Genomic DNA, 116,283 nt, shown 5'->3' on the forward strand with positions numbered 1-116,283 from the left:
GAGTTTTCAATTCAGTGAGAGAAGATGGCGGTTATTATGTTCCAGTGATGTAATGGGCCCATTCTAGGTATTGAATCTTATTAAAATTGGATGTGATTTGAAGCAAAATTTGATTGTGTAAAATGGTCTTCATATAATTTAAAAAAAAAAAAAAACTTGGCAATATGCAGAGGAGAAGGTAAGATAACATGGCGTATTGTGCGATAGATTATTCAGTAAAAAAACCCAAAAAAACCCAGCCCCTGCTTGCATAACAGGTAGCAGTTCTGGTGGATGTTTTTATTGGAGCAGACACAAAATCTTTCATCAAGGCATGCTGCTCCAATTTTTTAAATTGTAAATATAGATTGATTCGTGCATATAAAATGGCCAACGGTTTTTCTCTCACTAATAAAAATGAAAAGATTCATGTCGCCTGTAATTTTATACTTACAATACAAACAAGCAAAACATGTTCATCCAGTGAACGTGCGACAGATGACTCCCTGATCGCAATCGCCAAATGAAACGGACACAATTGATCTTGAAAGCTGCAGCTGTAAACGTCACCTGCCACAGAACACCGAGTGCTTCCTTGCACACAGCGAGTCGCACTCGTTCACACCTGGTGCCACCCGGTTCCTCGAGGTCACAGCCTGTCCAGCTGCGGAAGCTTCTCCTCCAGGATCTCCTCGATGTCCAGCGAGTCCAGCACCTCCTGTATCCGCTTCTTCAGCGGCTTCTCCAGCGCGTTGACGATCTGGTACCGGAGGAGGTTGGGCAGCACGTTGACGGCGAGCTCGACCACGTAGTCGGCGGTGCCCGCGCCGTCGAAGCGCATCTGGATGTTGCCGAGCTCGAGCTGCAGGTCCTCCAGCACGGGGGTGTTCCTGACGTCCAGCGGCTGGCTGGCCAGGACCCGGACCTGGAGGTAGTCCACGGTGAAGGAGGTGGTGCCCGGCCGGGAGAGCACCGCCCCCAGGCCCACCTCCCAGTGGCACCGGCCCTCCAGCACGCCCGTCCCCACGTGCAGGTCCACGCGCAGCCGGCTCCTGGTCACGTTCACGCTCACGTCGCCCACGCGGTGGAAGGACGCCAGCCCCGACAGCCACACGTGGCTGATGTCCGCCGAGAACACCAGGTTGCTGTAGTGGTAGTCCTCCACGCGGTACGGGTCGTAGCCCTGGTCCCGCACGTACCGCCTCGCCTCGGCGATGGCCATGTCCAGGGGCGGGATGGAGTTGGGGAACCTCTGTGGGATGCCGAGCAGGTTCCTGTTCACCTCGCCCCGGATGTTGGTGTTCACCTGCTGCAGGATGAACGGCTTGATGCTGTCGAACAGGAACGTGCCGATCGAGTTCAGGATGCCCTGGAACAGAGACGAAACGACTCTTCACTTGTCTGTCGCGACAATGTTATCAACAGTTAATTTTTAGTCACAAACTATTGACCAATACCTTTGTTATGTAGTATTTTGGAAGTTTTCGACAAAAAAAAAATATTTATGGGCACATGATTTTTATTTTCTACAAATATTATTTCTGAAAAACAAAAAAAAATATTTTCTTCACATTTCAGCATCTTAAAAAAATACTTTTTGTTGACTTTAAATAATTTAATGTGGATATTAAAAATATTAATATCTGAGTTTTTTGTGTTCTATCACCCTAATAATGAAAACATTACATAAGAAAACTCTTGAAGATAGTGTTAGATTTGTACTCATTAAATAATGATCTACAATTATTTTAATTATTTCAGTGTGGAATGTAAATTCAATAAAGCTAGTTACATTAAGATTTTACGTGTAAGGCCATTTTCCTCAATTTGCAGAATGTATAGGAAATTTTGGCAGAATTCCCCTTTGTCCTTTTAAGGTATTGCAGTTTTCCATTGTGGTAATTTTCCGTCACCTCCGTCACAAGAGGAGGAAAAGTGCCATAATGGAAAACTACAATTTTTTTTTTTACAAATCGTTGTAATAAGAATACACTATCTATGCGGTGATTTGTGATTGCAACTATGGCAGTCAGAAGTGCTCTCTGTAGGCTTTCAAGTTAACCTGAGAAACAGCTAGAGGGAAGACAGCACTACCTACCGAATATTCTATACACTACTTCGAGAGCAACGCTGCTGTATTAATTCCACGGAGGGTGTAAGAAAATATGGAAGAATTCCGATTTACTATGGCAGTTTTCCGTTGTGGTACTTTTTCACCTTTTTTCGAAGAGACCAGGCTAAATTCTGTCATTATGGTAGTTTTCCAGTATGGCAGTCTTCCGCACCTGCCGCTAGAATTCGCTACCGGAGCAGCTACGTCGACTATCAAATCATTCGATTTTCAGAGCGAAATTCAAACCATATAACGAAAAGGGTCCGGTAATAGAGAAAACAATAATCGAATAAAGGCTGAATCTTGACTTTGGACCTGGTTTTTGGCAAGGAATGTTAGAATACTGCCCACAGTTGGCCTTGTGTTCTTAAGTTCGCGCCATCCGCCACAGATGGCAGCACCATGGTTCCACGCGACTTCCGGTCCATTGTGCGAACTGCCACACGGGTACCGTGAGGTAGAACAGGGAACTCGCCTGGATGAGGCTGCCCATGAAGCCGAGGTTCTGGAAGTCGAGCGAGATGTCCTCGACCACTATGTCCATGTTGATGTCCTCTGCCTGCAGCTGCCCGCTGCGCTGCACCTGCAGCTTGCCGTGGCCGATCACGTGGGCCGTGGTCAGGTTCACCAGGAAGTCCCCGCTGGAGCGCGTGAACAGCGACGAGAGCGTGTACTGGCCCTTCATTTGCAGCAGGTCGATGGTCACTTTCACCGTCACCTGTCGCCAACAATCAACATACCTATATTGGTTATATAAGTAACTCATGCGTTGTTACCCGAAAGTGGTGAAACTGGTGCATGAAAATTGTGTGTATCCATTTATATGTAGTTTAATAACTCTACCCAAAATGTTTGACACAACACTGTTAAAAATAAAACACTGAACCCAGAAAACAAGTTGCCCGGGCACAGTTAATGGATAAGCGATACATATACCTACATAGTTCCATAAATATATGTATGGCTGAATTTTGTTTCTGATTGTGCCTCGGAATACGATGTAAGAAAATCGCTTTGTCCATAATTCCTAGACTTTTTGTTACTGATGCTCCTCTATTCACCATGTTTGAAAATTCTTACCTGGATTTTGAGGAACTACCGTTTATAGGTTCAATTAGTTAGCCTGTGCTGTGACGCAGCTGTCGCCATATTGTCCTTGAATAGCGTAGCCGAGACTGTATTACACAAGAGATTTCCCTGATCGTTGTCGCCGCCTTACTGTCACCTGATACTAGTTGCAACTTGATCACGTAGTTCTCCAGAGATCCCTTAGGAATATAGCGTAGCCGAGGCTACGCTATTGGATTGTTTGATGCCGGTACATTACGGTTTAATTTCTACCCTAATTGGTTTTCCATTCCAAGTGATCATTGTTCGATTTGTACCCTATCCAGTAGGAATTTTCAAACTCTGTTATCAGGGTAAATAAAAAAAAAGTCTGCAGTGTTGAAAAACATTAGGTACTTTCTAAATTCTATAATTTTTTTTTATTTCATGGAAAAGCCGCTATTGTTGAAACCGGGTCGTTACCAAAACGCCGAAATACCATAACGCTGAATGTCATAATTGACCACAACGCCGACAGCTAGAAAACGGCTGTGTACCACAATGCCGAAATAACAGCTGAATGAATTTGTGTGTTTTTCTTAAATGTACCTTAACGCCGAAATACCACAATCAAACCTAACCTAGCATAATATAACCTGACCTAACTTAACCTGGGCTGTATCCGAATACTGGCCTAATGGATCCCTTAGCTAAGGGATCCACTAAAAGTGCATCGTAGTGGACGCGGCCATCTTTGTGTTGAATCCAAATTCTCACAAGGGATGCCGATGCATCCCTTCACGCATCCACTAATTCGAGATTTCTAGGGATGCGACACTCGCATCCACTAACGCGTCCCTACATCCATTAGCTTCGGAATCGGGTTTTATTTTGTTTGTGTATAAAATTACTTCAGTTTTCAGCATAAGATTTGTTTAAAACATTATAAGCGAAAGTGATAACTAAAACAGAGACAAATTAAAACGTTAATAAATATAATAAAAATACGAATTTAAACTTAAAGGATAATTCAAAACTCATAAGTATTTTTAAAGTTTACAATTTATAAAATGTATTTTAATTGGATCGCTAACATGTATAACATACACGTTACATCATTTTTTTAATTGGTAGGTATTTATTATTTACGTTTTGCTGAATATTCGTAGATATCCCTACACAAAATGGCTGCGTAAACATTAGTACGACTGGCAGTCAACAGGTGGTGCTAGCAGTAAAAGTATTCGGATACTATCCATCCATTAGAAATGCGTCCTCTACATTGTGGCTGCATTTGCTAAGGGATGTAGGGATGTGTGTGCTAAGGACGCATCCCTATGTATTCGGATACAGCCCTAGCCTAGCCTAACCTAACCTAGTCCTTTGTGGCAGTCCTGCAATAACATTTTTCGGCGTTGTGGTAATTCGGCATTGTGGTACACAGCAGTTTTCTAGCTGTCGGCTTTGTGGTCAATTTGTCATTTCGGCGTTGTGGTATTTCGGCGTTGTGGTGTGTACCCGTTGGAACCACCCCGTGGTAGGGAAGGCACCTGCATGGCCGTGAGGTCGGTTTCGACGTGGTCGACGCGGAACTTGGACAGGCCGTGCACGCTGGAGTTCTTGAAGGTCATGGTGTTGAAGGAGAAGGACTGCCTCATGTCCGGGATGGGCATGGGGTCGTCCACGGGCACCCCGGGCATGCCCACCGGGTCTGCGCTGCGGTAGTGCGCGATGACTGCGCGCACCTGGTCGCTCACCCTGCGCTCCGCCCCCGCGCCGTCTGTTGGCGGCCCTGCGCACACACCGCCACTCGTCCGTCTGTTCCTGGAACCTTGCGGGGACTCCATTACAGCTCTGTTGCGTGTCCCAGAGTCTCTGCGGGGCTCTTATATTCCGGTGAGGAGTTATGAAACAGCCCTCCCGAGAAGAAAATAGCAATTCGGGAACCATCCTTCAGAAAATTAAAATAGGGGGTTGTCTGTAAAGTATGTTTACGGACGATAATTTGACGTGATAACGCCATAAGAAAATATTGACGAACAATTGCATAGTCCTACTTTTTTTTAATTTTCAAATATTATTTACAGTTTTTTTTTTTTTTGCAAATTCAATTTAAATAATTTGTTTGAATACAATCACGAACAATTAGTTACAGAAATAAACTGAAATCAAATCAATGTCAATAAATTGTTAATTTTAAATGACGAAATAGGACAAATAAATCATTTTTTTTTAAATTGCTGCTTTTAAAAAGCCCGCCTCAACCTGTTTTATATTATAGAAGATTTTCTCGCACGTAGGTTGGCCGGAAATGCACGCTCGGATCAGGCGGAACGTGACAATGAGTCATGCTTTTATGTGCGTGCAGCCGGCTTTCATCGATTTATAAGACGTTATCACGTCAAAAAAGTATATATATAATTTAAAACAAAGTGTTTTTTTTTTTTTAGTTAGCTTGTAACTTAAAATTTCTCAACAGATGGCAGCACCATTTTTATACATTTCCGTTCAATGCTACTTCCGTTTCATTCACGAAATTACTCCTACCAAACGCCGCAAACCGAGAGCTAAGATGTTACACATATAAAATACATATTTTATCGTGACCAGAGAAGTAACTGGCGGACGGCATCAGACGTAGTTATACGCTCGCGCTGTGGTTGCGCCGGGCAGAGATAGAGGTCGCGCGAGTTCCCCGACGCTGAGAGACCAAAGGGCAGTTCACGAAGCCACGCACAGTCGATACGGGAGTCGATACGGGAGTCGATACGGGAGTCGATACGGCGTCGGCGTTCGTCGGAAACATCCCGCTGCCTGCGAATACGCCCGCTGAGGAAGCCTTCATTTCACAGACGAGAGAGCCAAACGTCCGATCGTGCATCTTCGGGTTTTTTTTTTTTGTTCGTTGCAAATAAATATGGCGGTGTTGATAAAAGGATACTAATGATCAATTAGGTTAGGTTAGCTACATTATAAATACTTTAAATTATTGTGGACGGTTGATTTGGTTAGGATAGCTACATTAAAAAGATACGGGAAAAAAAAGCGAGCATGAACTTCGAGGAACTTCGGGATTGGCTCTCTCGTCTGTGAAATGAAGGCTTCCCACACCCGCTGTGCGTGTGCATTCGAGAAAATTATTAGGGCCTTGTTAGGCTCGTTTTATTGCCGTTACGGTAGACTTCCTAAACCTATTTACTGTAAATATTCTAAAATTTCCGAGGAAGATCGGCCCTAAGTGCTATATATTTTACTGTATTTTTAATTATTGAAATAGGTAGTGAGGAAGTTTCATTGAACAAAGCAGCAACTGTCAAAATAAAAAAAATGCCCTCTGTGTTGTTGTTTGTTATAAGTAATATCAAATAATGTTTGGTAAACATATATAAAATACTCTAGTGATTCGTTAAAAATAGGACTCCGGTTTGTGTTTACTCTTATTCGCCTGAACTCTTCGATTGTAAGATTTTTCGTTATAGATTTACTTCGACGTGCTTGAATATTCTGTAAAATAATAATTGTAACAACGTGTTTTGAGAAAACATAATTTTTTTTCCACAATGGAATTCGTTTGGAAGAATTATTCAAACCGACTCTTAACTACATTTTTCTGAAGGGGAGCGCAACGGAGCAAGATCACGTCGCACCGTTTCTCGCATGGGTGATCATCTCCATAGAGTAATGATTAGAGTCCCGGAAATTTCGCGGATTCCTCTGGCCTCAGGATAGAATTCAAAGTTATAGGTGTGCTCGACGCATGTTTACTTTCCCATTGGTTGATTTCTTAGCGAGAACATTTTTATCCTTGTTATTTGGCACTACCTGATTCGCTTACTTCTCTCCTAGCTGGACATCGTTGGCTCACGGTCGTAGAGGGGCGTGTCCAGATAACTGCGGTCCAATCATGAACACAGTGCGACAGTGTGGAGGTTTGCATTCTAGCTTGCAACTAAATGAATCCGCGAAATTTCCGTGGCTTTAGTAATGATTAGAGACCTGCAAAATTCGCGGATTCATTCGGTGATAGGCTAGAATTCTAACACATATACCTCTTAGATAATTTTGCTATTGGCTTAATGTTCATCTGGACGAATCTCAACCAGTTATAAACCCTCAACCAAAGAAGGATCGAATCACAGACAAACCAGCTGAGACGACTTACAAGTCGGCAGCCAATGAACTTGCGTTATTTGCCCGAGTGTACAGGGGTATGTGCAGTCTATCCTGAAGGCCATCGAAAACACGAATTTTGCAGGTCTCTAGTAATGATATAAAGGCGGATTATTGTCTTCCTCACACGAAGCCATAATTGGCTTACGACTCGCCAATAGAACAGAAAATACAGCGGATGTAAACAAAGTCGTGTCGAAGGGGTTATCAGAATGCGTAACATTATTATGTCCTCTGTAGGATTTCGGATCCTAATACCCACTTTAGAAAGTGAAATTGGTGCGGGAAAAAGGAAGTATTTAGTCATTTTACGTGTTTTGAAGACAATGACATTTTGAGCTATAATATACTTCGTTTTTGAGGTGAAATGATACGGAATCCAACATGGCGGCTGTCTCCTCAGCTCTCAGCTCCCGCTTTACGCTATTATTTTTATAGGTAAAGGTAATTTTTTCATCTGATTTAACTTGGGTGCAAATTAAATAATTTTTTGTTACATTTTTACCTTCACATTTTTAGCGATTCATTTTGCACAATGAAAAGCAAAACTAGACCTAATAAATGTTGTCTTGCACTAAAATCACTATCGTCGCAACTCAGATTGTACATCGCAATTACGTACTTTGAAACACATAATTCCATAATGGTAGAAAGTAAAAATGTTTTGTGACTTCTACAAGAATAATTTGTCAGTACAAACCCAGAAAATATATTTTTTAGTTAAAACAAAACCATTTATTAGCGACAGCAACATATTTCTGTCACTAACAAGCCAAATTGTGGATATTATTTTGTTGTTAACACAACATATGTATTTGACATGGCTCCATATGGCTACAACGGACCGTATTTCTTTTGATTTTCTTTTCGAGTTTTATCAGTGAGAATTTGTGCACAAACACTTGCTTGGATTTCACCATTGCAAGTTTAGAGGAAAACCAATGTTTTTCCCGTGTTTACCCGTTATCAGTGACGTATGTATAAGCGAGATGCGCACTAGTCCAAGGCCGCGTGTCTCCATTCAAGTGATGAAATGTGTGACTATTCAGTTTTAATAATATTTCGTTGGTTTTGGTTTGTATTTTCATTGGCTGAAAAGCTGAATTTCCACCCCATAACATAGATCCTCCTAAAACATGTTGTAGTTGGGGGGGGGAGGGAAGGGGTTGACAATTTGCCTATTGGCGTACGAGAAATGTTGTGTGTTGGAGGGGGAGGGCTGTTTCTGTATCTATCGGCTTGGTAGAATAGTAGGAATAGGAGTCTATCTATGGGAGTGTCTTCAACACACGTGACGAACAGTTCGACAACCTGACAGTTGACATCGGTCCAGTTCTGCTTATAGTTTCAAAAACTCCAGTTTGGCTGGTATTTACACGTCTTAAATAAAGGCAAGAAACTATTTGACGTACCAGTTAAGGCCCTAACACGATGAGACTGTCAGACTGTCACACGTTACGTCACACCAGCCTCCTGTGACGCGCGTCAATCAGCTGTGCCAACTGCACGCAGGCGCAGTGGAAGATAGTTCCCCCAGTAATTGAGTTTAATACCGCAGGTTAACCGTTTCAGTCTAATTGTACACTGAAGTGACCAAATGTAACCGATAATAAACGTGGAGATTATCAAACGTTGAAATTGTGGGTCATGGTGTACATTCTAGTTGACATCATACTCTATAGCTATAAAACTTATATTATATATTTTTTTATAAAAATATACTTTAATATCATGAAAGGAACTTGATATTATTACTGCACAAAATATCCAAAACAAATAGTTTCGTAATAAAATTTATACATTAGGTATTAACATGTGTGGCTGAAAACGTCAAAACATGCGTAAATAAAAATACATTTTACTAACGCAATTAATATTTACTTCAAATGAATGTAACTATAAAAAGATTGGATAAATCTGTACGATGGTTTGCAATATAAATTTTAATCTATAGAACAGACAAGCACGAATGACGCTAGGTACATTCTATATCGGACAAAGTTCTTAAATTGGGTTAAAAAAATATATATATTTTTTTTTGACAGATGCAACGAAGAACACATATTCTAGGCTATAAGAGCCTCTGGTTAAACATCTGGTTTACACCTTTAATTTAATTTAAATCGTTAGTACAGACATGTAAGAATGACGCTATGTACCTGATTTATCGGAAGAATTTTCGGTTTTATTTCTATCTTCGACTCACGATTTAATAGATGAAAACGTAAAAAAAAAAGTTTTGTTTATGATTACATAATACTGAAGTGAGAGAACGCAAAAAACGTTAAGGTGTGGTGGTGTTGCTTTTCATGCATCAAGCTATTTGTTATCACCTAGCTATTTATTTTATTGTATGCCAGGTACGTGCGTCGTCCAAGCGCTAGCACTACATTCACTGAAGTCTAAAAACACGTCGGGACCTGTACGGTACCCGCAGCAGCATTCAGCACATTCCCGTTACATCAGGGACTTTACTCTGAACATTTTAGAATATACCTACTTTCGATTGTCATTGCTGTCAACAAGCAAATAAAATTTTCTGAAATTCACGGTATCTTAAAATAATTTTGAGATCCACACCTGTTCCATTTGACATGTCGGGACGGGTATTTTCATATTGTAACAAATTTGTTTTTTTAACTGGAAGACAACCATACTTAATAGATACTGCCTCACACGCCATATTTATTATTTATTATTCTCGTCATTACTATTAACCAAAGAATTTTTTTTTCCTTGTAAAACTGCTCAGGAGTGGTTCTGTCTCCGTGTTTGGTTTTCAAACGGTTTTTTTAGAACACTTTTTTTTTTTAATGTGAAACATCCGGCGCATATTCTTGAAAGCACTTCTTTCTCTCATTCTCGTAGACCCCTTAAGGGTGAGGGGGGGGGGGGGGGAAGGACAGAGGGGCTCGAGGTTGCCATGCCTCCCATTTCAGGTCATGATTTTATATTTGTATTAAACACTGATCAACTTTTAGACTTTTTGAATTTCTTAACTTTCACGAAATGAAAAATATATACAGCGCATACTTTTTGCACAATTAGCTGCCAAAGTTACATTTATAACATTTTTGGATTTTACGAATAAGGAGAATTTAATTCATTGCAGAACTGAAACTTTTTAGGTTTAACTGCAATGCCACTGGCTATTTCATGATATGGATTGAAATTCTATAACAAAAACTCATTTCATGTCTCTTGGCTGTCAAAATCGTAACAAATTTGAGAATTTTGAAATGCCAGGTAAAATTAATTATCATTTTTTGAAAGAAATTCAAACCATTTCTTGAAGTAGCCTGTGGCATTGCAGTTAAACCTAAAAAAATTTCAGTCCTGTATTAAATTAAATTCTCCTTATTTTTACAACCCAAAAATGTTAAAAATGTTACTTTAGCAGCTAATTATGCAAAAAGTATGCTCTGTATATATTTTTCATTTCATGCAAGTTAAACAATTGGAAAGGTCTACAAGTTTATCTGTAATCACTGTAAATATAAAACCTTGACCTAGAATAGGAGGCACCCCCTTAACAAGCTTCTCTCTGAAGGGTCTCGCATGCGCTTGCAAAAGCGTGACTGTGAGACGGGTTTTGACGTCAAAACTACGTCTCATGGAAAACTTTCCGTATATTATCAAGTTGTCTGTTATTGCTTGCATGTAGGCCAAAATACGGGCAGTACACAACTTCAAGCACCGTTCACAGAGATGACGTGTGTCGGTTAACGCCACGCCCCCCCCCCCCCCTTCCCAGGTTTAGGAAATTACCGCGGGTCCCCTTTGCGAATCCTACAGATTTGCGCTGCTGCTTTCCCTTCATTTCTCCGCCATGTGAGTGTTGTAGTCACCCTCCAAGTCTCACAGTTGCCCTGTACGGCGCTACATACGGCAGCGAGCGTCCTTACCGCCCCTAAGCGTCAACACGAATATTTAACAACTGCGAAGAACACATGGGCGAATAAAGAAGTTATGAAAGTGGAATAACTAAAATAACGACAATAACAATGTGAAATAAATAGCACAACTAAGTTTTTCTAACTTAAAAAATTCACTGGACATTAATTTTTATTACTATGTAACGAATATTATTGCGAGTTTTTAAAATAAATTACAAATGCTCGAATAGCATAACAAGTTTTAAAAATTCCACCCAGCACTGTGATGCTTTTTTTTTAAATTTCAAAATAAGATTAAAACGGAAAAAATAAACTGTTAGTGTGACGTGATTTGTCCAAATTTAATATTGAAGGAGAACATTGGAAGCCGTTTACCGTCCAATACTACCCCTCCAACTATATTATCAAATATAGTTGGAGACATATTTGACGGTGTGACAGAGCCTTAAGAGGGTTTCGGTCCCACCATCTTCGATTTTTCATCGTTTTTTTGCTATAATTCTAATATTAATCCTAATTTTTGGCGTATCAATCCACACCTCCCAGACCTTCTACACCTTGCTGCAACCACATATTCTCTAGCAGGATCTAGTCTGTATTCGCCGCGAGGAAATAACTTATTATTTCCCTCGTGCGAATACAACTATCGCGATAATCACACCAGTTGACAAGTGTTGACTCCAAGTAATCATAGCTAAATCCTGTCATACAAAAAAAAGTGTGCTTGGAGTCAGCAGTGAAACTTCTTGCTTATTATAGTATTAGGCATAGGAAACACAATTCCCTTCTCCTGAGGTCGCATGTCCAAAAAAAAAAAAAAAAAAAAAAAAAAAAAAAAAAAAAAAAAAAAACCTATATAAATGCAAGTATGCAAGTGTGCAAGCATGCAAATATGCTAGCACTTTGAATTTTTTTACTTTTGAATTATGAATTACGTGGCCTACAGCTCTACACCAAACGGCCAATGGTTCAATTTGTTTCAGCGCAATCATCAATTTCAATTCCTAGGTGATCAAATATCAACATGAAAATGTCACACCCATGCCTCACCCAGGACTCGAACCCAAGGCCCCCTCGCACCGTAAGCCGGTGTGCATCCGACTACGCTACGGAGGTCGGCAGTATGCTAGTATGCTGCGTCACTTCCGCCTGCTCCCCTGCTGGTTCCCTCAACCACGCACCCCAACTATTCCTCTCGTAATGCTCGAATATCGTAGCTCCCCATCGGCAAAGAAGTTAGTTTCACTTGAACATGCGGCGCGGAAGCGGCTGACAAGATGGCGGCCAAGACAGACCTTGCTGCGCCGCCGCCAGCGCCCCCAGCAGCAGTAGTCCCAGCATGGCGCGGTCCACAGCACTGAGGAGTGACGGCGGGCCCCTCTGGGGTCGACCCCTTGGAGGGGGGGAGAGGGGTTATCGCCGGAGGAGGGCGCCCGCCGCTCTAATCGCCAGCAATCACCGCCCGTCTGCCCGTCTGCTCGTCGGCGTCCTCTACAGACTCGCTGCTACAGTCCAATAGTTAAAAAAAAAGAAGGTTGTCTGTAAAGTCGGTTCACGGACGTTAAATTTCACGTGATAACGTCATAAGAAAACTTTGACGAAAAAAATGCATACTTTTTTTTTTTAATTTTCAAATATTATTTACAGTTTTTTTTTAGCAAATTTTAATTAAAATAATTCGTTTAAATATAATCACGAACAATTGGTTTCAAAAAAACCGCCTTAACCTGTTTGATATTATAGAATATTTTCTCGCGCGGTGGTTGGCCGGTTCTTGCACGCTTGGCTCAGGCGGAACGCACGAAATAGTGTCACGTTCCGCCTGAGCCGAGCGTGCAAGAACCGGCCAACCACCGTGCGAGAAAATCTTCTATAATATCAAACAGGTTAAGGCGGTTTTTTTTAACCAATTGTTCGTGATTATATTGAAACGAATTATTTAAATTGAATTTGCTAAAAAAAACTGTAAATAATATTTGAAAATTAAATAGTATGAAATTTTTCATCAATGTTTTCTTATGACGTTATCACGTTAAATTATCGTCCGTAAACCGACTTTACAGACAAACCCCCCCCCCCTTTTTTTTTTTCAAATCGTCGTTTTTGGAAACATTTATTTTTTCTCGTCCGCTATCTGGAAGTGATTGCAACTATCACCTTCAGAAGCGCTATCTGTAATCTTTAAAGTTAACCTGAAAAATAGCTAAAGGGTTGACAGCGCTACCTACCGAGTATTCTATACACTACTTCGAGGGCAATGCTGCTGTACTCATTTCATGGAGGGTTTAATTAAATATGGCAGAATTCCGTTTCGTCCTTCGGACGTATGGTACTTTTCCGCCTTTGTCGAAGAGGCCAGGCGGAATACTGTCATTCTGGTAGTCTTCCGATATGGCAGTCTTTCGTCGCCCCGTTCGCCTGTGCAGGGTCGCCGTGCGGTGTGTGGGGGGGGGGGGGGGAGGGGGAGGGGAGGGGACCCGTTAAAAACCTGATACGGAAATAGAAAATCTGCCGACTACGACAGGTGGATGTGGCGTGAGGGAGATTTTATTTCAAGATCATTTGCGGAACAGCTTCTATTGCAACCAGTAACTCAGTTTTTTTACGATCCTTGATTTGTCTACACTGTTACACAGAGCACACACACACACAGTTGGTGAAGCCATAGTCGTGTTATGTACGTGTGTGCAGTCTTTTTCCAATCCAGTTGTCTCAATTTTGCCTGTAATGTCAATTAAATGACCTGTAACTACAAATACCCGAAATCCCACGCAATAAACAGTAGTGTGTATCTCTGAACATGAAGATAATAAAGAGGGTAGCTTAAAAAAATATTTGTTACGTGACGTATTAAATTAAGTGACATATTAAATAACTTCTTAAGCTCATCGATATGTGCTGATTTGTTTTAATTTTATCTATTTATTTTAAAAAAAATATTTCTGAATCTGTGTGTTGCGTGCGTATATTCTGCGTACGTCCTGTTTCTGTTGCTCAAGCAAGATCTTTCAGTTTGCTTAATAGGGTAAAGAATTGCCTGAGGTCAACAGATTCTTATTGATCCAGGAACATCATGCTTTGAATCAAGATTTGCGCGAATATTGAAGTTTTGTTCTGTTATTGAAACGTTCGCTAGTACGAAAGCACAAAAAAAAAAAGTAATTTTAAATTATTAAATTTTTAGTTTATTTGGTATTAAACATGTTATATTTTAAGTTGTTCAGTATTACGTAGTTTTTGAAAAGAAAAGAAAAAAATTGTAATATTTTTGAAAAGGTATAAATAAATGAATTAAAATTGTGTTTTATTGAGAAAACACTTAAAATTGTTTTCTAAAAGAGCTTCTAAAAATCACGTAGTGTTGTCCTATTTATTCAGCATTATAATCTCTTGACCAGGATTGCAAGTACGCACTAATTTTAACTACAAGTACCACCCTCACTCGTTATACGGAGAGAAAAAAAGAGGAGAAAATTCAAACAACATTTATATATATTATTTATTACAAGACCTTGAAAGTACAAAATTTTACTCATGACAATATGACTAGAATAATTGCACAAAACATTAACAAACCATATCGATACGTGAAAACACTACACACAGTCACTGACAACCATCCGACAGTTCCCAACGCCTGGCATGGAAGAAGGGCCAGCCTCCTATATTAAAAAAAAAAAAAAAATTCTAATGATTTTTGGAGCAGTGATTTTACCATAGTGGTTCATGTACAAGCAGTGGATTATTTTAAATTGGATTTTTTAAATTTAGTTTAAGTTGTTATTTAGGGGACCTATATACTAATTTTAATTAAGTACTTATTTAAAATATGTTTATGAATTAAGCTAGTAATACTTTTTCGGGTCCGATTTACATCAAACTATGATCACCTACTCTTAACAACAGTTTCGAGGCAGTAGAAAGCATTCCATCAACTTCTGTTTATACACTGCCTATCTATGATGTATAATTCATAAGCAAAGAAAATTCACTGTACTATCATAAAGAATTGCACTTAAGTGTGTTTGTAAGCCAGGTTTTATTTGCTTAACTTATTTCAAATTTTTCGCACCAAAAAAGAATTCTTCAGATACGTTGCATGCGTCTGGTAAAATTAAAGTTCTCTAAAGTAGCCAAATCTGACATTTAACACTGCTGTATTGTAAAAAAAAAAAAAAAAAACAATGTTCACGAAACTTCACCCTTTGTGGCATACTCGTACCTTCGTTGCACACTTCCGAACGATTGAAGTCGTAATGCTGAAATCACAATGCAGAGGCGGACGCGACGCAAATAAAATAATTCTGTAACGAATCACCTTCGACACATCACTGACGTAAGCGCGACAGATTTTCCGATTAGAAAAATTTTCTATTTCCATCGCTTCGTGGGCGCGATGTTACTGAAATGAACGTCAATTTTGTTTTAAAAAATATTTGGACTGGTGCGTTGGTGTTGCTACTATTATTATTTGTGATTATTTATTTTAGGTTTTGTTTACATAATTTATCTGTGAAATCCAGTGGCGATCTAGCTACCAATTTCTGGGAGGGGAGGATGGCCGGAGAATTTGTGGGTGGTGTTAAATGGTGATTTCGAAATCATGAAAAAAAAATTCTGCTTAAAAGAATATTTTAACGCATTTCTGCCGTCTCAAAGTCATTATCAAAACATGGCTTAGTCTAATTTTTTAAAGAGTGCATACAGCAGCAATTAAAAAATGTGAAAACTTTTTATATAATATAATTGATCCAACTTTAAAGGCCATTTGCCGAATGAAAAAGATTATTTTTGTTATGTCTCCAGGTTTTTTTTAGTTCTAACGCAGGAATGAGAAGAAAAAAAAATGGGGGGGGGGGGGGGGGGGGTTGTTTCAGGGGTATTGTTCCTTATTGCGTATCCAGTTGTATTTTAACCTAAAATATAAAAATGAAGAAAGGAGTTGAATGTTTTTGTGATGCGAAACCGTACCATAACCAATATATGTATAATATGAGTTAAACTTTGATATAAGATTCGCAATAAAGAACGATCCAAATAACCTGTATAATTTGATGTCAGTCTCATATTTGGTGCTTACGTACCTAATGGGAATAAATATTTAAATATGGGTCCTCGTTTGTAATTGATGTAAAAAAGTAAAAATAGCAGGTTCACAATAAAGTGATAAAATGTTTCTGTCCTTTGCGTCGCTCTATTGTGACTTCAGCCTAAGAACACGGTTTTAAGGGGGCCGCCTCGTCAGGGGCGTATCTGTGTCGGCGAGGCGGGATGATAAGCGCGACGCTCGCTGGTGCTTCTAGCGCGGTGTCTCCTCTGGACTGGTGCGCAGTCTTCTCCCAGTGCACAGGACTACTATGGCATTTGAGCGATGACCGTAACATTATATGGCGGAGAAATTAAGATAAAGTTGTAATGCAAGTCACTTAAGTGCTTTCAAGAATCTGTACCGGTTGTTTTACGCCTAAAAATTACTCTGAAAACATGCGTTTTAGCACTTTTGACTCTTCTAAAACTACAGTTTAAAAACTTAATCCGAAATCAAAAGTACTTTTCGGCCCTCAGCGAACTCTTAAATGCTTTTCGTAGGCAGACCCCACTAGGATATATCGAGTAGTTTTGAAATCGCGTTGTTTTTCCTGAAGCTCTGCACACCGCGTGTGTGCCCGGGTGGGCGGGGGGCCTTAAGTGCCCTGACGAGAAAACCTTTCTCCATCTCCCTGCCTTGCACGTAAAGACGAATGGACATTATATGCACGTTCCAATGTCGCCCTTAACGCTTCCTCATATATTCCTAGTAATCAAAAACAAATCAGGACATGGACCCTTTAGTATTGCAATAATATCGTTAACGTAGGGGTGGTTGTAAATCATTGTGGGTGGCTCGAAAGTTAAGTACTTCCCTGCGGAAATTCATGTTTCAATTGCAATACCATCTACATGATTGCAGCTATACATAGGTACTTGCTAAACACTCACTTTAAAATTGACTAAGTAAATATAAATAAATAAAATTATACTATCTAACATCGTTTAGACACTTTTTTTCTTGTGTTATTGTGGAAACAAAAAAATAGTTGCATGACTAGATTATATATATTAGTTCAAACACTGACATTTCGTTGGTCTCAAAATGACATGACGTAGGCCTACTGAATAAAAAAAACTAGCGTGTCTTATGTCTTTTTTTTTACGTGATAACGTCTTAAAAATCGATGAACGCCGGCTGCACGCACGGAAAAAGCACGACTCATAGTCACGTTCCGCCTGAGCCGAGCGTGCAAGCGAGAGCGCGGAACAAGCGATAGCGAGGCACGATCGGCTTGTGACGCATCTGTCTCTCTTCCACTCCATCGGCCGATGCGTCCGAGTAGAAGAGAGACAGCGGCAGCACACAACCTACCAACTACTTTTATTTAGTCTTCAATGAAAAAAAAAATTGTAATTTCAAATTAACTCCTTCTTATTATACAAAATAATGATAATTCAGTGATAATAAGTCAATTCAATTCATAAAAGTATGCAATTTTTCATCAATGTTTTCTTATGACGTTATCACGTAAAATTATCGTCCGTAAACCGACAGACAACCCCCTTTTTTTTTTCTTGGGTGTTTCAACTTCCTGCCGAGTGACGTGACCACATAGGAGCCGGAAGCACTTAGCGGCGCGCGGAGACCGGATGAAGCGTTCCTGCGTGCCTCCTCTCTTCACTGGCCGGCCTCTTGTTGCTCCAGGGGCTCCGTCTTGATCTTCACCTCGACCTGGCTCAGCAGGTGGCTCAGGTCCACCGAGGGACAGTCGTCGGGGTCCGGCTTCACCTCCCGCTTCACCTCGCCGGGCTGCAGCCTCCGCGACAGCATCTTGGTCCAGCGGTCCTGTCGCACACACACGGCTCTTTAACCTGACAATACAGGGTATTGTTGTGGTTACTATTTTATAGTTTTATTTATAAAATTAATTTACTTTTAAATAAACCACAGGCGAGTACCATATATATATATTTCACTCTGAGATGAAAATGAAAATAGTTAAAGAAAAAATAAAATTAGCTGTACGTGTCTAGAATCTAATAATATTTAATTGGATAAAAAAAAATATTCAATATGTTTTTCTAGTTTGTAAAAAAATTATGACAGTTAACCATTTAAAAAGAAACAGGGCTGCGCCGATTGCTGGATCCAGGGGTCCACCCTGCCTCACCTTGATGTTGTAGTGGAAGAGGTTGTTGTTGCCTCGCTCCTTGCGCACCCCCTGGTGCTGGTGGTCGCCCCGGCAGTTGCAGTGTCTGCAGCAAGACCTGCAGCCTCTCCTCTGCCTGCACAAGCCCGCCACTGCGCTCTCTCAACCAAACACTGCCATCTCGCACATGCGCCATTGCAGCTTGGCATTGCTTGTCACCGGAAAAAATATATTCAAGAACGCAAATTATAAATAAACGAAAAAAAAAAACATAACCCCACAGAGAACAAGGCTAATGTCCAAACAGATAAAACTCAACAATGAACCTAAACAGGTATCACGGACCGCACATTCAGACTTAAATATCAGACAGCACAAGAATTCCGTTGCGTTCTTGAATATTTTTTTTCCACGACAAGCAGTGCAAAACTGCAATGGCGTAATGTTCAAGAAATTGTATTAAACCAGCATATCGACTGCTGCACAAAACAAACATTTCGCCTTCAAACCACAACAAACAAAATTATATAAAATGCCCAAAATCTATAAACAGCACGGGGCGAATACGTAACGAAAGAACTGATAAGCCAAAAGGGTCAATATCACATTTTAAATTAAATTAAATTAGATTTTTTGGTACTGTAGCAATCTGGTGTGTTTAATTTATGGTATGCCAAAAGGGAAAATTCATCTTGTGAAAACCCGATATCTAAACAAGTAAAAATGAATCATATGTTTGGGCCAATTGCCAGTTGCAGAATATGATAAATGGGCCAGTATAACATTTATCTACCTACCATGTCATACGCTATAATTTTTTTTAAATGTATTGCCTCCCGAAAAGTAACGACCTCAGCACCGCGCCCACAGAGTAAGTACAGACAGAGAAGTCCCTCCCATATTGGCGAAATTCCTAATTGGGTGTTTTGTACTCGTGTTAAATGTTTGGTGTCTTCCTTTTGTCAAAGTACATTTTATATCTACATGCTCAAAAAATATTATTTTCATGGCCATGCAGGGCGGCATTTTCGTTGATTATTTTTTTTCTTAAATATCCTGGTTATTTTCTCAACAGTCTCTCGTTTTAGGAAGGTTTTTGTTTGTAATCTGGATCCAACAATTTTTTTCCGGCCCACGTTCTAACTTCGAAACAAATTCAGTCTGAATTTTCAAATTATCTAGTAATAAAACCCACGAAAGACAAAAACAAAATCAAGTGTTATAGTGTGACACCTTTCAGATTTGTTTTCTATACATCCACAATAAAGGCGATAATTTCAATAAACTAAATTAAATAGTATCATAACAATTAAATATTTAACGATGCAACAGAACGATTTTTAGGTTACAGGAAAATTATTATTTCCGCTCGAATACAAAGAATACCTGTAAAATATACTGGTTGGTGAATTATTTTGAGGTTGGTAAGGACACTTCAGATAAGACTTTCGTAGTTCTTATCTGTACTCCAGCTAACGCTAGGATTGCAGTACAGAGAAAATGGCGCCCAGAGCCAGATTGATTCTATCCATCTTGCTAACTTTAAAATTCTTAATTTGTACAAATAATTTTAATAAGTTTTATTATATTTTTAATTTTACTATTTTATTTTTCCTTAGACCATAAAATCGTGCATTTGGATAGTATTTTTTCAGTTGTATACATTCTAAAAGAAAATACTAATTCTAATCACTAATTATTATTTCACATGAACTATTTTTGGCAGTCAATCACTATTAATAACAAGGTATTCCATTAATTAAGTCCTATGGTCAAACAGAAGCAATTATTTTAATATTGAATTATATAGTAAAATTTTGATAAAAAAGTTAAAACCAAGATGGCAACTTTTAGTTACTTTTTTTTTAGTTTCTTGATGAAAAACAATAATATTTATTTCCGAAATTCTTCCTTTCAAAAATAAAATATTTTAAGTTTATTTAAAACTATTTTCATTACATTATAAATTAGTGTCTACAATTTTTTGTGCTCTTTGGGTATCTCTGGCAACAGAGCACACTGAAACTAGTTTAGTGCTAATGACAGATTTCGTGTCCTGGGAAGAGAGGGTAAATGCTCATTGCAGGCTAAAGGCTAAAGGCGAGGCCACACAGAAAGCTACGCTATGTTCGCGATGTTCGCTATATTCGCTGCGCCAGGCGGCCAGACAGGATAGTCTAGTTCGCGATGTAGAAGAGACGCATGCCGTGGGATTCAAGTGATGATTCAGACGATGATGATATTCTGCTGGCTCTCGCAGTATGTGAACATAAAAAGAAATGGGTTCAAGAATTGAATTTAAAAACAAAAGAATTTGAAGAATTTCATCATTTGCAAGTGAGGACGAAATCAAATGTATTCCCTTGGAATCAAATCCCAGGCATTGTACTGCATATCCCGACTTCTATATTTTTCCATCATAAACATGGATTTTTCGTAATCTTTCATTTAACTTTTCCGTCCACTTGAAAATTAAAACCACAATACTGAGAGAAATTAAACTTCATAAAAAAGCAATAATAGAAGTTAAGCACAATTCCGCGCGAAAACAGATGTGTTTGTTTATCTGCGCATGCGCGAAGTCAGGGACGTTTTAGAAAAACGGCCGAGAAACCGAACGGGAAGCCTATGTTGTACATTCTATATTGCACAGACCCGAATACTCACGTTGGCAAGCCTTCTTTTCACAGACGAGAGAGCCATACGCCCGATCGTGCATCTTCGGTTTTTTTTTGTTCATTGTAAATAAATATTCAACTCATGATAACTAATGGTCAATTAGGTTCGGTTAGCTACATTATAAATACTTAACATTGTGGACGGTTGATTTGGTAAGGATAGCTACATTAGAGATACTGTGAAATCATGTAAACGGTTTCCTAGCCCTGGATAGCTACATATTAAAAAGTTATTTGCTAAGCAACCATAAAATGATTTTACAGTATTTTTAATGTAGCTATACTTACCTAATATAACCAACCTTCCACAATGTTTTAAAGTATTCATAACGTAGCTAATCTATCCTAATCGACCGCACAATTTAATGCCACACCGGTTTATACAATGAGATAGATCGGGGGGAAAAAAGCGAGCATGAACTTAGGGGAACTTCGGGTTTGGCTCTCTCGTCTGTGAAAAAGAAGGCTTGCCAACGTGAGTATTCGGGTCTGTGCAATATAGAATGTACATCATAGGCTTCCCAAACCCAACACCTGGCAACGTCGCCAACAGAGCGAACAGAGCGAACAGACAACAGAGTGACACTCGAGATGCAGCTGGCGAGGCGAACATGGCGAGCAGCCTGAGGACGAGACACGCTGTAGCGCACCTGAGCTTCTTGGGCGAGTCGTGGCGGTGGAAGTTGTTCATGTGCTTGTCGTAGTCGCTCTGGTCCAGGTAGATGCAGGAGCAGGCGTCACACCGCAGACAGTCCTCGAGTCGCACCTTGGTAAGCCCCACCGCCTTCCTCGCTGCAACCGCACACGACCACACGTACCTACTTCAATGATTCATTACAATGAGGGAATTTTAATTAATGCAATTTCTTGGACATACGACATTGCAGTTTTACACTGTTTGTGCCTGATGATGGGAACAGATGCCAGTTCCCGAAACGTCGCAACTGTTTTGTCATATGAAGCCTAATATGTTCGTCTGTGTCATGAACGTTGTGTTGTCAAGAATATTTGTTTAGTTTCATCGTTGGGTTCGTCTGTTTGTCTCTATGTTGTCCAAGATTATTGTTTGTCTGTGTTTTCTGTTCCTGTTACAACTGTCTCGTTGTCAGCCCACTGTTGTCAGCCCACTGTTTGTCTGTGCTGTGATATTATTTTCCCCGACTAATTCAATCCAACGGAATTCTCTCTGTGTTTAACATTTGACTTCGGCTAGTTTCAGCCGGTTTTTTTTTTTGAGTCTTTATATATTCATATTTCTTGTTCATTATTATGGTTTCTCCATGACACGCAGTTAAAATCAGCAATGACGTTGCCCATGGAAATATTTTAAATCATTGTTGGTAGCCATGTTAACCATGGCGATCCCGTGGTCGCTGCTTGTGATGCAAACAAAGACTACGGTTGCCAATAAAAGTTCGTAATGCTACGAGAAAGAAATTGAGAATGGCTATGGTTATTTTTGCGCATATGAAAAACGTTTTTAGAGGTAATACTGAGTATTTTCAACGAAATTGTTGCATACTTTAATTTCAACTGATGTTTCATGCAAGCATTTTTTTTTTTAAACCATGGAAAAGATAACCGAATTTTCAACAATGACTTTATTTTGTTGTATAATGCTTATTACGTCCGCAGTTAACACTGGGAAGCTATTCAGGGAACGGTTTACTTTTAATTATTGGAGTTACTGGAACAACACAAAGCACAAATGCCCGGGTAAGAATCCGAACCCGGTATTACTGCGAACACTATTTTATAGTGATAGATACAGTTGATTGCTTACAGTTGTAGTGTAGTAGAGCTACTGTAGTTCCTTTAAATTCAACACTTTCAAAGCGAGAATGAAAGTTTATAGAGACTATACGATAATATTGGCAAAAGTTCAAATATCGTGGGCTTAGTGGAAAAAGGTTGTAAGTCCACTTTTTTTGTGAAAATGAGTTAACTTCACAGATGAAGTTGTAAGGGCAATATCTTCGCCAAGAAAACGTTTGGAAGTCCAAATAATGAATGATTGTGGACGTTTTCTTCCAGCTTTATTTCGGCAAGTCCATTATAACGCTATTCTAGGCAAGCAAAACTTGGTAAGTGAACTAACAGTCTTTTTCTAGAAATTGGACTTACCGACGTTTTCCACTAAGCCTACAGTATGCTCGCACCCCTCGCCATTATGAAATGTAATCCCGGCTAGACAATGAAACCATTCACACTCTCAAGAGTCGATAGATAGGCCGTAGCTGACTTTGTTGATGCATATGTTTTACTCGGCAGTTTTTTTTTAATGATATCGTTTGAATGTAAACTTAACCGCGTGACTAACGAGTAAAGTTAGAGCACGCTTATTTTTTCCCAAGTCCTCCGCAGTGACGGCAATGTGCGAAACTTCTCCCGGCGCTTGTCTAATAATAGGACAGCACGCAGGGGGCAGGTACCTGGGGTCGCGCCGGGCTCCGAGCTGGCGGGGCTGTCTCCTGCAGTCCCTCCGTCGCACGTCGCGCATCCCGCGACCAGACCGTCTCGGCTGGACTTGCTGCCGATCGCCATGTCGCAGCGTCGCACTCCGCTCGCGTCCACTCGTCAGCGCATCTCAGCCTGACATGGGCGGCACGAGGCCTCTTGTCTGGTTGCCAGGCAACCGCGCGCCCGCCCGCCCGCCCTGGGATATAATCAATACACGCGCCTCCCCTCCCCCCGTGCAACCCCTCGCTGAGCCCTGACGCGCCCCCGCCGCTCGGCGCGCTAAACACCCGACTGACGCGGCGGCGGGCGTGTGGGAGGGGTTTCGACAGCTGCAGCGGTGCGCAGGGGCAAACTATTTTTGGGGGGGCCCCCGGCCACGATCGAGTTTCCTGTCTCCCTTCCCTTTCCACCCCCCCCCCCCTTTTCCCAACACGCACCCGGAGGCCGAAAATAGCGCCGAACCTCGGACTACCGAAGACGTCCGAGCGCAGAACACGTACACCTACGTCACACGATTACCTCTCTTTCTAGCTCTATCCACAACTGTACATGAGAGAACCAAAAAATGCGATCTTGGTATTAATGCTCTGAAATGTTCATAATTACTTCAATCACAGTAACTTGTGTATCTTGAAGACTTGTCACATCCTGGTTTGTATTCTTATTTTAAGCTATTGTCGTTTGCGGTTTAAATACTAGCCGGAACCCAGCACAAACGGAGCAGAGAATGAATGGGCGAGTACTCATTCAAGACGTTACGGAATACAACACGACATGTCGACAGGCTAGTATTCTCTGGTCTGCCAACACGGCGTCGCGGGTGCGGCGGAAGAGCGCGCCACATGGCAGCAGTCAGCTGTCGGCGGCGCAGCGCACCTGGCGCGGCGTGGGGTCTGCCCGGGGGAGGGGAGCTGGCTGCAGCTGGGGCAGTTCCACAGCGCCATAGACTAGCCATCACATAGACGTGACTTTATACCCACTCACAGCATCGCCTCCTAGCCCATGGCTCTGAATTAATGCATTCATTTTTTATTTTATTTTATAAATATAATGGAACAATTGCAGAAAATGTGTCTAAGGAATTGAGTTAAATTTTAAAAGAAACATCATCAGGATAATTTTTATAAGTTATAATTTTTTTTTGGCATCCAAAACTTGCTTGCAAGTACACTTTGAAGATCAAATTAAAACTATATTCCATATAGTGTTGACATCAGAAAGGAGGGTTTCAGCCCATGTCACCCCCCACCCCCCTTCTCCGTGCAACCACCATTGAGTATCATGCCACATCAATCCGTAACCAAAGTTTTCCATGTAGATCCTTAGAACGGAGGTAACATGATAAAAATGACATAGTTTTGAAGTGAGACCCATAGGCGACTGTCTTATCCTGATTGAGACATAAGATAAGGCTCGCAAGTGTAACAACACTGGAATGAATAGGCTGACTTCCAGTTGCAGGCGAGCTAAATGTGATAGCATTATTTTCTCACCTGTAGCAAGTAGCAAGATAATATTATCCAGAAGTAGTATTATCCCTTTCATGATAAAAAAAAAACCTAAGATACCATAACACAATTTTAGCAACATAACTAGATAAAGTTACAGAGGTATTGGAAGGATTTTTTTAAATTCTTAGTTGGCTACAATAATGCCTAACCTTCCCATTACAGCCTGACACTTCACAAACACTAAAGCAGGAGTGATTGTTTTTCCAAGTAGTCTATATATAATTCTGGTTTGCACATGTGTTTTTATAAGCCTTTATTTTCTAAAAACTTGACACGAGTGTTTCATGTATTTAAACATATGTATTTATGACTTGTTTCAAAGAATTTATCAATTTACTGACATAAGAACAAAATATCAACAAAAAAAATTATAAAAAGTTTAGTTTTCTTTCCTCAAGCCAAATCATTTCTTAAATTTCTGTGTGAAAACGTTAGTTCTAAAAGTCCACTATTTCCGGGGATTTAAGTGCGACAATCAATTTTCTTTTAAAATTAAATTATAAGAAAACGTACTCATAAAAAATTATATAATGGTTAAACATGACTTCCACCTTCACAAAATGCTGTCTATGGCTCTGCGGGGGTATATAGGCCTACAGTTGGGACTAGATGTCAACCAACTAATATTTAAATTGACTGACAGAGGCATGAAGGGGTAGATTGAGTACATATCCCATGAGGTACCATATGGATGTGAATAAATAACAACCACAGGAAAAAAAGTAGAAATAACAAAAACTTTTAATATATAATACACTTGTGATTGGAAAGATTTTAGTGAGTTAAAATGAATATAAATAATAGTAATTTACAATCCAAGGGGAAAAATAACTCAGCACAGGCTTACACACAGATCAACACCCTGGAAATATACAGTACACAAAATGCAAGCTGGTGTAACATTACGCCATGCACCGCAGAACACGCAAAGCTGCAACATCAGGAATGTTATAAGGGTGTTCAAAAGTTTTAACACAAAAGTTCATTGATTTATTCTCTTCAGTACAGGTTCTGTATATTATACATTCACATTATGATATCTATTAATAAAATAGTAAATTATAAAACAGATAAGCGCATAACATAATGCAAAAAATATTAAAGTAACATCACTGATAAATAAATACATACTGGCACTTTGGCAAAAAATTATGTCCAGGACAAAAAAATTAGCAAATGTATATTTTTATAAAAAACACAACCCTTGCTTTCAAAAGAAAACTACACATAACTCTAAAAGGAAATTAGCTACAGTTGTGAAATGATACCTTTTTGAAATTTTAATCGTGAACAGAAAATGTTTATGCGTATATGTTGAGATTTAATGATATTAAGCACCACAACTATCATACGAGGTTGCAAAATAGTCCTTGTCAATTGTGGCAACAGGCTTATCCAAATTATTTATTAATCAATATTTGCTAAATAAGGTGAATATTATTGGTAAATATTTGCTAATGTATTGAGAAAACTCTTATATCTGTACCTGTAGGTATTAATGCAAGCATTCAAAATTTTTGATTTGCATTTCTTCCTCCTCGGACACTCTGCCTCAATTTAATTTTAAAAGCCTTAAATTAATCAAATTTTTTTATTTAAATTACATTTGAGACAAAAAATAATATATTACATATAACTGTTAAATACATGACAGAACAAATCTTACTGTTTCTGAAGTTAGTATTTTAACTAGCTATACTATTTTTAAGTTATGAAATAAAATATTGCTATCTCTTGTCTGAACTGTGCTAGAACATAACATTAAGGAAAAAGCAAACATTTGGCAGACTAATAAAATTTAAAGTTGAGAACCCTCAATAACAATTCAAAATAAGCTAATGTATATAAAATTTTAAAAACAATATTGAAATTAAAATTTTAAATTTGATCATTGTCCAGAAAAAAATTGTTTGACTCTACAAACCACATAACCTTTAGACAGTTAATAGTTTCATGTAATTAAATAGAACAGAAGACAGTTGGTTTCATGAGTTAAATCAACATTACAAATAATTCTATATATATATATTAGATAAAAACTAAAAAAAAATATTTTTTTTAAATTCTATAGGAAAAAGTGAATATACTGAATACAACGGACATTAAAGCACATCTACAATATCAACATTCATACAGATAAAGACAGAATAAATACATTGGTACATTTTATTTTTTTAGACATCAAACTTACGAGTAACAAGATTGTGTAAAAGGAATGATCGGCATCAAAAATACAGCTGGAAAACCTATGACTAGATTGTACCTATATACATATTGACAAAGTACGAACAGATAGTCAAACACAAAACAACATATGTAGCTGGTCACAAATGCAACAAACTACACACCAGGCAACTTGGCAGTGGTAATAGTTCTGCACATAGGTAGGTACATTTACATGGTTAGAAACCGGAAAAGGAAAACCATTTAATGATCAGCCTGTTGTTGCCTCTCATGAGGCAAATTTGTTTCGGGATTTGGCGCTGAGTAGGATGCCAAGTTCTAAAAGCTTTCAATTCTCCGTTGATCTACTTTCTCTGGATGTGGACTAACTGGAGATGAGGAGATGCTGTCCGATAAGCACTCCCGGCTTTGCCTTTCCCCCGGAGCGACTCATCTGGCTCCTGATGCAAGTGAGCTCTGTACACTCGCCAAGCAGCAGCCTGCGAAGGCAAAGCAGTTTCCCCGACACGCATGCACAGGGGACTGTCGCAGGAAGCACACACACTTGGAATGTTTGTTCCCGAGGTGAAAGCCACACACCAGGGACACTAAAACTGCCTGAGAAGCAGCTCCAGCTTCCAACACAAGCCTGTACAACAGCTGCAGTTTGAACATGAGCATGGTTCCAACGGGTAATCTTAATGGGAAAACATCAGGTTGTTCATTCACACTATATGTGAAATATACATAGTAAAAAAAAACACACTTTTCATTTTTACTGAGCACTGGAGCAAAGGAAGTGTGGCAAACACTACCTTAAATACAATATATGGGTTGTTATAATGCTCAAATATTTAAATACAGCATTTCCAGGAAGATATACATACATTACTTTGTGCACATTTACTTGCTTGCTATAGTAGTTGATGACTAACTTTATATAAAGTTTATTTACAATTTTTTCAATACTTTATTCAATTAGCATGTTCAATACTTAGCATTTTGCACATATGTAGTACCTATTTTCTTTAAATATTTAAATACAGCATTTCCAGGAAGATATACATACATTACTTTGTGCACATTTACTTGCTTGCTATAGTAGTTGATGACTAACTTTATATAATACTTTATTTACAATTTTTTCATTACTTTATTCAATTAGCATGTTCAATACTTAGCATTTTGCACATATGTAGTATTTTCTTTAGATTAAGTTTCAACTACTCTAAAACCTTGTTAAAAAGATGTGAGATTACCAATAATATACAAAATTATTCTTGCTTATTCAGCCGGAAATATTTCAAGGGGATTTCAATGCCCTGTACACTTACAAATGTAATAACTCAGAGTTCCAAAACATTTAATGCAGAATATACGAATGACTATATTGTGAGAAAGCACACAGGATTTAGAGGAAATACAGCGATCCCCAGACACACGACCGGAAGCTGACGGCACACACAGGGTCGCAGGCTAGAGCTCAGTTCCAGGGGGAGGGGGGGGATCACGCGCTGGGCTTGACGCTGCAGCCGCGAGCACTCACGTGGTGCCAGTTCCCCTGGAACACCACCAGCCAATCAGCACATCTCCCCGCGGCACGGCATGACAAGGGTTCTCAACACGCGCTCCACAGAATGAGCATACATACAACATTTATGATGTTCAGCTGATTTCAAGTCAAAATTATTGTAGAAACTAAGCACAAGACTAAACACTTCATGCATATAGAGCAGAGGTTATATTTGTTTATTCTCCTATACTAAAATTTTTATTTAATCAAATAACTAATAACTAAAATTATTCAAATTTGTTGATAACCAATTTTATAGCAAAACATGATTTCTGAATCTTCATTTAAAGAATTTTATAGTTATAAAGGATATTCATAAAACCATCATAGTATTTCAGACTACAATTTGAAATGTAATTGATTGTTTTTTTATTTCCAAATTTCAACTGAATTTATCCAGGTTTTTTTTTGTGTTTTCCAGACCACGTCATGGCACTCAGAGGATTGTGAAGAGACGTGTAGCCCCGCCTCAAATTGTCTAAATATTTATTTGGTAATTTAATAATTTATTTTTCATGTTCTTTGCATTTCATTTACAGTAAGTTCTCTTCAACCGCATCCCTGAATTCAGCTCTGTACTACCTTTGTACTTTAATTTATTATGTGTTGGCTGTTTCAGTACTCATGTACCGCAAGGTACCATAGCTACGGCACATCCTGGGTGTTTTGTTTTCTGGTCACTGCGAGGCGTCACAAGTGGCGCTGAAGCCACACTTGCCGAGGGACTTGGGAGTCCTGCCTTGGACTGGGCAGGTTGGCCACCTTCACGACTTCCACGAGAGCCAATAAGAGTCCACTCGTCTGCAGCAACGTGTGCAGAAGTAAGGCCTCAGCTCTAGAATCACGGGCCAGGAGGAATCAGGCCGCTTTTTGTCCATTATTTTAACAATAAGGCAATTTCATTATTTTGAGTGCAATAATTTCACTGCTCATCTCGGGCATTGGTAGACAGTGTTGGATGAGCCTGACATTGTTAAATACTAAAGGAATTCAACAGTTTATCTGTGGTTATTATAATAACTCTAACTTTAGCTCCTAATAATCACTGCTAATGACTGTTGGTAGGCCATTTAATGCTGCATTTGAAAAACTGTGGCATTTCTCATGCGCATCACGAGTTAGAGCGAGACACTACTTGCTAGGTGTGTGACGCCTCAACCTGCAGGAAACAGACTCCATGCCACATAACTTGCTGTGTGGAGATCAACAAACCCACCAAGTGTTCAAATTCTTCAACAACTTATCTCAGCCTTTGGTAGGCATTGAACATGTATTATTTTGCACTTGGTAAGTTGCGGAGCAAAACTTTATTGAAAATTGCGCGACAAACATGTGTGAAAGAGGCTATAGTTAATACTACATGTCGCACCTGTTAATGTAAGTTGCGATCTACTATTTTATTTTGAGAAGTAATAATAAAAACATAAAAACTGCCTTAAAAAAACTCTTTGATTTTAAATACAACTAAATACAAACTTTTATTCTAAGGGCGAATAATTAATCATCAATGTCGGCAATAAGATGAACAATTAATGTCTCTTGTTACTATTCTGGGTTGCATAGCCGGGCCAACCTGGAATGTAACAACTTCATTTCCGCAAAATATATGAAAAACGACGAAACAAATTATTTTTTATTTTTATCATGGATTAGTTATTTGTTATGGATAAATGTTTTTTCTGTGTTGTGCTAGTTTAAATGTTCATAGAATTATTTTATTTATTTTTATTATTTTTTTTATTTGGAATTTATCACATGCCCACCAACAGTCGTATACTTTAGTGGTAGGCCCTACATGCAATAACAGGAACACAGTTATCACTACCAGTGATTGGACTCCCACCTCCGTCGGTACCATAGGAGGAAAACATCTATAGATGGCCAGCAAACGAGAGCAAGAGTACTGCACGTTTGTTGGTTGAAGTTCTAATTCTAATGATTAAATATTTGCAAGCCCTTCCCAATGATAAGTATTAACCCTGTCTCGAGAGTTACAAGGCACAGCGGGCGAACTCAGAACTCACCCCGATGCCGTAGCTCCAGCCCGTGCCGGCGGGGTTGTCGACGGTGACGCCGTACCGCCGGCACACCACGCCTGCACTCGTCACGGCCCACACCTCCCCCAGCACGGGTCCGGCCGACACGTGCTGGAACTCCACGCCTGCCGTGCCCGCGCTGCTGCTGCCTGCAGTGGGAACAAACACTTGCACTGTTCACTAGCCAAGAGGATCATGTTCAAGTATTTTATCTTTCTTAAACTCGACATTGACATCGTCCCGGGCTGCGCCCTTCCGAGCCCGATGTGCCACCACCTCCCCCCTTCCACCACTGCCCTCTACGCCCGCCCGCCGACGTGGCGTCAGTGCTCCGCTCCCGAGAGCTGCCGAGCGAGGACGAGCGGGCAGTGAGTGGCGAGCGCTGCGAGAGGAAGGAGCTCCACGCACCTGTCAGTGCTACAGGGGGAGACGGGCCTCGCCACACACGGGCTACGTCACGGCCCTGGGAACAGAGCAGCCGGGTCCACATGCCCGTCATACATGTGGTGGTGCCCTGAACCTCCACGAACACTTCAACCCCATTGCAGTAGCAACATATTTTAAGTTTTCAACTAAATACTAGGGATGGGACAGTTAAATACTCAAATTCTAGAAATAACATCAAATACTCAGTATTCGAAAGATACAATATTCAAAGGATAATATTTGAACAAAATTACTGGATGAAAAGTAGAAAATTAAAAAATTCAACACTGACAATTCTGAAGTATACTACGTCCATTCTACATTTTATATGAATCATATAAATAAAATTACAATACTTATTGATTTATGAATATTAGTACGTGAAACAAACAATTTAGGAATGAATGCAGTTGAATGTTTTAACATCTAACCAAAATTTTATTTGATCCTTGTCACCTAGATTCCAATTCGAGGGGTATCTTTGATGTACACTTTAAAGTTTTGAATTTGAGATTTTGATTAGAGAAGTAAGCTGTTGTTGTAATCTTTAAGTAATATGAAAATAAATAATGAATGTTATGGACATAAATGACAAAATAATTGGTATAATAATTCTAAATAAAGAAAAAAAAAACATAATTATATGTCAATGAAGCATCAGAGTAGATTAAATTAAAATCAGTAAACAATGAGAAATGGTGTGAGTTAAAAAAAAATTATTTAAAGTTTAGCACCGGCCCAACTACAACTAACTACCAACAATAAAAATCCTCCTAAGAAGTTTCTGAATGAGTTAGAAAATGTGTATCTTTCTAACAAAGTTAACACGTTGAAGGAGTTGAATAATGTATATGTAATTTTATAGCTATATGTATTCTGCATGAAAAAATTCTTAAAAGAAACTTATTAAACACATCTCACACATCTTACTGAAGTTTTTTTTATAGCAAGGGCATAGCCAGGATTTCATTTTGCAGGGACTGAGATGGGATAGGAGAGGCTTTGGCTTTGGCTTTGCCTGGCAAAGAAAGATAACTGCACTTAATGTTTTTATCAAGAATTGTTTAAAATTTTTACAGTTTTTAACGATGCCATTGAATGTGTTATGACTAAAATTAGTATTTGAAGTACAACCAAAAGTGGTAGGGAGCTCTTCCGCAGTATTCCACGGGAGATGGCCAGATGGGTAAGGAAGAGGATGGTGTCCCCTGGCTTTGCCCCTGCCATTGACAACGACTGTAGAGAACAAGTGAGTGTCTGTGTCGGGAGAGAAGCGCGAGCGTGGTCTCACCGCCGGCGGCCGGCGCGGAAGGGGACGCCACCGCCTGCCAGTGCGTGCCCTCCGGGAACACCGGGGTGACCTCGCGTCGCACAAACAGCTGGCCCCCGGAGTCCCGCCCCCACACCGCGCTGCGCCCCACCGACACCTGCTTCAGGGTCTTGCCCTCGGGGGGCTCCACCGCCTCCCACACCTCACCTGCAACCATTCCCCACCGACCACTGACCACTGCGTCTCCCGATACCTTGTGGCGTACACCGGTAGCGGATCCAGAGGGGGGGGGGGGGCTAATCCCCCTCCAAAAGCATCTGGGTCCACTATTGTTTTAGTGTTTGCCTAAAGCCTAGCCTCAGCTGGGTCAAGCCCCTCCCAAACCAAAATCCTGGATCCGCCACTGGCGTACACTACTCCCATACACATTTTAAACTGCTGTAACACAGTTATATACAAAACTCATAAAACAATGTTTAACTCTTGTGTTATTACATCCTCATACTTGTCAAAAAAATATGCAATGACCATTATATTGTTATATTGTACACATTATTATAAATATTATTTTTCAAAGACACGCTGCAAATCATACATTTAGCATGATGTACTGTCTGTACTTTTAGCTCAGTTAAAGTAAATAGGTGTCTATACTTGAGGCTAATTTAACGACAACAACTGCTCGGGAGAATGCAACCTAATCGGATGTGTGATGTTCACAAGAGTGTAAAATTGTATTAGTGATACAAGAACGGTAATAAAATGCTACAAAACCTGCATCCTGCTGAAGTGGGAACATAGAACATTGCTGAGACTGAAGTAGAAGCTTGGAAGCAGGTACAAAGGGAAGGTGGACCATCGCAAACACGGACAGCCTCCTCATGCTACCTGTTTCTAATGGCTAGCAACGAGTCTGCTGCTACTCCTGCAACATCCTTTCAAACCCTTCTCTCACCTCACGGTCTGCCGGGCCCCAAAACCTTACTATAGCTTTTCGTAAATACATAGTAAAAAGCCAAAATATAAACACTACAAACCAGAATTATAGATGCTATTTTTCAATGTCCACAGAATGTTTACATACCATGGTTTATAGTAGCAATGAAACGGATAGCTGTTTGGCCAGATACCGGATATTCAACCGAACACTGCAGATTGGCGCATTGTAACGAGCGAGGTGGCGCACGAACGATTGGGTGAACTTGGATGAAATAGGGTCTTTTCGTTCATGAGCTAAGTTAAGAAGTGTTTCATTGACTTGGTGAATTGATTGCAAACACAATCATTTGATGTTATTAAAAAAAATCGTGCTACTACAGTTTCAAAAGTATCATTTTAATATAATTCTAAACAGATTAAGTGACATAAAATGACATCGGTAAAGAAACAATCACCTTTATCGGAATATTTTGATAAAAACAGTGACGATCAAAAGTTTGCTGTTTGTTTGTTATGAAATGTTAAAATTTCTCGTGGCGGGTACCTATATAATATAATTCAATAATATTTTCATAACGTTATTGGTGTAAACTTCGTATTATTGTTAATTAAGTAAGCAAGCAGTAATATCCAAAAGAACATTAAGATTTCAACTTTAAAATACATAGTTTTATACAGGAAAACTACCTACACAAAGTGCTCTGAATCTTAACAGCAGAACCAAAATAATCATACAATATTTATGCAAGAATTTTTTTCCTAAAAATTTTGACGCCCTAAAATAACGGTGCAACGATTATGCGTGTGCGATTTTCATGTGATAAAACACAGTATTTCCACATTCCTCATGACTATGACTATGTCTATGACTATGACTATGTCTATGACTATGACTAAGTCAACTGTTCATGCACGCGGGCCTGCACCGGCGCCCCGTACGTGAGACTGACCCATGCGCTTGGACGCGGAGATGCCGAAGCGCCAGTAGGCAGAGCCGTCCTTGCCCACGGCCCACACCTGGTTGTCGGGGCCGCAGCTGATGCTGACCAGCGGCAGGTCGCTGGGGACGTGCTCCCACACCGTGCCCTGCGCAACACGCACGGCGCACGGCTAGTACCCACTGCACACACCCTGCACGCTTCGAGACCTACGCTTACAGTGTCTACAGGGACATGGCCAGGGGGAAGGTACAAGACATCTGGAACCCTTACTTCTGGGATTAAAAGAAAAAAAAAATTGGTTGTCTGTAAAGTCGGTTTACGGACGATAGTTCAACGTGACAACGTCATAACATAACATTGATGAAATGATTGCATAACTTTTATCAATAAAATTTAATCATTTTTATTGAATTATCACTATTTTGTATGGATACAAAGAAGGAGTGAAATGAAATCTACAATTTAATTGACAAATTTACTTTTATTTGCACTCATTAATTCAAATATGTTTATTACTTTAACGAACAGATTATTTTAACTATAACTTTTATACATGTTTGCTATTTAACTTCTTCCAATCTATGTTAAGGATAGGACGATGATAGGAAAAGTAGGAAACAAATGGGAGTGTTTCAAGTTTAATGTGCCTCGAAAAAGTCAAATCGATGGATGTTCCAATCGAGTGGAAGAGAGATAGATGCGGCGCAAGCGTACAATGAGTGAAACAGGACACAGCGTAATGGGACAATGTGCGTTACGGGACACTTTTTTGTGCGTGCAGCTGGCGTTCATCGATTTATTAGACGTTGTCACATCAAAAAAGCAAACACAGAATAAGAAAATTAAATCAAGTTATCTAAAAAAGGTTAAAGATAGATTATATTATTGTATAAGAATGATTGTAATCCTTAGTGGACCCCAATAATGTATTTCCTCCCCATTATAGCCCAACATGCCTAATACACAGAAGCTGCAGAAATATGTAGTGTTTCCAAGTTGTCTATATGGTATAATGTATAATACCAGTTTGCACACATGTTACTGTAAGCATGTCTTTCATACAAACTTGTGTATCATTATTAAATAACCCATATTCACAAAAAAAATTACTTGTTTTAATGTAATCAAACAACTGACTTAATAACAAAGTATTAAAAACAATTAATTACAAAACAAACTATAAAATGTTAAAGTTTTTTTCTCTCAAGAAAAATCATTATAAATGTCTATTTGTAAACATTGGAGTTCTAAAATCTACTATTATGTAAGATTTAGAGAGACAATCATTTTTATTTTAAAAAAAATTCAATAATTAAAAAAAACTTACTCACTAAAAATATTTATTTATACTGGATACCCTCCTTCACAATATCCTGTTTACAGCCTTTTTGTAGGTGAATGAATGAATGAATGAATGATTAATTGATTATATAAAAGAATGAATTAATGAAATGCCTAATTTCTAAAAATAATTAGACCTCAACACATTTCTTGGCATTTTTGTGTAGGACACACTCAGACATTACTGGAAAAAATCAATTAAGTAATGGAAAGTATTCTTTGCTCTCAGTACAGATTAAACAAAAAGTAAATATGCTTTAGACGTCGGAGAAGCAGCAATAGGTATGACACACACAGGGAAGTGAACCGCATAGTGAACATATTTTAATTAAAACACACACATGTTGCAGTGACCCAGTACTCACGGCTGGACAGGAGTTGGACACTCCTTTCCTGAACAAAGCATCTCCATTGACGGCCACCGCCCAAGCATCGATCAGACTGTCCACTCCGTCCTCCATGTCCACCTAGAGAATAAAGGACCAGGTCAAATCACACTATCTATAATATATATTTTGTAAGATGATTATAGCAGTTTAAATTGATAGCACTGTATGTTATTCTTGCACATAATGAACTGATATATTTTTAAATGTTTATGTATTTACATATTTTATTTATTTTTTATTTATTTATTAATTTGTAATTTGTCACATGCCCCCCAACAGTCGTAGACTTTAGTGGTGGGCACTACATGCAATAACAGGAACACAGTTATCACTACCAGTGTATGGACTCCCACCTCCGTCGGTATCATAGGAGGAAAACATCTGCAGATGATGGCCAGCAAACAAGAGCAAGAGTACCACACACTAGCAATCATAATAACAAAACAGACAAAACACATTATGTACTATGCAAGACTAGTTCTTTAATTTTAAATGTTTTCTTCTAGATTTGTCCGAGTGAACCAGAGACCCACACGCAGACGGTGACACCGCTCGTGACGTCACCTGCAGCGAGACGTCGACGAGCCTGGTGGTGCCCAGCTCCTGCCACGGCCCGCTGGTGGTCAGCTGTGCCTTGCGCACCCAGCGCCGCCGCCTCACGTAGTCCGTGAAGCCCTTCTGGCCGTGGTACGTGGCGGGGAAGTCCAGCGCGTACTGCCAGCCCTCCTTGTCCACCCCTCCCGGCGCGTGGAAGTCTATGTGCCAGTCGCACACCTGCTGACCACACCCCCCGCCTTACTCAGCTGCAATGTTTTTAAAACACATTCCACATATTATGGGTTACTCTTCAGAATAATAACATCAATTGCTTTTTTTTTTTAAAAAAAAAAAAAGGGGGTTGTTTGTAAAGTCGGTTCACGGACGACAATTTTACGTGATAACGTCATAAGAAAACATAGATGGAAAAATTGCATACTTTTTTAATTTTCAAATATTAGTTACAGTTTTTTGCAAATTTAAATTTAAATAATTATGTTTAAACATAATCACGAACAATTAGTTAAAAAAAAAAAAACCCGCCTTAACCTGTTTGATATCGTAGAAGATTTTTTCTCGCACGGTGGTTGGCCCGTTCTTGCACGCTCGGCCCAGGCGGAATGCGACAATTTTTCGTGCGTGCAGCCGGCGTCCGTCGATTCATAAGACGTTATCACGTCAAAATGTCGATATTGATTGACGTGCGTGTGGCCGCGGGATGAGTCGACTCACCCACTGCCAGTGCATGGAGAGCAGCCGGGTCTTGTCGCGCGTGCGCCGGTGCCGCCCGCTCTTGTCGCTCCACATGTAGCGGTCCGTGGGCAGGCCGTGGGCCGTGTAGCCCGTCAGGGGGTTCCAGCGCTGGTTCTCGTACACCAGGTGCGTGTGCGTGTCCCTCATCTGGTGGATGCCAGTGCTGCTGGTCTCCAGGCCTGCGCTCCCACACGCCACAGATCACACCAGAAGCCAAACAGGAGGTTAACATAATCACTTCGTACATTTTCAAAAAAATTATAACATAAAATATCGTCAAACCTAATTAGCTAAAAAAAAAACTTCTGATACAAATTCAAAATAAATTTTGGTGGCAAAACAAAAAAAAAAAAAAAAGAACTTTGCTTAGTTTGGATACAGAATTTTACTATGCAATGTAAATTACAAAAAAGTGCTAATCTTTAATGAAACGAATCTGACGTGTAATGAAATTGGAAAATGTTTCGTTTAGGTTTCACCTCTAAGTAAAATTGCTTCCAATGTTGTTATTTTCCATAGGTTTTTTTCTTTTGATGTATTGCTAAGAGAATTGTTATATGACGTTTTAATAATTGATGCATCACTCTTGTGGGGTCTCGGCACACGGAAGACCAAACTTGCACATTGTCGCTGCGGTGCGCCGACGAGGCTCACCTCTGAGGAAGGCGCCGCCCCAGCCGCCCGTGTACACCCAGCCGGTGCAGTCGTAGCCCAGCCCCCAGGTGACTCCGGCCGAGCACGTCTCCACGAGCCGCAGGTGGCCCCCCATCTGCCTCCAGAACATGTCCAGGGGGTGCACGATCACCTGCCGGGGCGAGAGAGCGGGCCCCCGTCACTGCTGTACCTCGCCCCGGAGAGCAAACACTGGGGGCGAGATATCCACTGGGGAGGGGGCAGTGGGAAGGAAGTTCCAGATACTTGATTATAAACCCATTGCATGTCAGGAACCATAACAATTTTGCTTTCTGTTTGAAATAAAATAAATTAATCAATGCACCGTTTGGTCTATGTTTTTGTTACTGAATTATTTATCACAAACTATTTAGTATTGTGAAATATAGAAGAAGAAAAAATATGTATGAACTTACGAAAGCCCTTAATTCAGTGTAATTTCCATAACTGCACAAAGACAAAGAGTGTAAAAATAAGCAAATCCTAGATCATCTTCATTCTTTCATTTTTTTTAGGCACCAGTCAAGTGTTTAGAATGTTCATATTCATGATATCCTTGGCATTAAACGTTGGAGGAGCATGCTCAAAATTTTTAAAACTCCAAAATTGATGTAGTATAACACTAAGGCCAGTGGCAAGTCCAAGGGGAACATTTGCGGGCTGAAGCTTACCCTAATCTGACTGCATATTACACAGAAATTTAGTCCATTTCTTTGTGAATATCTACATCCACCACGAACAATGACAACTGTTGCTTGTTTTCTAGAATAATCACGACACATATAAAGGTGTGCTATGAGTGAGCAAGAAGTGTTAAAAAAGAATTTAGCAAAGAATTTTTTTAAAAACTGAAATTTACACACAACCATAACTAGTACTGAAATTTATGCTCTACATTATTCTAACTGGAAATTTTACAGCTGTGTCATTCCCACTTTTCACAAGCAGACAAAATTGCCCCTCAGCTTTTGATCATTTGCCAAAAGCCTTAGAGTAGAGATAATTTCCACCAGACTGTATGATAATTCTAGTACGAGGTACCACAATTTCCATGCGTTCCATAGAAACAGTCAGACTGCCATGTTTCCTCTACTACCTTCATTACTTAGGTATGAGTTATGTTATGAGTAGGGACAAGTTATTATGCTTTTATTTTTAGACCAATTTACATTTTTTTTAAATTGGCAATTTCTGTGGTTTTTTTTATAAAAACTATATTTTTCATAAAGACAGTGTATTAGTCAACAAATATGACACTAAGAATTATAACTAATACAGTGGAAAGAGTTTAAAGAGAAATGTACAAACAAAAACTTGAATATTTTTAAAATTTACTTTTTGATTTTATTTACCGAATTATCAACATGTTTAGTGATTTTGTGTATTTATAATTTTAATAAACTGTGTTACATGATAACTTAATGCTTATAGAGAGGTATTTTACTACATACACGCTGTAGCATTAAGGCAATTATTCGGCTAATCTGAAAATATGTATGATAACCTGAACAGATCTTGGCCCCCAATCAGTTCGGATTAGCAGGACTTTATTGTAAATATTATAACCAATCTTTACTGATACGTCATACATTTTAACAATAAAATTATTAAGTATTAAGTTTAAGATGTCTACGATGGAATTACTTGGGAAGATTAAAAAATAAATCTGCACGTGCCCTGTGTGAAAAATGGATCAAAGTGAGCAAAATTGATACGAGTTAGTGAAAGATGCAAAAAATGTAAGGTTAAGTTTTTTTTTATCACTTTGGTCCATACATCTAGGTACAAACCTCTTGCTAAATCAAAAACAATACATTCATTGAATGTAATAATTTATAAATTAAAAGCTTACATTATCATGATTAATTTCATGGTTTTAGGGCAATTTGGTGCTACATGGTGTATTAAATGGTACTTCAGTGCTACATGGTGTATACTTTTCTGTGTTTTTTGTTTTTATCACAATTAACCATATAGGTAAACTTATCCCTAGTTATGAGTTATTGCTCTAATTAAAAACTCTCCTTTAAAATGTCAGGCTGAGTGGGTTCCAGTCCCTGCAGGAGCAAAGAATTTTTAGAATATGCTTTCAGACTAATTACATTTAGTGAGTTAATATGGTGGCTGTCCCTCGTTAATTCTGCCGTAAATTTATACAAAAACCTTCAAGAAAATTCTATAGCTGATCCCAATGGTTTCTGCCAGCTCCGTGACTTTTTAGCAACTGTTTTTTGAAGGGAAAAAAAATGCTTTAAACTTTTTAATTATCTCTACTGTTTGAATGACACTTGTTTGCCTCAAACACTGTTCTCTTTTATCTGTCTCTTTACTGGTTTTGAACCATGAACACCACAAACACGATGGAAACAGGGTTGCAGAAGATGACCTTTGTTTCACCCATCACACATCTCTGACAAGTCTGTGACAAGTACGTGCTTGAAAACTTTGTACGTGGCCAAAATGGTGTGTCTGGTCTCTTACCATCTTCGACTGGTACACAATTTTCTTCAGCAACACATCTCCCAGGATGTTGACGTGGGTGACGAAGTGAGGCTTCTGGCGGTGCCGGAAGTACGTGAACAGCTGGTCGTCAACGGTGATCTGCCACAAACAAACAATGGAAAGTCAGTGAAAAAGTTGAAAACTACAGTACAAACAACATACCAGTCATACCATATTCATTCACTTGTCACAACTTAACATAGAAGAAAAGACAACTGGCCTTCATCAAAGACCGTGCTGACGTCTCGAGCCAAGGGAGGTGAGATGAAGGTGACAGCAGCAATGAAACCGAAAAATCCAAGAGCACACCGAGAAAACTCACAGAATCACCGATACCTTTCTTTCTTGCGAAAATTCCGGGTGGGACTTGCCACATCTCCATTGATAGCGGTTCAAAGTTATGAAGCCACATATTTTACCACAGAACAATTTTGAAATTAAAAATATTTTGCTAGAATTTATTGCTTAATCAAAGTTGTACCTACTTAGTTTCAAAAGAAAGAACTTTCCAACTAAACACCATTCAAAACTTATTACACAATATGTGTGACACATGACATGGCATACATTTATTTTTGCTGTAATGTTCCTTCCTATTTTCCTTACAATTTTTTTTTGTTTTGTGTAATATTCCTCTAAATGGGATGCATTAATGATAGTCACAAAAATTTTTTTAAAAATGTGGATGTTTTCTGCTGCTGTTGCTGTGTTTTAAATAGCAACTGCTGGCCGTATACTGCAACAGTAACTTTAAAAAATGTGGAAAGTTCAGGTTTTCCACTCCCTAAGTGCACTCGCATTTTCATCCCAAGACTTGGCCTAAAACATTGACACACAAAGATGAGATAAAATCTTAGATTGGATTGAATAAGCTACAATGAAACCATGTCATGCAGGTTTTTTTAAAAAGGAATTATTTCTACACAAATTTAATGGTAACATGTGTGTTACGGGTATACATATTGTGCAGGATTATTAAAACTTATAAAACAACATAATTTATAAACAGGAGACCTCTTACAAAGTTTCTCAGGGTGTCCACATAAAAAATGTAATAAAATATCCCTGAATTGACATATTCAAAATTTCGAATTTCCATGACTAATTTTTTATTTTTATTTTTAATAATTTATATTTCAATTTTCTGAAAGAGATGAAAATTCAGCCAAAACCATCCCCATAGCTGGTCTTGTTAGAACAGACCTTTGCAAATGCCATTTTAATGTGTGTATGGTTAATGCGCTAACACACCTCTGAAAAAAAAAAATGCTTTCGATGTCTGGATGAATGCAGACTGGAGCATGACATTTTGCCCAAAAAATTACCATCACTATGGAATTTCCGTGGACTTTCCAGGATTTCGAGTGAATTTCCCGAACATTCCTGGACTAATCCCAACATCCCAACACAGACAGCCTGTATTCTACCGTTGCACAAGCCAACCGCGTGCACGCGTGCCCACCTTGAAGCCCTCCTCCTCGCAGAGCAGGGTCAGGGTGAACTCGCAGCCCCTCCGCAGGGGCGCGTCGCCCTCGCGCTCCTCGTCGCCCCACTGCCCGGCGACCAGGGAGTTGCGCACCACCACGGACTCCTCGAAGCGCGGGTTCAAGTGCAGCGCCACGTCCCGGGCGTCCTGGTCGGGCCGCTCCGGCGAGCCGGCGTGCAGGCACTGCAGGTTCACTGTGAACCTGGCCCACCGCCCCGCGTGAGCCTCCCGTCCTCACCGCGTGCTCACGCACCACGAGGGGCCAACTGACGGAGTGGATGTACCTGGGGGGGTTCAGGACCCCCCACAGCCATGTCCTGGTGTGAACCAGGTGTGTTCGGCAGATGAGTCCTGCTACACCATCTGGTGATTGTCCGGCGACGCCTGGTACTCGAGGCTGCCATTTCACGACTTTTCCAGAATCTTTCAACATTCTTAACAGTTTTTTTTTTTTTTTGACGTGATAACGTCTCATAAATCGATGAACGCCGGCTGCACGCACGGAAAAGCATGACTAATTGTCACGTTCCGCCCGAGCCGAGCGTGCAAGAAACCGGCCAACCACAACGTGCGAGAAAATCTTCTATAATGTCAAACAGGTTGAGGCAGGGCTTTTTAAAAGCAGCAATTTAAAAAAAAATTGATTTATTTGTCCAATTTTGTCATTTCAAATTAACAATTTATTGACATTGATTTGATTTCAGTTTATTTCTATAACTAATTGTTCGTGATTATATTTAAACAAATTATTTAAAATTAAATTTGAAAAAACTGTAAATAATATTTGAAAATTAAAAAGTATGCAATTTTTCATCAATGTTTTCTTATGACATTATCACGTAAAAATATCGTCCGTAAACCGACTTTACAGACAAACCCCCCCCCCCCCCCCCCCCCCTTTATTTTCATTAAAGGTGATTTGTCTAATCTACATTTATAACCTAAATTACAAATAAGCCTACACCTTGGTGGCCTAATGGCAGCCTCGGATGCTGGATTTTGCCCTTCTGTCTACAGTAGGTAGATGCTTCAGAACAATGAGTAGGCAGTACATAAATTTGTATCTCCTGAGATGTAAGTATTAGTGAAAAAAATGATTCAAGACTACATAAGAGGAGATCGTGAGGCTGGATGTATACTCTAAAACACGTCTTACTGTCATGATATTTTGGACGGTGTTGGTGAAATGAAGCAGAATTCCTTAAAAGGTTTGTATCAGGTATCATTCAGTTTAATTATGTATAGTGTTGTGTGCTTGTTTGGTAATGTCCCGCTAAAGGGGTTGAGTAACATAAAATTTTTGTGGTCATAACGACGCTACATTGAGATAATATTGGTACCTGATTTTCGAAAATATTGCACATTTGTATTTCCTGCTTGTGATTTAAGAACATTAATGCATTATGTACTAAACATCTATGGTACATGATGGAACCTAGACTTATTATTATTATTATTATTATTATTATTATTATTATTATTATTATTATTATTATTATGTTGTTGCTCACAATACTTAAGAGATCATTTTAAACAGGTTGAAATATCAGAACACACCAATAGGCTCTGCTCTCTGTAGGAGAACAGAAGTTTAATACGTACTTTATTTCAAATTTCTGCACTAGCTCCCCACCTATATCACATATTGGAGTGTTGCTGGGGTAGTTCTGGTTTAAAATTAAACCCGGCACCCTCAGGGGCGCAACAACTAAATTTCCAAAGGGGGTGCAATAAATATACCTTTTTATAAAGAATCATCGATCCCCCCTAATGAAGTGGGGGGTCCGGGGGTCCTCCCCCGGGAAAATTTGTATTTCAAGGTGGAAAATGGTGCTATTTAAGCAGTTTTACTAAAGATTGATTACACAGCATTTTATTTGCCACCGTTTGCCCCCACTTCAAGATTTCATAAGGGTGGGGGGGGGGGACAAAATACCCTTGCCCCCCCCCCCCCCCTGTTGTTGCGCCCCTGGGCACCCTACAAAACATAATCCAGATGCTCAGAGCTCAGCTCGAATGTCGGTCGACGGTCCTGCCACTCGGCGTGGAACTGCTTGGAGAGTGGGCACTGGCGTTCACCTGTAGGCGTCGTCCGGAACGGAAGCCTCGATGGTCAGCACGCTGCCGGGAGGGAAGCCGTTGTGGAGGGCGGCCAAGTAGGGGGTGACGTTGCCCGCCACGTCCAGCTCCTGTGCGTAGAGCTCCCCGCGCAGTTGGCTTGCCTGCACGCACCAATCACAGCAGCATCACAGCATACCTCTAGTTCTTCTCCTCTCTCAATCAGCCATCTTTAGGTGAACGCACAAACAGACGAGTGAAAATATTTTACGGCTTCAAATGTACACATCATAAATAGGTATTCTATTAGATGTGTTTACACTAAACAATTCAAGAGGAACTTGCAAAAAACAGTAAAGAAAAAAGATGAATTTATAGTGGACAAAACCAGCAATAAAACTCAGAATGCATGCATTATCTGTTTGTCTGTGTCGCAGCGGTGTAACGCTTATAAAAATGTAGCCAGCGCTTGTTGGCATCATTCATTTTTGGTTATGTGTATTTCCCTGAGTTTTCACTGATTTTACCTGTCCAACAAAAAAAATTTTTTCTGTCTCAATTAATTTGGCAAGATTAAAAATGTGCATTACATTAAAAATAGGTAAGTATCGAAACACACTTTGACCACATGCAACATGTCAAATTAACCAAAAAATTTTTTTCCACATACACAGTTTGCACTGCTATCCTTTCCAGCAATGCTATGCAACCAACGCTGCCAGGCAATCATACAAAACTACTATATTTCGTCCAAATTTGAAACTATACATTATTGATTGTGACTATGTGAATTACTATTGAAATTTGATGATACAGGGTTGATCCATTAGTTGTTGTTACGTTTAATTACTGATAATAGATGGATTTTCAACTAAAGATGAATCTGTGATTAAAGTACAGACTGGTTTTAAGACATTAAAGAAACACACTACTATTAAAAAACCAATTTGATAATTAACATTTTGTCTATATTCCTGTGCTTTCCAGGTTTTCGAAAACACATTTTGAACTTCCTGAGTTTTGCCTGTTTCCCCGGAACCCTGGCGCCGTCCCCACGCACCTCCAGAGTGGCCGGGTCGAACACGAACACGTCTCCCAGGCTGGTCGTGATCCACGTGGCACCGGGGCTCGGGGCTCCGTGGGCGTTCCACATCTGGCAGCACACTGCGGCACATGTTCACCTGTTGTTCCCAGAGGAGGTCCAACAGCAATTGTCGGAGAATCAAACATGCAACCTCTTCAACTATTCAAAGAATTCAAGCTCATTCAAAATATGAGAGTGAATCTCACCGAGTATGGCGTCTGAAACTTAGAAAAGGCGTTCTGCCACATGGTGACGATAGCTTCCGGATTCCCGAGTCGGACCACGGCAATCAGCTGCCCCCCTACAGTAATGCCCTGAACTTACGCGACACGTGGGACCGAGCGACAACCGTGCGAGTCGAGCCGGACACAATTTTGCACATAAATACATGCATGTAAACTATGTTTGGTTGAGACCGGAAAACAATGAAAACAATAAAAAAAAATAGTAATAAATTTTTTAAATAATACAAAAAAATTATATCATTAGGAATTGCAAAAACTTAAACTGACATTCTGACGTTGAAGACTTCATAAAATCTAACAAAGTGGTCTGAAGGATCAAAGATTTTTTCTTCTCGGGCAAAATTTCCTCCATGTGAAACATGCACCGAAATGTCGTAAGTTGAAAAACTGTGTGGACGGAGTGGGATTCGAGAGTCATGAGACGAACGAATTGACGAGAAGATTTAAAAATCGCGTAACTCCGGATTTGTCCAAGACGGGGTAGCATAAGTCAAGGTATTACTGTACTTAAAAAAAACCTGAACATAAGAAAGTGTTTCCTTTTTCCATACAAAAAAGAGCTAACTACATTTCTTTACAGTTACCTCAAATACAGTGATATCTCATTTAAAACATACCAGAAAAAAACACAGTTTCAGTAATTACAATCAAAAGTTGTATTTTTTACTTAACTGTTAATAAATCAAAAAAAGTATTTAAGAATTGAAATAAATACTTTAGAGAAAGTAACATCTTTAAGGCAAGTCACTTTGTTCTGAGGTTCATTGGTACCAATATCAGACTTCAGAAACTGCAATGTGTTAATAGGCACATTGTTACTTAAAATGGTGGGTGACCCTTACGGTGAGAATTTTAGATTTTCCCCCCTCAAAATAAAGGGTGGGGACCTACACAAAGGGGCTGACCCTTCTGCGGGATACTCATGGCGAGCGTGAATACGGGCCATTCCTGCTAGCGATGTTAAGGATGAGGAACCCATCAGGGCGAACCGACCCAGGGTGAGGTTGGCCATCCAGTCCTCCTTGTCCAGGTCGCCGCTGAACTCCAGCCTGACGGGGGACGCCAGCCGGGCCAGCTTCGGGGCGTGCACGGCGAGGCGGGGGTGGGTCGGCTCGCTGCAGCACACCACGCACGTGATCTCCGACAGGCTGAACTGCACCTGGGGACAGCCGCGGGGACACGGCCGTCAGCTGCGAGAGCTACACCGCCGGCCTGAAGGGCTGTGCCCCCGGGGGACGGGACGGGTCGGGCACACCTTGGTCCGGGTCTTGTCGGTGTTGGTGATGGCGAGGGAGCCGTAGTCCAGGCTGCCCTTGTCGCTGCCGATCCACTCCAGCTCCAGGACGCAGTCCTCGTACTGGCCGTCTGCCCCGTCCTTCAGCAGGCAGCGGGCCTGGCCCGTCTTCACCCACGAGGACCTGGAGCAGGCCGCCAGCACACTGCTGCCAACAAACTGTCGTTTTTTTTTTACAAATATCAATTTATCCAAAAATCTTTTAATATTTTTGAAGTGAAAACTTCTTTCGGCGCACCGCACACACATTTTGTTTTCGTAGGCAGTAAGCTAGGCTGATCCGTCCCGCTCCGAGGGGAAAGGCTCGATCAGGTGAACTCGGGACCCCCGAGTGTGCCCGAGCGAGAAGATACGGTCAGCTGCTCTTCGCTGTTGTGTCGCTGTGTTTAGTATATCCAATTAATACGTAATAATTGTCAATATTAATTTAATAGTTATTATTGGTACGTAATAATAATTATTTTAACAATTATTTGGTTTACATTGATGCGGTCTTAAGCAAAGATATCAGAAGAGAATGTGTAATACCCGGCCGATGCATTTACGAAATATGTTTAGGTTATGAGAGGGAGTAAATTCATGTATGTTGTCATCGACATGGTCACGTGACGTGTAAACGATAACACTATATCTGTTCCTATTAGTATAACTTATTGTGCTTTTAAATCTAAAGTATACAATTACTGTGCAGTAAAAAGTGAGTATAAAATATATTAATTTTCTCATATAGATATATAGATTGAATAACGAAGAAAACTGAGTCTTTTTAGCAATATAACCTAAATATTAAAAACATCATTTTTTTTTAAATACCTACAATTACTATGCAATGCATATTTTATAGTAATTAAGGAGTTATTTTACTAACGTGATAAAACAAATTTGTTTTGTTATAATATTTTTTCGTAAAAATTGTGAAAAAGTTTTCACTTCTGTCTCCAGTCCTCATGACTGCTTTGAAATTTTTTAAAAATAAATTTCAAGGAGCCTGCCAATCAGAGGTGTACTTGTGTTAGTAAGGCAGGATGATAAGTGCGACACTCACTGGTGTTTCTTGTGCGGTATCACCTCTAAGTGCATTGCTGTGGACTAGTGTGCAGTCTTCTCATCATGCATTGGGCAACTATGAGATTTAAGTGGTAACCATAACATTATATGGCAGAAAAATTGAGCTAAAAAATTTAATACAAGTCTTTTGAGTATCTTTTGAGTATATTTAAGAATTTGTACTGGATGTTACATGCTTCAAAATTATTCTGAAAACAAACATTTTACCGAACTTCAGTCTTTTAAAAATACAGTTAAAAAAAAAGAACCGTAGAAAAAAAATATTCAATCGCCATGAGCATTTCTTAAATTCTTTCCGTAAACAGACCCTACTCTGATACCTGGAGAAGTTTTCAAATTGCGAGATTTTTTTTTTTTTTTTTTAAGCTCTACACACCGTATGTGTTCCTGGGTAGGTTGGGTGAGAGCATTAAATATATAGTGAAAATTGTCTTTTCACAGTTCACAGAAGGCCAAGAATAATTAATGCAATAAACAATAAAACAATAAAATAAAAAAATAAAAAAATAAAAAAATGTATGTGACCATGATAGAGTGAGTGTAAAATGCAAGAAAATAAAAATCTGTCAATGCAATTTTTTAAATGAGCAAAATTTTATTTATGAAATTATTTTGTTGATCAAACTGATTATATACTTAAAAATATAGTATTCATAAATTTTTTAAATTATAATCACCAATTATTTGTAACATGTGAAAAAAAATTCAAATTACGCAAAAATATTTTTTTGCTTCACACATGTTATACTTTTTATCATTAATATTTTTTTGGGAATGAGTCCTACTTGCAGTTATCTATTAGTAACAAACAATCCGAGATCCAGCCAGTAGAAACCCACCACTGACCGCAGTGCTTCCAAGTATGCCAACCACAATACAGTGCAAGGTCTTCAGTCCGGCATTCTATGGTTTGGCACATTCTGAAATGTGGCACCGATCGAGCAGCCCTTGTTCAAATTTTTTTCAGGTAATTTTCCGCAGTGAACCCCTTGGCCACCAGGTACCCCTGTGTGAACACCAATTTTTTGATGCGAAGAAAATGTCAAACCAAATGTTTAAAATATTCACTAAGCCAAATGAATTGTGGATATTGTTCTCGGCGAAGCTGTATTACACTTATTTTATAAAATACAAGATTGAAGTAAAAACATAATCATTTCTAATGTTTGAAATGATTGAGTGTTCAATCAAATGGGCCGTATATACATCATTCAATAAAAATTATAAAATAACCACGCATAATCTTAATATTGAGCATTCATAACAACAGAGTTCCACATTTTGATTTTTTTTAAGTAACCATCTTAATTCAAGCAAAACATATACCGTATTTACTTACAGAAGGGTCGCCCCTTCGTATGGATCGCAGCATCTTATATCTGACTTCACTAGAGTTCCATGGATACAAATGAAGTGTTCCTTTTCTCAGCTTATTGGCACGTAATAAATACGATACTGGTGTGAAAAATACAACACTGGCGGTGACCCTTGGCTCTTCTTTGTCTGTTTACTACGGGAGGGTGTGAGGCGGCCCATTTAACATGAAAGGAGCTCTTACAAACGGTAGCGATGGCTGGAGTTTTGTCACGGTATGTTCAGTGGAAGCGTCGGAAATCTCAAGCAAAAACAATAAATACTGGGCACAGTTGCGTCATGAACAGCTGTCAAGATAGACGTGTCAATTGAGTGGGTGGCAGTTCACGGGACATTTGCAAAGAGAGGGCCTCACACACACGCACGCACACACTCTCTTTCTGCCTCTCTGGCTGGTTTATTTTCACATTTTCCTCTCCTCCCCTTGTCCTCACAGTGCAGCAGACATGAAACATGCACTTAAAAGGAAAACACCACCAGACTGTTTTCACATTATGTACATTCACATACATGCATACAGACACAAAGCATGGCAAGTCAGACTGTGGAATATAAAATAAACCTACATAAGAATTTTCAAAAGTACATAATATAAAGGTAATTTCTACACTTTATAGAAATCGGTTTATTTATTTTATTCACGCTTAACATTTTCATCAGTTTAATTATGGTTCGCTTATTCTATGCAATTGCGTGTGATTTGAAAAGTATTTTGCTTTGTCTATGATTATGATTTTATCTTTGGTCATAAACTTAAAATTATTTTTAATTCATTTTCTCTGCATTTGTAAAGAAAAGGAGTTTTTTATTACTTAATTTCTGGACAAACAGTTCATGTTTTGTCAAAATTTAGAGAATCGCGTGGTTATTAACAAGACAGAAAAAAAAAGGTTCTTTTAGAATGTTCGTCAGTAAGCACGTTTTTAAGTTAGATTCTCCAAATATCTACTACAAGAAATATGACGATATTAAATAATTCAAGCTGGATTGCTGAAAATTGGAGAAGATTTATAGATATTTGCAAGGAATTAAGTGGATTTATATAAAATTATTTACGAAGAATTACCAGATATTATCAACGAGACCTGAACCATTAGTTGCGGATATCAACGTGTATAAAAGAACTTACCATGAATATATAATTTAGAGGATAATCTCAAATTGACCTGCTAAAGAATAATCGACAAATTCAATGAAGATTTGATGCCCGAGTCTACTTCTGTACTTCTGTCCTGCTCAACCACGACTGACTGAAGGAAGGTGTGGAAGAACGTTTCAACTCGACGATGGAGTATCCAGAGAAGGACGATCCGTGAGCCAGTCCGACGACCAGCCCCAGGAGACCGTTCGAGAGGAGTGCCCGGAGGACTGATTATACCAGTACCTAGAGTGATGGATGTCGCTGTCCGTTGATCGCGCTGTGCAGTGGTCACCGAGGATTGCCTATTTTCCCTGGTGTGGTTTGCTGAAACCGAGGTTGGTTTGTCCTAGTCCCATCCCGTCGCTGTATAAACTTTCGTCGTTACATTCAAGAGTTCTATCCACGTTAATAAACAATTATTCATTCAAAGAGACTTAAAGAATTGAAAGTTTAAACAACAATTGTAATTCCTATTCTGCATACATATTAACTTGGCTAATTTAATTTATCGTATATTATACCGGGATCCCAGTATTACATAGTTTTAGACGTAGTACATGATTGGAATTCATTTTGGAGTTAGAAACTATTGATTAAGATGGTTATTCTGGTGTAGTATGTTTTCACTGAAACCCAGATGTTTGCTCACCGACTGATTACTAAACGGCACACACTCATAATACATACATACATAATTTATTTTAGCTTATTATAACTTTCAACATGAACTAAACTTAAAAGTAGAGATAATTTTAATTTATTTTAATCTGAAGTAATTGATGTACATCTTTGCATAAATATTAATTTTAGCAACTTGATTACGACTTTGCACTTGGATTGATGAGGAACTAAAACCCCTGTAAGAATTCCAATTATCTGAGATTAGCAAATAATTTTAATTATACTATAGTGTGACTTATTAATTCTGTGGATCAAATATGTTGTATGATTGTTATGTCAACGATACAGAAACACTTAGATAATACACTACCATTTGTCACAGATACCACATACTTTTATTTACCACAGATAAAATAGTTACACTAAGAAATATTTTCAGTTTGGATTCTAGTAGGGTTAATTTACACTATTAGATTCATTCATTCTGGCAGGACACCACAGATGTTAGGAAATATACAATAAATAATTAATAATTTCCGTTTGATATATTAGTGGGTTCCGTCCAATAACTTCAATCTAACTTTTATGGAATTCTATATAGACTATCGTAAATGGTAAAATAAAAGACACAAAAGCTTGAAGAAAAGATGAAAATAATAACCAAAGAACCGACTGATAAGAATAATTTTAAGACAAGTACAATAACTCCTCAAGAGGATAAAAAAATATATATAATAGCAAATATATTTTATACATACAAAAACTGTTAAACCATTATCTGCAACAACAGTACCTACATTTCTACTGCCTTCTCATACGCGTCAAAGCCTGCTGTCTCACGCGTTGTCCGTTGCTTCAGTTCGGACAGCACTTTCACTCTCCACGGCTTGGCGACCTCCACTTCCGACGACACTGGCTTCTCCACGAACCTGCACAGCCAGTCCACGACGGTCTATTTCACGCGTTGTCTAACTTCTTGAACCTGCGGCTCCCTTAATCTACCGATTATTTTTGGCTGTAACCCTGGTACGAACCAACATGAAGTTTAAACAATATTTTACTGCACAAACCCACAAACTAGTAAAGTCTAAATTGAATTTTTATTGTTTTATAAAAAATTAAATTTATATATTCAATTAAAATTTAAACATATTTATTAATAAAGTTATTTTATAAATAACTAACATGAGAGGTTATAAAGCCACGGCACCCTTTGTGACACTTGGCAGAGGCCCTAATTGCCACAGCATGTACTTTGAGAACTCCTGGTCTGGTTGCACAAGTTAAAAAAAGTTATTGTTAACCAAAAATGACTGAATTAGGAGTAAATGCCTTATCAATATCAGGTTCATTAGAGACGATGAAGGATGACGAAGTGAAACTGGAGCATTGAAGGATTGAATGGGTGGGAATAAGTGGACAGTGGAGTACCTTGAGAAAACCCACAAGCTCACAGCAACATCTCCCATATTTCCTTCCAGTGAACCCCACCAGGTATCGAACCCGGGTGAGAGGCAAGGGACCTGACCACTCAACCACTTTTATTTAACGAAGATACACATAGCAACACATTTGCTCCCGGTGATGAATATTTGTGACAGGAAATTAACCAAATACAAATGATGCTATCCAAATTCAATCAAGAAAGAGAGTAATGGTGTGTACCTCTATACCATCCCTTATTATTTACTCAAGAATTTTAAATAATGCATCAAGTATTTTTAAATGAAACATACTCTATTGAAAAAACAGTATTATTTTTCAGCTGTCTTGGGCTCGAGCATTACTAATCGTAACCATTTTATGCATTGAACAAAAAAATGGTATGACTTGATGTCTTGGACTAAACAAGTGCAATAAATTTATATGACCTCATCCCCAGGAGCTCATAAAATTGACAAATATTGAAAAAAAATAAAACAGGTACTCCTGAAACCTTACAGAAAAAAATTTAAAAAAATTGATTAAAATGTTCAATCCACATCCTGTTCGGCCATAATACAAAAGAGAATAAACTGTAATCAAAAACTACTACACGGTGATTTAAAATTACGGTAACAACTTTACTCGTGCATTACAAACCCATTATTTTTAAGTCAGACTTGCAAGTAATAAACTAATCAAGTCACGGAATACCTCACTGGTCTTAGCTCGTCGAAACACGTGAACTCTGATGTAATGAACTAGGGAGAGGTGGCTCACCAGTTGGGTGGGAAGAGCGGGTCCACGCAGCAGGCGCCCGCCGCCACGGAGACCCACAGCATGCCCCCCTCCTCCCCGGAGAGCAGGTCGTCCTCGTCGCCTTCCCCGAACACCCCCGAGTCCCCCGAGGCGTCCGGGTCGAACACGCACTCGTCCGTCTCGGGGTGCAGCTCCATGCCCACCACGGACCCCACGCTGCGGATGGGGCTCCACGCCACGGGGTTCTTCCTGCACGGCTCGCCCGCCCCCTTGCCCAGCACGAACACCGGGGGCAGCTCCGTCACGCGCCCCTCCGAGTGTTCCTGGATGGTCCCCGCGCCGAGCATCTCGCTGCTGCCCGGGTCCGAGTTCAGCTCCTCCTCCGACCTGCGGCACCGATCCACCCTGCTTCCACGCCTGGCGCGGTGGGGGAGCGATGGGAGAAGACACATGCAGTCGTGAAGGTTACCTCGCTACAGTTCCAAGGCATAAACACGAATAATAACACCTACTTCATTAATTGACGTTAGTATAGATTTATCACACAATTTCATTAAGCCTTTGATTACGGTACGTACGATAAGGTTATGGAACAAGACATTTGTTCATGAATCCGAGCAATATTCACAGTTTACATATCCAAAAACATACTACAAACCAAGTGAGACGTTAATAAACGAAAGTATACAGACATCATGCTTCAGAATATTTTTTTTACATTTCGTTTGTATGGATTTAAAAAAATATTTTTAAGATAGAAAAATTTATGTATGTTTAACATGAACAGAATGTATATAGTATGGACTAAAAACAAGTAACTATAACACTATAAGTAATTACTAGGGGCAGGCATTTTTCGCGAATAAATCTGAACGCCTACTAGACTGCAACAAGGTGTACCCGCATCAGTGGTTTCTTCCTTGTGATTGGCGGCCGTCTGCGAAAGAAGTCGTTGCCTTTTATGACTAAGCCACTCAGGACGCGTTTGCTTTCACACAGAATTACTCTGATTGGTGTTGTATTAATCGACATGTACCTGAAAGAAATTCACCCAATCACGAAACACAGACGGTGCTACAGTGTTTTAACTTATAACTAGTCTCTGAATCTTTTCGCGAAATATGCATGGCCCTAGTAATTACTATGTACTTATATACTATGTAAATTAAGCAGGACTTAGCCACATGTTCAGTAAAAAAGGGCCATAAACAAATACAAAACCTGTTTGGCATATGAGAACAGAATTTTTTCTCTTATGAGTTTAATCACAGTTAAATGCAAAGACTCTTTCCTGGCTACGAGCAGTAAGATGGTGGAGTTTTCCAGGAATATTCCTGCTTTTCCCACCACCTGTCCTTCCCATCTTTGTACCATTCTCATACCATAACCTTTCTGGCAGCTCAAACGTCCGCCATAGATGAGACACACAAATCTCAGCACGTCACTCCCAACATAATTCAGCTGTGATTTTTAAATAAATCTACGCATTGTCTTCTTTACACATTTACCACTAATCAATTCACTTTAGTTTCAATTCAATTTCATTAACAGTGCATTTAGGCAAATTTGTTCTTTACCAAGTTTCTTCTTTACAAGACTGTCCACACAAATCTGTATTAACATTTATCTGGCTTTTCCCTGACTTTCATGACCAAAATTAAAATTTTCCCTGACTTATTTTTTCCAAATTATTTATTTATTTTGCAATTTTCTGAATAAATAACTTTAATCTAGCCTAGCCCAACTCTCTCTCCACTTCCTTTATTTCGAAAAGAACCTCGCTAAGCCATTTTATAGTGTGTATGTCCATGCTCTAGAACTCTGTCTGAAAAAAAATGCTTTCACAATCTAAGTGATGGCAGGCTTAACAACCCCCATTTCACGTCCCTTAAATGCAGGAAAAACCCTTCGGCAGCAACGTGTGAACATGCAGTCGGCCGCTCGCTCGCCCTTGCTCACCCTCTCCCCGTACCGTGCGCTGCGGCCGATCTCGGATGCTGCTTGTACTTGTTAACAATCACGTTATCTGCTTCATTTTAACGAGAGTAAAAATATATTAAAACTGTCAGCAAATTGATAAAAGCTTTCTTTATGTGTCCGCAAAACAGGGCACAACACTGGCCGGCCAGTTGTTTTCATTCAAAACGTGGCTAAAGAACTTGCATGGATCAGGCTGAAAACATCCGGCAATATGTGTAGGTTATCTTGTTATGAATTGAGATGTTATGTTTTTCGAGTAGATATACACAGCGACGGACTGGATGCACGCCCGCCTCGACTTGTTTTAACTGCCGCAGCGATGTTTATTTTGACAGCTCAAGCAATTATCTTTTCCCGTGTGTTGACAGAAAAAGGTCGCTTCACCCAGCATTAAAAAAAAAACAAGGCTACGCAGGAAACACACTGGCTGCCGTCTGTCACCCCCGCATTTATCTTCCTTCTAACATTCCACGTCTTACCTCTCACGCGAGAAATAATGAAGCGACCACGCATTGGGCCATTTTATGCTATGTTTGGTGACAGCAGCTTGATTTTATTCGGTGAAAATTTCTGAAAACATTTATTACGACCTCCCCTCTATTAAGACCCTATTCCTGGGAACCGTGAGGGGTCGTTTCAGAGAGGTTTGACTGTACCTGGTAAACCAGTGTCAAAATTTTAGTTAAGTCCTTTTAGTGCAAAATTTTCTTAAATTTTTTTTTAATTTCAGATTGAGATTAATTACATACAAAATGAGCAAAATTGAACATGAGTAAACGTAAAACAATTAATATCTACTCTTCGCAGGATTGTGTTGATTTTAAGATAAAAATTTACCATTTTTTTCAGAGGAAATTTCCTAATGATTTTAGTGGACAGTATCCCACTATTTACATTAAATGAGCGACTATAAACTGAAGTGAGGTGACAAAAAAACAACATGCAAGACAGTAAAAAACTGCTGGTGATTAAAGTTTAGTGGCTTTCAGCACCATCACGGCAGTTGGGACCGAGCACTTGACTCAGGGAGTGAAGGGGACACCTCTCACGTCCCAGCCCAACCAAACCGTAGGGACTGGAGTTGCCTGTCATTTCTGCTGTGAGAGTTTGTCCTATTATGTAATATTTTTATTATTATTATTGATTATTCATGTTCTATATATATCTATCCTTAAGTTTTCTGTTTAATTACATTCCATTGTGCATGTGTCGTGTTTCTGACGAACCAGTCTTTTTGTTTTGATCACTGCTAAGTATCTGGTATGTGTCGGCATACTGCGGATGCACCCACCTGCCGTGGTTTCGCCTCGGGCAGAGCTCGCCTACCATGGTGCCGACGAGAGGGAGTGTCCAGGTACTTGCGGTGACCATTTTTGTTTCTGTTTTTGTTTTGTATTGTATTTTATTTTCCGTTTTGTACTTGTCTATACGTGTTGTGCCCATCGCTAAAGCCCTAGGCTGTCGGTGGGCATGTTAAAGTCTAAAATAAATAAATAATAAATAAATAGTTTACTGTTGATCTCGTGACTTCAAGATCATTTCGGAGGTACTAAAGATAGAAAGATAAATAATAACTCTACCCATTATAACTTGAGAATGCACTACAGCTCTACATTTACATCTAGGAGCTATTTAAATTTTGTTCACAATTATTAACGATCGAAAATATTAAAACTGTTGATTTCGTGACTTTTCCGCGACTTTCGATACCAGTCCTCCGTGTGGTGTGAGGCCTGTAGGCACCTACCTCTTGCCCGTGCTGGCGCTCTCGCTGATGGACTCGGCGGAGCAGTTGGTGCGGGCGAGCGAAGTGCCGTCGCTGCTCCTCTGCCACAGGCTGGGCTGCAGCCGCAGGGAGGTGGGGGTGGGGGCGGAGCGGGAGGTCTCCTCCCAGTCGGGGCCCGCCGCGGGCGCCTCCCCCAGCGAGGCGTTGCCCCGCGACAGCGAGCTCCAGCTGCGCACGCGCTTGTCCCGCGACGACCTGTGACCCCCCGCCCCCCTCTCTCTCACCGCTCCCGTCGGGAACACCTTTCAACTGTCATTACGCAGCTGGCATTGTGAGACATATCCCCATCATACCATGCATCATCCTTTCAGAAGAATGCCAAAATGTTTTCTATTCAGGAAGTCTTCGATAGCACAGGACAACCAAGCCTATAATGCACAACACTATACTACGGCACTTGTAATTCTCCCCCCATGCCGGAATGCTAAAGAAAAAACCTTAAAGAGTACTATACATGTTATGTAAATGAAAGAATTTTTTTTTTAAGCAGACAAATCCAATACTTTCTGACTTGTGCAACTTCGAAATACACGGACGAAATTCCCACAGAGACTATGGGTCGTCCTGTATTCGTGCCATACAGTAATAGTTTTTCTACGGTGTTTAAGCAATTCCTAACTGCCGAGAGCAAAGTGCACACAGAAAGAAAGATCGGCAATGTCAACACGAATGGTTTCCTATCGGCAGCGAGCGCGCCGCGACTCGAGAGCGAGGATGAGCTGACAGCAGCACTTGCCGGCAGATGCTGTTGCGCTTGCCGCACGCCGACCAGAGGCTGGCGTTGCTGCTGGTGCGGCTGATCTGGGTCGGCGCGTGGATGGGGCGCCACTTCTTGCCAGTCAGCTCCGACGGGAGCACCCCGGTGCGGAAGTACAGGCAGCGGTCCTCGCTGCCCACCGCCCACACCTGCCAACCACAACACCACAGTTACCGCCCAGACATAACACTTCAAGATCATTTCGGAGGTACTAGACATAAATAATAACTCTACCCATTATAACTTGAGAATGCACAACAGCTCTACATTTACATCTAGGAACTATTTACATTTTGTTCACAATTATTAACGATTGAAAATATTAAAATGCTAAAATTTCCCAACATTTAATAAAAGATATTAACTGGATTGTATTAGATGATTTTGGCTTCAGATTCATTATGAAACATAAAATAAATATGCTAAGGTATATAAAGTTTACAATGTAAAATTATTTTTTTACTGAGAGTCCACCATTAAAGATGAGTGAAGGTGCACACTGCTAACATTCGCCTGACCAACAGGTGAAGGAAAGGAGACCTCATGTATCCTGCAAAGATCTCACAAAGGAAACCTGCGAAGTAGATTGCATGGTATGTGGCCAATGATGGAGACGATGTAAGGAAAGAGGCAAAAGCACAAGTTTAGTATTATACAGTCCAACTTGCAAGCGGGTTTAAATTCTTGTTAGAAAATTGAAAACACTAACTTCATATTCTCTTTCACTTCTACAGACCACTAGGAGTTGGAAATTTTTTATATTTTTATGATGCAAGTTAATATTATAATATAAATAAAGCGAACTCCCACGCCGTGCTACCTGGTCGTTGGCCGCGACGGAGACGACCGCCATGTTGCCGACCATCTCGACCCAGCCCGAGCCCCGCGCCATCTCGTCGCTGGTCCCCGAGCTCTCCCCGCGGACGCCCTTGCGGAACCACACGCGGTGGTCCCGGGTCACCGCCCACACGGTGTTGGTGCCCACCGACACTTGCGCCAGCTTCAGGTCCTCCGGCGCTCCCACCTCCAGCCAGAAGTCCCCTGCCCGGCGCACAGTCCACAATCACCATCACTAGAGACCTGCACAATTCGCGGATTCATAGACTCCACAGTCCTTTAAATACTCGCGGGAATGACACCTGTTCATTGGCTACTGATGCGCGAGACATCTCGACTAGGCTGTGTCCGTAATTCGGCACTTTCTTGGTTTAGTGTTTCCCGTCGGCTCACAGTTACCCGGATAAAATGTGGGCCAATCGCAGAGGCGGTACGAAGGTATAGTTGTTTTGATGCTAGCCTATCGCGAAAAGAATCCGCTAATTTCACATGTCTCTAACTATCACACTTTACATTTAACTGTATTTACCACACTGTTTCCGGCATTTAACTTTATCTATTCCAGTTTTGTTTTAATTTTGGTCGCCTGACACGTCCTACACCAGGCTGACCGACCTACAGGCCGCTAGGCGAGCGCATGGTTCAAGCAGTGTGGCCACGTCCAAGCCTGCTACTAACTGATCATGAGCCTTGCCAATGTCATTCATCTTCAGTCCCTCACAGCAGTAATGGCGGGAGCTGCTACCCCTTCCACCATTATGAGAGTTTCCAGTAGCATTTCCTCTACCGGGGGGCTCAACACCCTCCTACAAGGTTTCCCCCGCCCAAAGCCGCTGCACCCAGTACGGAATCGGTTTATTTTCCGCCGCCCGACACAGGGTACTGAGTCGCTGCCTGTGTGGTCGACTCCTTTCCCCGTGGTGGATGTCCCCCTGCCAGATGGAGCTGAAGTACACAGGAAGAAGGCCCAAAGCAAGACCAAAAAGGAGCCGGGAAGAACAGATAGTTAAAGGAGTGCATGAGAGAGAGGAATGGTAGAGGGACAGAAGGAGATGGAGGCATTTTACTGTGCTCGCCTGGCCATTATCTGGAAGCAACTGATGATGATGATTGTGATGAATTATAGAGTAATTTATTCATGTAATTTTGCCCTTTAAGTAACGAAGGTCATCTATTCATCTGCTTACTGCAATAAAAAATAAAAAATCTTCGAGTGCATATCCAGGGAGGAAGGTGGGGTTTAAAGGGGGGCAGCTGTCCCACCATTCACAAATGGAAATAAAATAAAACAAGTAGCAAGGAGTTGCAGATAGAGAAAATTTGTAACTAATCCTCACAAACTATTGTTCAACTAAAATGTTCATTTTGTTATCGCATATTTTAGTATGGCCCCATGGACTCTCCTTCCCTGTGAAAGAACACTGAACCCCCCTTCCCCCCTGGACATTTCCAAAAAAATTACCTTCTCAACCCTTTTTTTTTTATTTGCATAGACCATTTAAGTCTAAATTATTTAGCTAACATTTGCCAATCCTGGTGAATATTTAAGTATATAGGCAAATATTACAGGTTACATTTCTGTGGTGTTATGGAAGAGAGGGTTGAGTCAAAAACATTAAATTTTACGAGAGCTGGAAGAAAGTCTAATATTATTTTCACGATCAAATATTAGTCGTTATATTATTAACTATTGATATCTTATACAGGCAACACAAAACTACAAATCATGAAACCATGTAAAATGTCAAAAGGCATATCCTTCAAATAATCCTTGACTTTCTTCCACCTCTCTTAAAATTTGATGTTTTTGACTTGACCCTCTCTTCCATAACACCAGAGATTTATAGATTGAAAGAAAATTCACTCATCGCCCCCCTTACTCCAAGTATTTAATCTAAAGCAAAATTTCTCCCTCCGCCAGTTTATATAAACAACTGTGATCGATGAAAACTAGTTGCACATAAGTTAGTAAAACAAACTGACTACCAACAGTGTGTGAAAGTGTTGTGCAGCGAGGCGACAGCGAGCAGACGCACGCACCTGTGGGGTTGTCGCGGGTGACGCCGGAGCGCACGAGGGCGCGGCCGTTCCACAGCACGGCCCACACGAGCCCCGTGGGGCCCACGCCCACCTGGGTCACCTCGCAGCCCTGCGGCACCGACACGGCCGTCCAGCGCAGCCCCTCCGGCGCCGTGGTGCTCACGCTGGTGCGCACCATCACCTGCCGGCACGGCAAGTCTCTCTCGGCACGAGAGCTCACCCTGACACTGGGACGACACTACACGTCTTCTGCTGATAGACTTCATCTGAAACCTTACAAGTTATGCAATAAGAAAAGGTCACATTGACAGTCTTTTATCATGATTTTTTTTTTTTTTTTTAAATTCTGGGGTGTGGAAAACTGTGTATTAAATACAATTGTCTGAGGAGGCACAACAAAAATTATTTGCCCCGGGGCCCTTCGTTTCTCTCGACGGCCCCGGGCAAGACCGAGATCTTACAACGGGCGACAATGAAACCTAAAACAACAAGATACAGTACATACACCTTGTAATATCCAGACGAAAGACAAAAAAAAAATGAAATAAAAATGAAATTTATCAGAAAAATTCAACTAAAACTACAAAAGGTATTCAATAATACATATTACTATTTTGAATTTGTACAGATTTTTGTTCGTCCATTTGCTCTTGCACTTCTGATAATTGTACATGTACTTAATTCAAACGCATAAATTATCATGTGTGCTAAACTATGATTTTTTGAATCAATAAAATAAAGATATGCATATTAAATTTGATTAAAACAAAAAGGACCGTTTTTAACAAGTACCTACTAAGTACATACAATACTTTATCTTCTAATTAAAAATTTTAAAGACTAAGAAACAATATGCCTTTGTTTTGAAAGAGACAAGTTTTTAAAATGGCAGACCGAAGAGAACAAGGAATGAGAACAGAGCAGACTGTTATCTAAGAAGTAGATTGTCTCTTTTCTTTATGGGTTTGGGTGAGCTGTGTGATTGGTGTAAGAAACATTATCAAACAACACCAAACATTCAAATTAGAAGGGGGGGAAAAATTTAATTATGATGCATTTTGCATTAAATTCTATGAAAAAATTATACATTCATAACGGGAAAATTTTTTTTATGTTACATAATATGACTAGCCTACAATGATAACAGAAATTTTTGACTGTATTACATTTTTCAATAGACAAATAAAACATTTAATAAACTTATTATAAATGTGAGAAACATTTAGAAACCAAGTAAAACACGAAAATAATACTTAAAAAAGTGACAGCTTCTGAACAATACCATACACTTTCGCAGAAACCAAAATGTTTTATAACAAGCACAACTAAAAAATACTGCATCAGAAAAAAGTTTCCCCGAGATTACCCGTCCGTGTGCTGTGATGGCCCACACCATCAAGTGGCCCGGGTCTCCGCCAGGCACGTTCTGACCTCCCACCGACACGTCAATGAATGGCTCCTGAAACGGGAAAAAGACTGAATCCCCTTATAATTGGGGACCGGAAAAATTCGCGGGTTTAATGACCTGTAGGATGAACTTCATAGTTCTACTTACACTCTGTCAAATGTGACCAACTCATTGGCTGCTGTCTTGTGAGACGTCCCAACGTGGCAGCCTGTGATTCGATACAGCTTTGGTTGGGTGTTTCTCATTGGCTCAGAGTCATCTAGGTGAGTTGTGAGCCAATAACGAGAGGCTGCATTGAGGTATAACTATTTGTATTTTAGCCTATCGCGAAATGAACTCGCGAATTTTTCTGGTCTCTACTTATAATCTATGACAGTGATGACCCAATTAACTCTCTTCAAGGGCCAGATATCATTTTTCAATCTTATCAGAGGGCCAGACAGACATGAATTAACAGTGCAATCTTGTAACATATTTATTATATCTTACATGTTCTGTACAGTGACAAATAAAATTTTGAGCATGGTTTAAAGTTACGAAAAATATGTCTTTTAGAAATAGTATTACAAAAAAAAATTCTTATAAATATAAAAATTATTATTTAACAATATATAGATAACAAGGTGTATTCATGTTGAAACACAATCCGTCTCCTTGTTTGCTAACAAGTGATAGTTGATAATGATGGGTAGAAATTTGATTCTGTCACTGTACTCATCAATTCTTGGTTATCTTTTCAGTTTATTTCAAAAAAACTGAATGTAATTTAAACAACAAAAACTTATTTTATAAAATAAATAAAATATAGAAGTTTATTTAATAAACACAGAAACTAAGATCCATAGCATGGGATAAAATCACACACTGAAGAATAAAAGTTATGGACTAGGATCACTTTGCGGCGGAATATGGCATTTCGTTTATTATTATGTAATAAGTAGCATATTATCAACTTGTTATGTAATGAAAGAAATCTTAGATCTGTCACTGGAAGACTGACTGGAAATTATATTACAGTGGAGATAGTTTTATGTTAAAGGTCACATCATGCTAAGTGCAGTCTTATACAAGTCAAAGTTGTTTTATAGTTACAAAGGTTAACTTACAGACGAAGTTGTCTTAAAGTTGAGGTTGTATTGTATTCAAGTTCTTTGCATGAGACTGTCTGCCAGTCAAGAATGTTTCAAGTACGTATGAGGGATGCGTGGTAAGGGGGGGGGGGGGGGGAAGCGCTAACGGAGTTGTCGCAGGATCCTTATCCCTTGCTCTCCTCTCTCTGTTACTGCTGCCCTTTCTCTTTCACCTACACACGCCGCTCCCGTTTATCCCCACACTCTTTACTACTGTTCACATGTTTTCTTTCGCAACTCTTTTGTGCTGCAGCGACGTGAATGTGTACTGTTGGAACCAAGGGCGTCGCCAGGCGATGGCCTGGGGGGGGGGGGGGGGGGCAAGTTGTGGGAAAATTATATATTTTATTGCTTTTGGCTACATTATTTTATATCTCTAAGTCTAGGGGGGGACTGCCCCCCCTTCCCCCCTCCTGGCGACGCCCTTGGTTGGAACGATGCTACGCGAGCCCAAGCCGCACTGCCGACAGTTGCGCGGCGCTCGCTCGGACTCACCTGCGTCGGGTCTTTGTGGAGAGGGGCGATGGCACACCAGGAGTTGAGGGCGCTGTACCGGCGGTACCGCACCCACTTGCGACGCCTCACGCAGGACTTCCACTGCTTCTTGACGGAGAACGTGGCGGGGAAGTCGACCGCGTAGGTCCAGCCCTGGCAACCAGACATGTTCGCGCCTTCACGGCCAGGGATGGCTTCCAGCAAGAGTTAGCACGCAATGCTACTCTGCATTAGGTGTTATGTTTGTTTCTCCCTACTTTCTATCTCTCAAAATAAAATTGGAAAAACAAGCATACATAATTTTAATTACACACATTAATTATAACAAAATAAAGAAACACATTAAACAGAAAAACTTCCTGCAACTATTATAATAATTTATTGATAAAATTACAAGAATCACCTACATTATGACAACGTTAATCTACTCAACATAACCATTAACATTTGACAAGTCTGGGTTGGATACAACATATAAAAACAAATATTATAGGTTTAACTGTAAACTTTTTCTGAGTAACCTATTAGCATTTTTTTCCCAAGGATTTTCATCTACAACCTTTTTTTCCCACTCCGCAAATTTCTATGAAAAGTAACAAAAATATTTTTACTACGCACAGAGTATCAAGTATTGCTTCTCAGGTGATATCTGAACTTTTTTAATTAATAACAAGTATAAAGAATAAAGGGCATCAAAACAACATTAACAAAAATTGATATTGCTGTGTTATAGACGTGATTTCAAGAACGTAAAGGTCTGGAGAACACGCAATATTTCATTACGTAGAAGGGAGGGCGAATAGCACCACTTTCCCCGCTGTGGTGGCATTGTAAACGACTTTTTCTGCAAGCATATTGCTTTTTTTTTCCAAATTCTCTGACTAACATACATACTACTGGCTCGCTGTAGGAAAGGTTTTGATGGAGATTAACACTGACGAAAACTAGCTTCTACTGCGCAGCTTAGGTTCCCCCTCCCTTCTTTGCGACAGAGAGGGGAGTGACGGAAATTCTCCGTCGCAAAGAAGGGAGGGGGGAACCTAAGCTGTGCAGTAGAAGCTAGTTTTCGCGTCAGTTTTTAATCTCCATCAAAACCTTTCCTACAGCGAGCCAGTAGTAAGCTGGTCCCGACTGATCGCCTGGCAGCAGAGGCGTGAAGCGAGGACGGGGGGCGGGGGAGTCACGTCGTGGTCCAGCGTCTGGCCGTCGAGCGTGGTCTCCAGGTGCCACTCCCCCTCCCACTGCCAGGCCATCGAGGGCAGGCGGATCTTGTCCAGGCCGCGGTCCTTGGAGCCGTCGCAGCTGGAGTAGTGGTAGCGGTCCGTGGGCAGCAGCCGTCCCGAGAAGCCTTCCAGCGGCAGCCACCTCTGCGGAGGCAGCACACGTCGGCAACTGTTCCTCGTCGCGTACTCAGTTGTAGGTTAAAATAAAATATAAAAATAAAGAAATTAGCTGTGTTTGTGATGAAATGCTATACAATTACCAATATATATGTGATTTTGAAAATATGCATAGGTAAAACTTTCAGGAACACCGTTCCCAAATAGCAATTGTTACTGTGTAACATATTCGATAGTAATTTAGCATAAAATATTCAAATAAAGTAAGCAATTGAGTGTTTTTACAATTTTTAAAATGAACAATTACCAAAGTATTTTTTTTTTGAAGACATACATTATAGAGCTGTGATATAAACTGGATGCAAAATAAGGAAAATGGTCCCCAAGAGCATTTATTCCGTGAAATGTATCCAATTGTATTTTAACATGAAATTGTAAAATACAGTAAGTGCAGTTAAATGTGTTTGTAATGCAAAACTGTACCATCACCCATATATATATTTGATTTTGAAAACATGAATAAAAAAAACTTTGGTATAAACTGGATATGCAAGAAGGAGCATTACCCACATATCTACAGTTCAAACACTGCCTTTAAACTTACCAGCTTTTCTATCTGGTTTTTTTTTTGTAGTACCATCACATAATCATAGATTGGTTGGTTATTGGTTGGTTATTGGTTATGTGGCCTCCAGCTTTTCGCCAACAGCCAAAGGGTCATCATATGCAGCGTGGATCTCAATTTCAAGTCATTATCAAATATCACAATATATATTGTACACCCATGCCTTACCCGGGACTCGAACCCAGGACCCCTCGCACCGTAAGCCGGTGTGCACCCGACTACGCTACGGAGGTCGGCACATAATCATAAAGAATAACACCTAGTTCAGATGAGTTTAATTTTATTAACAGACAAGGGAATGAACAGTTAAGTTATGGGCCATGAAAAATAAAAGTCAAGTTGTTTTTGCATATATAGCACAAAGTGCCCATGGTATTAAAAGAAAAATTTCCTTTCATAAAGTCTTGTATAAGTGGTAGCTCAGTGTAATTAAAAAAAAAAAAGTGAGTCTGTGTTGGTTAGTGCAATAAACAACCACAAAATACAATGCACCTGGCACCATCTATGGGCAAAAAGTAGCAGAATTGGTCCACTACTGGATTACGGTTTATGAACTGCCGCAAGCCTAGCCACTGTTAGGCTGCTGTCGATAGACAACTGGCTACACACAGCAAACCATTTATAACCCCTCTGCAGCATACTTTAGTCCACTCACAGCAGTTAGACATTTATCTACATTAACTTTACATACGTGTCCATTCAAAAAGTGTTTTTTGTGTTACTGACAACTTCCTTAAACCCTCTTTTCACTGACTCTAACAACCATTACTGGACCCATATACTTTCAGTTTTTAAAAGCAGAACTCGGCCGGTTTTTTCATATCATACCTCATTCTCATATGCTTCTTCTTTTATCCGGATTGGTATGTCGAGCCCATGCACATGGACATATATTTGACGGTCGCCGCCCACTGCCCACATGAAGTGAGGCACTGCCGATAAATGTTTGAACTCCAAACCAAGGTACACGAACTCCCTCCACTTCGTGCCAGTTGTCGATAAGCCAAACACTCGCCCTTCATTGTTGATAGCGAACAGAAGAGAACTCGGCATTTTGCAAGGGCCTGTTACAATATTCTAATCTGGAAGTGTAATTTATTTGAATTCAAACATCGCATATGTGCCAGTAGAAAATTAAATTAAATAATTTTCAAGACGCACACAAATGCCATTACGATGATTACACAAAACATGCAATTTAATTGTTTGCGTCGACATTTTTCATCAGCTGTCAAATCTCAAACATAAAAAGCCAATGTCGTCTGCTGTCAAAGATCCGGCCGTTCTCCTATATCAGCTGCGATTAGCTAAAAATACTGTTTTGTTCGTAGCTTCATAGCAATAAAATACTTTCATGTCTATATCATAATGCTACTGAGTGGTTGCTAACGATTGACGTTTGTACTTGCTGAAACGGTCGATGCAAAAATTGTTCAATACCAAATAAATTGGAAGAGTCAAGATATTCGAATTCATATGATGGAAGGGTAGGTGCAACATTTTCCTTCCCTCTTGGTTTCATATTACTTCAAAAATAATCTGGATTTATTGTACTATAGCGAGCTACGCGAACAGTATTTCTACGTCTCTACCTATTTCTTATCATTTAGAAGTCTATGCTTTCAAATGTTTGTTTATGTTGTGTATTGAGACGATGGGCTGTTGACGTGAAATGAAAATCGCAATTTATCTAATGATTAAACAAGTGTTCCATACCTAATTGGCATTTTAACTAGCCTCTACATAAATAAGTGGATTATGTTAGGGTATGTTAATATTTTTAGTTGTGATTTTCAGCAGCTGTTATATGTTTATCTCTAAGTGTCAAACAATCTGACTTAATAAACATGTGGTTACTAAAATTAACGTACTGTCATAGGTAATGGGCATGTAAAGGTGATGTGATGCAGAAGGCATCTGTGATTGTCAGAGATGGTGGGGTGGGGGGGGGGGGTGCAGAGGGGGAGGTGTGTGGTAAGGTTGGTAAGGCTAGGCGTGTGGTTAGGTTGGTTAGGCTTTTCAAAGTGGTCAAGGAACAGGGGGCTGGGGGTATCTCGGAAACAAGTACTACAGAGGTAGAAGATATCATGAGTTGAGGATCAAAGAGATGGAGGATAACGGAAAGGAGGAAGCACGTTTGTAATTAGTGAAGACAGGACAGGACATGAGTGGAATGGGCTTGGGGAGAACATATTGGAAGTGAGACTAGCAAGGCAACTAAGGAGTAGGCTGTAAATTGTGGGAGAGTGAAGTAGGCAGGAGGACTTCTTGCCATTGGGTGGATCCCCATTTGCAGTTATAACATCAGTTTAAGATCAGTGAGCTGCCTCATTACTTACAAAACAAAATGCAATTAAGAAACAACTCTTTAAAGAACAAATAAAATATATAATATACAAAAAATAAAATCAATAATGCCAAATCTTTCTGTATCTTCCATGAATGTTTGTGTCAATCATTTCACATAGGTACAGATTAACATTTAAATGTTATCTTCAGAGTATCTTTCCTTTGTTTCTTATTCTTTTGGGTATTGTTTACCTGCAACAGCAGTCTAACCAAATGGATGATATGAAATATTTATATATGACAAATATATGTGTGTGTGTGTCTGACAAATATATATTTCTTTAGATTTTTATTTATTATCATCAAATTTTGTATACCTATCATCAGTTTAATATCTTTGTAAACTTGTACTGATTGAAAAAATATATAATTAAGTAGTACAATAAACTAATAAACCATGATATAGTCTATTTTATTGTATTACTTTGAGTCACTCTTTTAGCAAATAAAATAAGTTACAACTTTAATTATTTAAGAAAAGTTGACAAATTCTAAAACAGTTTTGATGAAAATAATATTAACTATTTTGTATGTGCAGTTATTTGTGTGTGCATATTTACAATCATTAAAATTATGTTTTTTTTTTGTTTTGTTTAGATCCCCATACAGAAATGACCGCTCACACTCGGGCAGCCGAAGCGTCAAGTCAAAAGCAAGCAAGCAATGTTATAAGTCTTCAGAGGACTCTGACAGTGGCGATGAGGTGCAGAAGGAAAAAAGAAAATCGCGAGAGAGTAGCTCACCAAGCAGTCCACCTCCCACAAGAAAATCAAAGCACAAAAAAGAAAAGCGCTCTTCATCGACATCCTCAACAACTCATAAGTCGAAACACAAGAAAAAGAAAAAGTGAGTGTAGTTTATTGTATTAAATTACTAAACATTGTTAATAGTGTTCATAAATATGTAAAATCATAAGAAAGGGCAGATCCACATATTTAGACGATTTTGGTGATTGGGCACTGTAACTATATTTGTTCCTGTACCAACAGATGTGAATTTCAATAATAAGGTAGTTTCAACTGCCAGGATTTATGGTAAAGGCCACACTTGCATAAAAGTGTCTACTTTTATCTATTTCACAATTACGCTTTAGTGTGTAGTTACTACTACCTATTAACATTAGAATTGCTGAAAAGCTTTAATCTAACTATGCCATTAATAAACAATGTTAAGAGTAATGTTCATGAAAAAAATTGTAGGTTACTATTAATTACTGTAATAAACATTTATTGTAGCCTATGTATGCACAATAAACAGATGAACAGTAAAACTACCGTAGTTACAGATCAAAGCTGTCGAATAGATGACCCGCAGGTTTCTTGGGACCCTCAAGAAGGATTTTTTTTGCAAGCACATCTTTGTAACTAAAAAAATAAAGACTGTTTACTATCATCATTTTCATCCAATGTCAAATACACACCAAATTGAAACTTTTTAATGATTATGGAAATCAGTTTTACGTAATTTACTATTTGTGTTGTTCTACCAGACAGAGAAATGTGTGGTCCTCGATTTATTTGTATTGGGGTAGCCCTATTTAAAAATAATTTTTTAGTAATGTAAATAACATGATAACCTAATACAATGAAAGGCCATAAATCTTTCATTCTTTGGTTCACCACACACTGTGATCTCGCACCAATCGAGCCACTCACTTTCAGATTTTTTTTTTGTGGGATTCCGGTTTTTTGACTTTTGCTGTCTGTCAGGTCGCATTACTTACTGCACTGTCTGCTTTTGTAGGTCACTCGGAGGTTATCGTTACGTAATGTCGTTTTACGTTTCCGTGCAGTGTTTCCTGTTATCTGATGGGTTACATTTGGCATTCGGACGTTTTTTTTTTACGTGAAAGGAACCGAGCGAAATTTAAGGTTTTTTTGGGCTACACCTACACCAAGTGAAACCTATAAAGTTTGTTTATTTAAATATACCCCGTGCTGCCATTTTCGATGCAATGAACCGACCACCATCCAACTAGATTTAGTACCTACAGCCGTAACTTTACAACCTGTTTTCTCGATGTCATGCGTGGGTTGCTGACATGTGCTGGGTCATTGCATCTGGTAACGACATGCGCAGCATGTCATACCAGTTTCTGGTGTCTCCCAATACAGTGGGGGGGGGGGGGGGGGGGGGGGAACTATTTGAGAAACATGCAATGTTCTATGGGATGAAGTATTAGAAATAGTTTTCCCGCCAGCCAACACCAATGCGTGGCTAGCGATAGCGCTGGTGCGAACGTGCGCGCAGGGGTCGCCGGCCGGAGTCCCCGGGGTCGGGGTCGGGCGAGGACTCGGACGGCTCGGTGAAGCTGCTCCGGAAGCTGCAGCAGGAGCGGCTGCGACGGCTGGAGGAGCGGCGCCGGCAGAAGGAGCTGCTGAAGGCCACCGAGACGCCCGAGGAGAAGCGCCTGCGACGCCTGCTCAAGAAGGAGGCCAAGGAGCGCAAGCGCAAGGAGCGCATGGGCTGGGACAACGACTACCTGCACTACACCAACACCGACAACCCCTTCGGCGACGGCAACCTGCTGGCCACCTTCGTGTGGTCCAAGAAGCTGGACAAGGAGGGCCTGACGGGCGCCAGCCGGGACGAGCTCGAGATACGCAACCGCCAGAAGCAAGAGGAAAACAGGCGCGAGTTGGAAAAGGTCGGTGTCGACTGCTTCGTTTGATTCAGGCGGGTAAATGAAAATACATGTTTCTGTCGCACAATATAGGATGTCCGTGGATTATTTCTGTTGCAATACAAAAGATTTATTTCACAATATACTTACTGGATGTTAAATAACTTTTTTTCTTTACAAATTACAGTTTATACATTAATTTCTCACATATTTCTTACAATATACAGATAAAAATATATAGATTATTTTACACTTATAATGTACAGATAAAAATACATATATTTCTAATAATATAACATGATATTAAAAAAAAAATTTTATTATTCCCTACAACTCATTATATATGACCCAGAACTGAGTGACAAACACCAACAAATGCAGTGTAAAACTGCACCAATTATGAATGAGGACTTGATGTTGGTGGATTAGGGCAAAGCGCAGGAAAGATGAGCAAGTAACACGAGTGTTGGTGTTTGCCTCAAACAACTGAGACCTGGGTTCCACTCCATTGAGAGCTGAACCTTTGCTAAGTTATTAAAATTATTATTTATTAATGCATCTGCTTACATTTTTACTACTGCCATATTGCTTTGAATTACACCAATTTGTTATTCGAAGTTTATGTTGTAATATTGTTTGTTGAAAGATTTTTACAAAGTACCAGTCAATCTGAGAATAATGCTAAAGATATTTTGTTGAATGTAGCCAATGATCTGACTAAAACGTGATTTATATTTCCTAATTTCTGGCTAGGTCTACAATAGCTGTGCCATCAAACTGGTTTGTGGTTCTAGACTAGGCTCTGTAATGTCATAAAAAGGATTTTTCACCATGGCTGTGTGCCTTAGATGATTTAGAGGGTAATGTATCAATAACACACTACCTAAAAAAATAATTTTTTTGTTTGCTTTTTTATGGACTTGGCAGTTTTTATTTTATTTTTGAAATTTTACGTGATCGCCACGTCTTGGCCACAATGACTGGCAAGAGATGCAACAGTCGTAATTCAGGGGAATCAGGGTAGGAATCGACCATGGCCAAAGTGCTGGGAATCGTACCGGCATTTTGTCTGGAGCAATTTTGGAAAAATCTTGGGGGATGAGGGAAGGGAACGGAAACCGAAATGGCCGAGCTAGGGCGGAGCCACTCTGGCCGAGTGGTCGGAGGTGGCCTGGGACTGCTTCCCTTCCCGTCGCAAGCACTGCCGCGAGCATGGTTGTCCCGTTGCCCCCGACTGCTCCATGAGCATGTACTCACCCTCTGACGGCCTGTGGTGACCCGGACGCCAGGTGAAGAAGCGCCGGCAGGAGCGGGAGCTGGAGAGGCAGCAGCGGGAGGACGAGATGGCGCTGATGCAGCGCGGCAAGGAGGCCGCCCAGTTCCAGGAGTGGGAGCGGCAGGAAGACCAGTTCCACCTGGAGCAGGCTCGGCTGCGCTCCCGCATCCGCATCCAGGATGGCCGAGGTGCGCTGCCCCCTGCCCCCTGTCCCCGTCATAGTGCATGTCAGCTCACCAACATTACTGCTGCTTGATACGCCATTTGACACCAATATGTTTTGTTTTTTTAAAAAACTGATAAATGGTTTACTAGCACAGTCCTTTAGAAAACAACGTACTACTTTCTTTTATTCAACAGCATAATTGGTGTGGAATGCGAGCTTAATGCCTCACACAAATATGTTGGAAGTAAGGACACACATTCATCGAACTGACCATAACGATTGATTAGAGACTGTACCGTTTCATGATTATTATTTTTTTTTTACCGCCAGACTGCCCTTCAAACATTCGTGATTGACTTTTTATTAATTTGACACACCTCCGAAAACCTTGTGAACACGTAACTCTTGTGTGTGCGAATTCTGTGCTGTTCGAGTCAGAGAGGAAGAGGGTGTCAACACGGTAGCCAATGAATGAATAGGTCACAGTTTCTTGAGTATTTTATGACAGTGGAGTTGACAGTTGTCAGATATATCGGGAAATCATTTTATGTACAATCCAATTTGACTTACTCGAATAAACACTTTTGAAATTAACTGTTAAAAATATCACTGCTCGTAAACTGGAAATGAAATGTGTTTACTGTCTAGTATAAACCTGTTATGTTGGTAGAATATCAAGAAAAGTAATCATACTCAACAACACAAGAAGTTCTTTGTTTGAGATTCTTATTTGGCTTCTAAAATTGGATTATTTTTGTTTATGTACATCAAAATAAGATTTGATGTTACTGGTAGATTTTTATGTTTCCAACAATCTCTCTGCCAAGTACTTCACTTTAATGTTTTTCTCACCTTTAAGCATGTACTTATATTTAATCGATAACAAGACATTTAATATTTAATAATCCTTCAGCATATCTCTATTTATGGGAGAGAAATTGTATGAAACACTTAAAACCTGAGAACTCACATTTTTACATCTGAAATATAAATATGTATTTGCTGCCTACAAGAAAATTTGTACAAAAATTGGAAAAGAAAAGATAGGAAATATTAAATAAAACTGAAATTTCAATTTTACTTCTCCTTTAAGTGTTAGTTTGGTCTTTTAACTCAATATTTGTGGAGGCACTTTTGTGTCATCTGAAAGGAATCATTTACGGAGCGAGAATCAATGTATCAATTTTTTCTCATTGTTTCTGCCCATGGGTACTGCCACATGTTCACAGCTTGGGGTATGTGACACTTGCCATTGCTGTGTCAAGCTATAAGCCACGTTGCCATAAGGAAGGGACACTTACTTCAGTAATGCACACGACCGGAGTCACAGCACAGTTTCACGTCTCTGCTGCTGACTAGTCAGCTGTCACCAGAGGTTGCAATTTGCAATGATTTTGGACGGAATTGTAACCGAAGGGTGTCAGCATGTAGCGAAAGTCAATAAATAGTAAAGAAGCTGAAGGAGTGTTCACAAAAGTCACGAAAAAGTTCCGAAGCAAACAGTGACGGTTCTGGAAGTCATGAAACTTTGATTTCCAACTGCCTTTTCTTAACTTGCATTTTGTTTTTTTTAATGCCTCACTTCACTTGTAGTCACACATTAAATGTAAATAGGTGGAGACTGATCACTTAAAAGATTTAGCTTTCTAACTTTGTCACATTCCTGCGAATAGTTAATCTTTTTTGTGTTGTGTTTGATTTCGATTAATATTCGTTCATAACAAATGACCTGGTAATATTATAAAATAGTAGTTGACAATTTTTTTTATCAAACGGCCTTTGTAAAGTCTTTACCAGGTATTGTTTGAGCCCTGGAGCGTAAATATTTTAAGAAGGTCTTTAGATGTTGTTCAGAAATATTCCTTCTTAACAGACTGTTGAATGTGTTTACTGTGGCTGCTTCAGCTAAGCCAATCGACCTGTTGGCGAAGTACATCAGCGCGGAGGAGGAAGTGGATGCAGTGGAGATGCATGAACCGTACACGTATCTCAACGGCCTCACGATCAAGGACTTAGAGGACCTCATCGAAGATATCAAGGTATTGCAAAGCTTCATGGATTGCTTATCTTTGAAAGATTTGTGCAATGGGAGTGCATGACTTGATGTAAGCTTTTGGAGATACGCCATTGCTAAGCACATGTCCTATGCCTGTAGAAGAAAACTACAAAAAACACAAATTAAGCAAAAAAATTGCGGTTGTCAACAGGATATATTGATGTATTACATTCCAAGCTAGAATATAGTACAGTACACTCCCGATTATCCGCGAAATTAAGTGGCAGGGCCACCACGGATAGTGAAAATCGCGAATGATCTGCAAAAGAGCCGAAAATGGGAGACAAAAAAAGGAAACAAAAATTTCAACTTAAAAATCTAAAAATTTAAAAATTTATGTACAGTAAAAGTTACAATTAACAGTAAAAATTATTAAATGATGCTAAAATTTTAGTATTTTACTGAATAATTAACATACAATATATTTCAGTGATGTAAACATAAAAGTGCTCGGTACTTACTTCGTAACAAGGATACAGTACATACTGTACGTACTCAGACACTTCATTAGACACTAAAAAAGCACAACTCTCTAAGTTTACAACTTTTTGAAAAAAATCAGTCACTTGTTTTTTTGTTTCTTGCTTTGGAAACATCTTTTCTTAATTCTTTATTGAATTTCCGCAACATAAGTTTTTCAGCCAACTGCGCATCGTCGTCTTGTTCCTCTAAATAGTGAAGCAGTCCGACGATGTGTTGCAAAGCCGCTTCGTGAGTCATCTGCCCCTTCGCTCTGGGCTCGCCTGTATACTGCACACAATACACTCGTCAGTACAGTTCAAATTTGCTGACTTGTAATAAAATACAGATTTACATAAATGTGCTGTATTTTTTTGTAGCATGCGCGGATAATAGGGAGTTTACTGTACTTAGTTTTACTTAAGTCTCACTTAGTAAGTATGATTTTCCATGTAAAACAGATCATTGAGTTTCTTTGTCCCTCAAGAACAGAAACTGTAAGTAGGCTTTTGCGTGTGTATGTGTGTGCGTGTGTGTATATAATTACATAAATGAATAGCACTCCACTTCAAATTAAGCATTTTATTCAATTTATGAATAAAATATATTTTACATGAACACATCCTGACAAGAGCTACTTTCTCAGTGATATTTTGGAGGCATCTTGTAGTGAGCTTTCAACTTTAAACTTAGTCCATTTTTTGGCAGTTCTGACAGCTGACTTAATTATATACTTTGACGTGGTGTCTGCATGCATATTTTGTAGGTGTACAAGGAGTTGGAGCGTGGCAAAAATCTGGATTATTGGAATGACATCACGGTCATTGTAGAAGATGAGCTGCACAAACTACGCAAACTTGAGAAGCAGAGTGCCTACGAAGAAGGTCAGTTCCGGTAATAATGTAGTTATTTAAAGGTTTTTATGCATTGAGAGTTGCAAAAGGCAGGAAAACCTAACAATACTGGCAATAGTCAGGGGATTCAACTAAACAAAAATAGTCTGGAAATCTATATATGATACAAAAAATATGTGAACATGCTAAGCAGAATGTGGGATCTTTAACCTGTTGAATTCCTATGTCATGTCAAGCCACCTTTGGCATTTTTAATTCTTTTTTGAGTTAGGTTCTTCAATCCCTTGAATCATACAACATTTTTCTATGCAACACTATTCAAGTGATTGCAACAGTATGTTAAGAATGACCAAAAAAAAATTACTCTCCAAAAAAAAGCGTTGAAAGAGTTAAATAGGCTATTTGCTATTTAATTCAATTTTATGCTGCACACTTCTATGTCAAAAAGTTTTGACTTAGTTGCTTGTTTACTAGGCCGGTGTGAATTTCTCGATATGGGGTCTATATGATCAGAAATTTTGTTGCGCAAAAGTTTGAAATAAAAATGATAAAATTTACAAACAATTCAAATGGCTGTGATGATATTCTTTCTAAGGTAGTTATGAGTTTCTTTTTGTATTTCAACCCCTCTTTATTTACCCTTAGCAGCAATGGTTAGTTTTATCAAAAATTAATAGTTTCAGATAAAAGTATTTGGATTAAAATTATAAGATTTACAAACATCCAAACAAATTTTATGGTTTGCCTACTAAGGTAGTTATTAATTTCTTTTAGTATTTTACCCTCTTTTTATCCACCCTTTGCAACAATAACTGGTATCAGAAATGGTTTCAGACAAAAGTTTTACATTAAAATTATTAACTTTACAAACAATGTAAACGTATTTGATGGTATACCTACGAAAGGAATTATTTTGTCCTCCAACCCTTATTTTTTCACGACTTACAGTTATGGTTGGTCGTATAAAAAAATGTATTTTGACTAAATATTATGATTTTACTCCTATGAGTTATAATATGTTCAAACAAAAGTGATATTTTTAATATTAGGTGAGTTATAAAGATTTTTCTGTTTTTAAAAAAAAAAACCTTACCCATTTTTACCCCTTTGGTTGGATATTGCTCATTAACGAACTAGACAGTGATTTTCCATTCCTATATTTTATGTATGAGTTTGGAAGTAATTAATGAAAAATTACTGCTGTAATCATGTCTATAAAAATGTAACGCACACACACGTTTGATTTGACAGTTTTGGGGTATATGGACAATGAAACGAAAAACTATATAAAAATCATCCGGAAGTTGCATAGTGATAATGGCTACAATAGGTAGTATTTCTTTCAAATACCTTACAGGAATAATATTTTTACATCTATACCTGCACCTTTCAAGGTTTGGCTGGGTTGGGTTTCTGAGTACATTTAAGGTGCTAGGTAGTATTAAAAATTCCTATCCCACAAATAGAGGTAATGGTTGTCCACTATTCCTAGTCCTTAAATAGAAAGACTTCTGGGAAAGGTAGCTCTTTCTCTGATTGTTACCTGTTGCTGGTCTAGCACAGCCCTTCCTCGACATGACGAGTGGCTAACATGATGCCATGGTGTGTGGTCTTCAGGTACCTCCGCAGTTCAACTGGGGGCATGTGCATATTAAAATAAATGGTTTATTTCACGGAAGGTGGAGGGGAAGGGAAAAAATAAATCCTGTCACTGGAGTCAGTCAAACAAAAAATCAGTTTGCATACAGAATTTCTAACATGCTTTTTAGGTTTTCATTTTAGAAACTAAAATGGTTCCAACAGGCTTATTAGAAACTTAGGTTTACTTTAGGTTAACCAATTTTAAGGAAAATGTTTTCCCACAGTCAACTATCAATTACAACTCACTACGTTAGTACTCAGGTATCGCACTTTATTACTTTGTGTGCAATAATCACAGTTTCTTACTAATTAATTTTATAATTATTGCGTTACTATTGAAATATTTCCAGATACAGAGTGATCATGCTTTTCTAATATATTATTGTTTTATTACTGTTAAAGTTATCACATTTTTTATTGTTAGTTCAGTCTCAATTGTGTGTTTCTTACTCTTAATATCATTTTGTAACCTCAAAACTATCAAAACTGAAGGGGAAAAAAATAATCTTCTAGGAGAGGGTTTGTGGGTTCAAGGGCTGCATGTTTTGTTTTGTTTGGCGCAGCGGTTGGCCGTCGGGAAGGCATCCACCAGTCCGTCGCGAAGGACGTGGCGGCTGTGTTCAAAGGGAAAACCGCAGCGCAGCTTGAAGCGATGCAGCTGAAGATTGAAACGAAAATCAATGGCAAACCTGAAGGCGTGGACATCGGTTACTGGGAGTCTCTTCTCTCGCAACTCAAAGGTACCGCGGGCTGTTTCACCAGCGCTGGTCGCGCAGCGGACGGGGTTTACATCGCACTGTCATATACACCAAGACATAAGAATGGGTTGGGCACAGCCTGGATTCGTGCTCATAAAATGAGTCGTGGCAGAGGTATCAGGAATGTCACTAATATTTTACAGCATGAGGTTGATACCTTGGCACTTTTGACCTTCAAAGTTCCCACTGTTATCTTATACAAATAAAAACTTAAAAATTGAGTTTTGCCACTGCAGAAGAAAAGCAGTCTTTTAGAAATAAAGCCTACAATAAGTAAAAGTAAAGAATGTGGCAATAGACATGATCACCTGGGTGTAAGAATGAAGAGGGTAAGGGTGGGGGGACCTTCTCTGACAAAAAAAGAGAGAAAAGAAAAGGGACTCTGTGACGAACTCCATCAGCATTCTCTTTTTCTCTCTCTTTCTCTCTAACTTACCTCATGCACTTCATGCAATTCATGCATCCCATTTTTCAAACCTGTGCCAGTTCAGGAGGCAGTTAAAATGGCATAAGTGACACAGTTTAAACACAAAACGTGTAGTTGTTCAGTAAGGTAGTTGACAGTACTCGAAAGGGCTTAGAAGAAGTACAAAACAACCGTACAGCAGGGCATACGTGGAGATTTGCCAATAAAATTAAAATGGTTATAAATAATAAAAAATTTTGTAAATTATTTTTTTTTCTCATAGTTAAATTTCTAACAAGTTTTATTCTATGTATTTATTTTTCTATGATGCACCGTTTATGAGATATTTGTGCTGAGAAAGTCGTGAAAATGTAACATATGTAAAATGAGAGCCTATTTTGTAGAAATTAGTGTAAACTGTAAAGGATGAAAAAATTTCGAAAATTCGGTTTCAGCTTCAAAGCATCAAACATTGTGATTTTTTTTTCCTCGAAGTTTATTGCATTTGCAAATTTTCCATCTTAATTTGGTGCGATGGCCCCAAGCATGCCAGATTAAATGATTACTGTCATTTTCTTATCCATTCGTCCATGTATGGGAAAGGGTAAATCTTTTTTTTGCACTTGTATCTGTAATAGTAAAATCGATGACTGTACATATGAATGTCTTCACTACATAGTATAAAACAAAGTCGCTTCCCGCTGTCTGTCTGTCCCTATATATGCTTAGATCTTTAAAACTACGCAATGGATTTTGATGCTTGTTTTTTTTTAATAGATAGAGTGATTCAAGAGGAAGGTTTATATGTACAGTAGAACCCTGTTATAATGTACCTGCATATAATGTTTTCCTGCTTATAATGTCATATTTTTAAAGTCCCAATATTTCCCCCATAAGGACAATGTTTTTATTTCCTGCATATAACGTTCATAAATAGTGTAATTTCCTGCTTATAATGTTTGCTTTATAACATTCAATAAATGGGGAAAAAATGTTTTAAAACCCAATTATTCCAACACTTACGATAAAAAGTTTCCTATGTATGTTTATGTTTACAATCACTGCCATACAATACATGAAGTTTGTTAAAATACAATTTTATGCAATATACTGAAGGTACACAATGTTCATAGTTACGTGTCAGTTGGTACCCTTAGTCAACTCTTCTCTTCCTTGCCATTCCAGTGGGTATTCAGATGCACGTACATAGTCCTACGATATTTAAGTTGCCAACCATTGAGCGAGGGCATAACTAAAAGTGTTTTATATTGCTTACAAATAATTTTTTTTTTTCATTCATACGCAGGAATCCCAAAATTAAACATTTTCCGGTGGCGAAGGAGTAGACGTTCTCACTCTTAATGTTGTCATCATGAATCGTGAGACAATTTTACAAAAAATGTGGCAGTGTATCTTTAAAGACAAACAAAATTTAACCAGGGAACAAGACAAAGTTGAAAAATTGTTGGCTTGTTTCAGAAAATTCATGTACCAAGTATACTATCTTTGGTTTTAACATTAAAGTTGTTTACATAGCTTGGTGAGTCCATTGGTACAAAGCTCGAACATTGTTAAGTGCTAAATTGAGATTTCCTGCTTATAACGTTTTCCTGCTTATAATGTTTTTTTCTTGTGCTCCCTTGAAAAACATTATAACAGGGTTCTACTGTATAATACATGCATAACATAGTAGAGAAACACTGATAATTTTAGAGGTGTCTAATGTAATGTCGTAAATAAACACTTTTTTTTTTGCGCTTACATTGCAAACGCTGGCTGAATCATACTAGTTATATCAAAATAATGTACTACAGTATTGTACACCTTAAAAAGGTCTACAAAAAAAGTCCGTGGTGGTATATGTCTATCTCTTAGGGAAAAGGGATAACCCACAATAACCATTTTTTATCCTTTACTTTTTACGAGGAATAATGCGGTACCGGAGAAGATTTACTGATTCCCCGAATTCCTCTTAACACCATCGGTCTTACCGTTCCAATTCAAACGCCTACAGTTTCCGGTAAAGATATCTTTTGCGACGGCCATTAATAAATTTGCAGGGTCGAACTCTTTCAACGTTGCAGGCTTAGGTTTGAGCGTCGAGTGTTTCTCACGCGGCCAGATACAAGTCACCCTTTCAGGAGTGACCTCTGAAGAAAACGTGTTTGTATTGTTTGAATGACACACGAAGACATGCTGTGGTATGTTCGGCATGAGCGAAGGCGGGGCGGGTCGCCAGTGAAGCGCGGGTGGGCGGAGGCCTGTGAGCTGGGAGTGGGCGTGGCACGGCTGCGTGTTGCAGCGCACATGGCCCGCGCCCGGCTGCGCGATAGGCACCAGGAGAACCTGCGGCGCAAGCTGGAGGTGCTGAAGGCTCAGCAGGGCGTGGCGGCCTCCGCCCGGCTCCCGGGAGACGCCCCGAGGGAGGAGGGCCAGGCGGCGGGGCAGAGCGACGAGGTCGCATCCACCTCCAGCGAGGAGGAGGAGGGGTGCGTCTCACTCGTCCTCCATTGTTTATGACCAGGGGCGCAACAACTAAATTTCTAAAGGGGGGGGCAATATACCTTTTTATAAAGAATGATCGATTCCCCCTATTGGAGCGGTGGTGGTGGGGGGGGGGGGGGGTCCGGGGGTCCTCCCCCGGGAAAATTTGTATTTCAAGGTGGAAAATGGTGCTATTTAAGCAGTTTTATTATCTAAAAATTGATTACACAACACTTTCTTTGCCCCCGTTTTCCCCCACTTCAAGGTTTCAGAGGGGGGGCAAAGTACCCTTGTTGTTGCGCCCCTGTTTGTGACAACGATTGGGTGGCTATTAACAGGGGGGGGGGGGGGAAGAAAAAAAAAACACACACACACACACACATTGAATTTAGCAGTAACTTGGATAATCTGGAACTTTCAGGGATTTTTTTAATTATTTTTTTAAGATAATTTGTCCAATTTTCTTGAATCCAAATTACAAAGAGTACCTTGAATATAGGTACCACTTGAAACCACTCCTCAGATCTTAATCTAAACCTGAAGGATCAAAATTTAAAAAAAAAAAAAATATAGTATCTATGGTGATAAAATCTTCAACCCTTTTAAATGTTCATTTCACGAACCAAGGTTTTTGCCTGAATAAATACATACCCTAATTTTATTTATATTGTTAATTGGGGTATTTGTGATGGAAAAAAAATTAAATAGACCTAGTAAACTCCTCCAGAGTAGTCAGTGAAGAATTTCTGAATTTTCTGCATTCCTCCAATGTCTTTCCTTTTTTGAATCGCAAGTCTCTAATAATAGAGATTCACTTGCATTGGAGGGTTCATGGATTTAACCACCCCATCTCTAGTTTTTAAAATTTGAATTGTAATGGTGGTAACTAAGACAGCACTGGTGGCATAATGCAATGTAATTGATGTCTTGAACTGTCCATAGCAATGTTGAGCATTTGAGGGCCAACAGAGTCAAATAAGTTGGACAGAAAATATTACAAAATCAAAATAGGTAGTTCAATAGCAGTACAGGAGCGCTTACTGCTCCAATTTGACACCAATTATGGTTTTTCTCATCCATTCCAGTTTTCTGTTTCAACGTGATCTGAAAGTTAAAACAGTTAATGGAATGTGGCCGGTTAATTAGTTATTGCGTACAAACTAAGGAAGAAGTGTGTAAAGGGAGACTAATTGAAAATTTCCACTTAAAATATGTTTTTTCTGAAATTTTATGTGTTGTCATCTAGAATAATTGCAAGTCAGGCTATGTTAAGTTGAAACAGATTACTGTGGGAAGCCGATTTCAAGATGTTTAGATTCACTGGAATGAACTCACTATAGTGTAACTGGTTCACACTTAAATGAAAATTTTCCTGAGTCCTGCTTCAGATAAATTTTGTGATACGCTTAATAGTATCGTCATTAGCCTAGTGACCTGTAGGTATGCGCAGAGTTAAGAAGTGTTTTTTGCCTTTTGGAAAAATAAAAGTGTCACCTTCATGTAAATCTTATTATATTGCAAAGGAATATAAGCATATTTTAGTAACCATTAATTTATTCCAATCAAAATCAAACTACTTTTCTTGATATCTGATTAGTAGAGAAAGATTTTATGGTTTTATTTTTAGTACAATTTCATTTTTAAAACAAGAGGATTTTGGTGTTATTTTTTTTATTTTTATAAAATTGTAATACTTATTCCACCAATATAATGGTAAATTTTATATACCACATATTTAAGCTTAAATAATTTGTAATAAATTGGTCTAAAAAAAACAGGTAGTGAGCATTTGTGGTTTAATGGTGATTCAATAAGATATGCACAAAAAATTTAATTAATTTTTCTGGTCCCTGCATTTTGGTACAATTATTTGTGTGGAAAAAACAATCCTTGAATTTCAAACATTAAAAGATAATTTTTTTTTATGATTTTAATAAAGTTTTTGAAATGCTACTTAATTCCATGAAATAACTTGCATTTCAGTGCTGTGTCGTGTATTATGAACTTGTATTTTTTTTGTTATGTGGTGTTTTTGACGTACTTTTCAGTTTTATCGCAATTCACCACATAATCTTGTCTCCACTGATTAGCCGGCGACCCAAGTGGGGTACGTAGTATATACCAGTGTGTGAAATTGTAACCTTTGCTCATCACTTTCAGCCAAAGGTTACGAAGTGCGCCACTCTGCTAATTTTTTAAAAATTTTTTTAACAATAAATAAAACTAATAATAGTAAAACAAATTTAAAAAAAAAAATCAATACAAAACTTTCTGAAGCTGACTAACAGGGATGGCTTTCGGCCCGCCTCTAATGGCCAGTTGAAATATTTGAAAATTTCAAACAAAACTAAATTAAACATAAAAGAAAATACCATTGAATGAATAACAAGTTCCGGGCTCACGAAGCTGAAATGAAAATAAGTAATCTAGGGGTAGCAGAATGAGTGTGTAGATGTTTTCCTCTCGCTCCCGGAACGAGAGGCCACGGTGTGTGCGGCAGGGAGGAGTGGTGAGGTGGGATGCGGTGTGTGCGGCAGGGAGGAGTGGTGAGGTGGGATGCGGTGTGTGCGGCAGGGAGGAGTGGTGAGGTGGGATGCGGTGTGTGCGGCAGGGAGGAGTGGTGAGGTGGGATGCGGTGTGTGCGGCAGGGAGGAGTGGTGAGGTGGGATGCGGTGTGTGCGGCAGGGAGGAGTGGTGAGGTGGGATGCGGTGTGTGCGGCAGGGAGGAGTGGTGAGGTGGGATGCGGTGTGTGCGGCAGGGAGGAGTGGTGAGGTGGGATGCGGTGTGTGCGGCAGGGAGGAGTGGTGAGGTGGGATGCGGTGTGTGCGGCAGGGAGGAGTGGTGAGGTGGGATGCGGTGTGTGCGGCAGGGAGGAGTGGTGAGGTGGGATGCGGTGTGTGCAGCAGGGAGGAGTGGTGAGGTGGGATGCGGTGTGTGCGGCAGGGAGGAGTGGTGAGGTGGGATGCGGTGTGTGCGGCAGGGAGGGGGAGGAGGAGGAGGAGGAGGAGAGCCAGGGGGACCAGGCGGCCCGGGCCATGCTGACGGAGAGCTTCGCGGACTACGAGTCGGGGGGCTACAGCCCGCAGTACCTGGCGTCCTCGCAGCTGGACCCTGGCACGCTCATCACCGCGGAGGAGGACGACCTGCAGCGGCTGGAGTTCGCCCGGAAGCAAGTGCAGGGCACGGGCAGCCGCGTCGAGGCGAGTACCAGGCGCGCCAACCGCCTGGCGCTTGTAGTTACTGTCGCGTGTCTCGCGCTTCGATCGCAGTGCACCCACCATCGCCAGGGTTATACTGCTTGGCCTTTCAAAATTAAAACCTTTGTATACCATCTTTAATCGTATAGTAAGGTTTACAATTATTATTATTTTTTTAATTGTGCTATTCGTTGATATTTTTTTTAGATCATAAAATAGTGTCTATTGACAGTATTATTACAGTTGTAGTCATTCTAAAAAAAAAAATAATAATTCAATGCTAAACGTCAATTATTATTTCACAGGAGAAACTATTTGTAGCAGTTTGTCACTTTTAATAATTATGTGATACTAAATTGTGTGCTATATTTAATTATGTGCTGTGCTCAAAACAGAGACAAAAAATTTTTTTATATTAAATTATTTAAAAAAAATTTATCGGCGTAAATGGTTGAATCTAAGATGGTGTCATTTAGTTACATCTCTTTAAAATTGAAAATTGAACATTATCAGAACAAGAGAAAAAAATTTTTAAAGTTATTATTCCAAATTTTCTTTTAAAAAAATAAAATGTTTCAGATGCATTAAAAAAAACTGTCGTGTATATCTGGCAATGGCAGCGTAAAACTCAAACAAGGACACCGCTAGTGGCAGATATTGTGCATTGCACACTGAGATGCGAGGACGAGAGATGCAGTCGGAGCTGTGTCATGATTAGTCGCTTGTGCTGCAGAATGTGGTGGCGGCGGAGGAGCAAGCCCTGCTGCGTGAAGCGAAGAAAGGGATGACGGGAGAAGAAGCAGAGTTCTCAGTGGAGCAGGCACTGGACAACCAGGTGTACTTGTGGTCCGACAAGTACCGACCTCGCAAGCCGCGGTACTTCAACAGGTGAGGGTACTTAGTGTTTGAGGATGAGAGTACGTACGAAGAAAAAAAAATATTTATTTTTAATTGCAAGAAAACAGAAATGACAAAGAGATTGGTCCATACTGAAACTAATTCCTGGTAGCATAATGTCTGATGACATGGACTTCTAAACAATCACTGACGTTTGCAAAGTGGTGCCATATTTAAACTTACAGGAACATACCATTTTTTTTTGCTAGTTTTTGCACATTAATCACTTTATAAAAATACATCATTTACTGTAGTTCAAGTATATTTTATAAAATGATTTTGTATTCTTATAACACTATGCAATTAAACAGTTTATACTTTGTGAGATATTTCCAAATGCAAATTTTTTTTTTTGTTAAATGTTGTTAATAGTTAAATATTTTAAGCTATCATCACTTAAGCTTAAGTTTGGTTCCATTCTTGGCAATATGTGGAATGACGAAACATATTAAGTAAATCTTGTGGCTGTGATGTACGTTACACCTACTAGCATTGTTGGAATTAAAAAGTTGCATTTTGTTTAAGAAAAAGGTATATTAAGAAATTTTAAAAAAAATTTACAAAGTAATTTCTGTATAAAATACACTTAAGTAAATCTCCTTCTTTTAGTTAAGTGTCCAAATGGCTTTGTTTTTGTTGGTTAAAAGTATGAAAACAATTTTTTGTGTATTTACAACTAAGCATTAATTTTTTTATTTCATGTGTATGGCCGCTAAGTTATATACCCTCTTTTATCACATAATCGTCGCACTCGCGTAATTGTCGCACCCATATTTTAGGGTGTCAAAATTTGGATAAAAAAAATTCTCTTGCGTAAACGTCGCATGATGTTTTTGGTCCCGCTATTAGATACCGAGCACTTTGTGTAAGTATCTTTTCCGTATAAAACAATGTATTTTAAAGTAGAAATCTAATATTTATTTAGAAATTACCACCTACTTATTTAAATAACGGAAATATGAAGCTGTCTGATGTGTAAATTTTCTTTTAAATGTTATAACCTTCATTGTTTGTCTGCATCGCTGCAGTGTACCACTTACAAAAATGTAGCCAGCGCTCGTTCAATCATTACTGTTTGGTTATGTCGCTTCCCGTATAGAGCGCGCAAACGTAGTTGAATATTGATATCTCACCGATTGCGTGCAACGCGCGTGCTCTATCCGGCACCAAATTAACTACATTTGATATCCCGCACACTCGTGGTGTTTACTACGGTAGTTAGGCGTTCATTCGGCTTGCATTTGGATCACAGATTTTGTTTTTCTATTTAAAGTTAAAGAAAGGTTTTTGTTGCATGACTTATTAAATTAAATTGTTTGGCGTGCTCTTTTATACTTCACTTTGTAAATAAATGTACTTTCCATGAATGGGTTTTGTTTTTATGAATACTTTATCTAACAAAAAATACTTTTTTTCCGCATAATCGTCGCACCCCTACTTTTCAAACTTGATTTTAGATTAAAATGTGCGACGATTATGCGAGAAAACACGTACTGTTAGTTAACATTTAATTTGCTTTTCTTTCAAGATTGAAATATTTAATCCTTGGTAACGTTTGAATGGTTGCAGAGTTCACACCGGGTTCGAGTGGAACAAGTATAATCAGACTCATTACGACATGGACAACCCTCCGCCCAAGATTGTGCAAGGTTACAAGTTCAACATTTTCTACCCAGATCTTATAGACAAAGGAACCACACCGGAATACTTCTTGGTAAGTTTCACGAAGTTCTTGCCGTTGGTCGATTGTTAGCTGTTTTTATTTTCCTTCAGATGAACCTCAACATTTCTAAATCTATTACGTCTATTAGTTACTGTCACTTACTGCAGAGAGACATCTATTCAATTGTCAGATGGTGTAATACTAATTTAGTTGAACTCAACTACAATAAGACAACTACCATAACTTAAACTAGAAAATACCATCCTATTATTTTCAATTACAAAATGTTATATCAAACTATAAAGAAAGCTAATGTTATTAGAGATCTTGGAATTTTGCTAGACTCTAAATTACTATTTCATTATCATATTCAATCTTTGTTATCTAATGTGAATACCTAGAACTCTTGCTCTCATTAAATTTATTACATTCAATGCTTCTAATGTTGATTCCTGTCTCAGTCTTTATATATCATTAATTAGAACTGAGCTCAAATATGGATTCATTATATGGAATACTATTAGCAAAACTGATTGTGACAAAATTGAAAAGAAAATCTAAATAAATAATTTAATTAAGATTATAAGTCAAAATAGGAATTTTAATAATAATGTAGATTTACACTCTCATCTTGACACCCTGTCGTCTAGAAGATATATTTTAGAAGCTTTATTTGTAAAGAAATCTTATGAAAATAATCTAACCTGTAATCATTTTCTTGAAAATACAGGTATTAAAATGCCATTTTTAACTGTCAATATCAACCTTTGTTATGTTTATTAAATAAATCAAATGATATAGTTTATGGGATAGTCAAAAATTTTAATAAGTAAAACATTTTAATTCCTTTAATAAATATAATATTATCTATTAAGAAAATAATAAATAATAGATAACATTAATTCTCTATTCTTGCTACTTTTTATTTTTTATCTGGCCTACTTTGCCTTATTTTATTTGCTTTGTTTTAATTTTGTGTGTTTTTCTAACTGACCATTTTTGTTGTATGTAACCTTGTTTGTATAGTATGGTTTTGTTTTGACTATGTGTATCAATATTGTGCCTATCAATTAAGGCTAAACATTTGCTGTTTGTAGGGATGGTATAATTATGAAATAAATAAAAAAATATTGATACGGCTTGAAGGTCCATGTAGCATGTATTAATTTTAAATTCTCCTGGTGCTGGGATTTGTTCTCTCTCTCTCTCTCTCTCTCTCTCTCTCTCTTTTTTTTTGCATGCGATATGTTTAATATTGCAAATCAGCCATCGTAACTGAATGTGTGATTTCAGACGCCCTGCCCTGACAACCGTGACTTTGCCATCTTGCGGTTTCACGCCGGACCTCCCTACGAAGACATTGCTTTCAAGATCGTGAACCGGGAGTGGGAATACTCTTACAAGAGAGGTTTCCGTTGCCAGTTCCACAACAACATCTTCCAGTTGTGGTTCCACTTCAAGCGATACCGCTACCGTCGCTGAAGACTCTCCGTAGTGGTAGTGCTGCAAAATAAACCTACTGTACAGGCACAGAAAACTGTTGTCTGGCTACCGAGAAGCATTTACTGTTTCCTCCGGGAATGTTGGCGATTAGGTCAGAGGCTGGGATGTGGGTGCAGCAGTGATATTATTTCTTTCATGCATTTGAAGAGGCTTAATAAATTTGGGCAAAATAACTATAAATATACATAGTCATATCGTGAAAAGAGATTGAATATCCTAATGGTCAGTGTAATGCAGTATGTGTGTTAATGGAGTTGACATAGAATATAAATTTTTGCACCTAAATTACTTCCAAATATGAATAATTTGATATTACAGTATAATTGATATAATTGTGCATGATTAGTGCTATGACTCATGTTGAGCACTTTGTGAGATTGCTCATCATACCACATAGAGTGATATCATTTTCAAAAATATGGCATTTTAGAAATCAGTTATTAATAATTTATTTAAGATTCAATTCTTTCATTAATATTCAATTTCATGAGCTTCCATATTCTTTTAAATTATAATTATGATTAAGGTCCTGCTTTTGGATTTCAATATTTCACCACCCTAACTCAAGCTTCACAAATTGAACACCCCTTCCCAAAAAAACTTAAATGTGTTTGATATGATGTAGTTAGATAAAAAATGTCAGATTTTGGAGAAATAATGTTTCCAAGTTATCATTAGGTACACTGTCCCACAGACAACATTCAATTGTGAAATCCATTAAAACATGGATATTATGAGCATTGTTAGATGTTCATTCATAAATGAAGTTAAAATCAAAGCATACCAATTTTTTTTTTTATATAAACTATTTAAACCTCTTTAGAAACTTACAGAACTTTACTTTATATGTGACTACAGTAGTATTTTATTCTTTTCTGTGTACCAAAAAAAAAAATTGTACTCCAGTTTTTGGTCTTGTGTGAAAGTGGACCATATCTCATTTAATTGTTATAATTACATAATTTTACTTGTAATCAAATATACTGCTTAAAAAAATGCTGCATTTTTATAAAAGAGGTACTGAAAGCTCTAGTAGTTGTGCTGCTAGCAGCCTTGTATATTGGGTGTGTAAATAATTTTGATACCAATCACAGGGAAGACATTTGTGTGAGAATGTTTTGTGGACTTGCGTAAATGTTTCAGAATTATGTGTATTAAAATGGTTTGTTAATTACTGTAAACATATTTGTATTTACAAAATATCGTAGTCTATAAATTTTCTTTTGTAATCACCAACAAGAAGCAGCAGGAGGAAAACACATTCAAAGGATCACTTTTTGTATCCAACATGAAACATGAATATTATTTGGTAGTTAGTATCTGTTTTTGGCTATGCAGATATTAAAAGTTTGATGACATCACCAAGGCAGTGAGAAAATGTTGAGTCTATGATCACTCATTCAGCGCAGGGAAATGAATGATGATAATGATAATAGTAGGTATATTGTTTTAGAAGAATTTTTACGCTTAGAAACAACCTATATTTCTTGTGTCATTAATTTGCACGTTTACTTTCCTTAGCTTGTTGACTTAAACCAGGATTAGTAATTTTCTGTAACCTGTAGAGGGTTATGAAAAGATTAATTTCGTAAGTGATTATTATGAATGTGATTTCAAGCTGTGAAATATCACCCAGCTGTAATTTTGAAGTAAGAATTGCTTTTAAGTAGAAAGAACAAAATATGTAGCATAACACATACTTTACACATAACAAGTCAAAGATTGAAATTCTTTTTTATTTTGATCCTACACACTGAACAATGAAAACTAATTCCATTTTTTTTTATAAAAACACATGTATCCTGTCCTATATGTATATGAGTTTCTATAACACTCGGTCACATCACTGAGCGTTTATGTGTCAAATAAAAAATCTTTCTAGAGTCACAACTTTTCAAAGATCTCATCATACGAGAGTTTCTTGTAGCCAATGTGTCGCACAGGAACTATGAAGTCACCATATCTATAAGTTTATAAATGCTTGCCTGGGTAATGAATATAGATCAATATGCACCCCTAACTTACAGAGATGTTTTAGTATTGCCTCCTTCCAAAACCTTTTTGAGAGCCTATGACTACTCACATTTTCAACATCACCACTGCTGTAGTTTTATGCTTATTTTGATGTAAAATGAAACATTTAGCGAATATTGATTTTTGCCTAAAAGCAGCTTGGGTTAGGATAGGTGCTGTTTCCCACGTGGTACTCCTGGAATTGCTTTGTGGAAATCCTGTCGTCACTCTCTCTTCAACTCGGAACTGCTTCCACGCCCCTCGCACACGAAGAGTCCGTGCAGGCATGGTTGCTACACGTCCGTGATGTTGCTCCTGGGGAACTGGTGGCCCTCGTCCCGCGCGAAGACCCTGTGAGCCTCGGTGGGGTCTGAGTTGTGCCGTCGCGCGTGGTGCGAGAGGGTGTTGGCGCGACAGACGACGGTGCTCTTGCGGTGCTGCAGTCCGTGCCGAGACGTCTCGCACGCGCCGCAGACGTCTCCGCTCCTCCGCTCGAGGAAGGGGCAGCAGCGCAGGCGAAGACTTGCGTTCATGAGGTGGAGGGCGGTCTGCAATCACACAAAATTATAAGGCCCTGACCTGTCCTCCTCCGCATTCCGTGGTCTGTGGTGATCTCACTGATGAGATAGTTAGCCAAAATAAAAAAAAAATAGCTGGTATAGTCTAGGTTGTTTAACCTTTTTTTTTTTTTTTTTTTTAAATTAGTATCAGTAGTAACCAAAACATAAATTTCACTGTTAGGTTTACAAACACTAATACGTAACCACATGACCGTTTTACAAACACTGTTGTTAAAACAACAGTGGCAGAACCACGTAAGCATGGAAGGAGGTGGTAAGGCCCTCCCCGCTGGAATTAAAAAGCCTCGTAGTAAATGTGAAATGGGAATGGCAGCAGGGCCGGCGCGTCCGTACAGGCGAACCAGGCAACCGCCCAGGGCGCCAAGTAGCTGGGGGCGGCGCAGCACGACACATAACAGCTGATATAATACGTTTAACGATTATTGAAACTAGATGAAAATGGATTTTTGTAACAGTTTGGAATGTTTATATTGACATAAGTAATTATTTAAAGTCCACGGTGACCTGTTTATGATTTGTAATAAGTAAAAAAAAAAAAAACAAGTCTGCTTACATTTATTTGATTGTAGACAAAATCTTAGGCTTACGTGATGTATTTTGAGGCAAGGAAAGTTTTTTTTTCAGGGTGTCCGGCGGGGAGGCATTAAGGTTTTTCGCCTAGGGCGCCAATTTACCTTGCACCGACCCTGAATGTGGATGGCAGATGTAACAATAATGCCGAAACTTGAAATGAGCCCCGACAGTCGCGGTCTCGCAAGTGAGGGGGAGTCCCCCACGGACCTGCACGTCCTTCATGCGCGCCGCGTAGATGACGGGGTTGAGCAGCGTCTTGCAGATGACCAGCAGGTTGACCGCCACGCTGACGAGCACCAGCCGCGGCAGGCTCACGTCGCGGAAGGTCAGCACGCAGTCCTCGCAGCACAGCGCGTGCACTGCGACGGCGGGCATCCAGCCGACGGCGAAGGAGCCCAGGATGAGCAGCGTGGTGCGGACCGCCTTGAGGCTGCCGGCGGGCGGGCGAGCGTCTGCCCGGCCCAGCAGCGCGCGCCGCGACTGCTGCCGGCGCACGATGGCGAACACGTGCGAGTAGATGAGCAGCATGGCGGCGAGCGGCGCGAAGAACAGCAGCGAGAACACCGCGCGGAACTTCTGGCGCAGCAGGAACCTGCGGCAGGCAGCCCCACCCGCCTGGCTCCGTGGCATCTTTGAATATACAATAGAAGTCGCCAGCCCAGGTTAAAATTTCTAATACGGTTTGAGCAGGGGCGCAACAACTAAATTTCCAAAAGGGGGAAATTTTATAAAGAATCATCGATCCCCCCCCTATTGAAGCGGGCCTCCCCCGGGAAAATTCATTTTAAGGTGGAACATGGTGCTATTTAAGCAGTTTTATTATCTAAAAATTGATTACACAGCACTTTCTTTGCCCCCGTTTGCCCCCACTTCAAGGTTTCAGAGGGGGGGCAAAATACCCTTGCCCCCCCCCCCCCCCCCCCCCTTGTTGTTGCACCACTGGGTTTGAGGTAGTTGGTTAATTCACCACCGCAATCGCCACCATCTCCAGGGCATCAACTTGTGGTGGTCCCTAGCGGACAAGTGTCGAACTCTTCAAACACCCCTTCCCCACCCTCCCTCAAACACGCTTTGTCCTCCACCCACCGTCTACCCCACCTCTCAAACCCAACAGTTTTGTGACGCACAAACTCCCGTTGAACGACCTTGAGCTGCAGTGAATGCTTTGGTGGGGGGGAGGGGGTGCAGGGGGAATGACAGCGGGCGACAGTGCTGCGCTCTAACGTGTAAACAACAACCTAAGACGATACAGGGCGGAACGGCAGCGCACTGCAGCAGTGAAGTTCCCAAGCTGCTCATCATACGCTCCTGAAAAACGTAGAGTAAATCCTATCCACTCGCGACTTCTATACAGTATATATATATATATTCAAAGGTAGCATCACGTTAAACAAGTCAGAGGTTGGCCTTGGAATATGTGCAAATGTATGGTCTCAAATACTTCACTTAAGATCTTTCTTCCATACAACGTTTCATGACAGCAGAGTTCAACACATTAATTTTTTTAGTAAACATAAATAAAATACCTAACTTCTAGGCTCGGGATGGGCTTTTGCCCCTCTCTCTGGTGCGCTTGGCTTACACTTCTTGAGATCATTCTCAAAATCACCTCAACAATAAACAGATGGTTTAAATTATTATTTCTTTATCCAAATAGTAAGGATGTGTCCTTCAACGCTGCAACATTTATTAAAGGATCCTTTAATTTCAAGGCTGCATTCGGTGAAATACTGGCTTAGAAGTACAATCCGTAATACTTTCGACACCAACACAAAACTGGTGTATCGACAAAATAAAAATTAAACTAAATAAAAAAAAATTTGCAACTGCATCCTTGTTAGTACGATGGCCCCTACCGAAAAGTATTCCTGGAGCCGCCCCTGATAATGATGTGTTTTGTGACAATTTACTGTTCGCAAATGAACATTTAGCAAATATGCGGTGAAGAAATTGCCATTAAACAAATGAAAAAGAGCTATCGTGATACATTTGCAGAAATTGCCCTTAAATAACAGTAAAGAAGATAGATGAAATAACCGACATGTGGGAACAAAGATAACGAAGCTTATTATCTCGTCGATGTCAAGGTCATTAGAGATGATGAGGATTGATCTGACGGAACTGAATTAGGAGAAACGGGATGAACCCGAAAAAAAAAATCTCGCAGTGACGTCCTCTTAGAGTTTCCTGTCCTTCAAAAAATCCAATTTGACTGCCAGGGATCGAGCACACATGGCCTTGGTGGCAGCTCTCTTTTTTTTTGTATAGTAATTTTTGTCTGTAACTTGTATTTTGTTTGGGCCATTCACAGCCATGCCATGACTCGAACCCAGAACCATTTGGACTGTAATGATGATAGTACGTATATAGTTTTATACTAATTTGTACTCTTAGAAACCACCTATATTAAATACTAGCTGCAGTACCCGGCTTTGCCCGGGCTGAACACCGGGTGATAAATTGTCCGCGAGTTACAGCAAAATGGATAGCGATATGTCCAGTGTGGTGGACATTAAGAAATGTCACATAATTACTGTTTGTGTATCTGTGACCTATGGTTTTCTGTTTACCCATGGCGATCGGTTGAAAGGTTTAGAAGTTGATGTGCTACAGCGCCATCTAGCGGCGAGTTACAAAAAAAATGGTTAGTATAAAAATCTTCTCCTTGATAAAAACACTTTGATGTGCCAACTTTCATGGCGATCGGTCAAACGGTGTAAGAGTTTATCGACGTCATACATGCCAACATCCAATTATATATATTCTTATATTTCGAAATTTTGGGGCTTTCGCTTTTGCGGAAAGTGGATGTTCAGGACCTCGAATGGTTTGGAACACTACATCTCGAAAGAATAGATATTTGAAATTCCTGAAATGGTCGAAATTTTGGGGGTTTGTTCCCAGAGGGGGGCGGGTGGTTCGAGGACCCTGAATGGCTAGAAAACACTTAAAATCGAAAGAGAAAGATTTTTAAAATTTTTTAAACTTTCGAAATTTTGGGGCTTTAACCACCTGGGGGGGGGGGGGGGGGGTGATGTTGAGGACCCCGAATGGCTCGGAAACACTCCAAATCGAAAGAGATATAAAGGAATATAAGAATGTAAGCATTTACTGTACACCTACCTACCATAATAACAATATTGACAAATAGAAATCTTTATACCTACCTATGAATAATTATCTAAATAAATCAATAAATAACAGTATGTTTAAGAATTTACGTACATACATAATATTAAACATCAAACTATACACACCAAAAAAAAACTAAGGATGTTTGTGAAACTATTTTTTATTTGTCATAATGTTTAAAACATTTGTAGGATTTGTTTATATGTAAAACTGTGGTGGCAATATTCCGCTTATCCAAAGGAGTATAGAAATTAATAGAGATATCACTCCCTGTACACACCACAAATCTTTGAATTAAGTAAAAAAAAGAACATAGTCCAAAATAAAACAAAAAGTATAAATAACAACTAATTTGACAAAAAAATTTATACAACTGGAATGACAATGTTAACATCCGCCTGAAATTTAATAGAAGTAGGTAGGTAAGAAAATATATATAAGAAATTAAATGAAATTAAAACATACATAAATAAAATTATCTCACACTCAACCAAACATAATGTTTAATATGACATAAAGGAAGATGGCAATTACACGTAACTATTCTAATTAATAAAAAAAAATCAACTTTCCTGAAATAGTAAAATTCAAATTTTTCAACAATATATTACATAATTGATAAATATTTCTGGTCTTCGGTCTCAGCAGCCCTAAGACTCTTGACGCTCAGCAGATAAATTATAAACACTAAACCAAACTCCTTGCAAATAAGTAGGTACTGTAAAAAAAATAACAATATTTACACATAGAATGAATAAATTTCGAAGAAATTTATAAGTTTAAGAATTTATGTACCTACATAATATTAAACTTGAAACTATCCACACAATAAAAACCTAAGAATGTTAGTGAAACTATTTTTTTTTATTTGTCATAATACCTAAAATTAGAGGTGGGTCGAAAAGTATCAACCTGTTACTTTGTACTAATACGCGCCTGTATCAGGAACGGCAAACGAGTACACTTGAAAAGTATCAAGTACTTTAGTATCAGTTCGGAATTCGCCTGGAACAACACCACGGCCAATGTGCGCAGAACCCTATCGCAGATGACAGTCACTTGGGTGGAGCTTGTGAAAGGGGAGGGAGCAGGAACGACGAATAAGGGATAAAGAAGGGAAATAATGTAGAGGAGGAAGCGCAGGGGAAGGCGTTGAAGGAGAGGCGCAAAGCGAAATTGTTAGGAGTCGTTTGGTTATTCACCCACATCAAAGTACGCTCAGTGCGCAGTGCGTGCACAGTCTCGTTCAATAATAAAACTAATGAAATTTTAATATTAAAAAGTACATTAATACAAGATATAATATTTATATTTCTGCACCTAACAGCTATGAAAATGCAAATAAATTCTCAGTTGACACTAATAACAGATGTAATCAACATATGGACTTTTTTTTCCGAAAACAATTAGTACCGGTAACAAGTGTTTTCATACATTAAAAGATTACGATGTTATCAAAAATTAAAAATAAAAAAAAACATACGTACATTAGTGAGCATACTATATCAATGTTTACATTTCAAATGTTTCTTCAGATTAGTTGATGATGATGATTTATAACACAGTTTTTGTTTACACAAATTACAATTAGAAAACTCATTATTTTCCGTAAAAAAATTCCACACTAATGAAGTCTTTTTCCTGCACTTATCCATTCCTTATTTCACTATAAAGATACTAACTACAAAGCATGACAGCCCGCAACAATGTACATGGTGGTAATTAATACACGGCCAGGACGAACTGCAGTGAATGTTGAACTGATTGATACTGTCTGTATCAGGCGGGCATGAGAGTAACAGAGGTAGAGAATTACCGGGCGTGATAAATAATGTATCAGAGACACCGATACCTTTTTACGCTGGTGATGACACACGGAGGATGTGTACCCTGTAACGAGAATGCTGATACCTTGTAGCTTCCTGGGACCGCTACAGCTCTGATACAAAAGTATCAGATACTTGTACCTAGGTACATAACTGTATCAGCATCAGGTTGGAACAGAAACCGAAAATTGCTGTAACAACCCACCTCTACCTAAAATACGTATGTTTCCCAAATGAAACAAAGTATAAATAATGACCAATTTGACAAAAAAAAATTGTACAACTCGAATGACATTGAAAACATACACGTGAAATTTAAAAGAATTATGAGTTTCCTAGGTAGGGAGAAAAAATATATATAGAAGAAATTAAATTTAAAAAATGGGTGCGTGTACTTAGGTACGTGCATGAGAAGTTATACTTCTTTGGCATCATTAAAAAATAGTTTTTAATTGCATGCAAAAATATTGCGTGGAGTCCCTCCGCGTGGAAGAAGTGAAACTTCGTAATGTGGAAATGAAAATACGAATGGGTAGAAATTGATTTTTAGTGAAATCATATTGTATCAAATCAAACGAAAAAAATAAAGGAAATAAATTTGTAACGATTCATAGATTGATCTTCAGAGAGAGCGAGACACCTATTGAATGTCTATAAAACTAACTTTCTTATGAGAGTAGATTTTCATGAAATAAATCATGAAATCATTCAACGATAAAAGCTGTTTATTTAATTAAGCGGACGGGTTCGCCCCAAGGAGAAAATTGACGCGGCGAGACCTCGTGGACATAGAGAAATGACACACACTCACTATTTATGTGTCTATGAAACATTATTTTCTTCTGCAATTTAAATTGTAATATACAAAAACGGTATTGAAAATTGAAACAAATATGGCGACACTACAAACTGTCAAGATCTTTATTTTTTTCTTACTCTCTACTTAGTTCCTTACAATAGCAAAACGTAACGTAATGGCTTGAAAGTTATTGCTCGGCAGACATAGAGGAATGACACTAACAGTTTGTATATCTATGACACACATTACATAAATTAAGATATATTTTTTTAACCAGTTTAATTTTTTTTAGACAAAATATAGCCTATGTCCATCCCCAGGATATAATCTATCTCCTTGCCAAATTTCATTACGATCCATTCAGTCGTTCAGTCGGGAAAAGGTAACAAACAAACAGACAAACAGACAGACAGACAGACAGACAGAGTTACTTTCGCATTTATAATATTAGTAAGGATGATTCAGGAGTCAAAATATTTAACTACCTATACAAAGTACTGTAGTACTAACAGTTTGGTATTCAGTTCCTCTACAGAAGAGTTGGTTCAAGAATCAAGAGGCTTTTTTTTTTGAGACTAGGAAAGTATGTAGGGGATGAAATATTTTATAACTTGCCAATATATGTAATAAACAAATCCATTTTGTAAATTAGAACGAGACAATAAATCAATCCGCAATGTTCGCAGGCTTTCACGGCCATTGTCTAATGTAGCTTGGCTACACTGGTTGTAGCCGTGTCCTTGGCGAATAAATCACCGAAGTTTCGGTTTCGTTTGAGTAGGTAACTGCTCCCTGATGATGGCGACTGCAATGTTGACCGAAACGTCGGTGAGTTATTCGCCGAGGACGCGGCTACAGCCCAGAAGCCAAGCTACTTCAAATCAGTCCGCAGCTTGTTGACTCGTGCCTCGCGGGCTGGGCTACTCACGAGTAGTCGGAGCAGTACTCGGACTGGAAGCCCTGGCCCGGCACAGCGGAGAAGTAGGCGCCGAAGAAGGCGGCGGGCAGCAGCCACAGCAGCAGCAGGCAGCTGGCGGTGTTGCCCCTAGTGGCCACGAGGGCGTAGCGCAGGGGCCGCCGGATGCCCAGGTAGTGGTTGCCGGCGAGCGCCAGGAGGTGCAACACGCCCACGATGATGGTCGACAGCCGCGTCATCTCCAGCATCAGCCACAGGCACGACCGGTGCTCCGTCACCTGAGGATAGCCATCACCCCATCACCACACACTAACATGATTCTCCCGGACTGGCCGAAACATGTGGCATTTCCATGAGGAGGGGGCAAAGGGGAATCCTTCTTTTCACTGACGAGAGAGCCAAACGTCTGATAGTGCATCTTCGATGAGTTTTTTTTTGTTCATTGTAAATGTGTTGATAAAAGGATACTAATGGTTAATTAGGTTAGGTTAGCTACATTATAAATACTTTAAAACATTGTGGACGGTTGATTTGGATGGGATCACGCGGCGCCCACCTGGATGCGGAAGGCGTGGGGCAGCAGGCTGTGCAGCACGAGCTGCAGGCCGAACAGCAGCGAGGCGCAGGCGTCTGCGGCGGCCAGGCTCAGGCTGAGCGCCAGGGTGGGCGACACAGGGCGCCGCAGCCAGCACACGGCCAGAAGCACGCGCGCGTTCACCGCCACAGACACCGCACAGAAGACCACCAGCGGCGGCACGCAGTACACGTAGAGGCGGCGCACAGCCTGATCCTGCTCCTGCTCCGCCGTGGAGTTGCCGGCGTCGCAGCCCATCCGCCCGCCTCCCCCTGGTGCTCGCAGACGCCACTCCCGCGGGTTTATTCCCAGACCCTCACAAAGGTGGGTCTACACTCAGGGGCGCAACAACAGGGGGGGGAAGGGTATTTTGCCCCCCCCCCCCCTCTGAAACCTTGAAGTGGGGGCAAACGGGGGCAAATAAAGTGCTGTGTAATCAATTTTTAGATAATAAAACTGTTTAAATAGCACCATTTTCCACCTTGAAATACAAATTTTCCCGGGGGAGGACCCCAGGACCCCCTGCTTCAATGGGGGGGATCGATGATTCTTTATAAAAAGGTATATCTATTGCACCACCCTTTGGAAATTTGGTTGTTGCGCCCCTGTCTACACTATATAACAAAAACATGTTATATTTGTAACATGTTATATAACAAGTTCCACAACTTGTTTCATAACATGTTACATGTTTTTAAACATGCATACCAGTGAGGGACAAACGGCCAACATGTTAAACAACAAGTTATTTAACTTCTTTTGATCTTTACCGACACTGCATGGGAAACATAGGTATAACTTGTTTTATAACACTTATTTTGTTATAAAAAATGGTGATATATAACATTTTTCTTCATGTTTTCATAACAAGTTATATAACTTTGTTGTATAGCTTGTAATATAATTTTAATTATTTTCATTTTGTAACATGTTGTATAACTTTGTAATATAACATTTTATAACTTTTTTTGTTATACAATGTAGATCAACCTTAACATTTACATTTCACTCTCACACTAGACCATTTCCCTGTTCATACATACATTAAATTCGTTCAAGTATTTTCATTTGAAATTTTATAGGTTATGTAATGATTGTGCTGGTCGGAATTATGCGACATCCTCCAGCGCATGCGCAGGTGGAGGTATGCGCCGCTACGGTTACGGCCTCGCTGCTGCTCACCGACACTGGTTCGTGTATACTTTTATTGAATGGTTCTTTCAATGGGGAGACTAGCGCGGCTTCAGAAGGGGGGCGGTGGGGGCGATAGCCCCTCCCGAGACCAATTCTATTGATTAGTGTATATTTATCTTTACTTAAATATTTAATCTCATATGTTAAACTTTCACCTCATCAAAAGTTGCACGGAGCTACTAAGGTTTCTGTATTTGAAACTTGTAATTTGTAAATAATATTCGAAGGCCAATATCTGACCACTTTCATTTTTTTGCAACTACGACTTTTTCTTTGTGCGATAGCCCCTCCCGAAAAGTCATCCTGAAGCCGCCATTGTGGGGAGATTGATTTAGAATATATTACATGGACAAACTCCATTGTTGGTTTGATCTTGTTGTCACAGAAAAAACCTCAAGACAGGACAAAAACAAACATTTGTTGTAATCTGTTGTATTTGATGTATACTCGTGTCGCGTACTTTGAAACTGAACAGAAATCTTACCCGACGAGAGCTGTACACGGTTTCTTGCAACAATCTCGTGGCTACTCGCGTCACGGAAGAGTGTTTGTTAGCTCAAGTGAAGACGGCGGGAGTGTATGGATGCTCGCGCAATCCTCTCCTCGGTGCGTGCTCTTGTGAACCCGGCTCTCAAAACCCGACGCCCGGAGGCCGGCTTGGAGCGAGTTGCCTCTTCGACCGCCTGCCTGGTTCAAGAGAAGATAGTTCGCCAAGAGTGCGGTTCCTGCCGGCTCCCATTAGGTCTCGGCTCTCTCCATCAAGGGCCTAACTGCTCGAGCCAACTTTGCACGTCCTCGCCGGGCCAGAGGCTTAAGGGGGTAGTTTCCTCAATTATTTTTCTTTCGTAATTTCGTGTTTTTTGTTCATTATTACGAAGAAATTCATAAAATAACTTTCATTATTTTTTTTTAAAAAATGCTTATAAATTTAATGACTAATTTAAAATGTTTTTTTTGTTTTTAACTTTTTGGTCAACCCTAGCATACTAGTGTGATCACGGCGAGCGGTATTTCCAACGGCTGTATCCGAATACATAGGGATAAAGCCATGGCCCAGAAACCCTACATTCATTAGCAAATGTAGCCTCAATGTAAAGGACGCATTTCTAATGGACAGTACTGCTTGTACCACGTGCTTATAGTTAGTTGGCCATACTAATGTGCACGTAGGCATTTGGTGTCAGGATATCTACGAATATTCAGCAAATGTATATAACAATGATTAAATTTTAATTTATGTGGCATGGATGATACAAATGTTAGCGATAAAAATATTTGTTTGTTAAGAATCCCAAAATATTAGACACACTTATAATGAGCATTAAATACCACTATAAATTTAAGTTCGCCTATCAGCAACTTTTATTAACTTTTAATTTGTTTCTATTTAAATTTTCTTACGCTTATTAGGCCTACGTTTTAAACATATCTGATGTCAAAAATCGGACGTAGTATTATATAGAAACAAAATAAAACACAATTTAGATTCTAATGGACGTAAAATGCTAAAATGCGTCGTAGTGGACGCGGCCATATTTGCGTTTCTTCTGAATTCTCACAAGGGATGCCGATGAATCCCTACATGCGGCCGCTAAACTTGAGATTTCTAGGGCTGCGACACTCACATTCACTGATAGTACCTGCACCCGTTAGATTCGAAAGATGATTTTGTTTGTATATAATATTACTTGAGATTTTTGGCATAAGATTTGTTTAAAACGTAATAAGTCTGCCTTCCCCGCACACGCTACCCGTCATGCATCGCGACCACTGAAACGAGACGTGCGTGGGCGCCTTTGTGATCTCGGCGTTGAGGTTATGTCTGGCCCCGCCTCCGCGCCTGACAGCTCCAGCTGCAGAGTGCGGCAATGCGAGTTGCTCTCTTGCTGCGCTTGTCCTTAATTAACCCACTGCTTCTCGCTGCAGCGGAGTGAGCGGATTAACTCCCCTGCCTCGCAGCAAGAAGCTATCTGCAGAAGCCTTAGAAGCGATCCGTGCTTTCTGCAACAAAGGCAAGCATACTGATCGAGCCAATTAACGATCTAAACCTCTTACAAACTTAGTTAAGTATCGCTTTCTCTACGAATTAATAACAAAAAAAAATCTTAGCTAAGCGATTTCTGAAAGAATCCACGGAAGAGCTACGTTGTATAGATCTTAAATTTGCGTGGCTTTTAGATTGCCAAGATATCACGTTGACGTAGTGAAGATCGAGGATACGATACTTAACACCAGGATGATTTGTAGCCTACTCACGCTTATGATCATAGAGTAGGTACATATTTGGTCCACGGGCGTGAATTCTCTACCTTAACACTTTTCTTGGACATCTAAAATTATATTCCGCCCCGACCGACTCTTCTTTCCCGGACCATCCTTCTTGTACTTTACTCGACCTTGATTACTTAATGTGAGACTTATTGCTCCCCGCTTGATATGAGCTTAGAGATTTCTCTATCCCTGTGCAGATTTTACCTGGGCCCAACATATCTGGTTATAGTTATAGTCTGGAGTTGATCATGGCATCAATTGCTGCCGTAGATATGGTCAATCCCCTGGTTAAAGCACACGATGTACGCTGCTCTTCCTGCATAGTAGGGCGTACAGGCTTCGGCCTGAGACGAATTTATTCTTACGTAACCCCAGACCACTCCCAATCCACAAAGTTTTTGTTTTGATTAGGAGGAAAAAAAAAAGTCCGAGAACATGCAGCTCAAAATCCAAAACGTCTTACCACGTATTCAGTGGTTATATGCTGGAAACGAATTAGATATTTAGTTTTATGTGTGAAATGAACAGCGTGTATGTGGAAAAAAAAAGATGGCATTTTGCTCATGTTTGTATCCTGAAAATGAAAATTACTCGTAGCTATAGTTTTTCGCTGCGCAACGGGCAGGAGTTTTGGATATTTCCAACTAAGGTAACAACAAAAAAATATATATTTTGTAATTTTTTATCGCAACGCGCTGTATCAGAAAACACAATTTCGCCCGTGGGCGCCGTGCTCGCCGCGGAAGCTATGGGCTGCCGCGGCGGATGGCTGGACCGGATATTAGGTTACTCCAACTCTCGCCTTTCGCGAGGCTCCGATCCCTCTCCTGGTACGAACTGGCTGGTGATTCACAGCAGATCAGAAAACCACTAACGGCACAAATACGTGAAACCAACTAAAGATCGGGCATATGGTAGTAGTGCTGGCTACTAACGTATTTCGTGAAAACATCTTTCTTTGGGCCAGTGAAACAAAAAATATATATTGATCATATTATTACATTAACATTAACTAAGGAACAAAACGGGAAATTATGTTACTCAGTACACGCGAGTCCGCCCCTCCAACCCCTCCTCTACAACGGTTTTGCTCATCGACGGTTGCGCCAGTCATGGTTCCGCACAGCGTTTATTGGCTCAACTTTCTTCTCAGAACGGCACTGCCGACTGTTTCCCGCATTTCCGATCATTTGGTCAGGTTTATTTTATACCCGGGTTTCGTGTGCATTCTGTTTCAATTTTATTCCATGTATTGCGGCATATTTTTACCTTACTGCGACACTGTTTTTCCAAATTTAAATTGTCTTTAAATTCAAATTGTCTTTAAATTCCGGCAGTTGTCTGTACAAAACAGTGGTTTGTTCGCCACAAACCACGCAATAAACAATTAATGACACCCGCTCTCCGACTCGTCTTGTTTTTCGTCACCGACTAAACGCGTCCCTCCCTTGCACGATTTACAAACTGGCCAACTGTGCAAGAAGTATACTTTGGTATGTTCGGGCACAGGGTGTGTTGCCTGTGTTGCCGACCGCCATATTTAATTCTGACGTCACGGCAGACATCTTGATGTCAAATTTCCTCATAATTCCTCAAAAATGACAAAATTTCTAGCAATTTCCCTATTTGAGGGGGAAAATTCCCGTTTTGAGGGAAAAATTCCCATTTTATCCCCAAAAAATGCCAGAGGCTTGAATTGTTCGCATTGAGGCTTAAATATCAATATTTTTTTATGTGGAATGCAGGATGCTCACTCACGATCGCAAGAGGAGGGCTTCAATAGATATCATCGAGAAGGAAGTCATCTTGCATGATAGTGTTTCTCAACTTTTTTAATGCATAGTAATCGCCTGTGTAATTAATCTCTTTTTGTGTCTGAAATCCACCTGATAAAAACTATTGTATGTGCTGTCTTGATAACAGAAATTCACTAACTAAACGGAACTCTGAATAAAATTGCTTGTCTCATTACAAAAAAAATACACGCATGGTTTTTTTCCCTCAGGAATAACCAACAGAATATTGAAAAGAAATGTCAGAAGCACACGGAGAAAACCAACAAAATATTAACAGGAATAATCAGGAGTACAATTAGAAAACCAACACTCTCTCGTGTGACCAATCAGCCCAAACAACATGCACCACGCCCTTTTATCGAAGTGATTCTGCATAAGTGTAGGGTGCATCTTAAATAATACGCACAGAGTGAGTTGTAGATGTTTCTGGTCTCACACACACTTGACGCTCCTGGTGGGTGTACGATGCATCGACAATACAATGTAGAGCGATGAGACGGAAAAAAGTTTCAGGAAAGAGCAAACTAAAGATTCCAACGGAAAGAGGAAACGATACACGATTTAAGAATGAAAAGGAACTACGGAAGTGTCACTGTGAAAGTACAAGAATCTATTATTTGGACACTGCATAAGGACCAGAAAAGAAAAGAAAAGAAAAGAAAAAAGTAGCTACAATACAAACTTTATCGTTGCGGAGAATAGAGGTGGGGTGGCAGTAGTGAGAAGGCGGCTGGGACAAATGGACGAGGGTGGAAGTTATTTATGAAAGGAGCTGTTCGCATTTGTCAGCGCGGGAGTAACGGAGTGTAACAGCTTGCCTGGCGACACGGGAAGGAGGCAGGGCAGATTTATAGACATGCGGCCTGGCGGTGAGTCGAGACTCGACTGTTATCACAAATAACTTTGAACGGATTTGATTCTGGGTCCACTAAGGGAGTTACGCATGTTTTTTGTCATTCATTCACTATTTTTTTCCAATCCTTGAAATAATGGTTTGAGTTATCAAGCAAACAATCTTTATAACAAAAGTTTTTGACATTGCTCTTAGGAGGTATAACGTCAAACTGATGAGATATTTTGAAAAACCGTTACAGAGATTTTTTTTTAAAGGTTTTTAAATGACCTTCCTCAATTACAGCTTCCATGATTCATTTTTATCCATTAACGAATTCAAATAAGATTTGCAATCTCATTATTTTATGTACCTATTGAAATGGAGGTAATTCGTGAAATATTACAGCATTTATCGAGTCAACTAAACAGTTATCTATTATATATATATCGATGAACGCCGGCTGCACGCACGAAAAAGTGTCCCGTTACACACATTGTCCCGTTACGATATGTCCCGTTACGCTCGTTTTACGTTTGCTCCGCATCTATCTCTCTTCCATTCAATTGTAACAACCATCGATTTGACTTTTTTGAGGCACATTAAACATAACACAGATTGGAAGAAGTTAAATAGCAAACATGTATAAAAGTTATAGTTAAAATAATCTCTTCGTTAAAGTAATAAACATATTTTAATGAATGAGTGCAAATAAAAGTAAATATATGAATTAAATTTCACTCCTTTGTTTCCATACAAAATAGTGATAATTCAATAAAAATGATTCAATTTTATTCATAAAAGTATGCAATAATTTCATCATTGTTTTGTTTTGACGTTGTCACGTTAAACTATCGTCCGTAAACCGACTTTACAGACAACCAATTTTTTTTCTGAAGTTTTGCACTTAGTGTGTGTGTGTGTGTGTGTGTCCGGGTATGCAGGGGCCTTAATGAGTCATGCTGCGCAGTAGCTCTGGTCTCGCCTCCAGAGCGTCGCATGCGGCGATGTTTGGTTCGCAGACGCGACGTGATTGTTTTCCGGAGGCCATGAAATACAGCCATGAAGTGGAGGACAACAAATACCAACCCACAAGCCATATATTCTCGGAACAGAGAATAAATTATGCACTAACTCTCTCTAATCTCTTCATCCCAGCCGAACTCTTTGGCGCGGTTGCTTGAAGCGCTACATTCGTTGAGAGTGGTACTGGGTTCGCATATCTGGTAAGGAATGGATGTGTGTGACCTTTCTAATTGTAAGTTTGGAAAAAGGTTTAGCTTGTAACCGAACCTTGATTAGTTTACCAGATTAAATGCGGAGGATTTAACAGGTCAAACAAATAGATAAGCCCGTCTGTCCACCTCCTCCATAAACCTTTTCCTTTTGTGAATATAGCTGAATGATGTCATTTTTGTTTGGGGGGGGGGGGGGGGGAGAAAAACTACATACTGGATCACAAATTACTTTACTGAACCAGCTAGAGGTTGACGTGTACTAGACCACTTGTTGTCAAGAAGGGAGTGGATTAAATTCCTTATGAGAGCAGGACATTTAAATAAAAAAACACTTTTTGACTAGTTAGGTTAAGTTTAGAAAGCAAGCTAGCTTGTAGGCATTCTCCTATAAGGTCCATCTTCAATAAAGGTAGGAGATGTTTTACTGCCAGTTTAGATGGAAACTTCCAATTACGTTAGTTACTTAAGACGTATAGTCCAATTAAATATCCGTCCCAAAAATTGTTTGAATGGATGAAAAATATGATTAGTATATATCACTGGTACAGAAATTTTTCACTACATATTCCCACAAATTGTGAAATCGCTTGGGAAACATTTCATGCACTACAAAGCTGTAATAAGTAGAACACATACTAATTAGAATTATGTGGAGTAACGTTACATTTTTATAAGATCAATTTTATTCAATATTGAAATTAACATCTCTTTGAAGTGCATGCCAGTTCATCTGAAAAAATCTTTTAAATTCTTACTTTTTTGTTTTATTTTAGTCACTAAAGCAATGCGTACTTAAAACTACTTGTCATGATACCGAACAAATGAAGGGAAGGCTATGTTAGTTGCATTATGTGCATTTGTTAAAAGTAATAACTGTCAGACGTGATATTTTAACGTTATAAGTTAATACGCTCGTACATACTTTTTTTGTGTGTTTTGAAAAAATTTGGCACGAAACATACATTTAAAAAGAACTATCGTGATAAATTTACAGGGAAAATCCCTGTATTAAAGGTAATGACAGGAGAATTAAATACTAAAACTTAGATTAACCGATAAGATCCATACCAGGGCTGTGACGAATAATAGGATAGAAATTTCACTGATGTATTAGGACGAATATAAAAATAAAATCCTTTAAAATTGAATAATGCATACATATTTATTTAATTTTACAAAGCGATCAGTATGAAATTCATTACCTAAACTTCATTACCAATACGAATAGTCATGTACACAAATGTATTGTATACATATGTACTACTATAAACCTACGTTACTCTCATCTTCTGTGTCTTAGAGGCCCAAACTTTCTGCACTGTTCATTTTTAAATATGTCTGATTATTGATATGGATTTTTTTGGATGACGACGGATACAAAAACTAACGTTTAAACGAGTGATGGTTAATCGAAGTTTTACCAAACCAACATGGCATGCGATACCGAGCCTTAAATAAATCCGTTAAGGCCCCGCAAACACCAGCTGCCAGTTGGGACTGCTCAGCCCGAACTGACAGTTAGGCCTGAACTGAAGCCATTTCTAAAACACGATCAGTCTTGTGGTTGCTTTGCTGTTGGATGTATCAATTAATAATATAATATGGAAGAAACAATGGATTTTACAATTGCAGTTGCAGTTTTAGTAAGAAAACGGAGAAACAAAATAGCCAAGCAACCAAAGAGTATAAACAAAGATGACTGCCACTACACTCGGCTGATGGACTGACAGTGTGGACTGGCGAGAAACGCTGTGTCCACACTTGGCAGTTCGGACTGAGGGCCACGAGCCCACAGTACAATTTGATTAGAAAACCACCAGTTCGTCAGTCCATCTGTTCCGACTGATCTGTCATCAATCCTTGACCCCCACACACACACAAACACGGCAGTTCCGACCTCTAGCCCCTTTGTATAAGGCTTGGCGTCCCACAGATGAAGCTACTTAAGGGGAGTAGGCCCTGTCATCTTGGATCGTTCTATCTTTTAACTATAATTATCATTTTTAACTATTTCTGTCACAATTTTTGACATGTCAAAAAAAAGGTAAGTATGTATACACACACACACACACACACATATATATATATATATAATATTTCCCACGCCTTCTCAAACCTTGCTGCAACCACATATTTACTAACAGGCTGTAGTCTGTAATCGCCGCGGGTAAACAACCTATTATACCACACGGGTGAATACAACTATCGCGATAACCACACCAGTTGACAAGTGTTGACTTCAACAAGTAGTCATAGCTAAGTTCTATGCCTGGTCAAAAAATTAGCATGGAAGCTTTATTGCAAAGCGGTATGGAAATATTCAGGATTGCAATGCGGCGAGGAGTGGGGAGTGAGGGGTCACGCCCCCTTGATGCGGGAGGGCACAGAGGCTCACCTGTGCTGGTCGGAGCTGCAGGCGTCTGGACGCTGCGCGGGGCGTCTCTCCACTGAGCGGGCGCCGCGTCCTCCCCTCCTACCCCTCCCCTCCACTCCCCTCCCCTGACAGGCGTCGCTTGTTCCCGGTATCCCGCGCAGTGTTTGTGGAGCGGGTGCTTGCCGAACAAATCTGCACTCGGGAGGATGGGCAGGGGGGGGGGGGGGCGGCGGCTCGCTGTGAAATATTCCCTAACGGCCGGATTCCAGAACCCTGCACTCGCCGGCAGCGAACATTTCTTGCAATTATCTACAAATCGTTGATCATTCGCAGCTATCGCAGAAGTTAGTGTTGGGAATTCAATTATTATTCCGTGGTAATTAGTGTGCGTCATGTTCAAATTGCCAACTTTTTTCTTCTTTTTTTTAAGCAACAGGTATTTTTTTTTTAGATGCATTTCCCTGGAGACCACACGTGGGTTTTTAATTATTTTATATTAGAATTATTGCATTTGTGACAATGCAATGATTCTAATATAAAATAATTAAATTAAGGTTGTATACACTCATGGTTAGAATTTCAGACCTCTCCCCTAGGAAATTTATTAAAAAGCCTGATTTTATATTAATCAAAAATAAATTATGTCAAATGAAGGAAAAAATAACACAATTTCATACAGTAAACTAAAATGACTTAAAAAAAACTGTACAAAATTTTATTAACATTCGCCAAAATTAATTAACTAGCTCTCACACTGTCACAATGTCAAATTTTCGTCTCCAGCTATATTTGACAGCGAAGTTTGATAGGCAATATTGGAAGAAAAATTTCCTTCGAATATCCAAATCCTCTATATAAAATAAAGCTGTGAATATAACACAAAACATGCTATTTTTATACAGTATTGTGGTAATGGCCACATGTAAGTGAACCAAGTTTCTTTAAATATGCTTCTCCACAAAGACGTCTACTTTTAGTGCCTTAGTATCACGATACATACAGATTGTTACTAACCTTGAGCTGTTGCTTGACCCAAAATGTAAATGAATATGTAATGAACAGTAATTATTTATGCCACAAATGATGGTGAAATTGCGGAAAGTATGAATACAAAGCTGCAAACACACTGCAAAGTTAGACAACCCGGAACCACAATTTCACTTCTGTTGACAACTAAATTACATATGAATAAAAAAAGAAAAGAACACATGGTAATTGCTCATACACACATCAAACTGTATTTATTCATTAACACTTCAAGGCAAACGATTATTTAAGTTTCTAAAAATCAAGAGAATTTAATATTTTAAAATTAACTATTATAAATATTATATCTAGTTCTGATCACCATGTGGTAGAATGGCGAGGAAAACCCGCCGCACCGTAGTCTGGTTCCGAGTCCCGGGCAAGGCATGGGCGATGCACAACCGAACGACGCAAATTCCAGGATTCAAAATGGCGATTACAGCGCTCAGATACGTGGAGTCGTCCCTTTGAATGGACGCCAGCCCAAAACTGCCCCTCCGACACACACACACACACACGCACACACAACATAGAAGTATTTTGGGGTCGTTACCACAACGCCGAACGTAAAATAACGCCGAATACCATAACGCCGAATGCCAAATTGACCGCATCGCCGACAGCTATAAAACTGCTGTGTACCACAACGCCGAAATACAGTAACGCCAAAAAATGTACTACAACCTAACCTAACCTAGGCTAGGCTAGCCTAACCTAACCTTACCTAACCTAACCTAACCTTTGTGGCAGTCCTGCAATGACATTTTTCGGCGTTAATGTATTTCGGCGTTGTGGTATTTCGGCGTTGTGGTGCGTCCCCAGCATTTTGCGAGTGAATAACACTGGCTAGTAGCGCAAATGAAATTTCTTGGAACGTCCTGGTCAGCGGTGACGCGCCGGAACTGCGGACATCCCACGCTTCCAAACATTGTTACACTCCCCCTCCCCCTCCACTTGTTATCATTCCCTCACAACCCTCCTCGGGACACGCGGCGTCACAATGCCTATTCTTAGGACCTCGGTCACATTCTGCTGCGCCCCTTCCGCCCCAAGGGCGTATACAAGACCGCGCAGGTTCCGTGTGCGCAGGCTCTTCCCTCGTGGCGCGCGCCCGGATTATCCGCCGGCGGGAAAACGTGGCGGACGTTTCTGTGAGCACGGTGGGTTTCCTCGGGCGCTGGCCGCAAGGGCGTATCCACCTCAAGGTTCAGAAGGGGGGGGGGAGGAGGTTGTAATTTAACAGTTTTCATGGGGAAGGTATGTCCGTGGTGCTTCTTAGCCATTTTTAAATACACAATGACAAAATGAAGACGACCATTTTTCAAATTAATCCAATTTTTTTTGGACATATGCCATTGCTTTATTGTACTGCAAAACGAGAAATAAAATGAAAACATGAATTGGCTGAGAACAAACCTACATCAGCTGATGTCGAACAGGTGGCCACAACGATGAAACTAAACACGTGTTATGGACAACATACAACGAAGACAACACCCGACGAAACAAGTAGGTTTTTTTTCCTGTGACAAAACAGTCGCGGCGTTTCAGGGAACTGGGCATCTGTTCCCGTCCGTCAGGCAAATACAGACTGAACGTGCCATTTTTCAACTTCCAAACGACTTGTGGAAGGGGGGGGAGATCACAAACACCCCCCCCCTCCTCCTGGAATACGCCCTTGGCACGCCACGGCCAGTGTTTGTCCCGGGACCACAAGGAGCCCAGCGGCAGCCACTTGTCGGCTTATCTCCAGAGCTGCTCTTTGATGTGCGCCGCCAGACATGGCCTTCCGTCCCTCCTCCCACCCACACACACACACACACCTCGCGCTTATTCCTGGACCTTACCTCGCTCTGCCGACTGCTTTCCACCCATCACATCCTTCATGTCATCGGGGAAGTTGTGCACCTGCGTGAATCTTGGTTAGTCAGCAAGAATAACCCATTTACATTTCGTTCTCAACGTCTGAAACTTCAACATATATTTTATCATCTTACATGTTAATAACGTGTTTCTAACATTTGAACCTGCTATTGATCTGTTCAGGAATTCATGAATGTCCTCTCACATTCTTATCAATTATTGTCGTTACCAAGGTTGGCTTGGTTGTACAAACATTTTTAAATTATCTCTCGTTACTTTGCAATAAGTCAATGGAATACAATTTAAAAAAAGGATAGAAAGTAGGCTACCTGCTCGAGGAGCATGTCAATATGCGATCAAAGCAACAAATTGTACAATGCATACATATTGTTTACAATAAATATACGTTATTAATTAAATGTAGAACAAGTTTAGGAATTTTGTACACCTCAAAATCCAGCTTTAGTTCTATTGTAAGAAATGTCGACATGTTCCCAAACATGTAGAGAAATAACAAGATGTTGTCTATGGCAATAATAGTAATAATTGTTAACTACTGTAAGAAGTAGTAAACAAATGTTAGTGTTAAAACATGTAGGTATACATAAAAAAGGAGTGATTTTATTTTATTTTAAAGTCCTGATTGTTGTTTATATACATGAAAGTTAAATTTTGTTAACAAGTGTTCTTAAGTACTCTCTAAAGAGTAAATTTTAATTGTCCGAATATAATTTAAGACGATTTTCAAACTTTATTATTACACTCAAACATGCTTAATTTAGAAAAATAATCGTTTAATTAAATTAATTTAACTGTTAACTACCAGCCACTTAATACCAAACGTATTGTAAATGGAAGAATGCCACATGTGAAATTTCGTTTATTCACTTGATTTTTTTTTTTCCAAAGGAAACTTTCCTCTTAATCTTAACGTATAAATTTAGTGATGCAAAAGAAAATTCTTCTCCGTAAAATTGTATACAGTTACAAGTGAAAAGTTATTTTCAAAGTTTTCATTTTGAATGTTACCATTTTCATAATGCTTCTGATGATTAAGATCGACGTAATTTAAATTGATGGATCTGACTCACTGTCAGAGAGAATGCCAATACGAATTCGCGCTGATAAATTACTCAGATATGGAGGAGAAATTTGTCACGTTTCGAAAATAGCGCGTCTTCTTATCACGTGACAATAGTAATCTACCTTTTCAAACTTCCTTCTTTAAAATCCTGTTGGAAACTGCTTCCCCAAATTTCCACCCAATACATTTTACCCTAATCCTACATTTTATTTGAATTTCTTGCAGTTACAGAAATAAAAGACTTATTTTTAAGTGGTTTAGATAACGTAAAGCAGAGCAAGTTGTTTTCAGCATTTTTTTTTACAATCAAAAGCCAATTAATTTTTCAGCTGAAGTGTGACTGGCCGTACCGTATCAAAACATATAACATCACCATACATTACAAAGATTTTACCCCTACAAGTGTTTGTCAATAATTTGAAATATGAAAAAAAGTAACCTAAATGAAATTACTGAAATTTAAATAAAATATATTTTATGTTATTTACGTTTGGTTTGCCCTCAAATGTAGTTAAAACTTCATGCAAAACATTTCTGGAACTAAGAAGTTTCAGTAGAAAATTCTCATAAAACATAAAAGAATGTATTCTTAAAATTTTCAAGCTGGATTTGAAATTAATGTTCGGGATAGAATATAAAATTAATTTTACAAGAAAAAAAATAGTTTGTCTGTAAAGTCGGTTTATGGACGATAGTTTAACGTGACAACGTCATAACAAAACATTGATGAAATGATTGCATACGTTTATGAATAAAATTGAATCATTTTTATTGAATTATCACTATTTTGTATGGATACAAAGAAGGAGTGAAATGAAATCTACAATTTAATTGATAAATTTTCTTTTATTTGGATTCATTAATTCAAATATGTTTATTACTTTACCGAAAAGATTATTTTAACTATAACTTTTATACATGTTTTCTATTTAACTTCTTCCAATCTGTGTTATTCTGTTAAGGATAGGACGATGATAGGAAAAGTAGAAAACGAATGGGAGTGTTTCAAGTTTAATGTGCCTCGAAAAAGTCAAATCGATGGTTGTTCCAATCGAGTGGAAGAGAGATAGATGCGGCGCAAGCGTACAATGAGCGTAACGGGACACAGCGTAACGGGATAATGAGTCATCTTTTTTCGTGCGTGCAGCCGGCGTTCATCGATTAATTAGACGTTGTCACGTCAAAAACGTGTTTGATTGTTTCTTGCCTTCTGTCCTGACGAATGAAACGAACTCGGGTGGTGTGTCTGGCAGCGGTTGTGGCGGTTGGGACGGAGATAACACTCGCTGGAACACTGTCATTGTCCGCGGCTGAAGCTCGGCGCGACTCCACGGGTCGAGCCCCGGTCACTGGCGCGTCTCCACATCACATGTTCGATTCTGCTTCATTTTGACGTGATAACGTCTTATAAATCGACGAACGCCGGCTGCACGCACGAAAACGCATGACTCATTGTCACGTTCCGCCTGAGCCGAGCGTGCAAGAACCGGCCAACCACCGTGCGAGAAAATCTTCTACAATATCAAACGTTAAGGTGGGCTTTTTAAAAGCAGCAATTTAAAAAATTTGATTTCAGTTTATTTCTATAACTAATTGTTCGTGATTATGTTTAAACAAATTATTTAAATTAAATTTGAAAAAACTGTAAATAATATTTGAAAATTAAAAAGTATGCAATTTTTTATCAATGTTTTCTCATGTTATCACGTAAAATTATCGTCCGTAAACCGACTTTACAGACAAACCCCTTTTTTATTTAATTTATTACTTTTCCTATTGTGAAATTAATGTATCTGCTAGTACCCATATTCTACACCAATTGCACATCTTGCTAGTGATACGTAAAAAAAAATTATTGAAATTCCATCTTTGAGTGAAGTTAAAAACCCAGTTTCTTCATCAAAATATATCCTTACAGCATCTCAAATTAGTGAACTGTAAGGAGACGATGTTTGTTTCGTATTTCGTGGTGAGGTTACAATATTCCTTCTCTAATGTAGCGCATCTGTGGAATGAGAATTCATTGTCACAGATAGAAGGGTTACTGCGCCTGAATGGTGAGGCTACCCGCAGAGACAAATGGTACTGCGGTTTGCAGTCATCTTTTGTATCGGGCGCTGGAGTTGGAGTTTCTATTTTGCCCAAGGATTTGTTGCGATATTGGAAGGCTTCTGCCGTGATTGACATCAGCGGCGATCCCGACTGGACCTTGGCTCTCGTTAACGTAGTATCAGGGTAATCTGGCTTCTAAGAGCCTCATTTACCGGGGTTTCCCATGCAGTCTAAACGGTTTGACTCGCGAAGAATTTAAAAGGGTTAAATTACGTAAGAATAACACGATAAATATGCTATATTTTTTAAATTTAATCTTTAGGATTCTTTACACCACTTTATATATTGGTTAAACGAATATACTATACGGATAAATAACTCACCACCTTGTTGGATGCTTTAGAACTCTTTATTTATAGCATCAACCCAAATTAAACGTGTAAATTATGTGTTAATAAGCTAGCATTTATTTCAAATAAATCACAGCATTACTACGACTACCATCATCAACATGAACCAAATAGTAAGAGTAGAATATTCCTGATATTTAATATGACATCAAACCTTTACTAGCAATTTAAAAGGGAGGGGATAGTAAAATGTATAATAAAATGTATAACTATATAATCATTTTATTATTTGTTATTATAAATTATAAATATTAAATATTTTGCTTAACGTTTGATGAAATCATCTCAAGAATTCCTGGATACTACAAGAAGAACAAACATAATCTTGAATAAGAACCTGTGTATAGCTACCCCTGAATGTTATTTATGCGCTCTTATAAAGTTATTTGTTTCTCTCAGTGAACCGTGCTTGATCATAACTATGAAATACTGTTAGTTCAGTATACGCTGTGGATGAAACTCTATTATTACTCCCAACATAGTTGTGTTGGGTGTAAAAATGCAAGACTTAAATAAACCGTAAAATAATAAGTAAACAGTTCGTGATAAAACTGTTGAGTTACGTCTTTCGTGCTCTTTAAATTTATGGACCTTTGGGAGTTGCTCGACTGTAATTCATCCTCCTGAAGCGAAAAGAAAATGAAGATAATTTGAAGAATTGCAGCTTTTTTTGTTTACGTGGCACTAAAAGTAAAAGTCACCGAGACCGAATCGCGAGATTTTTTTTCAGGTGATAAATAATGTCAGCAGCTGATTCATGCATGTGGGGGAACATTCCATGATAGCGTGTTTCCACTCCGCGTGAGAGATGCTGATAAATCTGCAGAAGAAGACACGTGTTTGCATGGCCAGAGCGGGCCTTCTCTCTTTTAACTCGGCAGAAAATAAACTGGATAGCAGTTCGAGATATCGTAGATATTCTACAGGTTGTTTAGCTTCTTAGCTGAGCGAAATCCCCCCCCCCCCTCCTCGCTCTCCCTCTCACAGTCCTGACAGTTACAAAAACCAAAAGACTTCAGTCGGCCGTCCGAGGATATTTTTAGAAATGACGTTTGGCGATGCCCTTCAAGGCATTAACGAAATTTGGGGAACATGCTTAGAGGATTTACTTGTTGCGTTTGTATTTTTTCTTTTTGCACCATGGATTAATTTTTGTTTAACATGGCAGGGGATAATAGACGAGAGATTTAAAATTTCTGCTTCGTTTTTACCCATCGTGATGCGTTATTGTATTTCCATGTTATTATTTTGTTTTATCCAGGATTATTTAATCGGACGTTCCACTACAAAACCATTTTATTTTGTATTTGGTAACAAATTTTGTTGTCGGAAACATGCTACACGTTATAGTTACTATTTGTATTGGTTGGTAATATTTGATAACATGGATGGTAAAAACACGTGTGGCCGCGAGCCAAGAACATATCAAGCTCCAAATAGAAAAAAACAAATGTAAGAGGGGCAAATTATTTTGGAATTCACTCTGTTTAATAGGCAGGAGAGTCCAGGGGGCCATATATTATTAAAAAAAACTAACTATGATTTATGATTAGTTACAATTGTTCTAGCTACAGCTACTTGGTCCTGCACTATTAGGAGTTAATTTACCGACTTTTCAACGAAGACTTACCCTCAAATAAACTAAGTTCTCTTATTTTAATCTCAGACAACTTCATCTGCATACAAACAACCTCGGGTTCGGAATTATGTGCTTCCTTGCAAAGAATAAGAAAACAGAAGAATTTATTTATGTTGACTCAACAAGTTTTTGACTGTTTAGTTATTATATTAATATTATTATTGTTGGTTCATTTTCAAAGGATGTGAACTCTACACCCGTAAACTTACGAATATAATTGTAAATCTTAT

At 39.4% G+C, this 116,283-nt stretch overlaps 5 protein-coding genes across 8 annotated transcripts; 1 reads left to right on the forward strand and 4 right to left on the reverse strand.

The window, feature by feature from the left end:
- Positions 1-400: 400 nt before the first annotated feature.
- Positions 401-12,668, reverse strand: LOC134542446 (uncharacterized). Of its 2 annotated transcripts, XM_063386708.1 has the most exons (4): positions 12,501-12,668; positions 4,690-4,931; positions 2,568-2,810; positions 401-1,348 (listed from the first exon to the last, which is right to left on the reverse strand). In XM_063386708.1, the coding sequence occupies exons 1-4, from the start codon at positions 12,544-12,546 to the stop codon at positions 629-631; spliced, it is 1,251 nt and encodes a 416-aa protein (XP_063242778.1). In that variant the 5' UTR covers positions 12,547-12,668; the 3' UTR covers positions 401-628. The 2 variants fall into 2 exon arrangements, with proteins under 2 accessions (XP_063242778.1, XP_063242779.1); XM_063386709.1 differs by lacking the exons at positions 4,690-4,931; positions 12,501-12,668 and adding an exon at positions 4,289-4,473.
- Positions 12,669-14,642: 1,974 nt separating this feature from the next.
- LOC134542080 (uncharacterized) lies at positions 14,643-23,834 on the reverse strand. The gene is made up of 4 exons (XM_063385999.1): positions 23,497-23,834; positions 21,715-21,856; positions 18,408-18,522; positions 14,643-18,082 (listed from the first exon to the last, which is right to left on the reverse strand). Exons 1-4 carry the CDS (start codon positions 23,606-23,608, stop codon positions 17,915-17,917), a joined length of 537 nt encoding a protein of 178 aa, XP_063242069.1. The 5' UTR covers positions 23,609-23,834; the 3' UTR covers positions 14,643-17,914.
- A 1,933-nt stretch (positions 23,835-25,767) lies between these two features.
- LOC134542467 (tectonin beta-propeller repeat-containing protein) lies at positions 25,768-66,776 on the reverse strand. 3 transcript variants are annotated; one of them, XM_063386771.1, is made up of 24 exons: positions 66,356-66,776; positions 64,747-64,929; positions 63,563-63,715; positions 61,896-61,988; positions 60,530-60,710; positions 58,473-58,693; positions 57,632-57,801; positions 56,857-57,090; positions 53,151-53,516; positions 51,746-51,877; positions 46,706-46,868; positions 46,444-46,609; positions 45,182-45,285; positions 44,143-44,285; positions 42,040-42,265; positions 40,557-40,676; positions 38,058-38,208; positions 37,383-37,582; positions 36,678-36,887; positions 36,090-36,191; positions 34,393-34,528; positions 32,525-32,710; positions 30,796-30,956; positions 25,768-28,759 (listed from the first exon to the last, which is right to left on the reverse strand). In XM_063386771.1, exons 1-24 carry the CDS (start codon positions 66,578-66,580, stop codon positions 28,706-28,708), a joined length of 4,080 nt encoding a protein of 1,359 aa, XP_063242841.1. In that variant the 5' UTR covers positions 66,581-66,776; the 3' UTR covers positions 25,768-28,705. The 3 variants fall into 3 exon arrangements, with proteins under 3 accessions (XP_063242841.1, XP_063242840.1, XP_063242842.1); XM_063386770.1 differs by having other exon boundaries at positions 53,151-53,546; XM_063386772.1 differs by lacking the exons at positions 61,896-61,988; positions 63,563-63,715; positions 64,747-64,929; positions 66,356-66,776 and having other exon boundaries at positions 53,151-53,602; positions 60,530-60,957.
- A 385-nt stretch (positions 66,777-67,161) lies between these two features.
- Positions 67,162-89,041, forward strand: LOC134542468 (splicing factor Cactin). Its single transcript, XM_063386773.1, has 12 exons — positions 67,162-67,293; positions 68,474-68,722; positions 70,127-70,523; positions 71,789-71,963; positions 73,847-73,980; positions 75,223-75,340; positions 77,515-77,691; positions 80,418-80,604; positions 83,581-83,800; positions 84,531-84,685; positions 86,264-86,408; positions 87,651-89,041. Exons 1-12 carry the CDS (start codon positions 67,286-67,288, stop codon positions 87,837-87,839), a joined length of 2,154 nt encoding a protein of 717 aa, XP_063242843.1. The 5' UTR covers positions 67,162-67,285; the 3' UTR covers positions 87,840-89,041.
- Positions 89,042-89,578: 537 nt separating this feature from the next.
- On the reverse strand, positions 89,579-108,046 carry LOC134542469 (lysophosphatidic acid receptor 1-like). Its single transcript, XM_063386774.1, has 5 exons — positions 108,001-108,046; positions 98,257-98,546; positions 97,713-97,978; positions 91,235-91,619; positions 89,579-90,421 (listed from the first exon to the last, which is right to left on the reverse strand). The coding sequence occupies exons 2-5, from the start codon at positions 98,530-98,532 to the stop codon at positions 90,167-90,169; spliced, it is 1,182 nt and encodes a 393-aa protein (XP_063242844.1). The 5' UTR covers positions 98,533-98,546; positions 108,001-108,046; the 3' UTR covers positions 89,579-90,166.
- Positions 108,047-116,283: the final 8,237 nt, after the last annotated feature.

This window comes from Bacillus rossius (assembly GCF_032445375.1).
Source record: "Bacillus rossius redtenbacheri isolate Brsri chromosome 4 unlocalized genomic scaffold, Brsri_v3 Brsri_v3_scf4_2, whole genome shotgun sequence".
Classification (NCBI taxonomy): Eukaryota; Metazoa; Arthropoda; class Insecta; order Phasmatodea; family Bacillidae; genus Bacillus; species Bacillus rossius.

Coding starts and splice junctions, on each gene's coding strand:
- LOC134542080 (XM_063385999.1), bottom strand. CDS start 23,608: ATGGCGATCGGCAGCAAGTCCAGCCGAGACGGTCTGGTCGCGGGATGC. Junction 18,523..21,714: donor GACTCGCCCAAGAAGCTCAG/GTGCGCTACAGC, acceptor GGGCTTGTGCAG/GCAGAGGAGAGGCTGCAGGT. Junction 18,083..18,407: donor TCTTCCACTACAACATCAAG/GTGAGGCAGGGT, acceptor TGTGTGCGACAG/GACCGCTGGACCAAGATGCT.
- LOC134542468 (XM_063386773.1), top strand. Junction 68,723..70,126: donor AAACACAAGAAAAAGAAAAA/GTGAGTGTAGTT, acceptor ACGTGCGCGCAG/GGGTCGCCGGCCGGAGTCCC. Junction 75,341..77,514: donor GCAGAGTGCCTACGAAGAAG/GTCAGTTCCGGT, acceptor TGTTTGGCGCAG/CGGTTGGCCGTCGGGAAGGC.
- LOC134542467 (XM_063386770.1), bottom strand. CDS start 66,580: ATGCCGAGTTCTCTTCTGTTCGCTATCAACAATGAAGGGCGAGTGTTT. Junction 58,694..60,529: donor CACCCGCGACAACCCCACAG/GTGCGTGCGTCT, acceptor TGCGCCGGGCAG/GGGACTTCTGGCTGGAGGTG. Junction 42,266..44,142: donor GTTCCGGACGACGCCTACAG/GTGAACGCCAGT, acceptor GCGGTGGGCCAG/GTTCACAGTGAACCTGCAGT.
- LOC134542446 (XM_063386708.1), bottom strand. CDS start 12,546: ATGCTGGGACTACTGCTGCTGGGGGCGCTGGCGGCGGCGCAGCAAG. Junction 4,932..12,500: donor GCTGGCGGCGGCGCAGCAAG/GTCTGTCTTGGC, acceptor GTGTGTGCGCAG/GGCCGCCAACAGACGGCGCG. Junction 2,811..4,689: donor CCGACCTCACGGCCATGCAG/GTGCCTTCCCTA, acceptor TGTTGGCGACAG/GTGACGGTGAAAGTGACCAT.
- LOC134542469 (XM_063386774.1), bottom strand. CDS start 98,532: ATGGGCTGCGACGCCGGCAACTCCACGGCGGAGCAGGAGCAGGATCAG. Junction 97,979..98,256: donor CCCACGCCTTCCGCATCCAG/GTGGGCGCCGCG, acceptor GGCTATCCTCAG/GTGACGGAGCACCGGTCGTG. Junction 90,422..91,234: donor CGCGCATGAAGGACGTGCAG/GTCCGTGGGGGA, acceptor GTGTGATTGCAG/ACCGCCCTCCACCTCATGAA.